Genomic DNA, 144,179 nt, shown 5'->3' on the forward strand with positions numbered 1-144,179 from the left:
AAAGCGACATAAACCTTGAGGGATATCAATATGCTAGAAGTATGGCTGTAAAATTAATCTTAAATAGAAGCTGCATGGCTAATTTTGTGATTTCAACTTTTCAAAAGTTTTTTGAAAAATTTAAAAAATAAAGTAAAATAGGCAAGGAACAATTTACAGTAGCAAAACAAATTGAATTCTACAAATCCAAGTGAATAAACAAAACGTTCTTAAGTCCGCTCAATGCAGCGTTATTACCGTTAATGAAAACTAGATGAAAATATTTTTGTTAACTGAAATAAAATAATACGTAGCAAAAAACAAACTAAACTACATTATAATGACTCCAAAACTAAGTCAAATAAAATAAATATTGCTACAACAATGTAGCAATTAATGTTTTTTTTTTTTTTTTGGTGTAAAGTATATTATAAAACTCATGATAAAACAACTCGCCAACAACATGCTCAAGTTTTGACTTCCAAAGTAATTTTCTGTAAAAGAAAGAAACCCTTAGGCACATGAATTTGCATATCTTGCTTTTTTAATTAAAAACAAATGAGCAATCAACCCAGAGCAGATTTTTCTTTTCTTTTTTTTTTGCGTGACATTGCAAATCAATTCAAAAGGGTCAAGTGTAAACTTACAACAATATAGTACATTGTTATGACATTTCTTTAATGTGGAGGGCTGATTTGAAAAATTATTTTCATATCAATTATTTATGCAATTGTCCATATTCACAACTATATACATTCATGTCAAATTCAAAGCAATTGAAGCCATGAACTCTGAGAAAAAGAAAAAAAAGAAGAAAAAAAAAACATTCATAAAAATAAAATAGATAGAAAATGCTCCAAATTAAACTATATAATTTTCTTTAAAAATATAGTTGAAGAGAGGACTTTTACAATGATATGAAGATTAAATTATGATTGCTTCATTTTAAACATAGGCACATCGTTTGTTAATATCTGAGGCTTTATAGTGACAGGAAGTTTTCCTGGCAGACATTTTGAAATGTTCCACCCGAACTGAGGCTGAGCAGGGCCACCAAACGTAGCCAGTGCTCCATGCTAGTACGTATGTAAACAAAAACATTGAGGACTAAAAGATCTGTGTCCGTCGTTGGAGCTTTCTTTTCAATTACAACACCACCACCACCACCACCACCCACCCCCAATATCTCTTCTGGAAGATAAATATACATTTCTTTTTCAAACAACAATGATTCTTTGGCATAAATAACTACCCATCTCAATCCCTTTCCAACTAAAATGAAATCAAACTGAAATAAAAATCAAAGACCTGAATACCCCTGTCAAGAACAAAAAGCTATATTTCATAAAAAAGAGAAACACTTGGCTACAGGGCAAAAATGACAATTAATAAAATAGGCTAACTATTTAGATAAACATTGATTAGAACTAAGAACCTTTATGTGACTGGAAAAACAGCAACATATCTCTCTGTTAGCCAATCAAATGCTTCACTCAAGATTCACCCTAAAATGTCCCTGTAATGATAATAAATATATATGTTTAAAGCAACACAACTTCCATAACCGTATCCATGTCACCACAGTTAAAATACTGGTGAGTCTCAATCGCTAGATTAGAAGGAAACCGCTTCGATGGATGAAGTTTATGATTATCAAGTTCTGCACCTTTTGACCATCCACTATACACGCAATTGTGCATCATTTAACAGATCAAACACTTAAGAACATCTCCAACCGCAGTAATATTACAGAATAGATCTATAAAACACCAACCAATATGCCCCCAAACAGTAATGGACATCATGATTCAGTCCAGTGTTGCATGCAGCACAACATAAAGTGATATTTCTGTACATAGTGCTCTACATTTCCTGGTGGTATGCTGCACTACGAGAGAGTTGAGAATCTGGGACGTGACAATGTAAGACACAAGCACTGACATTCCACTTACTAGGACATTTCATAGCTTTCAGGCCCACAATCAGTTGAAAGATCACTTTGAGTTGCTCTCTTAAGGCAAACGGCACCTTCTGTACTCGAATGGCACATCAAACTCGGTTACTCGATTTTTTTTAAATATTACTCGCAAACATCAGCCGCCATTTGTCTAGAAGCATATGGTTTGCAAGTGTAACTGCTAGCTGCTAGTACTCAACAAACATCAGCTCATCAGGGTCCACTGAGGGTGAACAGAGACATGGCCCCGCGGTTTTGGATAGATATCGAAATATTGTGAATCGTACACGTAGTCTTGGGCCACTTTGCGTCGGCAGCTTCGTATTTTTAGGCGACGTGTCCGGGGAGAGTGTGAGAGAAAGGGAAGGTGACCTGTTTTTACTTTGATGGATTGTCTTGCCCACGGTGGCAAAGAAAACGAAGGGGCGGAGAAAGAAACACGTGCTTATGAGTGAGAAACAAATTTGGCACAGCCCACTAAACTCTCATTGTTAAAGAGGAGGTAAAACAGACAAGGTGAGCCCAAAAAAAGGAGAAAAAGGAAATATCCTTCGCCATCATTTCAAGAGGAAACTTTTATGGTTATGAAGTGACACGAAACATCACCGTGCCCCTCACTTCATGATTAAACGGTGAAGGGGTGGGTTTACAGGTGGATTTTTCTGGAAAACGTATGTGGCCCGTTCCCGCCGCAGCCGTCGAGCGCAGAAGGCCGTGTCCATGGGGCTCTGGCAAGCTTCCCGTCTTTCATCTCCATCTCTCTTTCATCCCTCCTTCACGGGGACAGGTTGAGCAGCTTAGTGGATTTATTTGGGTAATTAATGGCCAGGCTGATGGCTGCGATGTTCTTCAGTGCCTATGCAATAAAACAGGGGAAAGAACAATATAAAGAAAAGTGAGTGCAGAAGGAGAAAGAAAAAAAAGGGAGGGAGGGAGAGAGAGAATAAAACCATTAAGCAAAACATTGTGGGTAATTTATCAAACCGTTTCATACACCTGTGGCCCTCAGAGCTCAGCAAAAACACCCACACACAAACACACACACAATTATCACACTTCAAATATGCCACTGCTCAACCCATTTAAAAACTTTTTTGGCACAAAAACACTTTTTGGTTAACAACATAAACCACTTGTTTGGCTGTCTGTCATGAATATTACAAGCATGTTTTTATTGAAGCTAAAAAGGTGCTAGGGAGAAGATAAATACAGAGCATTAATCCCGTCCTACACATCACAATGTGGTCCTTTAGCCACACCCAACACGATAATGGGGTTAATGACTAAAAGCAACAGAGTTGCCCCCAGCCCACACACAAACACACGTATATGGAGGATGGGAACACATACGCCTCATGTGAGAGTCAACACAGGTGTTTTTATCAATATCCTTTCTAACATTCAGCTGTTTTAGCATAATATTTGGTTAGAGCCATCATGTGATGAGGAGCGCAAATATTTATTTCACCAAAGGCAATTGTGTCACTATTGCCATTATCTCTCAATGTGAACAAAGGTTGTAGACTCTTACTTTTAGAGAAAATAAGAAATTTAGAGAAGTATTTTCTCAAATTGCCTTAATATATGTTAACACAAATAAGCAAATGAGATCGCTACTGTATAGTAATAATAAAATACACTTTCATTAATTTTTCATCAAGTATCTATACCGTACAATGACTGTCAGTCATCAAGTTGTGCTAATAAAACAAGCTTTACACATCATTAGACATTACAGGATCATTATTCCTCATCAACATATGGTGGGATCATCCATCAGAGCCATTTGAAAAGCATCCACCTTTTCACTTTGCTGTGGTTTTCCTGTGAGTTAACAGCTTTACAGCACAAGTTACTGCACTGGGCTCTGCCACATCTCACTTTAAGCAGTGAACCAATGCCACTGAAAACCCAATGTGGCTCCTGTTATACTGTACATGTACTCATTTGAAGATGGGTGCATCAGTTTCTTGTCCTCATTTGTCTTCATCAACTGCACAACCCTTTGCTTACTGTATATTGTATAACAAGATCTGTTATCTTGCTCTTCTTATTGGTATATACAGATTACAAATATGATTACAGAATTAATTACTAAAACTGGTCGATCTCTGGTACTCACGCTATTTGTATAAAGTTTTTGTTTACATAATTACAGCAAATGTACTAAATTACCAGTTTAATCATTATTTACAAGGGAAGACCATCTTTTTGCTTATCTAATTTTTAATGATACAGATGTGGTGTTTATGGCATATGTTCTCCAGATATGCTCATGAATGTTCATAAAGCCTGGTCTGAACTAGGAAAAAAGGTTTTTCATTATTTTCATTTTCTAGGAACAGCTTACAAACTCTCTTCAAACTTACAGATCTTTAAACTATTGCTATGTAGGACTTTCAATGGTAATCTGAATCACTGATGGTGGATCCATCCTACCGGTCCTTTTTAGCTAGAGCTTTTATGATGTCAGCTCTTGATTTTAAAGGGATAGTTCACCCAAAAATGAAAATTCTATCATTGTTTACTCACCCTCAAGTTGTTCCAAACCTGTATGAATTTCTTTGTTCTGCTGAACACAAAGGAAGATATTTGGAAGAATGTTTGTAACCAAACAGATCTCGGTCCCCATTGACTGCCATAGTATGTTTTTTTCCTACTATGGAAGTCAATGGGGACCGAGATCTGTTGATTACAAACATTCTTCCAAATATCTTCCTTTGTGTTCAGCAGAACAAAGAAACTCATACAGGTTTGGAACAACTTGAGGGTGAGTAAACGATGATAGAATTTTCATTTTTGGGTGAACTATCCCTTTAAAATGAAAAATAAACACCATTTTTGCACAATTTATGAACAACATAGGGACTGTGGTTGTCTTACCTGTGCAGTGCGAATTACCAGCTGTTCATTGGTAGTGAGAGCAAGAAGGTACTCTTGCAGAACGTCCTGCTCCTGATGGACAAATGAAAAGACACATGCCAGCTTCAGTATTCACCCACAACATGAACTAAACACATTTGATATAGAAAACAAGCTGCAAAAAAATCTGCATTTATTCTATAGCCCTTGCCAGGAGAGCAATCTGATGAGAGGCCAGTTCAATTCAAGGCCAGTTAGACTATACTGTTATTCACCATAGACTGGCTCAACATGAGCTGTTAATCTGGGGTTTGGAACAGCACCATGCTGTTGATGACATGACTCTGAATCAAACCAGACATCATCTAAATCAGCCCTGCCTCTGCTATCTAATTTCCTGAGGTAGGAGTATTTGCACTCTTCCAGGTATTTCACATTGATCAAAGTCTAAAGCCTATTTCTGTTACGCATAATCTCCAGGGAACTTTTGAGGGTGCATGGTGGAACCCTGGAACCGTAAAGCCCATTTAAACGTTACGTAAAGTATGCATAGCAATACAGTGAAGTAGATTGTTTAAAAAAAGTATTGTGTTGTTAAAACAAACCCTGAAAAGTCAGAGAATATGTTCATGTGAAGGTAAACTTTGTTCAACAGTATGTATAAACAACACACAACGAGGTTGATAAGGCTAATGCATACTCATGCACCAATTGGCACGAATTAGCCATAGATTGTTAAAATGTGCTCATGAACTCCAGAGGAGTTCTAGGCTAGAAATGCCAATGCTAATGGAAAATGGGAAACTGAACAATAACAGCACAAAAGTTATTGTAACTGTCCTTAAAAGATTTTAAAGGGAAGTTTTCATACAGATATCAGTGTTCAGTCACTTTGATTTAAGACATTTATAATGTTACACAAGATGTCTACTTCAAATAAATGCTTTTGGATTTTATTTACAGAGAATAAAAAAAAAAAAAAAGTATCATGGTTTCCACGAAAATAATAAACAGCACAACTGATATTAATAAGAATGGTTTCTTGAGCACCAAATCAGCATATTAGAATGATTTCTGAAGGATCATGTGACACTGAAGACTGGAGTAATGATGCTGAAAATTAAGTTTAGCATCACAGAAATAAATGACGTAAAAAAAGAAAGAATTTAAAATAGATTTTTTTTTTTTTTAATTGAAATAACATTTAAATATGTATATATATATTTATATGCCTCTATTCATTAAGCATGCTGGAAAAAGGTTATGTAAAATAAAAATAAAACATTACTTAAAGGGTTAGTTCACCCATAAATGAAAATTCTGTCATCATTTACAAACCTGTATGAATTTCGTTCTTCTGCTGAACACAAAAGAAGATATTTTGAAGAATATGTAATAGAAAAAAAAAAATAGAAAAAAAGGGACCCATCAACTGTTTGGTTACTGATTCTTCAATATATCTTATTTTGTGTTCAGCAGCAGAAAGAAATTCATACAGGTTTGGAACAACTTTAGGGTGAGTAAATGATGACAGAGTTTTCATTTATGGGTTAACTATCCCTTTAATGTAATTAAACAGTTTTTTAAAAAACTAAGATACATCCATTGCAATATCCTGTTCAGTCTTCTTAACCTTGTCAAACAACGTCCTTACTGAGAGCTCAGCTTCGATTACTTTAGTTGGAAGAGTTATGAATGGATTGCCGTCAATGCTTTGGGTTAACAGAAGCCGGTCAGATCGCACTTTACTTCTACACCCAAACGAACAGCATCTAGACATCTAAACACTTCTTGACAGAACTCTCTGAAGACTGTGGAGAGGCTGCAGCTTTTGTCATGTCAGAACACATTCGAAACCACTTCCTCTGTGAAGGAGGGTTTTTTTTTGTCATCCAGCAGAAATGTGTGTTACTACACTACAGGAGAGGAAGACATAGCAAGTCTGAACGTCTTATCGTTTTTTTTTTTTCTTCTTTCCGTCTCATTTCCGACTCAAACGTTGCAACAGCTGAGTATTCACATGCTGAAACTCTCTTTCAAATACGCGTTGACAATCTCCCATTAGTTCAGTGTTCTGATCCCATATTCTAGCGTTGCCTAACTGAAAAAAAACAAACAACAGATCAGTAATGATCATCTGGCTGCTGAGAGGTTTGAAATCTTTATGGTCACTTCTGAGAAGTGCAGCGGTTGTGGTAGAGATTAAGACTCTTCATAATGAGGCCAAACAGTATTGAGTATCTACTGCCGTAACCACTCAACACTCTCACAAAACACTCACTTCATCCATTTGCCTGTCAGTCCTCAACACTAATGCTCACTTAAACATATCTCATTCAAACACACACACAAACAAACCACTTCATATTCGAGTCCAACTTGGCTGTTAAAGCATTATGGCTCAGTGATGAAAGAGTATTGTCATAAAAACTTTCCTCCCATTCACAGGCTCAAAGAAAGAGAGCCATTCACTCAGACATTACCCAACACGGCTGTTTATATCTATAAATATCATGTACTGCATATGTTCATATGCATCTCTCTGAACTGTCTGTGTGACTATACTGTGTTCTTGAAGACTATTTTGACTTACTTTGAATACAAGGAGGTGTCTTAGTGCCCCCTATTGCCCACTTTTATCTCTCCCACGCACTTATAAAATGTTTGGAAGCTGAAGCCACTTTTACATATGTATAATTGTCCTTGCATTAATATATAGCAAAAATATCAAAACAAGAGGATTTTATTTTTAAGAAATATAGCAAAACACACTAAAAGTAAAACATTTCCCCAGTTTAAGTTTGTTACGTTCCAAATTATAAACAAAAGGTGTGTTTAAAACTAAGACAAAGTATGTTGACACTGCTTGTCAAACATTAGTGTAACATAGTTAATGTGATGAACTACACCTGTGGTTACTCTGCTATGAACAGGAGAGAAACCTACTTCATACATTCACTTAAAAATTACCTTGAAAGCAATTGGTAAAAATTCATTGCATTCAAATACTGATTGTTAACCAGTGAAAAGTGCCCAAAATACTCTGTGCATTCACATGAAAAAACTAAAAAGATAGACAAAGAAAGACAAATACAGAAGTCTATCTATGTTGCCTTTCACACATTGTATAAGAGGGCACTGCAACAATTTACCATGAACATGGATGCAATCTGTGATGGATCTTGGGACAATTTTGTATTGTTGCACAGATCCATACATATGGATTATCAAGGAGATCCAGTTAAACCGTGAGTTTGAGCTGAGGATCCACCATCGGTAAACAGGACATGTATTACAAACAGCCATAATGCTTTATCGAGTCTCGCAGACTATGCCCATGTAAATAAGGCCATTAAGGCTAATGGCAGGCCTGTACGTTTCTGTGTGGGTGTTTCTATTATTTTTGGAGTTTGAGTGTAGCATACAAATGCTGAACTCTGGGACTGAGACACGTACACTCAACAGACAGTTGCGGATGTGGATATGAGAAACGCAGTAAATCATACGGGAAGACTCACTTTAGTGCAGCTCCCCTGACAGACACTCACAGACCCTGGCATGATTCAGACTGAATGAAATCTGACACTAAAAATCGAATGCTCTCCAGTCCAGTTTTTCACTTTTCATCACAGAACTATTTCCTTGTGACAGCAGAAAACAATTACTTGAACGTCACCTGGACGCCTCCCAGAATTCAATAAATACGCTCCATAAAAAGCAACTGTCCGGACAGAGCAATGCCAGGATAAATAACTTAACGGGGTATCAGGAATTTTGGAAGGGGACACATTTGTCACTGTTTTATCATCACTGTCTGAAGGACAGAACAATTCACATCTGTTACACATGCATGACCCTAAACGCATACCAAAATAAATGATGAAATAAAGATTAAGAATCAAAGATACAGACAAATGATGCACCTTAAATGAAACTATACAAAAATATGACTGATGTTATCACCTGATGTCAACCGTTTTCTATTTTAATATACTGTAAAATGTAATTTATTTCTGTGATGGTAAAGTGGAATTTTCAGCATCATTACTCCAGTTTCACATGATCCTTCAGAAATCATTCTAATATACTGATTTGTTGCTTGAGAAAAATGTCTTCTTATTATCAATGTTGAAAACAGTTTCTTAATATTTTTTTTGGAAGTTGATACTTCTTGAATAGTGAAAGTTCAAACAAACAGTATTTATTTGAAATAAAAATAACATTATAAGTGTATTTGCTGTGTCATCAAACATCAAACTTCTGAACGGTAGTGTAAAATATTTAAAAGCATGCAAATATTTCAAATATCTCATTAAAATAAATTAATTATTTATTTACTCAACTTCATGGTGTTCCAAAATCCTGTGCTCTTTCTCTTTATGCTGCTTTTGCCATTCAATGGCTTAATTAATTGGGTTTTGGTGATTTTGTGGGTGTTGGACAGACGTGATTGCGAACAGCATACATGAGGGATAGATTGCCTTCTCAAGAATGTTTTTAGAAGAGCTGCTTGAGAGGAAGAAGAGGAAGAAGATGGCCACTCACCATGGCCTTTGCTTCGGCGATGAAAAAGAGCTCTGTGAGAGCGCGGTGGAGAGGAAGGAGGACCGTGATGCTGGTGGGGTCCTGACTCAAACCACTTTCCATAGTAGTGAAGAGCTGCCACAGCGGCCGCAGAAGCGTAAGGTCACAACCCCTGTGTTAACACACACAACAATCTAAACGTGAGGTCATTACATTCTGGATGATCTTAGTTTTATCATTACTCATATTTGAACTATGTGGCAATCTCATTCACCCGATTAATGTTCCCCTTGCAGAGAGCAGGTGGTCATTTGCATGGGCTATTCCTCAAACTCGCTAACTCATCTGACACCACAGGTTAATGTCTCTATTTCTCTCATACACGGTCTCTCTGCTGATGATGATGATGTAACTGTGTCCAAACACCATGGAAATTATGCAAATCAGCCTGACATGTGACCTTGTTGCCATGGGAACAATGAAGGCAGAAAGCCACTGTCAGATGCGTTATGCAAAAGCTGTGTTAATCTGGATGCTCACCAAAACAAAACACACAAAAGAATTGGCCGGAGTAGTATAAACCACTCAAGGAGTGGTTTTGAGGAAAACCGCCAATAAGATTATATACAAAATTTGTGTGCTTAAAAGTCGGCCCCTTGATTCAATTTTCAAAAGCTCTTAGATTTTCAGAAACAAGAAGAAAAGTTGCAGAGCTAGAGGAAGATAAGCTCACTTGAGGCGTGTTAAACTGGGTCAAGCTGGACCTGCCATCCACAGAGAGCAGAACTGACCTGACAGAACCAGGTTCTGAAAGGAAGTTGCTGCCTCATCTCTCCAGAATATTGGGGCAGCTATAAAGCACTGCAGGATGATGCGGCTGCCTTTTGTTGGTTTTAATAAATGCTGTCAGCTTTTAAAAAGCGCTATCAGAAAGGTAAGAAGGGACACACCATTGAGACGGACACTGCAGGAGCCGCAGCAGCAGATGAATAGCTTTCAGCCGCTGGTTTCCTGTTTGCCGACAAGCCACGCCCACCTGCCACTCCCAGATGTCAGACAGCGGGAGGTGAGTGAGGGCCTGCTCATCCGCTAGCATCTGCTTCAGGATCTCAAAACCTGTTCAGATTCAAAAACATAAATGTGAACATATTAGTTAAAGGGGTCCTATTATGTTTATCACTGTTTATGAGGTCTTAACATTAATTAATGTTCAAAAAACAAAAATGTTCTTATAATTTACATTGTTGCAGCATCGGTTTTCACCCAGTGTCTGATCTCTGTTTTAGTTTAGATTTCTTTAAAACCCGCCTTTCGAAAAGCACAGTCTGCTTTGATTGGTCAGCCGGCTCTATTATGATTGGTCTACTGCTTAGAGCACGTGTCGGAAATGCAGCGCCCCTTACCATAACCTTCCTGAGGCGCTGTAAACACTACCGTAACTAGGGCTGCACGATATCTCGTTTTAGCATCGATATCACGATGTGCACCTCTGCGATAGTCATGTCACAGGATGTGTGATGTCAAGTTTAGGGATCGTTGTTGATCTGTGATCCGTACAGACCAGGCCCCACGGTTTGAAACGCATGTAATTCTCTGATTAATTCCAAAGTTTAACCATCATAGAGTGAAAGTTTATCATTTACACTTGTTTTAGGTTTAAACATTTAAGTGATTTTAAGCCATTCGAGTGGAAGACGTGAAAAATAACTAATTTCGGAACACACAGTTCCGTTCTCTTCTGCTTCTATCAGTGTTATTTTACATTTGATTATTCAATTTCTGTACCTGAATACTGTTAGACTTACATGAAAAACACTATTTATTTCATTTGTATCTTATTTATCTAATGCTTGTACTTTGTATTCACTCCCCTACAATATCACAAAATAATTGAAGAATTCTAGAATGATTAATTCTTTCCAGATACAGCTATTCAAGTCATCTGGCGAAACTGTTTTCATATTGCAAAAAAAAAAAAAAAAAAGTATATATATATATATACTTTTTTTCTTTTTTCTTTTGCAATATGAAAACAGTTTCGCCAGATGACTTGAATAGCTGTATCTGGAAAGAATTAATAATATATATATATTATATTATATTATATATATATATATATATATATATATATATATATAGCAATGTCAGTTTTTTCCCAATATCGTGCAGCCATAACTAACTATGCTAACTATAACGTCAGTTCAACAACACACTACTAATGCAACTCAATCAGGCCTCACCCCTTTTATTGTGTATGCCTTGGGAAGGAATTATTTAAATGAGGAATTGCTTATTAATTATTTAGGTGAGGTGTACGTTCCTGGAAGAAAACTCAAGACTATAATCAAGGCTGTTCAGCAAATTCAGAAACTGTTCTTACTGATATAGGGAATAACTCCCTTTAGAGTGGACTTTGTGCTTTGTAACATTGCAGACCTTTTTTATACTCAAACAGCAACATTACATACTAAAGAAATTTGAAAATGTGAAAAAAACACAACAGGACCCATTTAACTTAAACATAAATCCACATGTGGGGCTGTTTTCTTTCTCTTGTTTACCCTCTTAAGCCTCATCTGTGAAAAAAACAATGAGTTGGCAGACCTCATAAATGAGGCGCTGCTTTCACGGCTGGGGAAACTCATTTGATATTCCATTTTAGAATAATAACGTCAGAAACAGAGCAAAAGGTGCACAAGTCTATTGATTCTTTGATTATAAGTGAACAAGGCTCAGGAGAAGAGTTCAAAGTGACTTGTGTCGTGACTCACTACTGACAGTCATGATCAATCATATGCTCAGAGGTTTACATACTAAGGGCCGTTCACAGAATTATTTTAAGTATACCAGTAAGTGTTTTACATTGTTTACCAAAGCAAATATGCTCTATATGGAGGTGTATGACTGTTGCGCCCACGTTCTAAAACGTCTGTGTGTGAATGGCCTGGGCAACTGGGTTGTGGATGAGAATTCTGTAATGGATAAATGATCAATATATTGGTACCATACCATATTTGTCAAAAAATTTTTTCATTTATCAATATCAGTAGATATTGGATACGGAAGTGTTCACGCTCATTTTACATATTTTATCATTCTTTAAAGGACAAGTTCGGTATTTTACACTTAAAGCCCTGTTTACAGATCGTTTCTGATGAAATAGAACGGTTAAGATTAAATTTTGGACAAATGCTGCTGTCCCGAGAATTTTAGGTTTCTTTCGCTTCCCCCCCCCACCAGTAGACTGGTTGTATAGGTGCACTGGAACAGTCCTTCCTAAAACGCATTGAACATTCGTTTACAAAGACGTGAAACTCACCGAGTGGTCAGGGGTGTTCACTTGTATGCTCACACAAAAATCGCTGCAAAAGATGCTTTCCAACAGGTTTTATCGTCGTTTTTGTCCAACTCCATTGACTTGTATTAGGATGTGCTGTGAGGTACGGTATTACTCCGCCGCCGGAAACTGGAATGGGGTTGTTTGTATTCTTTCTGTAGTGCAGTCGCGGTATCGTAATGCCAGTGGTTTGCTTGCAATTGGCAAAGGTGCATTATCGCCACCAACTGGGCTGGAGTGTCTATTATTCAAGCTCTCAACGGAAGAATGTTCGGGTGTGAGGCGTTTGGAAAAATAGGTCCACAGTTTTACAACGAATGGTAAAACACCTGTTGGAAAGCATCTTTTGCAGCGATTTTTGTGTGAGCATACCATTGAACACCCCTGACCACTTGGTGAGTTTCACGTTTTTGTAAACGAAAGTTTAATGCGTTTTAGGAAGGACTGTTCCAGTGCACCTATACAATCAGTCTACTGGTGGGGGGGGAAAGCGAAAGAAACCTAAAATTCTCGGGACAGCAGCATGTGTCCAAAATTTAATCTTAACCGTTCTATTTCATCAGAAAGGATCTGTAAACAGGGCTTTAAGTGTAAAATACCGAACTTGTCCTTTAAAACACTAATAATTTAACACCGTTAAATGTAATCGTACAGTGTTATTTGTTATTTGTTAGTAAGTGACAGAAACATGACGTGAAGGACAAGTATGGTAACCCATACTCAACCCATAGTTTTAGTTTTCTATACTGTACAAATAAATCTCAAGAAGCCTAAATTCAGATTTTAAATGACTGATTGTAGTTTGTGTTTTATTTTTTCATTTATTTAGACAAATACTCAGATCATTATGGTTTAACAGTCAGTGTTTGTGATACGTCGCGTTTGTGTTTTCTGTTCAGCATTAGAAGTAGCTCACTTGTAACTGCCAAAACCACGAGTTCACCCAACTGACTGCCTTCATTCATTTTAAATGTGTTAGTTATGATCGGAGGGTCGGCAGGGCCATTGACTCAGCAGGAAGTTGAGTTTTTGGGGCTGTTAACGCTCTCACACGCTGAGAGACACGTCCGTGCACACCGACCCCCTCTGATTCTTAAACTGCAGTGTAAATGAAGCTTACTACTGAAAATCAGCAAGTGAGACATCAACATTACATCTCTAAAAGACTGTAAGAATTCAAGTCTCAAGTGAAATGCTTAATGAATAAGATGGATTTTGGGGGGCTTATTAGAGGGTGTACTTGTAGAGGAGAGTAACCAGACAGGGAGATGATGACAGCACAGGCTGAAGAATAACAGTGACTAGAGGACACTGGTCACAGACATCAAAAGAGACATCAAGAGTTAAGTAAATGCCTGTAAAAGCATACCAGTCTGGAAGCGCCCTCGATGGCCACCAGTCACAGTGAACTTGTAGCCCCATTCTGTGTTACTCATATCTGATATAAACCTGAAGTAGAGAGTGTCCCCTAGAGGAGAAAGAGAAAAAATGATGTTCTCATTTGTCGTTGTAACTAAAGTTAAAATGCACGTCAACAGATATACAAATGCAGGAAAACATATGTGAACCCTTTAGACTGACCTGGATTTCTATAAAAAGTGTCCATCCATCACAACAATTGACAAACACATTTTGCTTAAACCAGGTTTTTTTTTATAGTGGGGTCCAGGGACCTCAAAGGGCCACAAAGGGGTGCCAGGGGATAGTGAAAAATGTGAAAGAAAATGAATGTATATATAAATAAATATTTATTAGATATGTATTAAATACTGAAAGTTTAATACAATAATTGGTAACACTTTATTTTACAGTGTCATTGTTACATATGTTGCATGTACTTACCATAGTAATAACAGTAAATTATGCATAATTACATGCAACTAATCCTCAACCAAACCCTAATCCTACTATAAGTAAGTACATGTTGTTAATTATTACTCAGTACTTAAATATATAATTGCACTGTAACAATGACACCTTAAAATAAAGTGTAACCTAATAATTTAACACACTGCTTTGAAAATATATATATATATATATATATATATATATTCATGTTTTTTTTAATGTTTATCTTAATATTCTACATTATTACATTTAATTACACGTAATATTTAATAAAAAAAGTCAATATTTTCCAAATGATATTTTAACAATTTGCTTTGGCCTTAGTATAGAGAAAAGTCAGTTATTTGATTTGGAAAGTATTGGATATAATACATGGTTATTTTTCTTTTTGGCAGCATAAACTCCACCAAACGTTTCCTGTACTTATGGATCAGACCAGCACAAAGGTCAGGAGGGATACTGGACCTCTTTACAGGTTCAGTTTAGCTGACAGCGAACCATCATGTTTGTGTACTACTTTTAAAAGCAGACTTAGTCTCTTGTTATGATTTAATTATATGACCAATTTATGTAGAAATTCCAAATCAAATAAAAGTAAGTCCAAACCAAGTAAATGTAAGTCTGTTATGATTCATTTATAAACCACTAGCACTCAAACATGCCACTTTGTCAAACTCTCACCAGGAATCTCAAAGTCCGTCCATTTCTGGTGAGAACCACTGAAAGTGTGCAGGTCCTGCAGGAAGTCGCTACTGCTGGCCATCAGGAGCTCGTCACATCCTTCCTCTGTGTGACAGCGTGAGTCGAACTTCACAGACAGGAAGATCGCTCCGGGGATGTGCACCTTATCCTGAGACAATGCAAAGGATGACACTGAGTGGACCAGAAAGACTCAACCATGATCAAGGGATTTTGAGTAAAAAAAAGAAAACGGAATTCATACCTCAAAGTTGGTATTGTTGTCATAGGGGTGCTTGGACTCACGGACCTGCACGGCCATCCCAGGCTCCTCCATAAACTGACATGCAGTCAGTGACAGATTACCCAGCATGCTCTGGCTGCAGCCCCTCAGTACCTTCTGCAAGATCTGAGATGCAATATGTGAGGAAGAAATTTATGCTAGTAATAATGGTACAGTTTCATTGAAAGAAACAAATACTTCCTGCCTGTACATTTTCTCAGCTCACTCACAGGTTTGGCATTTTAGATACTGACTACAAATCCCCTGCTCACCTTCTCCCACATCGGTCTCTCCTCTAGTTGCATGAGCATGTCCAGTATGTAGGCCATGTGAGAAGCTCCACTCAGCTCAAGGTCTTCCTCTCTGATGGGTGTGTCAGAAGGCCAGTTGGACAGCAGTGTCGCCAATACATGACGCGCGTACAGGATAGCAATGGCCTCGTTCACCTTGAAAAGGTACTGTCGCACTGCCTTGTTACTGCGGGCGTCCAGCTCTTTATGCAACAGAGCTGAGCTTTTGGTGCGCCGCTGTTTGGCGTAACTCAGCTGCAGGTCGCTCTCGCTGTTGGTGATAAGTTTCTGTGTGATGACGTTCGTTTCTTCTGTGGCTCGTTCACACCGGGTAGGTTTAGACTAAGGTCAAAGAAAGTGAATTAACTTAATTTACCCAAGATCACAAAATATACTCAAATATAAGTTTAATCTTAAAATGAGTCTTACCACACAGGGCACAATGATAATATCAGTATCTACAGCCTTGGTGCTTCTTTCCTCAGAACGAGGTCTTTTAGATGGTTGCCACTTCTGTGCCAGCGTACGAATAGTCTCATCAGTTTTTATAGCATCACCGTCAAACCTTTGAGATGATATTTGAGAAAAAAGGATTATTTGAGAGAAAGTCTTTGATTTTATTTAATACAACTGAGTTACACAATATTTATTTACAATTCTGCTAATAAGTTTGCACACCTCTCACAAAATCTGCAAGAACTTTAGCACTGTGTAGATATTAAGGATCAATAAAAATGGATGATGCTATTTTAAATATTTTCAAAATTATTTGTTTTATAATAAACCGCTCACTGAGAGATTATAGATCAAGAAGTCACTAATGCACAGATTTGTGTAATTTCAGTAACCTATGGGCCAGATTTACTAACAGCTTGCGCCAGCGAAAACCTTTTTTTGCCGTTAATAAACTGTCAGGATTTACTAAAGACGCGCAGTGAAAAATTAGCGCTAAAAGGCATGAACAGATATTTTTATGGCTGACCTTATTGCATATGCAGTTGTAGAAGTTTCACTTTCAGATGCAAAATTTATGGGACGAGAGTATTTAAATGAATCATGCAAGGTGATCACGAGCAGAACTTTACACTCCCATTGGCACATTTTTGGAATTGCGCTCACGCTAATTTGCCCGGTTTCATTTTTTCATATATTATTTCTGATTCTGCAAGGGGTATGCACATTTTTGAGCTCATTCATTAGCCTATAAAATTTAAAACATGACTATATAACAGAAATGCTAATTCAAAGTGTAACTCACCTTTTCTGCACCTCAAGGAAGAAAGAATCTGTCCTCTTCATCTGGAGCTCATACATGGCTCTCAAGATGTGCAGTGGGGCATTGAGAGCATCATGGGTAATCTAAGAGCAAGAAAAATATCAGAGCTAATTATTCCTCTACATACTAATTTCTACATTCTAGTACTGTGAATTATCCACCCCCTTTCCTTCTCCAATTCAGCTGGTGAGGATCAATTACAACACTCAATCAATCTGATGATTCAAGATCAAACTGTTGGAAAAGATATGAGAAGAACAGAAGGAGGTGAAAAGGGCCCACGTCTAACAGAGGATGAGTGTCTGAAGCCTAACCTGGAAACAGATCTTTGTCTCTTCATCCAGTCCTTCCAGTGGATCTGGTCTGTTTGGATCAGCATCATCAGCACAGCAGCTGGAGTGATCAGAGTCATGCTCTTTCTCTCTCTCCTTCTCTCCATCTGTCTCCGTGTCTCCGTCCTCTGCCATGGAGTGGATCTCCCGCTTGGAGGAATAAAGCATGATGGAGAGGATCTCTAGGTCTCGCAAAAGCCACATCTTGCTGAAGCCTGTGCCTTTGCTGCACTTACGGACCAGGAGCTGCATCAGGCCGGAGCCTTGGATGGCCTCCTGGGCTTGATCCACACCGTGCTTCTGCAAGAGAGGAAAACATGACCATTCATGACTTGTTGTGTATTTATATAATGACCCCAAAATGTATTTGGAAACTAAAGTATATATAATGTGTACACACAGAGTTTAGGTGTCTGGTGAATACCTTCAGAGTGTTATAGAGTCCTTTAAGAGCGAGAGAGAGCACCCAGGTGGCCTCCACAGCATCTTGGGCGCTGCTGTCCACCTCGACCTGCAGCAGGTGACTCACAATAGAGGTGAAGTTCTTCAGGTAGCAGCTCAGGTGGGCGGAGGTCAGGGACACAGCCTCTCCATCATGAGACTCCACATCATTCCTGCTGCTGCTCTCATGCGCCTGGACTAACTGGTAGTCTTTCACTGAGAGGAAATACAGTAGACACAGAGAGTCGCATTAACGCCATTTCTTACCATTACTTACCATTTTGAGTGACCATGGGTGTTTCTGAAATGTCCTCTACGCAGCCATTAATTGAGGTTAAGAAGTCCTAGTTGAATGTTTATTGAACATCCAGTCTACTGAGATGTCTTCATCGACTTGAATTCTGAAGATAGTAGCGAATCTGTAAGATGCTGCCCATTGTGCTACCCACAACATACTTTCAGTGGTCGAAATTTGAAAGCCAGTTCAATCCAAACAAACATTTTGTTTTTGTTTTTCAGCATATCATTGTTTTACAATGTAGAAATACACATTGCAGTCATCAAATATTTGCTCTGTTGTATTTAAAGCCTTAGAAGCCAGTAAGTTTACTTAAGAGGTACCTTCATACAAAAAGTCTGTTAAACAAGGGAGTAAAGCAGACACACCCTTTGTAAATGAAGGTGGGTTTGAATATCATTGGCAGTCATGTGATTTTAGACTGTGCTGAAAGACTCGTGCATATCTGGTATTTTTACAGCTCAGAAAATTTGAGAGATGAGTGTGATAAGTGTAAAGAACCCATTGACAGCTCTACTCGCACCTGTTCTTCTCTTACGAGTCTTGACGTCCACCACAGCAGCTCTGTTCTTCTCAGTGAAGTGTTTGAGCAGAATCATGTTGTGCCGTTCGTTGGCATTATCGATGAACACAGCCTGAGTCCCCATGCACAGAACCTAATATCAAGAGACACATTTATTATGAGCAGCTTTTTCAAAATGTTATATGCAAAGGGCTTTTGTATCTTCAAATAAGTGTGATTGTAACAGCAGTGTTATATAATTCTACATTTAACTTAATACAGGCCTATATTAAGTGTGTTAGCATGCACGTGTGGCATGTTCGTTCATACCTCAGGGAATCCCACGAGCACCAGCAAAGTGAAGAGGTTGGTTCTCTTAAGTTGCTGTGGTAACTGCTGGATGCAGTGATCAGTGAAAGCTGCCACAACAGCACACCACTGTGAAGAAACATTCAGGTTCCGCAAGATTTCCGCCACTGAACATGCCCAATCCAGACCGATACGACTGTTGTCATGTAAAGACAGGTGATGGACACAGACACAAGTGAAAAGTGTTATATAAAACATAATTTTGTTAAAATTCAATTAAAAATATATAAAAATACAATAACTTCCAACAAAGCTGAAGTAAAAAAAAGGTCAGCTCTGTCTCCCTATTCAAGTTGAAGACCTCTCATATGCATTATATTCAGCCATATGTTACATATTACATCACACTACCTGTCCAGACACACTGCTCCCAGACTGAAGAGCAGTTGAGTGGTCTTCCAACCAGGAACATCAAGTGCTGCTCCATCTCCGAGGGTAAGGAGCTCAAATTTATCTGTCAGTGCCTCGGACACAGCTGCATCAGCCTCAGCAGGAGCGATCCTTAACAGAAGCTGTCCCAGAAGACCTAGTGTCAGGTGGTATGTTTCATTGAGACAGCCGGCATTCGAGATGACCACTCTGAACAGCAGTGGCAGGATGGGACTCAAGCTGGACAAAGATACTGGGCTGCCCTATAGAGGATTACATTTGAATATTAGCATATTTTGTAGAATAGAAATGTGAAAAACAAAAGAGGTTTTTAAAATGGTTACAAATCAAACATTTTCCAAAGTAATCTCTGCCAACAAACCAAAAGCCAGCAATTACAGATTAAACTGGAATTTTTGTTGTTACCGGTTTGGTTGCAGGCAACATTGCTGCCAACAATCCCAGAATTCTCTCTCTGGAGCATTCAGCAAACACGTGTTCCTGTAGCGGCCCCCGGGCTGTCTTTTCCTCCTGGTCTTTATATGCGTCCAAATTTTCTGAGGTAGGAGATGTGATAGTATCTCCACTTGACTCTGAAACTGAGACACAAAAAAAAAGTACCTATAATGCTGTCACAACATCTTTACTCTAGTAGTTTTGTCCTCATTTACACCTTCTATGTTCCGTTGTCTTTGACTGAATCCCACAAGACATTCAAATGCAACAAATTTACACCAAAAGCAGAAATCAAACTTTGACTAAATAAAGATATTACACTGTAGACTAGAGCTCTTGATTATTGAAGAGTACTAAGAGAAAACGAAACCCCCACAGGCTCACCTCTGACTCCAGGGGACAGTGTGTCCTCACTAGACACAGAGGGTGTCTGACTTGCACTGGACGAGTCTGACATATCTTCAGAGACTAGCTTCCTCCTCCTCGCAACAGCTTCTGAATTAGGCTCCTGCTTTTGGAGTTTCTTGTCAAGAGGGAAAAAAAACAATATCATGAGGACAGATTGTACTTTTTTTTTTTTGTCACAAAAAATAAAAAATAAAAAAAGAGCTTCAGTAATGTAGTGTGTGCAGTGACTGACTCTGTCTCTAGGTAGCAAAGGGGAGCAGATAGCTGTAGTGCTGCTAGGCAGTGAGGAGGTGTCTGTGCTGCTGATGTCCTGAGAGGAGCCAGCCGTCGCAGGACACAGTTCGCTCTCTGTGGCCGATTCATTCGAAGAAAGCAGGGACAGCAGGGCAGAGGCTCGTAAACCTACAGGAAACAACAGCAACTCTAACTATACATACAAACCACCTCAGACTTCCATTTCTAGTTAACACACATAACATAATTCCTAACAGATCATGAACATTCAAATATACTGATTACCTTTCCCAGTCTGTCCCTTCAGCAGGCACTCATTGATGATGTCAGAGCAGTGGGTCTGCAGAGCGCTGGCATAACCAAGGGTGACATCATCCAGAGGCTCTCCGTCCTGCGCTCTCTCGCTGACCAGCTCAGAGGTGAACAGGGCGAGCGTGGCAAAAAGGAGCCAGGAGTAGTTATGTATGTAGGGCTGGATGAGTCTGTGGCGGTCACTGATGCGGATGGTGACCATAGGGTACACTGTGATACGGTGGGTGGGCAGATGGCTGGAGAGAGGGGAAAAAATTTATAATAAATAAATAAATAAATATAATTTATAAGTTTATATACAGTGTGTGTGTGTATATATTATATATATATTGTTGTTTATTTAGAAAAATTGTTTGGGAATGGTTTGTACTTTAATGACAATTGTTTAGTTGCTGTCTCAGACTATAAACAGCCCATACATGCTAGTGGTTGTCTTCACGATTGCGTGGCACGTTTATTTAAGGGTGTGCGATATTGAAAAAATCTTGATATTTTCTGGGATTTTAGAAACAATAATGATAATTAAACTCTATATTTTGCTGAGCGTGTTATTGTGCTGGTACTTTGGCAGGTTGAAGACTGCCGTGGACATCTGACTCCTAAAGTTTTTGATATTCCGCATATTCTGTGTAGTGGTTAGTTTGCAGCAGTGACTGAAATTAAATTTACCAATAAGTTTAAATTGATTTTTACCATTTATGGGCATTTTTGTCTTCAAAAGAGCATTTTCTCGTACCTAATTAAATGTAGCCTACGCATCATCTTTTGTGTCAAATTCTTCGACTCGGCGCAGTAAAAAGTCACGTTGGTTCTAATGACAGAAGTGAGAGGGAGAGGATTTTTCAAGCGTGACTTTTTACTGCGCCGAGTCGAAGTGCTTCCAATTTCAAGTGCTATTCCGCCATACATTATAGTTATCCTTTTTACCCGCTTAGAAAAGCGCCACGTTTTATTTTGTGTCACCATACTTGGTTGTGTAACTACTCGTGTAACTGTATTTAAATAGGGAAAACGTGGAGGTGTTTGGTCGCTTCTAGCTTCATCTCTGTTTGGATCCTAATGAATGAACTGGGCTAAGCTAAGTGCTATCAAAGTGTCGCCACGTGCCAGAATGATTGAGTGCACGCACTGAGATGAGAGAGGTGTGTATCAACTCGTCTTAGTTAAGGGAATAACAGTTTAATATGAAAAAAACGGTGAAGTATCCCTTTAAAAGGCTACATCACGCAGTGTATGCGTGGACATATTCAATAATGTCAGATCCCACATCGTTAAAACAGATGATATTGCACACCCCTGCGTGTATTACCTGTCTGGGTATTTTTTGGCATTGTAACAGCCAAAGCAAAGATCAAAGTCCTCACAGACATTACAGTTAATCCTGCTGCCCACAATAAGGCCCTGGCAGTGGTCACAGGCATACTCCATGTTGACCATCTCATGGTCATCCTCATGGCCTTCTGGTTTAGCACCACCTGAACAAGAAGAGCAGAACCGTTCAACACACGCACTGCAGAAAAAAATGTGCTGCTGCTGCAATAGATTCATTGCATAGAGTCTAACTTTATGTTATTGTAATAAATAAGTGGAAAAAATGCTTCATGACAATGTTGCTTTCCCTTCATTACAGCGTAAGTGACTCACTGAGGAAGCAGGTCTTGCACAGGTCCATGTCTGTGCACTGCAGGCACCGGTAGCGATGCCACGGTGCGATCCGCTCGCAGCCGTCACACGAAATCTCCACATTTAGCAGGTCGCAGTAGCGTGCAATGAACATGTGCATCTGCAAAGGTCAAAGGTCAGTGAATGAGCACCAAAAATATACAATATGTTTATTGGGTAGGTTGCATATGGAAGTGTGTGAAATCTGTGCTTTCGCAGAGAACAAACACTGTTCACAGATGATCACAGATTTAAACTTAAAAACTTTAATATTTGCTCTGCCTGAACAAAGTAAATGTATATCTTATGATCAGGCATTACTGTGGATGCTGACATTTACTTGTGTTTGCAGAGATTAACCATTGGTTTACAGGAATACATTCAATAAGATGACAAGCATCTGAATAATAATGCAATACCTCCACCCAAAAGTTACTTTTTGTGTTAAGTTAGCTGCCTTATTTAATTGTCTCCATTATAAAAAAAAAAAAAAAAAGTCATTAATATGAACTCTGATGGTCTTTTGTGATCTACAGTTTTACTGTACAGGAAAACATTTCTTTGATGTGATATCTGTACCTTTCTCTTGTCCTCCACTGAGGCCTGGCTGATCTTGTCAAACCATTTCTCAAACATGCCGTCCAAACACTCATCCATCCATTCACAGTTCCTCTCATAGTCAGCGATCTCATCCTCCTCCGTCCACTGACTACACCACCATGTCACATGAAGAAAAGGACAGATGAGAAGCCAAATAAAACATTTGATACATTTTAAACCTAGTTTGTGAGATAAGGATTAAGTGTAGATTACGCCCTATTAACGGTTTCAATAATGCAAAACAACTAACAACAAAGCTCACGAAAGTACTCAAGACATGTTCAACAACTACACGTTAGAAGTCAACAGATGATTGATTTGGACATCCACTGTCTGTCTGTCTCCCTCCTTTTATACTGAAGTCTTTTAACAATTGAAGTCCGCATGGCTGCGGTCATTTGTCATAAATTGAATCTGGTGTTTTATTAGAAAAGACCTTTCCTTCAATTCTATTGGGACATTGTCAAAGTCAACATGAGCATCATAAATTAATATGGTCATAACAATACACTATTGCAATAACGCACATGCTTCATGCGTCTTTATTAATAAAATCCCAATTTAATAATCAAGTTTACTCTAGATCAGTGGTTCTCAACCAGGGGGCCACAGGATGACTTCAAATGATTAAATTACATTTAAAAAACGAACCTAATTTAAACACTAAAAACCAAATAGATCAAGATGTTTTTATTTAAGAATACACTGAATCAGAATCTTCTGGAATCACAAAAAAAGGTTGAATTCAAGTCAAAAAGGCTGACAACGACTGCTCTAGATCTGTCCTGAGCCAGCTCATACCTGATGGCAATGTCATGTACACTGATGTTTTCCTGTGACATGGTGAGCAGAAGATCAGGCAGTTTGATGTCCTGAAACAGCGACAAATCTTCGGCCTCCCAGCTCATATCCAGCAAATGCAACAGACATGTCTGCACACATGACAGGGCAGGCAGCAGGACCCTGAGGACATAAAGAAGACATAACGGGCATAAAACATAGAAAGGACATTAAAAAAAAGAATATGTTGTATATAAGCAGTTGTCCCGATTTATCAAGCATGTATTTGTAGTCCTTATGTGGCAACTTTATTATTAGCAACTTCTAAAGCACACAAGGGTTTCGTGTTCAGGGTATGACTATGTTATTTATATTGTAGAACAAATGTTTAAAAACAGGGGAGAGAGAACCCACTTTTCGTTCAGTGCGTTGAAGCCCTGCACGGCCGCTACTAGCATGAGAACCAGCTGATGATGCGAATGCCTGACCAGCTCCCTCATCTCCTGCCCGCTGCCCGCCAACTGAGAAAAGTAACTGAGAAAGAAAGATAGAGTTAAAATAATGATTAGTATAGTACTAGTAGATATTATTAGCACCATAAGAAATGACAGCCCATTTTGTTGGATAACATACTTGGTGAAATCTTTCTGACAGGCCAAGAGTTCCTGGAGAAACAAAATACAGGGTGCCTGGAAGAGGTGCGGTTTCCCCAGGGTGAGAATACACTTCTGCACGAGCTCCAGCACCTCACACACACTCAGAGCCTGCGCTTTCTTCAGAGCCAGAGTTTGAAGAACACTGAACACACACAAGAACACTTCATTACTACTGATGAGACATGTCACCACATACGCACACATTGAAAATCTGGAAATAAACAAAGGTTTAGGATTTTGACCAGAGGTTTGGGCTCATTGAGACTATTAAAGAAATAAAGCAGGACAATGCCTCCCACATTGATAATAAGAAATGTTTCTTGAGTAGCAAATCAACATATTGCAATAATTCTGAAGGATCATGTGACTGAAGACTGGAGTAATGCTGCTGAAAATTCAGCTTTGCTGTTATCACAGGAATGAATTACATTTAAAATATATTAAAATAGAAAACAAATAAATGCAGCCTTGATGTGAATAAGAGACGACTTCTAAAAACCCTTACAATTACATATACCCAATTTGTAACACTTTATGACAAGTATACAGTAATAAAGTACTTTGCGAATGATTAGTTTATAGTTAATTTATCGTTAATATATTGTAGTCCCTACATTGTTAATATATTAATAGGCTATATACAAATAGTGAGTTCTTCGTTTATTTTCACTGTAATTAACAATTATTATTGTTTAATTGGCCCTTAGGTAAAGAGTTAAATAACTTATTTTATGCTTTGTGCTATGCTAATTGTAAATAGCTCTCACTTGAGATTAGGTCACAGAAAATGGGAAATTTCATTAAGTGCTTTAAACCAACCTTTATTAAACATTAATTGCATTAGTATTAAGTGCTAAATAAATAAATGTTTCCGTTTTCTGTGACCTAATCTAAAGTGAGAACTATTTACTCCTAAAAACCAGTTAACAATTCCTTTCCTACAAGCTTATTTACAATAATAATTATGTTACAGTGACAATGAATGAAGAACTCACTATTTAAATATATCCTATTAATATATTAACAAATGTAGAAACTCCAAGTAGTAAGTGAAAGTAAGTGACGTGAACGATGGTAACCCATACTTAGAATTTGTCCTCTGAGTAACTGCAAACCGTGGGCACACACACCCGGAGCAGTGGGCAGCCATTCACCTCGGCCCCCGGGAAGCGATTGCTCACGGGCACCTCAGACATTTTCTGCCAGTATTGAGTATTGAACCCGCAACCTTCGGGTTACCAGTCTGCTCCCAATATATTAACTATGACTTAATTATAAACTAATACTTTGTTAATTGTATATTTGTATTAATTGTAATATTAATTGTTACTGTATATTTATTACAAGGTGTTAGCAACATTTGTAATAATATTTTAATTACATTAAAAAAAATGCACAACAAAAAAAGAAGTATTTCTCAGAAGTACAGTATGCTACCATAATTCAACAGATTTTAATGCATAGATAACGGTTCAAATATACATGATATTTCAGCAACTAATAGCTGTAATTTCAGTCAAACTTAGCAAACAAGTTGTAAGGGCTACTTGTAAGATCATTAACACTGTCACATTTGGAGCCCGGGTCACTATTCAGTTTTACTGTGTGGAAAAAAGCCAACAGGACATTCAGCACAGTATCAACTAGTATATACTCTACTAGTATCTACTAGTGTAACAGTATGTCAGATGATCATACGGGTTAGCACGACATGTGTGTGAGTTTATGCATCAAAATCTGTTGAATAATGGCATCATACTTCTAGCTATTCACATCATGAGGTGAAAATACTCAGTTCATACCTGCTCTCATTAATGACCATGTCCTTCAAAAAGCTGAGGATGTGTTTGAGGATCGGGAAGCGCTCTTTGACAGGTGGTGCTGTGCGAGGCTCCTCCATAGATCGTAAGGACAGGAGCCTCAAGCGTCCCCGACTGAAAGGTGCTTTACGTGGGAAGACTAACGGGGACAGAGGGTCTCCTGTTTGAGACTGAAGACTTTCTGAGGAGCCCGTGGCACCCTGAGAACTGATGCTGCTGGAAGGACCAGCATCTACTGATGCAGAGAATGCCTGTTCCTGTATCCGCTCACTCTGACCTGGCCCTGCTGCTTCTGCTCCCTCAGGGGTCTGGGATATGGAGGGACTGGGCTGGAAGTCTCCCTCTGTGGTAGAAATAGATCGGAGAAGAGGAGCAGCACAGGCGCCATCTTCAGGTCTGGAAGACTCTTGTTCCGGAGGTGCAGAGATTCCTCCGCTCGGGCTGAATTGAAAGAGGAACAAACTTCTACTGATGCAAATTTCAGCTGTTAAGAGAGTGAAAAAAGGGAAAGTGAGAATGCAGCCTTATTATTTAAAAAAATGTGTATCAAAGGTGCATTTATAGCATCAATATTTACCAAGTGACTCCATCGTAACCTCATTCTGACTTCGATCTTTTTCCTCTACACCATTCATTTTCCCCATAAGGTAGCGTTGTTTCATCTCCAACTACCATAAAAGTTTAAATGAGAGAATAAATAAAAATAAATATGGTATATTAAAACCAATGATCATAAGCCATACTAACCATCCATGTTCTGATGCCATCTGCGAGGGAGTAAACCTGCATAATGTCCTCGCTGAGAATGCTCTGACCGTTTTTAGCAACTAATGAAGGGAAGATGAGAAAGGAAAGGAAATATGGTCAAAAGGACATCTACATGTGTGACCACTGAATTGTCCTGTTCATACAAACATCTTACAGAAGCAGACTAAATACTGCCTGTCCCAAGGGGTCAAGGTTTTGATGAGCTAGCATTACCCTGATGAATGAAGATGGTATGAAACGTGAAAGTCTATACTTGTGTACACATCGAAAAATCTGGGATTCAAAATCTAATTTAAACCAGGACAGTTTTAGGATTTTGAGTTTTAAAATAAAGAAACATGAAGTAAAATTATTAAGAAATATTTAAGATTCAAGACGCATGCAGTTCTGTTTATTAACCGCAAGAGCGGCAAAAGTTACGGACTGCAGCTTTAAATATAACAATTACATTTTAGGGAATTTAAAGGGGTGGTATAATGCCCCTTTTTACAATATGTAAAATAAGTCTCTGTTGTCCCCAGAGTGTGTATGTGAAGTTTTAGCTCAAAATAACCCACAGATAATTTTTTACAGCATGTTAAAATTGTCTCTTTTTGAGGGTCAGTAAAAACGTGTTGTTTTCTGTGTGTCCCTTTAAATGCAAATGAGCTGCTGCTTTTCCTAGTATTAAAAACTTGTGTGTCATTCTGGAATGGCCTATTCTGCAATGGGTATAAACAATCTGGTCCCATCGATTTGAGAATTAATTCATGGAGTTTGTTCATAGTACATAGATTCAACAGTTTCACCAAGTAATGATTTAATGTCATGATGATGATTTCTCTGTAGTGTTTGCTCTCTTAAACCTGTTTAAAACTCTTAAAAATGTCTTTACTTACCAAAGCTCCTAAGACTGTGGTGAAGTGCTGGTGTGTGATACACCATGGCCGCCCAGGTGGCGTTCACTGCCTGGTCCACTTTTGAGCCCGCAGCAATCTCGTTCCTGAATGGCTGCTTCTTGCAGGTCATCAAAAGAGCCCTCATGAGCTCCGTCCTGCCATCAGAAGAATCCTGCAAAGGATCCCAGCGAGCAAACTCCTTCAGGAATTCCACCAAATCATCTCCACAAGGAGCTGGCTCTTCCTGTCAAACAAAATTGCACAAGACGCACAAATGTAATTAGACTTTTTTCGGACTGAAACACACAGACACACACACACACACACACACACACACACACACATACAGTAATATTCCTAGTACCCTCACCTGGTCGGTGTCTGGGCTGGCCTGTGCTAACGTTTTTTCTGCGGGAAGCCCACTCAATCCTTGTCTGAACACAGGCTTCCATAGAGGACAGGACAGGACATGGTTCATCAAGCCTGCAGGTAACTCCTTCACACCACGGATTTCTTCAAGAGGAAGATAGACATGACAAACACCATAAGTCAGTGTGTTTTCACACTTCCTCAACTATATGCAATTTATATTTTGACAGTCTAAAAGGTTAGTTCACCCAAAAAGGAAAACATTTTCATCATTTACTCACCCTCATGACGTTCCAAACCTGTAAGACTTTCGCTAATTTTCAGAACACAAATGAAGATATTTTTAATGAAATCTGAGAGATTGCTGTCCCTCCATTGACAGTCTATGAAAATATCACTTTGATGCTTCAAAAAGTTCATAAAGAGATCAGAAAATAAACCGCTCAGTTCATATGGATTAGTTTTACGAAGAGACTCGATCGCTTTAAATGATGAACAGATTGAATTTAGGCTTTTATTCACATATAAACAGAACACTGATCAGCGAACATTAACAGAAGCTCAACCAAACCTGCTTTGACACGCAAGAACAAACCTCAGTGGTTCTTGCGGAAGCTTAAATGTGCCGCATAACACACAAGAATGAATCTCATTGGTTCTCGTACGTCAAGAGAACATGCTTGAGCTTCCCTTTACCATAAGTGATGTTTGAGTTGATGAATTTTTATATGTGAATAAAAGCCTAAATTCAATCTGTTCATCGTATAAACCGATCAAAACCGCTCATTTCATATGGATTAGTTTTATGATCTCTTAATGAACTTTTTGAAGCGTAAAAGTGGTAGTTGCGTAGACTTTCAATGGAGGGAAAGAAATCTCTCAGATTTCACTAAAATATCTTCATTTGTGATTTGAAGATGAACGAAAGTCTTACAGGTTTGGAACGACATGAGGGTGAGTAATTAATGAAAGAATTTTCATTTTGGGGTGAACTAACCCTTTAAACATTTGAAACCTTTTTTGAATTAAAAGTAGATCCGTCCACCAACTTTTAATGTAAGAGCAGGTGCGGTCATTTGAAATTTGAATATGTAAGGCTTCCTCTGTCATTCACTTCCAGTTATTTTAGCTGAACAAAATCTGTGATCTGTGAGCGTCTGTGATGCTCCTATATATTGCAAACTGGCATTTGTTATAACCGTGTTTTATCATATATTATGATCAAACACACTGCTTTCTTCTTCAAATAGTTTGATCAGTTACTGCACTTTGTTATACTTCTAGTTATTTATCAATAGCAGCTAATGAACCGGAAGTCTCACACATTCACAGAAAATCGCTTACATCCACATTGCAAAATAAGGTGGATATACATTTACAATTATTTTTATACAGCTTTAATTTACAATTTATTATTTGAAGGAGAATACATTTAAGTGGAATAGAGTTTTTGGAATAAATACAGAGAATAAATTAAACAGAGAAATAATCAACTGATTAATCGATTTTCAGTGTGTTCTCTCACCGTAAGGTGATTTCAAAGCCATGGTGCGGGAGGCCAGACGTCCCATCAGCTTGGACACGAGGAGCTGCAGGTCTGAGGTCCAGGACACAGTGACGTCTGGCAGGCCGTACGCCGTCACTGTGAACTTGTAACCCCATTCGTTATTACTGCTGTCTGAATGAAACAGAAACTGCAGCTGGGGACCCGCTTTAAATGTCACTTTCTGAAAAAAAAAAAAAAAAAAAGTTATTTATTATACATAACTTTTTTTTTTCTCCAAGACACCAGACCAGACTAAATAAAAAAAATTTGGAATTATGTACAAGCACGGGGCAAAAGTAATTGCATTCATTTTTAACGCTATGAATTGAATTGCATTCATTTTAAACAGAATGCCTGCATATGGAAATTGTCTATAACTGTCTATTCCTGCTTGTATTTTTCCTTATTAAATGTTTTGAGGAAGTTCATTTTCTTGCAAGACATTGTATTTTAGAATTATAATGGTTTGGATCCAATTTGGATATTGTTTAATTTGTGTGTTTTTTTCTCAATAATTATAATAATTTGGATTATGGATGTTTCATACACAATTAACACATTCAGTTGACAACCCTAGTTAAATTGCTCCAATAAAAGTTGTTGTACCTTTGGCCATTTCTCCGTTCCGACCTTCATATCATATCGCACTTTCCCTCCCCTAGCATCAGTGAATTCCAGATAGTCATACCTAAAAAAACACATCTCAATCAGTTTGAATATAAAGCATACTTAAGAGCCACAAGGGGTCTGTAACAGGAAAATTAGTGTTTGATTCCTGTCATCACCAGAAGGTGGCAGTTGAGTTGTAGCATAAGCCTTTCACACCTTTTCTCTGTTTCACAGCGTTCATCAAACTCCACCTCGAAGGATGTGGCACCAGGACAGACAAAGATGGTGGTCTCATGCCTGCTGTTCTCATAGTTATGAGGCGACTCCATTTGCCACGTCCTTAAAACAACAGGCTGCTGTGTCTGTTGACAGCCCTCCATATCTACCTACAAACACAAAGGGATAAAAAAGAAATCTGATAAACATTCTTATTAATTATCATTCATGGTTTTTAAATGGCAAGTGAAAAAAGTCAAATACTCAGTTATTTTTATTTATTTTTCTTTTTATTCAATTTATTTCTTTAAGACACACAGTGAACTGACCTTAGAGAAGATGTCCTCTGTGTCACTAGACAGCTTCTTGAGCATGTCTGCCAGAGGGTAGAATCTTTTGAGCAACACACAGTGAGGAATATTCAAAGCGCACAGCTCCAGCAGGAAGATGGTCTACAACAGGACACAGTACACAATTTTATATACATACAAGCAGAAGCATAATATATACACATGTATACAGAAACATAAATAACTAAATAATGAAATAAAGATATATATATATATATATATATATAGGTGTGCTACCAGCTGTCTTGCTGCCATGGCAAGGATAGATCCACTGAGTTTCTCCATGATGTCAGCTCCAGAGAAACGCTTAATAAGAGGACTCAGTATGTCTTTGGTACCTGACAGGAACTGTTCCACATCTAAGAAAAACAACATAGATGTATTCACATTATGACAGACCACTGCAAATAAATCACAACTGTTCAAAAGTCTGTACTATTTTTATTTAAGAAAAGGCTGGATTTATCTGATCAAAATAAAATAACTAAATAAAAATAACTGTTTTAATATCATTTAATTTTAATATATTTAAGATGTAATTTATTCCTGCGATGGCAAAGCTGAATTTATCAGGCATTATGCCAGCCTTCAGTGTCAAATGATCCTTCAGAAATCATTCTAACAATGAGTTCTCATTATTAACAATGATGTGCTGCTCAATATTTTTGTGGAAATTGTAATATTGTTTTTTCAGAATTGTTTGATGAATAGAAAGTTTAAAAAATATATATTTATAAATGTATTTAATAAGACATTATAAATGTCTTTAATGTATCTTTTGATGAATTGAAGGTGTCCTTAATGAATAAAATCTTACTGCAAAAAAAACACTCGATCTTGACTGAATAACTTTTATAACTTTGAATGAATGAATGAATGAGGCATTTTTTTTGAATGAGGCATTTATATAGCACTTTCATATGTACTACTGTACACCCAAAGCGCTTTGCAATCATATCAGGGAATCTTTAATAAGGATTCATCTATATTTAATTTATACAGTGAAGAATATGCAGTGTTATTTTACATTTGATTACTTTATTCAACTTCTGTACATAATCTACCTAATCTGTATCTAACTACTGTTAGATCTACCTGAAAAACACTGTTTATTTAATTTGCATCTTTGTTCTGTTGTATATTTGTGCTATTGCTTGTTGATTATTTGTTCTTATTTTATTACAGACTGTTTACTTGATTTAATAGTGTTTAAAATGTATATTTTATATTATATTTATGTCAAATTTCTTTCAGTTGCATTGTTCTTGCATTCCATGTAAAAAGTCTACTAATGAGTAATATAAAAAAATACTAGCAAATGGCGACTTAAGCTTCAGTTTCCGAATAGGGTTGACTACATCATTATAGAGATGGCAAAACTCTTTGGAGTACAGACTGTGGGATCAAAAGTGATCTCTGAAAATCCAAGAATAAAAATCTAAAATTCAAAACGAAATCTCAAGATTTTGGCTCCTTGAAATGTTCTCATGATCGAACTTTTCAATTGTTATGCTGATAATACAACGTGTAATGAAAAAGGCATTAAAATATTAATATTTTAGTACAATAGAAGCATTTCCACCAGTGGTCTCAGACTTCTGGAACCCACTGTATTTTGAAGGGCTCTTGGCGAGCAGACTGGAGAACCAAGAAAATCACACTAACATTTAAGCAGAATTTCCCTGGCCAGATCAGCAGAGGTGGCCGTTCCTCCTTTAAGCTGCAGGAAACACCAGGACAGCAGGCTTCCCTGTAGAGCCCAGAACAGAGACAGCAGGACCCTCCAAATGGACCCTCCTTTGAAGTCCAACATCAACACCTCACACTGAAAAAAAAGAGAGGGACATTCTTACATGGATAAACATCACATTACTCTTTACAAAGCTACTAGACAAGGGAAACCTATTAGCGAGCTGTAATACAATGCATTACAATGCGAGGTGTCAGCTAACAGACGTTAATGCACAATGTAAACATCTAAACACGTGTCAGCTATTTGCAGGAGATTTTATGTGAGCAGAGGTGAATAGACGAGGTTGGCAGCTGTCAACATGCCTCTCTAGTGGCCACAATGAGAAGTGTGTCCATGACGGTCAGGATAGGTGAGATGTCAAAGTCAGAAGGGGCTCCTTTAGGGGGCAGCATAAGGAGACCTTTCGGGTCATGATCACTGCGAACATATGTGTGAGCAGGAAATTAAGTTATACAGTTTACAGGACAGGACTGGGAGTACAAGTTTAAAGGGAGGTGTTTCATACCTGAAATAACTGCAGAGAGACTCGAATGTCAGTTTTACAGACTCCGGTTGATTTTCCTCAGTTATGTTTTGCTGAGAAAAGCAGCAAAAAAAAAAAGAAGATTGTCCATATAAAAGCAATTCAGTAACAATATTCAGCCAAGGCAAGTACACTCTTGCAGTCTTACCATCAAGAGGAAGAGTTTGTCCCTCCGGCTCTGTTTGTCAGGGTAGAAGATGGCGGCTCCATTGAGAATGGCTTTCACAGCTTCTTTCCTCAGAGCTTTATCCACTGCAGTCTCTCCTTCAGGCCCATCCACCACTGCATAGCGCAAAAACTATGGGTTACTCTCTTAACCGCCAATCAAAACACAATGGCAACACTACATGGCTTTTACGCAAATGTTTTAAAGACGTAACTCCTTAGTTTTCAGCTATCAATTTTAACTGATATTATTTGGAAAGTTGATAATATACTACCTGTTAAAAAGTAGTGTTAGTAAGTTTTCTTTGTTCTATTAATACTTTTATCCAGCAAGGATGCATTCATTTGATCAAAAGTGACTGTAAAGACTTTTATAATGTTACAGAAGATTTCAATTATTTCAAATAAATGCTGTTCTTCAGATCTTTCGATTCATCAAAGAATCTTGAAAAGAATTCTCATGATTTCCACAAAAATATTAAGCAGTTTTCAACACTGACAATTAACAGGAAATGTTTCTTGAGCCATTGAGTCATACAGAGCAGTATGTGAGTCTCACCTTGACACAAGTGACTGTAGAGCTCTCCGACAGCTTCTGCAGGGTCCACATCTGCGCTGGCTGATGCTGATGCTGATGCTGATGCTGAGACGTCTGTCGGCTGGGACTCTGTCAGGCTAGGCAGCATTGGGAAACAGTTCTGGAGCAGCTGAAGCAGGAGAACTCGTGTCTTTACAGCCTCTTCTCCCTCACTGAGTGTACAGACACACACACAACAGAGAAACACATTAACACAGACAAAAACTGATCAGTCAGCTCATTTCCTAAAAGCGAAAACATCATGAAAAACACAAGTTTGTCCATAAATGATCCATGCACATTCCTTTTAGTCCTCAAAAATATTAAGCACTACAGCTGTTTTCAACATTGAGTATAATAAGAAATGTTTCTTGAGCACCAAATCAACATATCAGAATGATTTCTCAAGGATCACGCTGAAGATTTAGCTATGCCATCACAGGAATAAATTACATTTGAAATTTTACAATAGTCAAGGCCACATTACTCTCATCTCAATGCCTTGTGGCTAGTCTGTATTATTAAAAAAAAGGTTTATAATTTGCATTCTATTTTTGCCTTCATTAGGTCATTTTAAAAGATGTTTAAAATAATTTTACATGAAGTAGACTGTTGAAATTGAATGTCAAGTGGACTTGTGTAAACATCTGTAGAAAGAGTCACATGAGCCGCGTTTGCACCGCAGGAACTTTCCCCAGGAACTAGGAACTTTGGGGTGGTACTCGGTGTGTATCGACCGCAGGAACCAGGGTCTAAATGAAGTTCCGGGTAAAAATTCAGGAAAAGTACTTTTTCAAAGTTCAGGAACTTTAAGCGGTGGGACTTGGGCGCTGAACATGCTGATTGGTTGAGTTCACGCAGCATTTTAATTGGTTGACTCAACGCAGGATTTTATTTCAAAGCTTAAATTCAGAGGATGAAATCCAGCGGGAACTGGAAAGGAGTGTGCCGCCCTATGTCACCAAACTGATTTGCCTAATATAATATAATGTACACGGTACTTTAGACCGCGATGGAAACGCAGACAGCAACAGGTCTGGGGGGAAAAAAATTCCTGGGAAAAATTGTTCCGGGTAATTTCGGTGGAAACGCGGCTATGATCAATGTCACAAATGTACTTTTCTGATTAGTGGCCTAGAAATAGTGCACCATTTTTTTTTTATGTCATACTGCAAAATAATCCATGCACATAAATATACACAAACATTCATATTACAGCTTTACTCACATGGATCTGAGTTTGCGGTAAAAGTCCCAGAACAGCAGCAGGTTGAGGTCACTTAAGTCCAGCAGAGACTTCTGCTTGGACAGAGACACATCCTGTAACATAGGCTCAGGGTTTATACAGCTCTCTTTAAAGATTTATGCACAAAAAAAATGCATTATGAATTTCAGTTGTGAGTTGTGTTTAAATAAATCAGGTCAAAGTCATGGTGAGACCCCTTGCAAGAGGACATTTGGTGGGTGTACCATATCTCTGGTGAGCTGCTGGATGAAATAAAGGGTTTTCTTCATGAGAGTGAGACCCGTGACCAGGCCTGAGACGCTCCCCTCGGCCTGAGCACTCAGATCCTCCACATCCTCTATCCGCTCAGAGTCTGGACACAAATAACCACTGAAACTCATCTGCTGAACCCCCAACCGGTCTGCTGTGTCCTGCCTAGCACACAGGAACTTCACCATCAGAAACTACAGGCAGAGACAGAGAAAGTTTAGGTTAATCAAGTGTGTGTTGTCTTATGCATATAAATTCAGATTTTTGAGTTTCCATATAGCAACCACTCAAAGATGTTTTGAATTAAAATTAAGATCAAATCATTTGTGACATAATGACATTCAGAACATCATTTCGACTCGCCTTTCAATTCTTACAGTAAATATATACTTCCAATCGGAATAAAACAGACAAGCACTGCAGAGAATGAAAAAAAGTACTGAAAAAGAAATCGTAGGCGTGAATGAGAAGTCGGCATTTCTAAACACGTTACTGATCTTATTGTGAATGATTCATTCATGCATGTTTAAAAAAAAATGTTGACCTCATCATTTTTAATCAATGTCATAATTCGGTTTTCCAGTAAAATAACAGACTTCTCTCTCGTGACGTATGCCAGACCCCAATCTTTAGTCTGCTTAAACCTTTCTTACAATCGACTGCAAGCTTACATTAAGATTAGTTGATTTCAAAGCCTCTAATGTTGTCCAAGTCATTCATTCTAAGATGGGAGTACCTCAGTAGGTGGATGAAAGGCCAATGTTTTGGACATACAGAAATTCCTGCAAGTTTAGTTTGCTTTGCACATTTGTCTCACTTGTATTTATAATATCTTTGCACTTTTGGTGTGAAAGCTACTGAGTTACTTTGCCAAGATAGCAAAGTTAAAAGACTGTTTTAACAGTCTGTATTTTATTGTTTACAGTCCATTTTAAGGGTTTTATCATAACCATGATTTTTGCTTAAGAAAAAAAACTACAACAAAAAAAAACAACAACAACAGAAAGTCACAATTAAGAAAATGTTCAAACTGCGGTACCCATTTCGGTGTATTTGTTAAAAATAAGTAAAAGACAGAAAGACAGGCAGCAAGTCATACTTTTGACACTCTGCATTGTTGCAGCTTGATCTCCACGTCGTTCCAGTCCTCCTCCACCTCAAACCAGCCAATGGGCTCCTCCTCACTGGTTTCTAGTGTCCTTGTGCTGAAGTGTATGTGTTTGTGTGTGAACGTGACAGTGTGTGGGGGGTACAGAGGCAGATAACAGTGAGAGGTCAATTGACTGACAAAAACATTCTCACTAAATTTACAGCCATCTTGGCCGTGTGCACACATGCAAAGACCAAAATACACTCAAATGCACTGGGCAAGACAACACATTCTCACACACACTCCTAAACAAGCACCATTTAAAGTTCACGTTATCAGCATTTGCTGTCTCTTATGAGCAACAATGTTATGCAAATTAGTTCCATAAAAAATAAATCGACAGCTAAGCACGTTACAGACTAAGAATGTGACATACCTGTCTTGGACAAATTCTTTATAGTCTTTGTGGTCCCAGCTATCATACTTTTTGAATCTTTTGAAATGTTTATCGGCATCAAATGGCTCGCTGTCATTGTAGGCAAACAACAAGCCACATTTAGCACCAATGGCTCCTTTACGCACCTGAGGTGGAAGAACACAGCAGTGCTTTAAAACTAGGATGAGCAGATCAAATCAGTTTGTGCTTTCCAACTGAACAACCATACAAGCAGAACATATTCTAATTTCATGTTTATGTAGTATAAAACACAAAAGTTCAAGTGTGTACTGAAGCTTCTCTCACTTTGATCTTGATCTGTGTGACCTGGAAGCAGCTCTGGTTTTCAGTGGACAGAATCACACTGGCTTTCCTCTTTCCATTCTCTGTCAGAAAACCTGCAGTTTCAAATGAAACATCTACATTAAAGTCTCAACTTTTACTTTGTTTCTAAGCAAAACAGATGATGTGAATAAAACAGAGCAGCTCAAATCATATTCATTTTCTCCACAGAGAAAGTTTAGTGGCAACGTTTGCTTTTAAAGTTTCAAAAGACGTCCCTATCCATCCCAGTACTCTGGTGATTTATCTGTGAAGTACTTGACCACTTCTCCACACAAATTTTAAAACCAGGATCATTTGGAATGTTATAAATGGTTTGCGTACCATCTCCAGAGTTGGGCTCCGTCAGCATGTTTTCGGGGCCAGACTTCTCTTCTTTACTCTTCACATCACATGCCTGCAGATGGAGCTGGAGGGGTTTACCTACACACACACATACACACAGACACACACACACAGGTTTACATGCATTACAACGCTGTGTCTTTCAATGCTGAAAGTGAAATTTTGTGCAGTTATGACTAATCTCTTCTCATCAATATTAGATAGTTATAATACAGCTATGTGGAGCTGCAAATGAAAATTTTGCAAAGCAATTTGGAACTAAAGTCAGGAAAACAAACAAACAAAATAAATGTATTTGCTCTACGGCAGTGGTTTTCAACTTGGGTTGAAAGGGGCTTCTAGGGGGTCCATGGGAAAATTAAGAGAAAAAAATATATTTTAGAAAATTTGTTTTACTAATAATGAAAAAATTCAATTTAAGCAAAATTGTTAATGTTATGAACTAAAATCACAACTATTAAAAACGGTTTTCATTAACTGAAAGAAAGCTGAAATAAAATAAAATAAAATATAAATATTAGTTGAAAAAAGTAATGTTTATAAATATTAGATACAAATTAGAAGTGTGGTGGAGTGGCACCTGCAATATAATAAGTTTAAGTCGAAGTACTAAAATGACTAAAACAAAAATGAAAATAAAAGCTAAATAGAAAAACAAACCGTAAAAAAAAAAAATATGACAAAAGCACATAATATTACTCAAACTTAAATTAAAATGTAAACTAAACACATAAAAATAAAAGCTAATTTAAAATATGAATAAATACCATAATAGTATATAAATGATACTATAAATGAAACCCTGAAAAAAATAAGTGTTCTTCTCTCATGTCTTGCAGTGCACATTCATAAATAGTTATGGGGATTGGGGATCATCATATGTAGAAGTTCATCTGATCAAAGTATTAAAAATCCTTTGTCTATGGAACTAACGTCCATTACCGTTGCGGTAGAGAAGTCTTAACCGGACCGACGCCATAGAGGCCAGCAGTGAGGAAGCTCTGTATTCTGAGTCCAGATGCTCACAGATACCAGACAGAGAGATGAGGACTTTAGCCACGCTGCCTCGAGCCAGAGCGAACGCTAACAGAGTCAGCTCAGCCTCAGGAGACACACAGCAGCTAGAGAGAGGTGGGACGGTTAAAAGCAAAGCACTTTCTCAGCAGAGAATGGCAGTGTCAAATTACATTCAGATGAAACAGCTGTAATTATTCACTGAGAGAAAAGAGCTGATTCGTATTGTATAAAAAAACGAAAGGGGTTTTGCATTGTTTTGACCTCTTAATAATACATTTAAACGTGCTGAGTCGAGTTTGTACAGCTTGATTCTTACTCTGCTATGCGCAGTAAAAAGCTGTCCACCTCTTCCAGAATGTTCGCAGAGAAGAATTTGGGGAACTCCGTTGAAGACGGTGTTAAGGACAGGGGTGGCATGTGCTGTAAGGCTTTCCTGGAGAACAAAAAGTGTAAAAAAACACAGTGAAATTAATTGTTCTGAACAAATGATGGGATTTATCAGAACAAAACCTTACTACCATTCAAAAGCTTGGGGTGAGTAAAAATAATTGTATGTTATTGAAAGCCTCTTATACTTAACAAGGCTGCATTTATTTAATCAATTAAAAAACATCAAGAAACATCTCTTCAATGTTAATATCAATGTTTATGATGTTATAAAATGGTTGTGCTTCTTAATATTTTCACAGATACCATGATATATTTTTTAAAGATTCTCTGATGAATATAAATTGTAAAATAACAGCATTTTATTTGAAATAGATTTTTTTTTTGTAACATTATAAATGTCTTTACTGTCACTTTTGATCAAATTAATGCAACATTGCTGAATAAAAGTATATCGTTTTTTCAAAAGAGAAACCTTTGAATGGTTACGGTAGTGTAAATGTCTCCAAAATTATGATTGTCAATTTTAAAATTAAAATGCATTAGGCAAAGTAGAGGACGAAACATTAAGCTCCCATCTAGGACACTATGGCCTGGTTTCACAGACTGGGTTCAGATTAAGCCAGGATTAGGCCTTAGTTCAATTAGAACATTTAAGTAACTTTCATAAATATGCCTCATAAACATTACTGGTGTGCATCTTGAGACAAAACAGTGGCACTGACATATAGTGCAAGTTGTTTTCAGTTAAAACAGCTCAAACATACATTTTAGTATAGGCTTAATCCTTGTCTGTGAAACCAGGGTATGTAAATCAAAAAAATGATTCACTAAGCAATGTAAATTGTATAGTGCTATCACTACTGAACTTTCGTGGGAAGCAAAATTCAATAGTAATTTTTTTTTTACTCACTGTGTGCTCTGTAGGACTGTCTGCGCAAGCACAGGGTTGGTTTCCATGGAAGCGGTGACCAGAGACGTGAGGAGAGACAGATACCATATAGCCGAGGCGTCAGATACTGAAACCTCTTTGCTCTTGGTGATCTGGTAGCCCATTGTCTTCAGACCATGAATACGCGTGTCACAGCCATCGCTAAGGCAGCGCTTAATGTTAATCTGAATATCTGAGAGACAAAAGGAAGATCTGTGTAAGTTTGCAAGGGAGTTCTGACTTCTAATATTCATGTGGATAGAATTATAGTATTTACTTGAAATACACACAAATACAGTCACTCTTTACATTCCACTCACAATATGCAAATTCAAAATACATACACACTAGTGTGCAAAAGCTTGGGGTCAGTAAGATTTTTTTGAAAGAAAAAGAATGCATTAAATTGATCAAAAGTGACATTTATAATGTTACAAAAGATTTATATTTCAAATAAATGCTGTTCTTTTGAACTTTCTATTCATTAAAGAATCCTGAAAAACTGCATTACCGTTTCTACAAAGATCATCAAAGTTCTCAACATTGATAACAATAAGAAATGTTTCTTGATTTCACCAAATCAGCATATCTAAATGATTTCTGAAGGATCATGTGACACCGAAGACCGGAGTAAATTGTAATACTATTTCACAATATTACATTTTTTTTAATCAAATGAATGCAGCCTTTGTGAGCATAAGAGACTTTTTTCAAAAACCCCAAACATTTGAACAATAGTGTCCCACTTTAAATTTCAAACAAAACACTGTGCTATTCAAGCGTGTGCTCACAGGGATAGCTGATGTTGGCATTTTCTAGCAGTGGTACATATCCCGTGACGTTACTGGGGATCCTCACATCCCTGATCTCCTGCATGGAACGCCGGCTCTTCCCTACAGCTACCGACACAAGCTGTGGCATGTAGCTGTGGTCATTAGACGCAACCGCAATGGCCAACCGTCTCAAAACTATGTCTGGCTTCATTTTTAACCTGTGAAAGAGATGAGTCAAAGGAAGTGGTCACATCTAACTAGATATTTAGCAAAGATAACGGAATTTGTGACATTATTTTAACTGCATGTAGATGCACCAATGAAATAAGCAGCTTGCCTTATCCAGTGTGAGCGAGCGCTGCCGTCCGACTGCCAGAAAGACACCGTCTCACCGTTGGTCAGCTTGTTGATATCTGCACTATTGGACGAGGCCTCGATGAAGCTGTAGCACTGGGTGACCACTTTGAACTTATCCATATCTGGGTCATGATTGAGCTCCGCTCTGCACTGGATGTCCAGATCTGAAAGGAGATTCATCAGAATATGAAGATGAAGGCCAAAGGAGGAGATGGAAGAAAATGTTCTCATATTTTATCCACAGTAAATTTCACCACTAGCAGCACAAAATGAAAATTGTTAAATTCATGTTTTGTTTTCAACAGAATGCAGCAGTAATGAGTCCTAAAACCTGCAAATGAGTTTAGCATATTTGCCCTTGTGGTTCCATTTTCAAGTCAATGGGTTTTTGGTTAAATGACTGAAATAAGGACTGTGGTTAACACATACAGTATTTACATGTTTTATTCTTCAACATAAAATCAGTAATACCTGATTTGAGAAAAAAAGATTTTTACGTCTTGACGAGATTATTTGACGAGATTATTATACGATTATTTTTGTGACAATACATTCTCTTAACCCAGTTTATTGTTCATTGACTACTATTAGTATGCCATTGATGGTTTATCTCCCCCAAAAGTGTAAACATTGAGAGTGATCTGCTCAGATCTGTCAATCTCTTTCCAGCTCAACCAATAGCATGAGTTTGGGGCGTGGCTACTGTAGCAGGCTGAGCCAGAGGGTGTTTAGCCGGTGTGGGATCCATGGCTGATGTTTTACATGGGAAAAGACTTTAAGCTTTGGGTACAAAAGTGCAAGCCAAAATGTATTACATTTAGACCTTCAAAGCAAAAGGGGCATTGCAAAATAACTTGCTACTTTTGACGCTGAAAATATGTTTTAATTTTTGTAATTGCCACTTGTGTCGCAGAAACTACATACTTCATCTTTAAACATCACGCCGAACAGAAAATCTCATCTACAGATTAATTCATTTTTACAGTTTCGTTGTTTATACTCGTGCTCTTGCAAACTATTCTACCTTTCCAACTAGTACATTTTAAATAATGATTTAAACTGAAAGAGTTGTCAGAAGCTTAGTGGTGGTGATGTTGAAGTCATAGTAGTTTGTTATTATAACTTCTGGTGAACCTATAGGCTTTAAACTTCATAAATGTTGTGTTCACTCTACGGATGTCAATTTACACAAATTCCCATGATCGATCGTTGTTTAAATTAACAATCCATGAATTGATTAATTGTTAGCCTTAATACTGCAATATGCATCTACTGCAGTGGCATATAGCCAACCGCATGACAGGGTCTGCAAATCCTGCTCAAAACGCCATGTTCCTCGCCAAATGAATGAGAAGGGTTTTAGTCTAAATTAAGGGCTAGTAAGATTATAAAATGAGTCAATGTGATTGATCATTTAATTTGATTATTTAATAATCAAATATAACAACGTGTCACCAACGCCGCCTCAGATGCGTGCTATTCAGAATGTGTAACTCATGTTAACACGGCAACTAAACCCAAATAATTTATTCAAATAGTGTTCTCATTAAAATGTTATGTAACATGACAGTCCCAATCATATTAGTCGTGCACTGCTGTTTGAGCTGCGCATGCTAAAGCTGAAGCGCTAAATGAACACAGGGAAACTGAAGAGCATTGATAGCGGGTTATTTAACTCAACAAAACACATCCTATATGAGATTAATCAGATATACTGTATACGAAATAAACATGATATTACAAATTATATCTGCACAAAATTACACGAATGCACAAGCTAACTTGAACTAAGCTACGTGCTAGTGTGTAACTCCGGTTGTGAAACTCCTGTTTCGCGGTTGAGCGTGCGTGCGCATTGCCTTGCTTAATTGACGATCGATAAGTTTTATCGTTTAAATTATAATCGACAATTAATCGATTGTCGATTAATTGTTAGCATCCCTAGTTCACTCATTTGTGAAGATTATCTTGATGAACAAAATGTGCAAGAATATTAAACCATTGTTGGTCACAGAGCTTATTTTCTGCAATAATCCACAAACCAATGGAAATTCCTATTGGCTTTTGTTGAATAATTTTGTATTCAAAGAATCTTTAAAAAAGATTTCATTGCATCTGTGAATTGGCCTATAGCCCACCCCCCATTTGCCATTCACCTTTCTCCTTCTGCAGCAGGTATTCCAGGAAGTCTTGCAGTACAGATGACCTCATGGTGCAGATGCTGTTGTAGCCTTCCAGCACAGGGAATGGGATGGCACTGCTGGGGATGCGATTCCGGTGCAAGAATTTTAGAATTTTGGAGGCATGCGCTTTGAGGCGGTCCTTGGACTTGGAGAAGATATCCACAAATCCTGAATAAGCATGAAGGGTAAAAGAGGAACACATCTGGGTCAAACACTGACAGTCATTTGCATAATCACCCGGAATGGTCAACTATGGACATCTGTGCTCCTGTCGCCATAGCATTCAAATAAATATGCCTGCTTCCACACCTGGTGTCAAAGAGCACGCCTGAAGTTGCCTGATCACATGACTGAGTTCTCCCTTAAGATTGGCTCCATTGGAGTTCTTCAGTGCCATGAGCATGTTCTCCACATCAATAATCCCGTCACCCTCAGCATCAAACTGACCAAAGGCCTAAAGTGCACAAAATGAAGAGGTGATTTTTCTGTCTGTATATTCTACTACACAAATATCAGGACACAAAGGTGAAGACAAAGAAAAAAAAGTCATGCTGCTGCTAGTCTCTCTAGCTCTCTCAAACCAGCTGTCTATTTCACCAACATAAACACACTCGAGCCAGCATGCAAATCATTTGTAAAGCAAATGAAAGAGAGTCATGGTTAAATCAGGAAAGGCACAAAAAGTACCATAGTTCAACCATGTTTTGGATATGTCTTAGAACACCATGTAAATAAATACCATAGTACATGAATAAAATAATCACTCAGCACCAAGGTACATATAAAAGTAGTAGTACCATACTGTAAATTGTATAAACAATGTATAAACACTAGCCATCAGTATAACCAATGGTGATGTTGTGAGCCAATCCCAGAAGAATAACACATTTATTCAATATCATATGCTCCGGATAAGCTTTAAATTTAATCAGGGTTGCCTTTGGGGACATTTTCCCAGGCCCTGTGATTATGGACACCCACTAGTCCACAACTCCATAAACTTCTATGGTTTAGCCTATCCCACACATATTGTATACGTGTGTGTGTGTGTGTGTGTGTGTGTGTGTGTGTATGCGTGAATTTAAAAATATATATTTTACTTATACAAATTGGCAGCCAATAGTCAGAAGTCAAATGTAGAAATACGTTTTAAAAGTTAGATTTGTGAAATTTCAGTTGCTAAAGCATTTATTATAATATATTTATTGTCAAGAAAGTACAGTACAGCAAGACCTGGCACTAGATGGGTCTGACTCCTCAGCGGTCAACATGAATTGGCCAATCTAATCAAAACCTGTAGCTGCCAATCAAAAAAAAGTAAATCTAACAATGCCAATCCTATAATACCTTAAAGATTGGAAGTAAACTAGGTGGAGACAGCCAATAAACAGCCTTTATCAAACGTGTGATACAAAGATAGAGATTACACAATATAACCACTCCCAGATTAGTAGAGCTGTGGGGTCAATTACACAACTTTGAGTTAGTCACAGTGAAATATTACTTCTATACTTTTTCCGTATTTAGTTAACCAGGGCTACTAGACACATTGCTCGTCTGAGTGGCATGTCTCCTCACCTCCTCGCACTCCTCCCTGGTGGCGTCTCTGGTCTCCAGCATCTCGCAGAACTGCTCCAGGGTCACCGACTCCTCTCCGCGGCTCAGACGCTCCTCCAGCCAGCGCACCAGAGCGCTCTCGTTGCGAGCCAGCACCGACTCCGAAATGGCGACCCATGAGTCGCTCATACGGGCCGCTGCTTCTCGCAGCTTCACCTGTTCCAGCAGAGCTTCAGGGGTGGGAAGTCCGTAGATCGGTGCCGGAGGGTTCGCCGCACTTCTTACGCTTTTCCCCTGGCCGGAGCCTGCCGCTGCTGCTGCTGCTGCTGCTCCCCCTCCACCATTACCACCACCACCACCACCTTCGTTGCCGGCCCTGGTGCCTGTGGCCGCAGAGGCCGGGCTGCCCTCGGCGAACACGGGACTCTCCGTTTCTACGTCCTCCTCATCGCCGCTCCCCGCGCCACAGCCGCTCTCCGCGTTCCCCATGCTGTTCTTCTGCGGCCTCGGGCTCTCTTCCGATCGCCTTCAGCCCAGGATTCAAGCTTAGTTTTAGTGTCAGGCTTGTGCTTTTCCAGTCAGTGCGTTCCTCCGCTGTCACTACCGCATTGACGGGCTCCGCCAGCTGACGTCATGTTTGTCAGCAAAAAACTTTGGTCCCTTCCGTGAGCTCATCGACGCCCGCTGCGTTGGAAACACGCCCCCTAGCGTATCACCGCCAGGATTTGATTTATCATTTTTTTTTAATGTTGGGCAGAAAATAAATGCAATATTAAGCCAAATAACTGCTCGAAGCTGTTTAATTACATTTGTTGGCTATCTGGAAAGGTCATTCTTTATTTCAAAAATGCGAAACCAATTTAAAGGAATATGTTTAACAAAGGAACATTTGAAATACCTGTGAATTGTGTGGACTGGAAAAATAAACTCATTTTGTATTTGTTATATAATTGTAATTACTCAAGATTATTTTTTAAAGGATTTAGAATAGATTTCGATTACGATTAGATGTGTTTTGTATATTTTTTTTTTATGCCTACTTTTTTGGGGGGGAAATACCATATAGCCTAAATGAAAAGAAGTTGGCTCTTTGCGAACCTATTTTATTTATTTATATATTTTACATTTGACTAATAACTGTACAGAACCTGTCAAAAGTTTGGAAACATGACTTTTTTAAATGTTTTTTTTTAAATGAGTTTCTTATGCTAATTTGTGGCTATGCCAGGCTGCATTTATTTAACCTAATCATAAATACAATTAAAAACAGTAATATTGTGAAATATTATTTAAATTTAGAATAATTGTTTTCTATTTTAATATTTTTTTAAATGTAATTTATTCCTGTGATGGCAAAGCTGAATTTTCAGCATCATTACTCCAGTCTTCAGTCACATGATCCTTCAAAAATCATTCTAATATGATGATTTACTGCTCAAGAAACATTTCTTGTTATTATTATTGTCACTATTATCATCATCAATGTTGAAAACATTTTTGTGGAAACAATGATACCATTCAAACATTTGTGGTAAGATTTAAAAGAGAGAGAGAGAGAGAGAGAGAGAGAGAGAGAGAGAGAGAGAGAGAGAGAGGGAGAAAATATATTTAATATGAATTCAATTAAATAATTAAATTAGATAAATGCAAATAAATGCTGTTAATTGAACTTTTTTTATTCATCAAAGAATCCTGAAAAAATGTCACAAACTTTTAAGCAGCACAACTGTTTTCAACATTGATAATAATAATACATGTTTCTTGAGCACCAAATCAGTATATTAGAATGATTTCTGAAGGATCATGTGACACTGAAGACTGGAGTAATGATGCTGAAAATTCAGCTTTGTCATCACAGGAAGAAATTACATTTTAAGATAAACTCAAATAGAAAACAGTATTTATTTATTTATTTATTTATTTATTTATTTATTTATTTATTTATATTATTAATAAATATTAGCCTACTGTTTTTTACTGTATAATTTTTATATATATATATATATATATATATAAATGCAGCGTTTGGTGAGTATAAGAGACTTCAAAAACAAACTTTTGACAGGTTGTATGCAAACCTCGTGGAAACCGTTAAAAAATACTAATCACTGGAATCTATTATGTTACTTTTCTGGCAAATGTTGTTAATAATCAAAGGTGGACAAAGTACACAATTTCCTTACTTGAGTGAAAGTACAGATACTGGGCAAACTCTGTTAAAAGTTGTAAAGACCGATTTTTACTTAAGTAAAAGTATTGCCTACAGAAGTAGCCTACTTGTTTTTAAAAGTATAAGTATCAAAAGTAAAAATTAAATGTCAATGCATTGTTTTCTTATTGTTGCATTTGTGTGTAATAGCCTACTTATAGTAGGCTACCTTATGCCTCTGAATCTATGCCTGCCTACCTACCCTCATGTCAATATAAAATGTATTTCTAGAACACAGTTCCAGTAGTGGGGTTGATTGTGAGATTGAATAAGTGCACTCAATAACGTCCTCAATGGTTTCGGACACCCAAATGGCTGTTCCCTCAAATAGTGCCCTATTGTAATTTTTTTTTGGCTTTTAGAATGAATATGTTAGCCTTACTGTAATCTATAAGCTTTTGTGCTCCAAAACAAGAACAATTTAGAAGACCAAACCCAACGTTGAAAATGAAAATCAGGTTGATGTCAGAATCCAACGCCAGATTGACATTAATCTCCAACGTTGGACAAACGGCCTATTAAAAAAAATTTATAATAATAATAATTTACTAATAGAATACCCAAATATATCGATTTATAAGACTAACCAAGCCGTATTTTGACAGTTTTTTTTAGAGACTATTTCAATTTAAAAAGCCAACAAGAGCCAAAATTCATATTTATTTGAATTGCTGTCTATAGTGTCGATGTATATTGTATAATGTTGTTGTTCACTGAATAAAAACATATTTAAGCTCTATAGTTAAAAAATAAAAATAAAAATATATAGATTTGCGCATGCGCATTACCACACCCGGAAACATGGTGACAGGTGTGATATTGTTGAATCCGATGCGATACTCGGTAGTCGGTACGGAATGCAGTTGCTTCTTATTTTAAATACTGACTGCCTGACAGTTTGTCTGTACAATGCTGAAGTATTTAGTAGCTCTTATTTCAATGGTCCTGGCCGTGTGGACGGTGCCCGAGTGGCTCACATTCCCGATCTATGGAAATGTTGTGAATGTACTAGAGTCGTGGCTGCGGCAGCAGGTCAGTGATGTGTCAGCATCTCCACCTGGACGCATGCTGACAGAAGATGAGCTGTCTTTATACAACGGAGGAGACAACAGTAAAGGATTGTACCTGGCGATCTTAGGACAGGTGTTTGACGTTAAAAAGGGGAGGAAACATTACGGCCCTGGTGGCGGTTACCATTTTTTTACGGGTTAGTCCACTATGCATTTTACAAGACAGATGTTTGAGTGATGCTAACGCATAGAGATTCTTTAAAAATGTGTTTGTGCAGGAAAAGACGCGTCAAGGGCGTTTATTACAGGTGATTTCACAGAGTCTGGCTTGTCTAGCGATGTCTCGGATTTCTCGGACTCCCAGATTGTGGCTCTTTATGACTGGCTGTCATTTTATCAGAGGGACTACACTCCAGTAGGTTGGTACCACACGATGATGTCAATCATTTGCTGTAATTCAACCACAAATAAAGAACTCATATCTCTTTACTTGCTTGTATACGTTTTTGGAATAATTAATTCAATGCTACCATTAAAAAAAAAAATCTGACTTTGACAAAAATGTAAACCAATTTTTTGACAGATTTTAGGGTGAACAGTCCCTTTAAGGTCTCTGTCTGAATGACCCCTGTGCTGCAGGTAAACTGATAGGCCGATTCTACACAGAAACCGGGCAGCCCACTGACGCTTTGCTACGTGTTGAGGCTTTCTTGTCAGAGGGGTTGAAGAAAAAGGCCCAGGCTCAGAGTGAGATGCAGCTGTACCCAGCCTGTAACTCGGAGTGGAGCGAAGCCAGCGGGGGACGGGTATGGTGCTCCACAATGAGGTACTTTTATTTTTATTTTTTTTACTCGGACAACATTCGATACATTTATGAGAAAAATATAACACAAGTTTTTACTCTGTAGCGGTGGCATTCACAGAGACTGGGTTGGAGTACCAAGAATGCTTTACTCCCCTGGGTCTGGTCATTCCCGATGTGTGTGCATCCAACCGTCCGATCCTGTTCACTCAGAGAACCGAAACCTCAGAGAGTACAAGGACTGTCCTCCTCAAGCAGATTCCTGCCGAATCACTAAAGACTGAGCTACAAGTCCTCACCACACTACAAGTGTCAGTACATTTGGTTTGGATTTCAAGGACTCAATATTTTCATGTAGTTTTCTTTGTTTTTATGATTGGTTTATTATAGCAGGCACATGCCAAGAGACCAATGCTGCTAGTTCTGTTTCCAATTATATCGTTTCTCTGATTTAGTTCTCTTTACTTCAAATTCCTTTGCAATTTGTGACAGAGTATATTATTTATGCCATAGAATCAAGACTGTTAAATAAAAGACAATTTTATAGATTTGTTTTTTCAATTGTCCTTTATGTAAAGTTGTCCTCCCTTTCTTGAAAAGGATACTAGAGGCGGCGACAGGCTAAATATCTGAGCATACAGATACCATACAATATGCAGAAAAGATTAAACAGAGGCCAATTGTAGGTTTGTCACATAGACAAAAAAAGCACAACCTGCATTAAGTACAAAACAGTTGTAGTGGTCAAAAATATTATACATTTATCTGTACAGTTTAACAATACCAATAACAGACTGTGGACTTGGCCCTTTCCCTGCCCTCCCCCCCCCCCACAAACAAACCAATCTCCTTTGAAATGTGATCAGAAATGTAAAAAAAACAAAAAAACTTTGATAAAGTGCACCTGTTAAGCATGGACATGAAAAAGCATTTAAAATATGATAGGAAACATAATGTGACGCATTACGCCACCAAGAAGACTTTTGAAAACGTTTACTGGAATGTATAATTTGGTGATCAGAAATTAATAAAGTGTAATTTATGATGTAATGATGACAATAATAACAGGTTACAAATGTCATGCATATGCATAGTAAGCATATCATAATTCTGCGCTTGTATTTCTGCACCTGTCTGACTTAATAGAATCACAAGTAACGATTTTCTCAAATTTTAGTATGACGTTAACTCTAATGGATCAGTTAAAAAAGTATTATGCAGATTAATACATGATTGAGTGATCATTTTACTAATAACAAACCCAGCAAGGTATATTTCTCCCTCTCTCTCTTAGTGTTTTGATTTGAACTCCAGAGAAATGTCCTTGCCTGGATCTCTCCAGAGGTTAAAATGTGTTCAAAACCTACACCTCAAAGACCCTGCACAGTATGATTAAGGCTTCACACTACTTACCTTTTATAGATCCTTTCATATCAAGCAACATTCAATACCAAACAAACTTCCTTGAAATATTGATCGACCAATCTGTAGAAAGTCAATTCGACTGCTGACAGCATGATTGCATGTGGGAATACTAGTCTTGTCATTCTAATGGGAAATGAAGTAATATTTAAATCATAATTGTCCATATAGCACATTAGCCCTGTATAAAACCCCTATGGTTCTTTTTTTCCTTTTCTTTTTTGTAGTAAATGATACTTGCCCTTCTCAATCACACTTGTTTTTTGTCGAAAGCTGAACTCGGAACTACATTTACATTTGCATCTGCATTCCACTTGTTTTAATCTGGATCCTCGACACATAATATTTTGGTTCTAAAAAGAACTGCTAGAACAAACACATTGTTATGGTTGTATTTTTTCCTTTGACAAGAATGGAATGGTTTTGTTCAAGGGCTCTTTCTCTCAATGTGTCTTACTCCATTTCTCCATTCTTTTAGTGCTAGGCCCAGCCTGTGAGTTCATACTCAGCTTGGCTGGTGCCCGTCCTTCAAGTTCCTCTAGTGTGTTAGGACACGCCGCCCAATGTCAGCACATCAAAGCAGATGTCGCACACACGCACAGGTTTGTTCAGGTCAAATTTGATGATGGGGATCTCTTTTATAGAGCACTTATGGCAGAGCAGACGCCCACAATGGCGGCTATGAGAGAAAGAAAAGACAATAAAGAATGGGTTGTTGGGACAAGGGAAGTTATGGTTTGAAAAGAAACAATGAAAGGAAGAAACAAGATCTTCATTCTTTATAAAGGCAGACAGATTAAACTCATACATACCAGTGATGTTTCCTGGTGGTGACTCCAAATTTGGTTATACATTCATAGCAGTTTGATCCATCACACCACGGGGGCTCTTTGGAAAGCATGTCTTTCAAAACACGATACAAAAGACTAGTTAGGTATAACTACTACAAGCACTGTAAATGTTGTAGAAACACTAAACCTGTATCTTTTACCTAGCAGACGGAACAGAAGCTGCTTAGTGGCAACTTGATAGTTGAAGATGTTGATGCCCTGGTTGTTAGTGACGCCGAGTCGAGCTCCAGCCCTCACGATGGCACGACACAGGTTAGCGTTTCCTTTCATATAGGCCAAAAGAAGCACTGAAAGGAGAAAAACATCAACTATTATTGATCCAGTGTTTGTTTCTGACAAGCAAAATGGCATTATTGTTATTAATATGGAAAATTATCCATTTAAAAATGCACATTCAGTATAATCAAATCGGTTGTGCTTCACCAACCTGTGTTCCCCTCATTGTCAGGTTTATCCAGGGGATACTCAGGCATGCATTCTAAAAACAGCTCAAAGATGGCTGCCGCGTTCTCCTTCCCATACTGGCCGAGGACATGCATGGGAGATTGACCTCTAGACAAATTAAAGTAAGGCAAAAAAAATGTGTGAATGTCCATGAATAATGCACAATTTATTTGAATTCTTTTGTGAATTAAATAGTGCAAATAATTCATAGTTCAGCTATATACACACAGTATATATTAGTGGTAAAAAGTGGTAAATAATAACTACTTATATATTACATATAGAGTTTAAAGGTGAAGTACATAGTTTCTGCTACACTAGTGGCACTAGTGAAATTACAACAATTCAGCATATTTTGCAAACACCTCTTTCGTGCATCACACCTCCCCCAACTCAAACATCACAATCACAGCTCTTACGGGTGCTTGTGAAGACATGTCTCAACAGGTATAAGTAAGCTACTTTCAATAAAAGCTCCAACATATTAGGAATCATTTTTTAGATGTGTAGCTATCGCTATGTGTCATGACTAAGCAATTGAATCGTCTCGCTTATAATAAACCCATCCAACATATCTGAACCGTGCGCATTTTATTGATATGACGCTCCACAGCTGTTTGAGGCTGTCTAATTGGGAGACAAAGTAAACAATTTAAACTGGAACATTTGAAGACTTCAGATGCAAAAGCCTTCTAATGTTTTTCTTTAATATTAACATTTTTATCAGGCTCCTATGATAGGTTTCTACCCAAGTACCGACATTTCTGAATGGGCTGAGGCTGGCATTTAGTGAGTTTGAAGCGAAAGTATTTTGATGAACGTATACTATGTGCGGAGAGCATTCACTCAATATTATCATCTCATTTTTGACATATTGTATTGAAGCATCGATTTTAGCACAATGCCCCGTTTGCTTTGACGTGTTCATGACCTGTTTTATCTTTGAAGGTCTAAATGCAATTTGGCTTCTGTAACCGAAGCTGAATGTCTTTTCCCAAGTGTCAGCCAGGGTCCCACATTGGCTAAACACCCTCTGGCTCAGCCTGCTACAGTAGCCATGCCCTAAACTCACACTATTGGATGAGCTGAAAAGTAATTGACAGATCTGAGCGGACCGCTCTCAATGTTTAGATGGTGCCTGGCTGGGAGGCTCAATGTTTACACTTTTGGGGGAGATCAACCCATGAATGGCATTCTAATAGTATTCAATGAACAATAAACGGGGTTAAAAATGTATTTTAACAAAAAAATCGTAGATACTTCACCTTTAAGTGTGGAGTAATATATTTTGAGTCAAACCTGAGATTATAGGCCTCAGCATCTATGTTGGACTCAGTGAGTAGCGCACGCACATTATTCAGACGCCCCTGCATCACAGCCAGATGAAGTGCTAGTAGAAGGAGATATAAAGAAATGAGTGAAATGTAATTTAGTCATTCAAGAATATTAAATTAAATAAGTTCAGCACAAAAGTCTACCATTGTTTCCATTCTCATCAACGGCAGCAAAGTCAACGCCATTCTCGATCAAAACAGAGCAGATTGTGGAAAGGTCCTGTTGTGCAGCAAGATGCAGAGCTGTCTGACGATGCTTGGTCAGCTCGTTTACTTTTGCACCAGCCAGCAGCTACAGTACATCAGAGAAAACAAACATATATGTTTCAGTGTTTGAATTGAAAAAATAAAATAAAATAAAAATTCCTCCATCACTTTTATTCTCTTTGCTTTACCAGATTCCTGACAATGATCTCGGATCCTGCCTGCACGGCCAGGTGTATTGGAGAGAGTTTGGCACTGTCCTGCACTCTGGAGTTGACATTGGCCTGTACGCTAATGAGAAAGAGCACACTCTCTATGTCTGAGTTCTGCACAGCAACATGCAGGAAGTTGCGACCTTTGTTGTCCACCTAGACAGAGAGAGAACATTTATAATATTCAGTGGCTTGTGACGTCACATATCAAAACAATGTGGAGTCATTTCTTGGACAAGTCGGAATTTGTCCTCTGCATTTAACCCATTCAAGTTAGTGCACATCCATTATGAGCAGTGAGTAATGAACACAAACACACTGCAAGCAGTGGAAACATACAGCCAGAGCAGTGGGCAGCCATTCACTGCGGCGCCCGGGGAGCGATTGGGGGTTAGGTGCCTTGCTCAAGGGCACTTCAGTTGTGGGTTATTGAGGGTGGAAGAGAGTGATGTTCATTCACTCCCCCATCTACATTTTCATATATATATGTGGATATAATCATGCCCACACACCTGTTCGGCAGCGCCAGGCTCTCTCTTGAGGATGGCTTCGGCAGCCTTGTTGTTCTTGTGGGTCATGGCACAGGCAAATGGCGTCATGCCTTGTCTGTCTCGAATATTCAATCGGATTTCAGGGTGGGAGATGAGCAGCTGGATGATGATGCTTTGCTGGTTGCTGATGGCGACGTGGATCGGAGCACGGCCTTCTGAATCCTGCATGCAGAGAAATGGGCATTGCAGTTCTCAGGGCATTTGAAAACAGTGAGTATATGGAACATATCTGCATAAAGCCTTGTCATCTAAAGAAAAGAGAAGAACTAGGGTGAATGTATGCATCTGCTGTATATCTGTATTAACCTGTGCATTCACATTGGCTCCAAACTCCAAAAGGCACTGCGCCACCTCCTCCAGCCCCCAGGACGAAGCCAAATGCAGTGGGCACTGTCCATCCCTCGCCTCCTCATCTCCCTCACCGTTAGGACCAGGCCTCCTCGGGCTGTTCACATCACAGCCACTGAAAACAAATGTTGAGATCATTTATGATAGGGAAATAAAACTTCTACAGCCACTTTTTGCATAACACGGCAATAATTTGATTCGATTTTTTAAACCATTGACAATTGTTTTATATAAGCTTTTAAAACCTTGTGTAAAAGCCCCACTCTTAATTATAGCCTGAATAAAGTGCTGTGGTGATGACGTATGTTTGTAGGACAACCTGAAAGTTAGCATCACCCTGGTTCCTTTGACAAAAATGCAATGAGATTTTTCCATTGGCTTTTGGATCATTGTGAAAAGTGAGCTTGTGACCAACAAAAGTTTATGATTATTACATGTTTTGTTCATTAGGATAATCTTCGCAAATGAACAACTTGTGTGAATATATCTTGAGCTTATGTTAACCACAGACCTTATTTCAAGCATTTAAAAAAAAAAAAAAGAAGAAGAAAAAAAAGACAATGGAACCAGGGGTGCCAAAATGCTAACTAGTTTCTGGGTTTTAGCCTGCAAAAATGTCATCCCTGCAGCACTCTATAGGAATCAATCACCTTCTTAGTTGGTGGTTTTTATTGAAAATATAAATTTGATGAATTGTCATACAAATTTTTTAAAACACAAATCCTGAAGCAAGAGAAAACAAGGAGAGGTGTACAAACCTGCGTACAAGGAAGCAAGCAGTGACCTCGTTGTTCTCATCGATGGCTCTGTGGAGAAGATTTTGCTGACAGCCTCCAGGCCCTGAACTCCAACAAGTTGCATCACACCCGTGCCTGACCTAATCCAAAAAATACATAACTGACAAATCAAATAAACTCATCATAAACAAGTATTTAAAAATATGGAAAAACAAGCGTTAAGGTAGTTAAGAAAACTAATGCTTAATTTTTTTTTTTTTAAATGCAGTTCTCACCAATGTGGACGCGATGTCCTCCAAACCATTTTCCAAAGCCAGCCAGAGTGGAGGATCACCCTTCTCATTCACCACTGACATGTCAGCTCCTCTTGTGCAGATGGCGTCCACTACTAAAGGGAGCTGGTTACTGATAGCCAACTGCAAAGCCGTTTGCCCCTCCTGGGTCCTAAAACAAAGTCAAGTCACCTTTATTATACATTACTGATTGTTTCAAAGCAGTTTTACAGCGATGACAGGAAAATGATTCAATGATGCAAACAGTTCATTTCGGCTGTACTGCAGCTCTAAAAGAAAATGGTGTCATTGTTCAGCTGAAGTTAGTTCAGTGTTGATTCAATTTCTTTGTAAAGATTATTTAATTTACTCTAAGCATTTCTGCAGAAAAACAGTGTCCAATAGTGTCAGTGCAGTCAAATCAATAATATTGTTGAATATTAGTATATAATATAAAGTATGATTTGTAGTATTAGGATTTGTTTTCATGATCGAATTATCATCTATTATATGAATCAACTCATTCAGCAATAACTATTTGGGGAGACAGAGAGGGAATGGGATTGATACACACCGCAGGCAGGACTCAAACCTTCACTTCACAGCTAAACATGTCTAAAGGGATGTCTGCTACTGCTAACCGATGTTTTTTATAGCAGTTCTAGTACCTGACGTTGATGTCGGCCTGGTGCTCTAGCAGGAAGAGGGCGCTCTTGCTGTCCTGTCTCTTTATAGCCATGTGCAGTAGTGTCTGTCCATCAGACATGGTGTCATTAATGGCTGCTCCTGAACCCAGCAGCTGTGCGGCAATAGTGTGCATACCTAGCAATGTAAATAAGAAACATTAAATTATCTGCATGAGCAGTGAACTCACTGAAGGAGATTTTAGCAGAACCCACCGGTCCAGAGTGCAAGACCCAGAACGGTCTGATCCATGGAGTCTTTCAAACTGAAGTCAGGGATGATCTGCAGGTTGTTGGTGGCATGTAGTGCATTGGCTATGGATCAAGAATAAAGTTATGAATGACAAGAGATGGCACAGCTGCACAGATCAGTATTCAAATCAAACATCCTCCCTAATCCCTCACCTTTCTGCTCTAGTATGACAGACACCACATCTGGGTGGTTGTGAACGATGGCCAGGTGGAGCGGGCTCTGGAGGAAGACTCCTTGGCTCTTCTCAACTCCGTCGGGCAGGGCGCTGTCGGTCTGCAGGTTAGGATTCGCCCCCTGCTGGAGCAACTCCACTGTCAGCCCTGCCAGGCCACAACGGCACGCCGTATGGAGGGGGGTCTCAGCCTACAAACGAAAATGTGATCATAAGAAATCACAAGGGGAAAAAGAAATATATAAAAAATTTTAAATAATAAATATTTAATTTATGACAATCCACCCCTTTACTACTACTCCTGTATTATAATAATTGCTAGTTAAGAAATTAAGTCTACAAGTTTACACATTTTTAAGTCTTAAGCTCAGCAAGGCTGCATTTATTTGATCAAAAATGCAGTAAAAACAGTAAGAAATAGAAAACTTTAAATATAATTTATTCTCTAATGGCAAAGATGAATTTTCAGTACGCCAGTCTTCAGTGTCACACAACCCTTCAGAAATCATTCTAACATGCTGTTTTAGTACTCAAAAAACATCTTAATATTATCAACATTGAGAAGAGTTGAGCTGCTTAATATCTTTGTGGAACAATGATGCATATTTTTTTCAGGATCATAGCAGAATTTCCATCCTTTAAATTTGTTCTATTTAGTAGTTTTGATGACTACACTATTATTCTAAATTGTGTAAAAGGAATATGCATGTTGAAACATTTGACTGGCAGTGTCTAATAAAAGCTGACACACACACACACACACACACACCCATTTGTTGGTGTGATTGACTTTAGCTCCATGTGTGGCCAGGAAGATAGCGGCTGCTTCACTTCCTGTGATGGCTGCTCTCTGCATGAGGCAGTTACCTGAGGAGGAGATGTCGTGATTAGCAGGTATAAAATGGGTAATGACTAAAGGGACACATAAACATTTTATAAAGTGCAAGATGTTTGATACCATTGGAGTCTGGTGCATCAGGATTGCTCCCTCTTTGTATAAGCCTTGCTGCAAAGCTGTTCTCGTCAAATGAGGTTCCATTCACAACAGGAGCTTCGTCCTCAAAAGGGTTCACGGAGGGGTCAGAGGACACAGTGATGTACTGCAGGGCCAGCCACAGTGCAGTGCTGCCTTCGTGATCTTTCAACTCCAGGTCCAATCTAAGCAGGAAGGGGAGGGATTACAGTGTTACAAAAAGGAAACAAGAAAAGGACAATATTACACCAAGAAGGCAGAGGTAAATATCTCCATGTTCAGAACACTAGCTTACTGAACAGTATACAATGTATACTTTTATTTTATTTTATCAGAACACATGAAGAAACAGTGGTTAAGGCAGTCCAAGTCAAGATTACAAATCACATTTTGATATTACATCAAGTTCCTTTATAACAATGGGAGGTGAGGTAATGCATCATGGGATACACTATCCCACATTAGACTCTTGCATTTGTACATTTTTGAATACAAGTTTTAGATCATTCTGTGTATTCCATACAAACAGAAAGTAGTTTGGTATTATGCTTTTTCATTACCTTCATAAATAATTTAAGATCATTTGTTCTGAAAAAGAGGGCGAATTCCAATCGGAAGTGAGCATCCCTGTGCCCTACTAACTCTGAAGGCCAGATCTCTTGAAGTGGGAACTTTGAAGGGAGCAGGGCACTTGCGTTTCATAAATAATGTAGTCGTTTGGAACACACGTGGCGAAGGGAGCAATGAAAAATAATGTAATTTCCTCATTATCGTCACCTGTAATGGTACCATGACAAAACAGCATCCATCAGCCCATTAGCTGATCTTACAACAGGAATTTCGTATTATTGCTGTTAATATTATTGTTACTAATAAATAAAAAATACGTGTGTGTGTTCCCTATTTGCTCAACTTTAAAACTTGGCGTCTCTTCTTTGGACTCTATATTCATATTTATCTACAATTAAAGACCCCTGTAGTGAAAATCAAGTTTTTAAATGTTGTTTATATGTCTATGTGGTGTTTTTAATATACTTTAAGACAAACCATTCATAAGTCAACACCATTGTGGAGTATTTTCTCTTTAAAACTGCAGTGATCTAAAGACAGTCTAAAAAAAAAAACCACAGTTTGAAATCGCTGGTGTTTCTTACATCACAAACTAACTTGTAACCAATCACGTCAATGTGCCGATGGGCTTTAGCATATCATTAGAGTCTCAAGAGAAGCCAGGTTATCCCGGTATACTTTTCTGTTGATATGAAAAATCAGGTATATTTATTATCAATATAGCGGATTAATTATGTATATGATGATATTATGATGAATTATATGCCTTTCTCTGCTGACGTTCTGAGTTGTTCAAAGTGTTTCTAAGGATGCTGACTGTTATAAGGCAGCTGTCTGACTGAGGTGGCGAATGGGAACATGGTTTGTGTAACATAACACATTATTAGCTCTTTGACAACATACTTAAGCAAAAGGCTAATCATATTAATTACTGTTATGTGTCTGACGCTGTAAATAGCGATACATAAAATGCATTACCATTCTGATACATCTACTTATACAAGCCTGTATATTTCACTCTTCCACTTCTTTGGAATCAGTTTCTGGTTTAAACATACATGTCTGAATTAAACCAGTATTTCCTCTTGCCATTTTGTAGCATTTACTACATTAAAGTTGACAGAGTAGATCAGCTATTCTAAGCACATACGAGTGAGTGGAGGCGGGTCTAAATTGCTTATTTATGCGGCGTATATGTATACTTGACTTACTGAAGCAAGGGTGTGAAGTTACATTCAATCTTTAAGGCATGAAAATAAAAATAAACTATCCCTTCAAGGGCACAAAAACGCAGTTTTTCGAATTCGCCCAGATAAAGCCTGTTTAAGCTTACTGTTTGCATTGTAACAGCTGGTTAAAGACTGCTTCATTTCCCGACACCACAGCCTCATGTAATGGCGTCCTAAGAATTAGAAAAATAAAACCAGGTCATGAATACAACGAATAAGCTTTACCCCCAAAAAACATTATTGCAGATATAATCCCGAAACTCTTATTGCAGAAGAAACCCTTGACTTTTGTTACCCACCGTCCTTTGCTGTTTTGCATGTTTGGGTTGGCACCAGCTTTGAGCAGAGCCTCAGCAATGTGGGCCATGCCAGCCATAACTTCACCACTGTGTTTCTTAGGGCTGAAAGAGCAGACAAGGTGCAGAGGCGTCTCAACTGCACCCACTGTGGCAGCATTCACCTGCGCAGAGTGACGGATCAAAAAAGTGGAAGCAAATTCATCTCCTGAAGAGAGAGAGAGAGAGAGAGAGAAAGATCCAGGATGGGGACAGTATTTAGACCACACACACAAAAAAAACTTCTCAAACGATTTGCGACAGATCTCAAATTTCAGCCTTTTGTGAGCTAAACGACTATTTATGCCAACTTCAAATTCATCATAAAATAATATTCCCTCTGCCCAAATACAAGCGCTCCTCACCTCTCTGGATGGCCTTGTGTAGAAGACTCCAGCCGCTCTGGTCCACCATGTCAACATCTGCTTTGTTGTTGACCAGTGTGGTGGCGATGCTCTCCAGCTTCTTGGACAAAGCCAGATCCAGCGCCAAATCTCCATTATTGTCCAGCTCATTCAGCTTTCCTGGTAACTTGGGAATGAAATGAAAGAAACATTTATCCTAATGAGTTTACCATGCAATAAACAAGCTTATAAATAGAGGATAAAACATTTAGCAGTGGCAACACAATAATTATGTTGTAACAATTTAAACAATAAATAGATACATTTTGCATGCGAGTCATTCAAAATATAATCAGTAATATTCATATTTTTCAATGGCATTTTTGTTTATTTTTATACTAGAAATATTTTAGTATGATTGGTCACTACTACTAGTTGTCCAATGTAAAACCAAAAGCAAAACATTAACCATAGAAAAACATCACTTGATATTGATTTCACTACATATAGGACCTTGCACTTTTTATTTCACGGTATATAAAGCAAGAACACTTCTTTGATTCAGTGCAGGCTCTTTACCTGGGCGTCCATCTCTATTAGATAAAGGAAGACAACATCTTCTCGTTCTACTTTAATTGCTTTGTGAAGGGGGTATTCGGTCTTGGATTTGATCATTTTATAGAGCAGCTGAGCATCCATGGTACTGAAATCATCTTTCCGTAGATCATCCTGTTTGAGAGGGTAGAGGAAGTAAATATTAATCCTACCCTCTGCATGACACTCAAAAAAAAAGAAAAGAAATTATGCAAATCTCCCTCTGGTCTTTTTCAAGGTCTTGCTCAAGGTCTGCTGAGCTGATATTGATGTGTTTAGTTCACTCAGCAGAGAGCGGGCCTGTAAACTCACCACAATGTTTCCTTTACCATTCCGATCTTAGAAATAGCCTTGAGAATCATCACTACTAGGAGCCATAAAGAAGACCCCAAACATCGATGAGGACAAGATCCTGCTGCTTTTAAACAGAGCATTCTGTTTGTGCAACTAAACCTCTACAAATGACTCAGAACGTTGCAGCTCGTCTTGTCTTCAACGAGCCCAAAAGGGCCCACGTCACTCCTCTCTTCATCTCTCTGCACTGGCTACCTCGCGCTGCTCGCATCAAGTTCAAGGCTTTGACGCTTGCTTACAGATCTATCACAGGCTCAGCTCCCTCCTACTTTCACTCACTCCTACGAGTCTACATCCCTACCAGAAACCTACGATCGGTCAACGAGCGACGTCTCGTGGTTCCATCACAGAGAGCCACAAAATCACTTTCCAGAACATTCTCATTCACAGTTCCATGCTGGTGGAATGATCTCCCCACCGTCATCCGGAATGCAGAATCCCTGGCAACATTCAAAAGACAACTGAAAACCCTTCTCTTCCGTGAGCACTTATCCTCATAAAAAAAAAATTAAAAAAACACTTTCCTTTTCCTTTATATCCTACCTTTCATTTCCCTTTATGTCCTCGCTTATGCTACTCTGAACAATGACTGAACTTCGTATTTTGAGCACTTCTTGCGTTGTTTTTTTGCCTCTTCACGATGACTCGCTTAATTTAGTCCTAATTTGTAAGTCGCTTTGGACAAAAGCGTCTGCTAAATGACTAAATGTAAATGCATTCAAAGGAGGAAGGCTATCTTTCACAGTGAAATTGTCCATTTATTAATTATTACTGATATATTTCTGGCAAACAAAATAAAGGTCCAGCAGGCTATGTGCATCTATAGAACAAATTCCCCATCTTTCAAAGATGAGGACGATGGCTCTGTTCTTCTGACTCACCCAGTGACTGGCAATGATCTCTCCACAATAGTTCATCAATGTTGTGGCGTCCAGCTCTTCGGCTGTCTGGTAGAACCTGATACAGTTCCTTACGTTCACTGATGACATCACTCCTTTCTCACATCTGCATTTGAAAAACAATATCTACGTTTAGAGCTCACTTTGTATTCTTTTACATAATTTCAGTTTTTAAATTAACTAGATATTCATAAGTAGAGGTATCATTAAATGCATAATTTCTAATTCTTTTCTCTTTATTTTATTAAAATGATGACAAAAAAATATTACCACCTGACTTCAGACAATATACTTGATACTTTATATAAATTAGGTCCATTTTCTATATTTCACCTGCTATGAGTTCAGCATCACATTTTTTTATATACAGCATGCTTGCATTCAAACGTTTAGGGTCAGTAAGATTTTTTTTGTTTTTTTAGAAATTAATACTTTAATATTCAGCAGGTATGCATTAAATTGATTAAAAGTTACAGTAAAACATTTATAATGCACAACGGTTTTTACAACATTAAGCAGCACAGCTGTTTTCAACTGATAATAATAAGAAATGTTTATTTAGCACCAAATCACCATATTAAAACGATTTCTGAAGGATCATGTGACACTTATGATGCTGAAAATTCAGCTTTGTTGTCACAGGAATATATAACATTTTACAATATATTGCAATAGAAAACAATTGTTTTAAATTGTAATATTTCACAATATAACTGTTTTTACTATATTTTTGACTAAATAAATGCAGCCTTGGTGAGCACAAAAGATTTACCGACCACAAACATTTAGACGGTAGTGTATATATTTCCTGTCACAACCATGCTATGACAACTCACAAACTGATTTTAATTGCAATATTATTTATGTTATGCAAGCCCTGTTATCCAAAATAATATGTGACACATAAATGTCAGACATATTTTTCTGTTCTGCAGTCCCAGTGCTCAAGAATAAAAGCTGGTCATTAGCATAAAAGCACCACACATATAGGCTGTTTGCTTGCCATTAAGCAGCTGCTTTTATCCAAAGAATACCTATTGACAGGAGAGGACTCAAGGGCAGAGTGGTGATGGGGCATCACTGCAACTCTCCAGTTTAACTAGAAGCCTCTTTCAAGCAAATGCCAGGTAAAAGAGCATATGCTTTCAGGGAAATATCTATTTAATTTGATGAACATGACCAGAGTGACAAAAATGATGGCGTGATGCATATGCAGTATTAATCATCAGGTGTAGCATTCATCACCAAAATCATTCATGTTCCACATCAATCCATGCTGATGGGTGCTTTTTATTTTATTTTTTTACTTGTAGTTGATATTCTTACATATTGAGTGACCGATAAGAGCAGTTACATGGTGTTTTTTTTGGTGAAACACTATGAGATGTAAAGCTGCAACATGAGTCATAAATGATTATTCTAAGGGAGCAGTTCCCACCTTTCACGCAGAAGATTGAGCTGGAAGCGGTTGGCTAACTTCATCAGGTCGATGAGGAAGCCGTCGTCCCCACTCAACTCCAGATCATCTGTGTACGCCCAGCGCAGCATTGCCATGGCAACCTCTGGTTTGGCATCTAGAAAGTCACATGGGGATGTACAGGAAAGAATCCAACAAGTTCAGTTTTGAGGGATTACTGCTGCATACTGCATTAGAACAATAAGGAGAAAAAACAGCCAAACATCATCTAGAAATCCTAAGTTTCTAGTGCAGGTTGTAGGAAACAGAGAAGCCATTGTTACCTGAGAGGTCCAGTTCTGTAGTGGAGGCCATGTTGGCTGAACTCCAGATTTCACTCCGAGCAGCCAGCACGAATTTATGAGCACTGAGCCTCTGATCTCCAATCTTCACCTTCAGATCACTAGGAGAAAAAAAGACGTATGTGGTCATACTGATTTTACACAGCATCTCTGTGAAATATGCAGTAATCAGCTTCCATATCATTTGACGCATTAGACTAATGTATTATGCATTGGTCTCAGGGAGGTCAGATCTGAGACAACAGTCCAGGCTCAAATCTCAGACAGGTCATTCTGTAACCTCATAAGTGGTGCAATAAAAAGAAATACAACTGTAATATAACTTCTTAACTTTACAGACCCAGCAGACATATTAAAAACCTTTCAGCCAGCTTTTATACACTGAGAAGCAAAATGAAACTGTAAATCATAACTTGTATAATTTGGTGGAAGCAGAAATTGAAATCAGGACGAAGCCACAAACAAGCTTACGTACTGTATTTCAATTACAATGTGCATCTTATAAAACTGTCAATTGAATTTTGACTATTTTCATGACAATTAAAGGAGAAGTTCACTTTCAAAAAAACTTTTGCTGATAATTTACTCACCCCCATGTCATCCAAGATGTCCATGTCTTTCTTTCTTCAGTCGCAAAGAAATTAAGGTTTTTGATGAAAACATTCCAGGATTTCCCCCCATGTAATGGATTCTATTGGGACCCAAACGGTAGAAGGTCCAAATGACAGTTTAAGTGCAGCTTCAAAGGGCTTTAAACGATACCAGACGATGAATAAGGGTCTTATCTAGCGAAACGATCGGTCATTTCCAAAATAAATAAAAAAGTTTAAGTTTTATAAGCACAAACGCTCGCCTTGCTCTGTTCTGTGATGCGCGTTCGTGACGTCACGTAATACGCAATTACGTTGAAAAGGTCACGCTTGACGTGTTTACAAATGTGCAGGAGGAGGACCATATACACATTTTCAAATGTATTTGTGTCAGTTTATCGTTTAAAATGCCCATTTCGTGTGCGTATCCTGGGTGTTTTAATATTAAAAAGCCAAAAAGAACATTTTCTTCAGGACAGAAATTTTTCAAGCGTGACCGTTTCAACGTAATTGCGTATTACGTGACGTCACGAACGCGCATCACAGAACAGAGCAAGGCGAACATTTGTGCTTATAAAACTTAAACTTTTTTATTTATTTTGGAAATGACCGATCGTTTCGCTAGATAAGACCCTTATTCATCATCTGGTATCGTTTAAAGCCCTTTGAAGCTGCACTTAAACTGTCATTTGGACCTTCTACCGTTTGGGTCCCAATAGAATCCATTACATGGGGGGAAATCCTGGAATGTTTTCATCAAAAACCTTAATTTCTTTGCGACTGAAGAAAGAAAGACATGGACATCTTGGATGACATGGGGGTGAGTAAATTATCAGCAAAAGTTTTTTTGAAAGTGAACTTCTCCTTTAAGTACATTTAAATGCCGGGTTCATTCTCAATACAGCAACAAATCAAAAATACAAGAAATATTTTATTTAAATATGCAAAAAATGACTGATATATAATATTAATATTTTTAATTATATGTGTGTATACATAGCTTGAGCCTTGATGGTTAAAAAAAATCATTTGGAATTTAAATGCAATTGAAACAGTAAATGCAATTTTCTTTTCACAAACAAATTATATATATATATATATATATATATATATATATATATATATATATATATATATATATTTTTTTTTTTTTTTTTGCAAAACATCTTTCTTTTTCTTATTTCTTTTGCTTCTGGGGTTAAATATGACCTGAACATTTCTTGGTTAACATTCATCTAATAGTATGTGAGCATTCATGTCCAGCTCTCACCTGTACTGCTCTTGCTGAAAGAGGTCAGCCACGATGGCCAGCAGGCGGCTGATGAAGGAGTCACTGGCCTGGGACACAGAGCCGGGGAGAGAGGCCTGGGCAGCCAACACAGAGCACCGCCTGTCCGTCTCCACCAGCTTCTGTTGCATCTTCACATACTCCTGCCTCAGCAGAGCAAGGTGCTTCTGCAATTTCTGCACCTCCTCTGCAGGCATGATGGAAACGATGAAGAGAGATGAGTAGTGGAACAAAAGGAATGAGCACATGGAGAACAAGGAGAAAATAAGGGTAAACAAATAAGAATAAACCGTCAAATGTGATGGGTAAAGCAAAAGGGAAGTGGAAATGCCATGTAGACGAGAGAAAGAGGGACAAAATACAGATTTCACATGAAAACTGCTGACACAGACAGACTTCCTGAGCACGCTCACGGGAGGAGAAGGGGACCTACGATATGTGAGCAAAACTGCCTTTACATGTTACAAAGAAGTTAAAACTTTTAACATGGTCCGATTCATGATAACCACAAACGCAAAAGTTAATATACAACCTTGATCAGTCTCATTCCACTCAAACCTCAAAATAACAACTTTAAACTCGCAATCTTTAATGTGGTAATTGCCTTGGATCTGTGACTAGAGGATTTCACAGCTTAACCTACATTCCAACACAGCCGCTTCCTTCCTCTTTCCTTGAATTTATTTCTGTTCATCTCTCCAGAATGCTGAGGCTACACTTTTCCTTTGCTCCACATAAGCTCAGGTGCTGAGAGAGCTGGTCTAGTAATGTCTTACCATTTGACATCTAGGAAAATATTTGAATTCTGTGTAAAAATAAATAAATAAATGAAAACCCCAGCAAGCTAGCCAGCGCCTTGTACAAGTATAACATGACAAAGCTGTACATTTTGTGAAAAGAAAAGTCTACCCTGTCATTTCACACCATTAAACCTGTGTGTGTGTGTGTGTGTGTGTGTGTGCAAAGGATTAGAATGTTTTCAGTTTAATATGTGAGCCATTTGTCTTCAGCCTAGATTCAAGAATCCAGTATGCTGAGCAATCAACAACTCAGAGATGTTCAAATAGGTCCCATAAAGTATTTAAAAAGCTCATCAGCCAATCAGATGACAGGAAACCTTGTGAAGCAATAATCTACTTGCATCACCAACAAGCATTAACACGAATTTTAACAACTCATGAATTACTCAATGAACTCAGATTAAGAATAAATCATTCTAAAGAAATTGTGCAATTAATATACAATAAATTGTTCTAGCAGTTTACTAATCAGGAAATGGGTACAGAAAATTAGGTACAAAAGGTAAGGTACAAAATATTACCAAGATAATCAACCATGGCTTTAACCAATGTTTGTCACTGTTAGGCTAACTGGTTGTGCTGATACTACAATACAACTTCTCTAGCCTGTTATTAGCCACCCCGTCTTTAAATTCGAAGTAAACCAAAATGACAGAAAGACAGCTAAAGTGTTCTTACGCTGTTTGAAGGCAATTCCACTTAAATTTATTATGATTTTACAACATGTTGAGGGAAGATAAAGAAGGGAGATGTCACACATCAGCTGATAAAAGTAACGGTTACAAACGCCTGCTGCAACGTCACTAAATGCAATCATGATATGAAAGTTATTTATAAAAATCAACAAGGCAGAGCTATAAAATTATGTTCTACTGTTATTATATATAAATGTCGAGTTATATTCAATTGTATCACACATGCTACATTAAACAGAGCAATGTATTGACAGATTTAATCATCAATTTGCACAGCCAGATGAATTAGGCTACTCATTCAGGGTGATGAAGACTGCGACAAAAGACTAAAAAGGGAAAATTCTGATTAGAAATGACTTGGGAAACCAGCGCAAAATGAGAATACAGGACGACAATGTCTCTAAAATCACCCATTTACCTTTCAAAAGCATAACGTTGTATGATCTGCGCTAAATGCAGCTGAATATATCATGTGAAAAAGGATTCATTGGATATCTCTTTACATGAGAGCTCAAATCACCCGGCGAATTATTACTACCACCGCCCAGCCCACCACCTGACTTGCAACCAGCTAGGCTGGACAAAAATCTATGCAATAAAGTGGTTCATTTCAGCGTTATGCAATATTTATCACCAAATGGCTGTGGTGATAACACTTAAATGCAGTATTAGGCCTATCCATCGAGTAAAGAAATAACAGCTGTAGGTGTTAAACAGAAAGGGCGTGAAAAATAAGAAAGAAACCATCCTCATACCTTCTGCCATGTTGGATCCGTGGCTCGTCGCCTAATATCGCGAGAGAGCGCGGGAGGTAGGGTATGGTTTGGGAGGAGCGTGCTGGTGGAAGCAAGCAATGACCAAAGATACATTACGTTTGTAAACTGCAGATTTAAAAAAAAAATTTTTTGCAAGTCTGTGTGGCAAGGAAACCAACTGTTACACGGGGTCTTTATTATTCAGTCTTATTTAAGTTTAATTCTGACCATCGGCCTGTGTGTTACTGTTCCTCAAGGCTGTTACAGATAAATTAGGGATAAGGAATTATATTTATATAAATGTCCTCTTTGGCACATTCCCAAACCCTTTCTAAAAATAGGGCCTAGTCTGTTGTATAAAAGTCTCAGTAGACCTACATGGCACCTGCACCATTGAGCATGTTAAACTGTTGCACATCCAAATGCACATTTTGTTACAATGCAGTTGTCCTTATGATGCCAATCAATTGTCCCCCTAAGCAGTGTTGTTATTGTTAGCCAACACAAAAAATATTCAATCTTGTTTTCAGTAATTGAAATTAAGTGAACCGAAATCAAATTAATATAGATGAAAGGCTTAAAAATAAAATGACAAATATTCCCTCAGCAACTAACTGAAATAAGTATAAGCACTAAAATTATTTTAGCTTAAAAATTAAATTTAAGCTATATAGAAATATAACAAAACTAATAACAAAGCATGTGAAACTACTTAAAAAAAAAAGAGAATATGAAAAATAAAACAAATTTAAAATATACATACTATAATAGTATATAAATACTAAAATCACACTGGCCCAAATAGATGTTTTTAAAACTACAGACAGGTAGATACACTTTTTACCTAGTGGTTTATATAAGACTGCCATGTTCTGAGAAGAATATTTGGCTACACTTTATTTTAAGGTGTCATTGTTACAGTGTAATTATACATTTAAGTACTGAGTAACATTAATTAACTACATGTACTTAATATAGGGTTAGGGTAGGATTAGGTTTAGAGTTAGATGCATGTAATTATGCATAATTTACTGTTATTGCTCTGGTAAGTACATGTAACATATGTAACAAGGGCACTGTCAAATAAAGTGTTACCGACATTTTTTAATAAAAAGCAAATACATTTGTAGTTATGCTGGTATTGATGAATGGATCCTATCACATCCAGATTTGTGGCAACACTTTGAACTGAACACAGATAGCACACAAGTATTGGAAAAAATTATATTTTAGAAGAACTCACTAGAGGTGACAATTTTCATAACATGAAAAATATACATCGGTATTTTGTCTTTGTACATTAGGCAAAATAATTGCAGTAGTCTGTCAGAGCCAGAATAAAATTAACCAGAGAATTAAAGATTATGGGACAGAGGATGGGATACAGGCATGCACACGCACACGCACACACACACACCCCCTCTGCATAACACTTAATGCTCAATCACCCTTAAAGACATACACCTCATCTGAAATCCCAGAAACTGTTAGCAAGAAATCTACATTTAAAGCATGGCTAAGAAACCTATCAAAGAAACCACACAAAAGAGATGTCAAGCGCACGCACACAAAAATCTGCTCTGATACAAGGGAGAATCTTTACTAGAAATCTTATATGAATATCCAATTTTAGGATGTCCTCGGAAAGTGGGCAACGCAGTTATTGCTACACCAAATAATTCAGAATGCTGGTACAAAGGTTATGAAAAAAAAAACCTTACACATTCACACAAACTTGAGAGGATGTTAAGCAGTTCTTAAAAACGTCCCTCCCTTTAGCTCCTGTTTGATGCAGGGCATGTAACAAGCCAAGCTATTTAAATTGGAGGCACTTTTGAAAACAAAAGAGAACTTAAAACATGCAGAAAAAAAAGAAAAAAAAAATCACATCTGATGGGTTTCCTTGCCATTGCCTTCCTGACTCAAACGGACAAAACGAGAAAAGATGAGAACCTGACACTCAGAATGCAGTCATCCTTTCAGCCAAAATAAGAGCGCCCCCCCCCCCCCCCCCCCCCACCCCTTTTAAAAACCAAATCAGAGAAATACCTTCATGAACCCTAATTAATAAGAAAATGACGTGCTTTACAGCTATTTTTACCTGAAGTGTCCCGAGTGAGAAAGCCATCCAACATGACGAGCATGCTTTTGAGTTCTAATTATAGCTTACCCCTTCCTTCCCCACCCTAAAACTGGATTGAGTTTGAGTGACTTTTGTTCAAGCTGACAGGCGGGTACGTGAGGTCTCTTGCACCTGTATCAGATCTGATGCACACTAAGAGATGTGAGGCAGCAGGAGGTGGAGGGTAGGAGATGAACTATACTCTTCAAGAACTGTACATGATGTCACACTCTAACTACAGAATTGCTATTTTATTTGGTACTAAGTCCTGCTGGATGGATAGGAACAAGTTATTATATATTATCCGGTTTTTATGTCTGTGCTATGTACACGTCTTTACAATCTCTTCCTGAAAAGTTGTATCAGTTCGTAGACTTGGAGAAAAAAAAAGAAGGAAAAAAGCGTAATTGTTTGTAAGTTTTTTTTTCTCTTTTTTGTTGGCACTTGCTTGGCGTGTTCTGTCAGCATCTGTGATGGCCTTATGTTCTATTGCAGCCTATTAATGCCAGTCTGTTACTGCCAACATTCAATGAAAACCAGTCCAGCAATAGGGTGGTAGAGTGCAAGAAAACAGTGCCATGTTGTTTCTCAACTGGAGACCTGTGAAAGACACAGACAGAAATATTAGATTAGATATTTCAGACTAAAACAAATGTCAGACTAATAGACCTTTAGACATCTAAAGCCTTCATCAGTTCATTTTGTCAGTGACATACATCAGCAATATCAATCTTTTGAAACTTAACAACTTACTTTAAACACACTAAAGTTCAAAGGTTTGGGGTCAGCACAATTTTTTTAATTTATTGTATTCAGTAAGGATGCATTATTTTGATCAAAAGTGACAGCATATCAATAATATTACAACAATTTCTTGAGCACCAAATCAGCATATTAGAATGATTTCTGAAGGATCATGTGACACTGAAGACTGGGGTAGTAATGTGTGAACGAGGAGGAAACAGTACAACCAGCTGAAATGCTCTGGACTAAAGGGTCTATGAGTTACCTATGAGAGGCTAAGCAGACAAAAGAGCCACTGTTACCTAATAATCTTTAGCATTGAACCTCTATTTTTAAAACAAGCCTTGTGAACCTGTTCTAACAGGTTAGCCCACAACATTACTATGACAGAACTCTACTCAGACCTATTCCAAGGGGATTAGTTCTGTATGGGATAGTGAGGCAACATGAGAGTTGTGTGATTTTTAACCCTGTACAAATCAGCAATGTCAGTAATATTTTTTATGTGCTGCGCACTCATATACAGATAAAGCACATTTTACCTTTTATTTAAATTAAAAAACAAACTGAAAAAACACACAAAAAAACCCACAGGTAAAAACAGACCAGGGTAAATCACCATGCTAATAAAAAGTCACATGAGGGATAGCTTTAAAACTTGCGATAACAATTCTCTGCATCACCTGGCTCTGTGCTCGTGAGTTTTCAATTAGTCAGTCGGAGAATTTAAAAAAAAAATGGTCACAAGACATCAGCAGTAAAACAAGATGGTAAAAGTCCACTTGCTTACCCTGAAAATAGTGAAGCTACAAGCTGCTAGATGAATTTCACTCAAAGGCAGTCTCTTGGCTCTTTCTCACACAGCGGGCAACTTTTCTTTTGAATTCACCATGTCTGTCTTCCCTCCACTCTTTCTGAAATATTAAACAAAAATTAATGTATAAATACACATATAATTTATCACTGAAGTGAATAAAAAGCACAGCAGCATCACATTCAGCTAACATGCACACAATGGAATACAAAGCATATATTATTTATTAGGTAGTTTTAACAAGTTAGCATCAGACTTACTGCTGCATCAACATTGGCAGGGGAATCTCCATTGGGGTCAGCTAGCATAGAGATGACGCTAATCATAATGGTCTCTACGGTGTGGATGGGGAGCCAACGCTCTTCTGGTTTCTCGTAGCCGTATTTATCCTCCCCCGGTTCGTGCAATATCGAAATACAAACATCACCATTCTTGTCAACTGCAATCACAATACAGAAACAGGACATGAGACTGCATGCAAGTTATTACAGTCTTACATAGTTTGACATACATGAACCATTTTTTTCTGTTGCCATTCATATAATATAATAGATAAATATGGTTGCTGAAAGAATTATTAAATCAACACAATAATAAACAAGTGGCAGGGAATGTGAAGATTTTTAAAGGTTTATTCCATAATTTTCCCTCATTAAAATATTACACAGAAGAATAAAACTTTTAAAAATTTCTTTAAAATCATGTACATGCACATGAAAAACCTCCTGTCATATCAATAGATTTTATCAAAGCGATTTATTTTATATAGAGGAGGTCTCCTAATGGGAGCAGACAAGTTTAGATTAGAAGACCAGCCAAAAACACACACAATGGTAGGCAAGCCCCATTACTAGACATTTTGCCAGTGAAATAAAATGTTTACATTCTGAATAAGCAACAAACAGCATTTGCATGAGGCTGAATTCACAACGCTAAGTGTCAGTGTAAGTGCAATATAGCTTTTAGATCAGCCCAAATGGTGCTCACTGCAGAGCCAAATGACCTCCAGCTATTCATGGGTTGAGCTTGACCTAGTCCAGCTCCACCTCTGTGGATATAATGGGTGGAGGGATAGAGTTATGGGTAGGGTTAGGGTGTGGTTGAACCTTCACCCATTACGCCCAAATTACAACCAGAGAGGAGGAGCTGAACTTCACGCTCCACCCATGGCTCTGCAGCGAGCAGCCTCTCTGTCAACCGAGGGCAACCTGAATAAGGGATGTTTACATTCTGTGGAAATCTGCAAACAACAAATCTCACAAAAATGTGAAAGACCCAGTGGGGTGAACCCACACTTACCATTTGGATGCCATATTTCTGTTATGAACTTCATTTTAGGAGGCCTGAGAGGATAGTCTTTGGGAAATGTAAGATGGGCTTTAAAGACGCCACCCTCACTGTAAACAGAAAAAAAAAAAACATAACAGGCTTAAAGTGTTATTCTGCAACAATATTGTGGTGGTAAATTCTTTGCAATGTATTAAAATATTCTGCAACTGCTTAAACAGTGCCAGTTAGGATCCCCTATGGCACCACTAAAGTGTGTGTGTATACATATTCATCTTCATTAAGAACAATCACAACCAGACTGTCATTTGCCATGGGGCAATCCATATTAAAGTCATAGTTCACACAACATTTTTAATTCTGTCATAATTTACTCACCCTCACTCATGCCTATATTACTTTCATTATCTTCTAAGCAACACAAAACTTACATTTTGAATAACTGTACTGCTCATCCTTTGTTAATGATGACAGTTTTCATTTTTGGTTGCACTAATCCTTTAACTGATGACATAATTTAAATTTGTAAATACAAATATCAGATGGTATTTCATAAGACAACAAAAAGACTTACTAGAGTGTATCAGGAGGACCGATTATTAGCACTTCCCATCTGTAAAGGTCATTATCATCTATCAAACCGGCTGAGAAACCTTCCACAGGATTTTTATTTAGTTCTGTTAGGAAGAGAGAACATGAAGATACTGATTAGCTATTTTAGATGAAAGAAGAAAAAGTAAATGTGGTATTTCAGGCCACTAGGTGCATTTGTGCTTACACATGGGTGTTGATACTTGGACCTACACAGTAACAACACCAAAAACTGTTTTCACATCTGGGGAGAATTTTAGACAAGAAATGAGCAATTTGCCTGTTTGTTATCAGTTCAACTGACTGAGCCTCGAGCCAAAGAACGTCCATCTATTGGTGCCTGTGGTCTCAGACGCTCTGTCTGAACTTCTGTGTTCTTATAAGAGAGAGCAAAACAAAATCACTGTAGGTTTGGGGATGACCATCTTGTTGACAAAAACAAGTTGACAGCTGGGTAATCCAGTTATATGGATGTGTCAATTTTATGAGCGCATTAAGATCTCACAAGTGCCACATTTTCCTGGCCCATATCTTTTAAGTCCAGCATAAATGGATGTTGTGAGGCTTTTGCTCCCACAGAGGGTTCACTGAGTTTGGAACAAGGCCTGTGTGAGGGCCTTGTTCCAAACTCAGTGAACCCTCTGTGGGAGCAAAAGCCTCACAACATCCATTTATGCAGCATTCACCATGCTGGTCCTGCTGAAAGAAGACAACCAAAACAGCCCCGATCCCCTGAATTAGTCAATCAGCCGCAGGGCCACCGCAGAACCTAACGCCATGACAGACCCAGGGTGCCACTCACCCTGTCAACCCTAGGAAAGAAATAGGCGAGTTGCCTCTATGAGTGTGTAAGATGAGTAATTTGGGGGGGGGGCTGTCTATGCAGCAGAGAGACAGCTGTCATGAATCAGATCTAACATTTTTAATATGATCTGAAATATTCATGTTTAAACTGAGAACTCATGTAATCTGCTTAGTTTTAGCCTACCCTTTTACAAATAATTCACTTCACTGGCTGCACTGCGCAAATGGGGCCCAGTGGAGAAATCCTCCTCTGGCTTGAGCTCAGTTAAGCTGACACTCACGGATCATGTTGCTCAGTGTGTTTATTGGCCAAAGAACAGGAGAAACAAACTAGTAACGACTCTAGTAACAGCTAAATTCGTATATAACCAAAAAATTAAATAAGCACGTTATGTGTTGATCACGAATGTAAATCTATTATGAACAGTACAGTTGGACTGGACTGTACAGAGTCTGACTGTACTGTGTAGTTCTCTCTGTACCAGTGAGCTGGTGTTCAAACAGCAACCATCAATTTGTTAGCTTAGCCTGTTAGCCAGCTAGAAAAACAAAGGGATTTGATCGCCCCGCTGCGGGGACATGGTACACAATGTACGGCTTATAAATCTCAATTTTGCGCCTTGTGATAACAATACTGGTTTGACGGATCAAGATTAAGATGGTGAACGGAAATGGAACCAATGACAGAGTTTCCCTGAGACTATAACCGACGGCTGGTGCTCCTAGTCAAAACACGGACTGGCCGACTGCGAGCGGCCCCGCCGGAGTGATTACAGACGAAACTGCCTGACATACATTTAAACAAGCAAAAAGCAAAAAAAAAAAAAAAAAAAAAACACATTGCAAGCGTATTATCACTTTAATTAATTCTTAACGGCTCTTGGATGAATATTCCATCATAAGTCGTACCAAACCAGCATTTAAAAATAAACAAAAGACGGCGGAGATAGCCTTTAGCCGGCTACTTTAGCTGCTAACTTGCTAACGAATGCTTTACAATAAATGCAGCGCTCGTTAGCAGCTAAACTAGCGGCTAACGGCTAACACCTCCGTCTTGACTGCATTGACAGGCTAAATGTTCACCGGTTTGTTAGCCTGGCTTTGCCAGCAGCCTTGAAAAATTACCTGCTAGCTGTCTCCTGAGTAACAGTGCTGACTGGGGCTCCGTCATGTTTTTATAAGTTATATTCTAGGTCGACAGTCGTTCACTTCGCTAAGGAGAAAATATGTTTGAATTTGCTTGCACGTCTTTCCGTCTCTTCTCTAGTCCGTTTTGCTCAACATTCTGATCCGGTGTGCGCATGCGCTCTGAGTCTGCTCTCTACGAGGCCGCGAGGAGAGAAGGATTCGCGCATGCGCTCTAAGACTGCTCTCTATGAGGCCGCGAGAAGAGAAGGATTCGCGCATGCCCCAGCATACACTAACAAACAGTGATGGGTTTGAGTGCAAGATTGTATGTTAGCGCTCCAATGATGCTGTTGTGTGAGTGTATTGAAAAGTTTTTCCTGTCCAGAATTCGCGTAGAAGACGATACAATAATAACTAGACATGTACATTTTAATTATGTTGTTAGTGAGTCTATTGGAAACGTGATTCCAGTCCAAAATTCACGCTGAAGATGATACACTAATAACTAGACATACATTTGAAGAAAATGTGAGTAGCCTAGTGCTTGGCAGGCAGTTGCTAGGGCATTCTGTATGTTTGCAAGAGAACAAGTTCATATGATGCAAGAGAACACCAAGTAACGATATATATATATATATATATATATATATATATATATATAGTATCTCACAAAAGTGAGTACACCCCTCACATTTCAGCAAACATTTTTGTATATCTTCTCAAGACAATACTATGAAACTAGGATAGATTTTAGAGTAGTCAATGTGCTGCTTGTATAACAGTATTATATTTACTGTCATCTGAAAATAACTCAACATACAGCCATTATTGTCAAAATAGCATGGGAACAAAAGTGAGTACACCCTAAGTGAACATGTCAAAACTGTCCAAAGTGTCAATATTTTGTGTGAGCACCATTGTTATCTAGCACTGCCTTAATTGTCCTGGGCATGGACTTCACCAGAGCTGCACAGGTTGTTGCTGGGACCCTCTTCCACTCCTCCATAATGACATCACAGAGCTGATGGCTGTTAGACACATGGTGCTTCTCCACCTTCCGTTCGAGGACGCCCCACAGGTGCTCAATAGGGATCAGGTCATCTTGGAGACATACTTGGCCACTCCATCACCTTCAGCTTCCTTAGCAAGGCAGTTGTCATCTTGGCGATGTGTTTGGGGACGTTATCATGCTGTTTGGCCCAGTTTCTGAAGGGAGGGCATCATGTTCTGCTTCAGAATGTCGCAGTACATGTTGGAATCCATGTTTCCCTCAATGAAGCTCAGCTCCCCAGTGCCAGCAGCACTCATGCAGCCCCAGACCATGATGCAACCACCACCACGCTCGACTGTAGGCAAGGCACAATTCTCTTGGAACTCCTCACCAGGGCATCGCCACACATTCTGGACACTCGCGATTAATCGTTTCACAGCCCGATTTGTTTTCTCCTTATAGCTTAATGCTCTACTTAGTTTATGTTTAAGAATTAATTAGGCTGTGTTGTCTTAGTTTGTGTAAGCCATATTGATTGGCATATAATTTAATATATAATTTAACGAAAGTTTTAACGATTAACGATTAGTTTATGGCCCACTGTAACTGAATAGAGACTCTCACTGACAAGCTATCACCAGTAAACATGATTATGGCTTATCTAGAATGATCTATCCATGCAACAGTATGAAATGTTAACTGTATAAAAACAAGGGTCATAAACTTCACTCAGTTGAGTAGACAATACAAGATGAGGTTTCCGTTTAAAGAATTCCCATGGTGTTTATTTTCTGGCAGCTCTTTTATCAGACCTTTGTCCTGGTGTTCAGACTTCAGAGCAAGAGCATTCATGTGAAACATAATGCCAAAAGCCCTGCAGATCTGGGAGATCAGTGTAAAGCGGAAAGCATGAAGGGAGCATGGAGATGAAAATCTACTGGTTTGTGGTCTATATTGCAACACAAGGAGGAACTGTTCTGCTGCCTGTGACCTAAAAAAAGGGGGTAGGGCTTGATTCTAACTTGATAACCCTGTAGTATGCTGTATATGCAGAATGCCTTTCTGTTTCTACAAGTGACATCTCAACGAACACAGCAAACAACGAAAGAGAAAAGAAAAAAGGCCAGCAAAAAAGAAAGATGGATTAGAGCAGCACTGGACATTGGAGCACATAGACTGAAGTGTAAGTAACTTAAATTATTGAATTTGCTTAAGTTGCTTAAATTATTGAAATTGTCAAATGATCTTCTCATAAAATGTTAGATTTGCATTTTATGAACAAAATAATAAATAAAATATGTGAACCTTTTTAACTGAAATTAGCATAGCCTCAATGTCCAAATGACTGGTTGTAGGCTGAACAATCATATGGCATTGTCCTGTGGTGGTCATACACATCTAATCACCACAACAGTGGCATTGTTGCCAGTCCGCTAAGGAACTGAGTTCTGACCTGAACTCATGATACCCATTTGTAAGTATCATCTGTTCAGACTATCACGAAAAGGGAGGTTTAATCTGCTAAATCTTCCTTCAAGCACAATAAAACATAATTACTTTAGGTAAAAAGATAATATTGGCCATATATTATGATTATTAGGTAGAAGATGCACTTCCTGTGGCAAATGTGAGGCCATAATTAGGACTGCTGCATCTAAAATAACATCAGCTTGTGGGTTGAGTTGGTGACAAGACAGCTTGCCGTGTGCAACTAAGATCACATAACCAACTTTGAGATAAGTTCCGGTCTACATATTCTATTCTCACAAAATGTAGGTCTCTTCTGTTATACAGAAAACCAAGTCATAATGTATACAGATTATCTGAAATTAATATTATTAAACAAATAAATATCTATTATAATAAAACTTCACCTACTGATAATGATAAACAGAAACTGCAAAATCTTCTAAACAAGCTTGATGAAATCTATCTTCGTAAAGCGGAAGGGGCTTTTATCAGGTCCAGAGCAAAATGGATTGAGGATGGGGAAAGAAGTACCTCATACTTCTGTCCTTTAGAAAAAAGAAGGCAAGAGAAACTTTCAATTAAAGCCTTATCGCTCCAGGGCCAGGTAATTACAGATCAAGCTTCAATCACTAAGGAAGTTGTCTCTTTCTACAGCAATTTATATTCCTCAACCTTTTCCCTGGACGATGAAATATTATTTTTCAACCATATTAAAGATCTTATTCCCCATATAGATGATGAATCTGTAGCGCTGTGTGATGCTGATATTACTTCTGTTGAGTTGGATAAAGTAGTAGGTAGTTTGTCTTCAGACAAATCTCCAGGATGTGATGGCCTTACGGACAATTTTTATAAACACTTTTGGATCTTACTAAAAGACCCTTTTTTGCTTATGTTAAAAGAAGCAACTGAAAGTATGACTTTCCCTCTCACTATGAAACAAAGTATCATAACCTTAATCCCCAAACCTGATAAGGACCCCAAAATCTTAGATAACTTTAGACCAATCACATTATTAAACACTGATTATAAAATTTGAACCCTTATATATGCTAACAGATTAAAATTATTTTTACATAAAATCATAAGTGATTCCCAATCCGGTTTTATGAAGAGAAGATCCATACACAACAATATTCGTTTTGTGCTTACATCTACATTCACATCAAATAGAAAATGATGGCTTTATTCTTTTCATTGACTTCTACAAGGCATTTGATTCAATTGAATACCCATTTATTTTTGATTGTTTAAAATTGTTTGGTTTTGGAGATAAATTTTGAAATATTATAAAATCCCTTTACGAAAATTCTAATAGTTCGGTTTCTTTATCAGGAGGTACATCACCAAGATTTCCAATCAATTGTGGCATAAAACAGGGTTGCCCTATTTCCCCATTTCTTTTTATTATAACCACAGAAATGATTTCTATCTTTATCAAGAACTCAAGCATAGCCCCATTAAGAGGTAATTGGCCAGCCAGTAATCATCAGCCAGTTTGCAGATGATACTACCATTTTCATGAAGCCGCTAACAGAATTTCCCCAGTCCCCAAAATTTTACAAATAATTCACACCTTCTCTAAAGCCTCCGGTTTAAAAATGAATTTGAACAAGTGTGAATTAATGCCAATTCATCAATGTCACTTAACTGAGGCTTATAACATTTCTATAAAATCTAAAGTTAAGTACTTTGGAATGCTTATTTCAAAAGATTCTGTTGAAAATGAATATATGAATGTGTGGAAAGTATTAGATAAATGTCAAATTAAACGTAACTCTTGGCTATTGCGAGATATATGCTTATTAGATTAGATTAGAGTATTTTTGACTAAAATGGAAAGCATTTCAAGATTAATCTATCCTGCATACACAATAGCTATTTTAAATAGAGCCATTAAAAAAATCTATCAGGTTAACTTTGGTTACATCTGGAGAAAGAAAACCCATTACATTAGAAGGGTAGAGATGACAAAAGATTATAAAGACGGAGGGTTACAAGCCATTGATTTTGATTCTATAAATGGGACCCTGAAAATTAATTGGTTGAAATCCTTTTTAAACCACAATAATTTTGGGTTTCATATTCCCAGAGAATTGTTTAAGAAATTAGGAGGAATATAATTTTACTAAGTTGTGATTTCACTGTTCAACGTCTGCCAATTAAATTATCCCAATTTCATCAACAGGTTTTGTTATACTGGAAGATTTTATATAATCATAACTTTACACCACACAATACACCATTATGGAATAATAGATATATTACGGTTAGGAACAAATCACTGTTTGACAAGAACTGGATGGAGAAAGGTATTTGTTCAGTGTCCCATTTAATTGATAGTAATAGTGGAATTATATCATATAAAAATTTCTGTGTTAAATATAATCTCATTTGCAATCGGGCCAAATTTGAATCTATTACTAAAGCCATCCCTAATTCTAATATTCATGGTGAATTTGTTTCTTATACAAAAGCCCTCAAAGTGATAAAAAAGAAATACGCAATAGTTTTTTTTCCACCATAGAAGAATATAATTTAAAAGGAAAACCTTAGCCCCTTAATTTTTTTTTTTTTTTTTTTTTTCTTTCATGCACCAGGGGCCTGTTTCAGAAAGGAGGTTAAGTGAAAACTCTGAGTATGTTAAACCCTGAAGAGAGGGAAACTGGGTTTTCTGTTTCAGAATGAGAGGTATGTCAAACCTGAGAAAGCAGAGTAAGTCAAGCCCGTTTCTGAAAGAGAGGTAACTTATACTCAGAGTCAGTTACCATGGTAACTTACTCTGTGAACCTAACCTGGTCGGGAGCATACCCGTTTATACTTAGATTTAAACTTAGATTCTATAGGCTACTTCACATGAAAATGTGCAAAAATCTGAATGTGTAGATTGTTTGATGTGTAGACATAATATTAACATTACCTCTGTAGGCCTCTCTGTGGCAGCAGAAACTCTTTATCCCCATCGTCCTGTGAAGATGAGCATTTGGTTGAGTACACTTTATAACACTATTTGTCATAATTTCTTGTGTATTATTGAGTAGGCTACTTACAACTGCCTGGGGTTCTGTTGGGACAGGAGGCTCCAAAAGACAGATATTACCATCAGAATCTGTTGGGACCAACAAAAAACCCAACCCAAAGTAAAATAAATGGAAATATCAAAAATAGCCTATATAAAGAATAACACATACGGAAAGTATTCAGACCCACTTAAATTTTTCACTCTTTGTTATATTGCAGCCATTTGCTAAAATCATTTAAGTTAATTTTTTTTTCCTCATTATTGTACACACAGCACCCCACATTGACAGAAAAACACAGAATTGTTGACATTTTTGCACATTTATTAAAAAAGAAAAACTGAATTATCACATGGTATTCAGACCCTTTGCTGTGACACTCATATATTTAACTCAGGTGCTGTCCATTTCTTCTGATCATCAGAGAGCTCAGAGACAGAATTGTGGCAAGGCACAGATCTGGCCAAGGTTACAAAAAAAAATGTCTGCTGCACTTAAGGTTCCTAAGAGCACAGTGGCCTCCATAATCCTTAAATGGAAGACGTTTGGGACGACCAGAACCCTTCCTAGAGCTGGCCGTCCGGCCAAACTGAGCTATCGGGGGAGAAGAGCCTTGGTGAGAGAGGTAAAGAAGAACCCAAAGATCACTGTGGCTGAGCTCCAGAGATGCAGTCGGTAGATGGGATAAATAAGATTCTCTGGTCTGATGAGACCAAGATAGAACTTTTTGGCCTTAATTCTAAGCGGTATGTGTGGAGAAAACCAGGCACTGCTCATCACCTGTCCAATACAGTCTCAACAGTGAAGCATGGTGGTGGCAGCATCATGCTGTGGGGGTGTTTTTCAGCTGCAGGGACAGGACAACTGTTTGCAATCGAGGGAAAGATGAATGCGGCCAAGTACAGGGATATCCTGGACGAAAACCTTCTCCAGAGTGCTCTGGACCTCAGACTGGGCCGAAGGTTCACCTTCCAACAAGACAATGACCCTAAGCACACAGCTAAAATAACGAAGGAGTGGCTTCACAACAACTCCGTGACTGTTCTTGAATGGCCCAGCCAGAGCCCTGACTTAAACCCAATTGAGCATCTCTGGAGAGACCTGAAAATGACTGTCCACCAACGTTTACCATCCAACCTGACAGAACTGGAGAGGATCTGCAAGGAGGAATGGCAGAGGATACCCAAATCCAGGTGTGAAAAACTTGTTGCATCTTTCCCCAAAAAGACTCATGGCTGTATTAGATCAAAAGGGTGCTTCTACTAAATACTGAGCAAAGGGTCTGAATACTTAGGACCATGTGATATTTCAGTTTTTCTTTTTTAATAAATGTGCAAAAATGTCAACAATTCTGTGTTTTTCTGTCAATATGGGGTGCTGTGTGTACAATAATGAGGAAAAAAAAAAGTACTTAAATGATTTTAGCAAATGGCTGCAATATAACAAAGAGTGAAAAATTTAAGGGGGTCTGAATACTTTCCGTACCCACTGTATGTAAACCTCTTACATTTTATGAAGGCCCTTGGATCTTTGGGAGTGACTGGCTCTGAAGTCCCTCCAGGAATTCCCTCAGCCAAAAATGCTGCTGCACTGCTAGACACTGGATGCTATTTAGTTATTTAATATGTCAAATGTTTGTAAAGTCAGGTAGCCTACACCCATGATATGCTCAAGCCTTACCTGATTGAATTATTTTTTTATATTTATTTTCCAGCTGCCATGTTCTTTTAATACCTGCAGGATTGCACCTACATGAAAATTAAAATTAGTTTGAATAACAAACTGTTCTTCCAGTTTCACCTCTGATATTATAACAGTTGGGTAAGTTACTCTAAAATAGTTATTAATTACTAACTACAAATGACATCTTCAACAGTGTAATTAGATTAATGTAATAATGACTATCTTTAGAAAGTATTGGTCTACTTATTACTAATTACTAAATCCCATATCAACCTCAACCACTTGAACAATACAAGGAGAGACAAGAAACTGCACTTTTAATGCTTTCAAATAAACAATATACAATTGCATGAATTATTCTTGAATTGACCAAAGTGTGTAGAGGGAGGTTACATAAAAAAATATACCTTTTAAAAATGTATGATAAATATACAGAATTGTTCTATAGTCTAATGCAATTACATCAGATTTTACTTTCAATTACAGAAGAATTAAGAGTAATCCCTTTAATTAAATTACAGTATTTAGATTACTTGGTAATTAATTACACCCAACACTGTATAACAGTAATTAAAATGTAAACTTATGCATTGACTCGAGCAACTATTTTCTCCCTAGCTAACTCTCTGTCCTTCGCTGCTACAGCCGATATTTAAAAAATAATAATAATAATGTGTTCGTACTCTCCATATGCTTGCAGAAGCACATCCAGTTCTGCTGGTAAGAAATATGCAGACCTCTTTGTCTGGCGCTGTTGCCATGGTGACTCATAATATCTGCACTCCATTGATAATGGCATTTTATAGTTGTGGTGCATGTGCTTAACTCAGAGTCAGTCAACTCAGAGTTGATTGAACTAACTCATTTCAGCTGTTCTGTAACCGAAAACTCAGAGTTCAAGTTTTAACTCAGAGTTGGTTGAAGCTCCTTTCTGAAACAGGCCCCTGGTGTTTAAATCGCATGTGCTGAACTACTGTAGAGTAAACTGTTGAATTGTTGAAGGTGTAAAGACGTTAGACAGTGTAGTATAGTTGTGGTTTTGCTGTAAAAACACATTTTATTATGTATAGCTATCAGTGGAGCTCCAGTAAGCACACGTTTTCGTCTCCAAAGTCGATTTACATTAACCATATATATCTTAAAGACACTCATTTTAAATGTCTATTTATATCTGACAGAAAAATCTTCTATAAGTATTGCAGATGAGCACATCACAACATGAAATAGACTGAGTTATTGAGTTACACCTGACCTGAGTGCCATTATGTAAGATAATTCACTGTTGTCAACACTGCTTACATTAGATAAATGATCTGTAAGGAAGGTAAATAAACAAATCTATAAAGTAAATAAACATAACTTATATATTTTATTTGTCCATTTGTACTGTTGATAAATTGAGGAACATTTCTGTTGGATAAAAAGCTCAACATGTAAATGTAGTGTTGCGCTCATAAATCAGAGGTAACGTGAATCTTGTCTGGATGTTACAGGAACAGATGAACAGATGTGTGTTTATCCGGTGGAGAGTGGCTCATGAAGGCTTTGAGTGAGTATACTACAGAAATGAATAACAAAATCTATTTAAATATTAAGTTGTAGTTTATTTTAATTATTGTAATTTCAAACAGAGCTATTACAACACTTTTCTGATTCTTGATTTCTGTGCATTTGCTGCACAGCTTTTCTGGTGGAGCAGGACCTGCAAGTAAAGTTTATGGCTGCATTTGTGAGGGGAAAATCTTTATTTTAGGGATCTTGCTAAAATATAAAGTAAGATCATTTTGTTACTTCTAATACAATCAAATGACATTGTGCTGTTAAAATGACTGCTTTTGTATATTGTTTGTGCATTTTTGTAGGATCTGAAATGTCAGCAGACTGGTGTGAGCACTGAGGATGAGGAGCCCAGAGCTGAATACTGGAAATGGTGCCATGGATGCGACCCTCCATCACTCCACCCGCCCTTATGAGATCCTCCATCACTCCACCCGCCCTTATGAGACCCTCCATCACTCCACCTGCCCTTATGAGACCCTCCATCACTCCACCTGCCCTTATTGCCTCAGATTGTGAAGCACAGCACGCAACAACCTCCGGCACGAAGGCACAGCTCACCTCTGGTGGTCAGCTGATTCATCAGAATAAAGCTGCAGAATGAGAACCGCTGTGTTGAGATGGCAGTAGGATGTGGGGTTCACTGCCTGTAAATACATGACTGTAGTGTGAGTAAAGTTTCATGTGTTGTTGACTTGTATATGCATTTGTTTATTGATGGCTACTTTTATTTGTTCTTTTACTAATTTATTCATGTTTCTTATTGTTGTCGGTAAATAAAATATAATTATTTAATTAATGCAATAATTTATTGCTTGACTGAAAATGTAAATGTTTTCACTGCATTTATCTAGACTGTAGCATAGCTGTCATATGACAAATTATTAAAAAATATTAAAAAACAAATGACATTTTGCTTGTTTTATTACATTTGTTTTATTAAATTATATAGTTTTCAGTAAAACAAAGGTAATATAATTAAATATTGACCAGCATTTATCATTATTATTGTGTGTGAGTTTTGGGGTGGGCTAGCAATACAATTTGTTCTGGGGTAATATTAATTTTTAAGGAGTGATACTTACATTTTTCGAGTATAAACAGTTGAAGTATAAAGCTTTATACTGTATAAAGTTTATAAAGTATGAAGTAATCCAACAGTTTTCTCCAAAGGCGAGATCTTCGAGCAGCTGCCCGTCTCCTTTGTGCAGACATTTCAAACGGTTTGGAAAACCATTCTAGGTATGGCTGTCGAGTTACTGATGTTGTGAGGTGTTAGTGCACCTGCCGCTCATATAATATTTTTATTGCCAAACTTATAGTTACATACAAGATCAGGGAAAGATGGTTGTATATTTAACAATGAATGACAAAAAATGTAAATAACAAATATAATGGGTTTGCATTAATCATAATATGAGATTGTATACACAGAAAAAAACAAAAAAAACAATGACAAGGTTAAATATCTTTAAATAATTCATCATAATACATAAAAAAAAAAAAAATTGTTGTAATTTATTATTTATAAGCCTGAGGGATGAAACGAGAGGCAGATTTAACAAGAAAAGGAGGGAAACATAAAGGAGAATAACGCTTTAGATTACAGCCCGGAAAGTACTGCGTAATTAAAATGAAAGTACAGTGTAACTTTCGGTAATTACAGTGTACCTATAAAGTACTTACGTGTAAGTATAGGGGAACAATATGTAAAGTCTTGGGAATAAAGGTGTAACAACCAGGAAAATACTGCGTTATTAAAACGAAATTACAGTGTAACTTTCGGTAATTACAGTGTACCTATAAAGTGCGTACGTGTAAGTATAGAGGAATAATATGTAAAGTTTTGGGAATAAAGGGGTAACAACCAGGAAAATAACAAATTATTTAGGCAAATTATTTAGACTGTAAGTATTCCATGTAGTTACAGGGTAAGTATGACATTGCGGGCTGTAAATTAAAGTGGTGTTTCTTACCCCAATTGTTTCATATAGTTACAGGGTAAGTTTGACATTGCGGGCTGTAAATTAAAGTGGTGCTTCTTACCCTCTTGTTTCATGTAGTTACAGGGTAAGTTTGACATTGCGGGCTGTAAATTAAAGTGGTGCTTCTTACCCTCTTGTTTCATGTAGTTACAGGGTAAGTACAATAAAAAAACACATGTACACACACAATCTGACATCACTTGGAAAACCTTTATTTGAAAAACAACTTATTTCAAAACAGATTTACAACATATTACACTTCTTATTTATTTAATTTATTATAAATTTTTTTAAATCAACTTTTCATTTCAAATTCTAAAGTCCTGACAGAAAGTAGCATGTTTTGTCCTTTTTTGTTTCTCTTGCATGGCTTCCTCCTCCTCTTGGTCCTCCTCTTCTTTTTCTATCGTTCCACTGATTAGCCTAATCTTAAGGAGTCTTTTTCTATTCTGTATTATGTATTAAAAGAAAATACAGTAGCCTACACCCAGAAATGTTCTCATAATTTACTCATCTTTTCGCTACCGACCAACTTTCACCAGCGAGTGCATGAGAGTCGGCTTCATAGGGGCGGCTTGAATGGCTTCGCGTTTGGTGAAGCCAGAGCCCGTCTACGGAGAGCCTGCCCACTCCCTATTAAGCCCTATTGAACCGAATTTTGGTTTTAGTACCACCAGAGTTCCACTGGGGGCGCTCGCCATGAGTGCAAAATGAATGGGAGTCAATGGGGCTAGATGGCTAAATTTGTCTCTTTCACCCGATTGCCGTTGAGAAATCTCAGATCTGATTGTAGATTTTGCAAGTTCAACATGGGTTTTAGGTCGAAAGTTGAATGAACGAGTACTTATGTCGTTTTGATTTCTTACAGGTTGAGTTGTTGTTGCCCATAACACGCTAGCATTCTGCTAATGACGTCAGCATTCTGACGTCATTGACATTTTGAAAGACTTTTTAAAGCAAATAAGTGACTCTAAAAAATCTAACACCCAGCAATGTGTAATTTCTTTGCATCTTCTTTCGAATACAACATTCAAATTACTAGACAAAAAATTATATCCTGAGAAAAGTGGATTTTGAGGGGTATACCGCCATTGACCTCCATTCATTCTGCACTCGTCCTGTGAGCGCCCTCATATGGAATCAGAGTGGAACTGCAACCAGTTCAGAAGCCGGAAGTGTAGTGAGAGTGAAACTTCTCGCCATATTAGACATTCTCTGGTGAAGCTTTAAAGGGATAGTTCACTTTGAAATAAAATTTTGGTATGTTTTAGCTTACCTCAAGGGCATCCAAGATGTAGGTGTCTTTGTTTCCGCAGTAGTTTCAATTTTGATATTTTTAGGTCAAACCGTTCTTGTCTGTCAGTCATATAATGCAGGTCGATGGTCACTGTCTCAAAACACAAGCACAGAGTCCAAATTAAAACAATTCCCCATCGTCCAAATGAAACAATTCCCCATCGTAAGTACACTTTGATGGCCTAAGACACGAAACGAGCGGTTTGTGTGAGAAAACGAACAGTATTTATATCGTTGTTATCTCTTGAACACAGCACACGTCCAAATGATCTGACGGCGCGGGCGGGTATAGATATACATAGATGTCGCCTTGGCTACGGTTTCGTTCCAATGAACTGCAGTAGCGAAGGCGACATCTAGTGTATACATCTATACCCGCCCGCGGGCGGGTATAGATGTATACAGATGTCGCTTGGCTACGGTTTAGTTCCAATGAACTGCGGGCGGGTATAGATATATAAATAGATGTCGCCTTGGCTACTGCAGTTCATTGGAACTAAACCGTAGCCAAGCGACATCTGTATACATCTATACCCGCCCGCGGGCGGGTATAGATGTATACACTAGATGTCGCCTTCGCTACTGCAGTTCATTGGAACGAAACCGTAGCCAAGGCGACATCTATGTATATCTATACCCGCCCGCGCCGTCAGATCATTTGGACGTGTGCTGTGTTCAAGAGATAACAACGATATAAATACTGTTCGTTTTCTCACACAAACCGCTCGTTTCGTGTCTTAGGCCATCAATGTGTACTTACGATGGGGAATTGTTTAATTTGGACGATGGGGAATTGTTTTAATTTGGACTCTGTGCTTGTGTTTTGAGACAGTGACCATCGACCTGCATTATATGACTGACAGACAAGAACGGTTTGACCTAAAAATATCAAAATTGAAACTACTGCGGAAACAAAGACACCTACATCTTGGATGCCCTTGAGGTAAGCTAAAACATATCAAAAATTAATTTCAAAGTGAACTATCCCTTTAAGCGTTCATTGCATTCTCGCGGGAGTTTGATGTGAAACGTGCGCGAGAACTGGTGTCTCTGTTCTTCTGCATGGTTTGTTTTTCATTATTATTATCTGTTATTGTTTGTATTTTGTTGTGAGCAATAATAAAAACATTTAAAAAAAATAATAATTCAACATTGGTTTTTCGGTGCGCTTACGTCACGCTTTAAGCCTCTGTTTTATACTCCAGTTTGGACGCGTACACGACAGCTGCGCACAGCTCGGACGCGGACAACTTGTATTTATACTTTCTCTCAACCCTATCATGAACGCGCAGGTGACAGTTGGTCGGAAGCGATAGTCTACAGTTTAAACATTTAAAATATTTGGTATTTTTCTTACAAACGCTTATCGTTTCACTTCAGAGGAAGAGGAACAAGAGGAGGAGGAAACCAAGCAAGAGAAACAAAGTGCTGTAAATCCGTTTTGAAATAAGTTGTTTTTTAAAATAAAGTTTTCCGAGTGATATCATATTGTGTATGTGTAGCCTACATGTGTTTTATTGTACTTACCCTGTAACTACATGAAACAAGAGGGTAAGAAGCACCACTTTAATTTACAGCCCGCAATGTCATACTTACCCTGTAACTACACGGAACAAGAGGGTAAGAAACACCACTTTAATTTACAGCCCGCAATGTCATACTTGCCCTGTAACTACATGGAACAAGAGTATATTTTCCCAGCATTTAAAAAATAAATAAAAAGTTGCAATAGTTTTACTTGCCTTGAAACTTAATCAGTGCACCTTTGCAATAATAACAAATTAGCCTACTTTATAAATGTACTGATATGTACCCCGTGATTTAAAAAAAGCCTTTATGTATTTTTATACACTATTATTACAAAAAGGTGCAGTGTATGTACTCGCTAAATTGCTCCCAAAAGTAAGATACTAAAATACTTAGTCTAAATAATTTGCCTAAATAATTTGTTATTTTCCTGGTTGTTACCCCTTTATTCCCAAAACTTTACATATTATTCCTCTATACTTACACGTACGCACTTTATAGGTACACTGTAATTACCGAAAGTTACACTGTAATTTCGTTTTAATAACGCAGTATTTTCCTGGTTGTTACACCTTTATTCCCAAGACTTTACATATTGTTCCCCTATACTTACACGTAAGTACTTTATAGGTAGGCTACACTACCGAAAGTTACACTGTACTTTCATTTTAATTACGCAGTACTTTCCGGGCTGTAATCTAAAGCGTTACCTAAAGGAGATTTAAGCCACTTTTGCTTGTGGCGTGAACTTTTCCACTTTTCCTTTTCTCGAGAATACTGAAGCAAAAAAAATAAAAAAAAATAAACGCGTTTGCTGCAGCAGGCAGACATAGGCGAGACAGCTCGCGCGCCTATTGGCTGCTCTGCGGCAACTGCTGCAACCTATCAGTGCGTCTTGGCATGACTCCAGCGCCAATGGGGAGCCTTGCCAGCCATCCATGCACACTCTAACGGCTAATATTGCCCACAACCCATTGCGTGCGGGAGGGAGGAGCTTTGTGGTGATGGTGGTGATGTAAACCAGAGAATGTCTAATATGGCGAGAAGTTTCACTCTCAGTACACTTCCGGCTTCTGAACTGGTTGCAGTTCCTCTCTGATTCCATATGAGGGCGCTCACAGGACGAGTGCAGAATGAATGGAGGTCAATGGCGCTATACCAATAAAAATCCACTTTTCTCAGGATATATTTTTTTGTCTAGTAATTTGAATGTTGTATTCGAAAGGAGATGCAAATAAATTACACATTGCTGGGTGATAGATTTTTTTGAGTCACTTATTTGCTTTAAAAAGTCTTTTAAAGTGTCAATGACGTCATACACATGTACGACCAGAGATACTGCTTAACGGCAATCCTTCAGTCACTCTGGTGCGTTCGCGCTCTGCACTTTCTTTTCACTCGAGGCATCGACAACACAGCTGACACAGGTAAACACACGTGCTAGAAGAGTTTTTGTTTTGTTTGTTTCTGGTCCCGCTGCGGATGACACCATGCCATCAAGCGGTATCTCTGGTCGTAATCAGTCCTTCACTGACCAATCAGCGTTCATTAGCAGAATGCTAGCGTGTTATGGGCAACAACAACTCAACCTGTAAGAAATCAAAAGGACATAAGTACTCGTTCATTCAACTTTCGACCTAAAACCCATGTTGAACTTGCAAAATCTACAATCAGATCTGAGATTTCTCAACGGCAATCGGGTGAAAGAGACAAATTTAGCTGTCTAGCCCCATTGACTCCCATTCATTCTGCACTCATGGCGATCGCCCCCAGTGGAACTCTGGTGGTACTACAACCAAAATTCGGTGCTGGAGTGGGCAGGCTCTCCGTAGACGGGCTCTGTGTAAACATAGCAGCCGGATGCGGCAGCGGAGATGCGCCCTCAGTTTTTAAGTGTAAGAATTCAAATGTTTAACCCTAATTAAATTTATATTTTATTGTCTCGTAATATTAATGGGTTTATGTTGTGCCAAAAAAGTACCGTGTTTATCTTGTAGGGTCCGATGAAGATACTGAGCGCCTCATTGCGGTTATCAGGCTACAAAACAATAAATGAAAAGGCTCTAGTAACGTTACAGTGTATGCAAGTGTCTCTTTTATGTATTTCTTTTGATGTTTCTGTCTGACTTATTTGTAGTAATACTGTGGCTGTACAGATGTTAACTTTATTAGTCCAACCAAAGAAACATGGTTACTACACTTTTACTATAATAAAAGCATGGTTCATTTTCATCGGGGTATTTTTAAGTATTATACATAAGTATAAGATTAAGTATAAAATACGTTAAACAATAGTTATACTATAAACTTTAAATATTTTAACTCAGAAAATAAGTAGCTTTCGTTACACACATTGCACATGAACGTCAGAACCAGCCGCCTCACAAACGACCTGCGTTTGTTTGATCTACGACGACGCCCTGCTTCACTCCTCAATTTGGTAAAACACATTGTAAATGTATTGTGGAAAAAAAGATGGGAATAGTAAATAAAATTATATTGGATATATAAGAATGAATGAAATGTAAAATGTTTTGTTAACAGTCGCGGTGTGCGTAACTAGGCAACCACGTTGCATGACGTCATCGAAGTATGTCCCAGAACCTGCATACTCTTTTGCTACACACTCAAAAATATGTACATACTTTTAGGTCGTAGTATAAGTAGGCGAATTGGGACTCAGCCTTTATCCTTCATTCATTCCTCTCACAGAACGTGACATCTGCGTTTGTCTTAATAGCGTGACGTCTGCGTCTGTTATATTTTTGTATGCTCTTGTTTAACCCACATTTTGAGGGCCAAATGCCCCCACAAAAATAGATGGAAGACACTTGATTTATTGCATTTGTATAGCTTATTGTTGGGTTTGTTATGTTTTTATCTTTTATCATTTTAATAGGCTTAGGCTACAGCACTTTGGTATAAATCAGTGATCTCCAACTTGATCTCGTCAACTGTGTATGATATTGTTTCTTAAAAATTGTTTTAAAAAAAATAATTATGTCTAATAACAGAAATTATACAACCACAATCTGCAAACACGGATTAGGCTATACTATATAACTATTATTATAATTAGGCTATAAACCTAGGCTAAACCTGACCGCACGGGCGCCTCCATGATTATATTGTCTGCTATATTTGCTTCTTATTTATTAAATCCAGGCAAATGGTTGATGACAAATTGATTAAAATTAAGATACAATTTATACAAAACTAAATTCACTTTAAAGAAAGACTTTCTATAAAACAAAACTTAACCTGTTAAGTGTCACCCCCCTTTTTTTGAGTAGACATGAAAATGCACATTTCGAACTTAAATGGTTGTAATTAAAGAATGCTTTGGAGTATAGACGTACAATTGGCCTTGTTTTAAAGAAGACATTTGGCAGATTTTTGTAGAAGTAAAATAAATTAAGAAAGTGAAACAAAAAAAGTTATAGAAGTTTGAGTTTATGGAAATGTACAATATAAATTTTTTAATTATTCATATTTTATATAAAATATATATTTTAAAAACCTGGGCGACTCTAAAACTGCAAAAAAATCTAAGTAAAAAATCGGAACAAGTTGTGTTTCAAAATTTAGGTTGATATCTCAGAAAATGAGCTTTCAGTAAGATTTTGTTTGGGCGCAGTACCAAACTTTTTCACTAGGTGACAACCAGACTCCATTACTGCCCATATAAGGGCGCCTCTATTTCCATATGTGGTTTGAGTGATCTGAACCATTATTTCCACAATTTTCATATAATTTATGAAGTAGACATTCTATTCAGAAGTAATATGGGAAGTTTGCCAGATTTTGATATAAATTCAACCTCTAAGAAACACATAAAAATAACACGTATATGCGCTAGGCTATAGCTCGCTGCCACATCACAAATGGTGAATCTATTATTATTTTTTCAGACCCTTTTTTCTAAAATAATTGAATTGAATATTATGTCGAAATTACATATATTATGTCGAAATAACGACTTATTATGTCAAAATAACGACTTAATATCTCGAAATAACAAGATAAGTTTTATTTTTTCCTCTTCACTATGCGGTTCAGGGCTTACATAGCATACAGCCTGAATATTATTGCTTCCAGAAATTTTTTTTTAGGGTGCTATCGGGGTGTGGTGAACGTGATTTTACCAAGTAGCCTACCACATGTTCCTGGATCAACATCTTTGTTGATCCTGGAACAACTTTCCAATCAACCAATCAGATTTGAGGGACAAGTTTACAGTTTATGTCAAGTTTAGGCAAAAAACAGTAGACAATTTGTCCAGGGATTTTTACGTGGGTTGGGTGAGAAAAACACTAATATTATGGATTCGGACGGCTCTAACATCACCAACTTACCCCTGTAAATGTTTAAAATACCGTACGAGCCCATGAGAAACAATATTAGCGTCCGAATAGGACTTAACTGACAGTAGCCTATGCTTTCACTGGCCTTTAAAAGCGCTCTTTAATTAAATGAATAATATTGTATAATAATATAATGAAAAATCTAACAACAATCAGTGTAATGACAATTTTATTCTTTGCATGAAAACACTTGAATTAGCCTAACTGAAAACTGTCTGGATGTATTAAAACTTCAGAATTATAGACCTGCAACAGTGATGAGGTGAAGCGAAGAGTGGTCCAGACCAACCTTCCGAACTAGATTAAAGATGCATCTCTTTAGCCAAGCATTCACATAATAGGCTACTTACCTTTTTATAGGCTACTACAGTTGAATCAGATTGAATGCATTAATTATTATGAACAGCAGCTAATTTTTTCCCATCTGCTTTTCTGTTGTTATCTCGGGACGCTATAGTCCCGAGGTAAATACAGATCGTCAGCTCCAGTTTGTATCCAGCCTCCCATGGAAACTACAGATGCCCCAACACCCGTGAAGAGACGACTCGAAGCCTGTGAAGAGACGACTCGACGCTGGCGATATGTTTATGCCCTAAATCAGTGCTTTAAGTGGCCCAAAAGAGGTGCCGGTACTCTATAAAAAATATATATATATATATTTTTTTTTTGCTGACTCCCCTCCTCCCCTGAGGTAACAACAACTGAAGGGGTTTTATATACAGCAGTCAACAGACGACCTTATAAAAAATAATAAATCCTTTTATTAGTTTGTGGATTTGTTTGAGCTAGAAAGAGCTACTGAACATAAATAAAATGTGCAAAATGGTATTGAAAAAATACCCTTAGAAAGAGCTACTGTAGAAAGAGCTACTGAACATAAATAACGAGCTCGAACTTCTCACCACACCGGCACCCAGTTTGCAAGTCTAAATTCGTTGCTTACATTTAAAAAATTAGCATACAACAGCATAAAAAGTATTTTTAATGAACATAAAGGTCCATGTTTAGTAAAAATCTTCACGAAACTTAATGAAATATTTAGTGAAATTAGAAAATATAAGATATTGTTAATTTATTTTGTATACACATTCTCATATCCATATAGGCTATTTTGTTTTATTGTCACGAGTAATAATCTCAGGGTTTACTGGGTTTTACACGATTCTGTTTGTAGTGTGTTATTGGTGGTGGTGTACTAAAATAAACATTGTCACGTGTGTATAGCTTTCATCTTCTCACCGCTGATTCCTGATGGTTTAGAGGACAATTACTCGAGTCGCCCCTATCGTTTCAAAGATTAGTACAACGGCGAGCGCGTCAAGTATAAACACCTCGTCCGTTTGGGGAGGTGCGCGGATTGCGCGCGCAGTCTGCGGAGACTCGCGCTGCGGAGCCAGGCGAAAGTATAAACAAGGAGGAAGCGTGCATTGTGAAGTAAAGCGGCAGCGCAGACAAAGGATTAAAACAGATGTGCAAACGAGCGTACCGGTACGCTAAAAGCACGTTCTGGGCGCACGGACAGGTGGCGGTACGCTCAAGAGCTATATTTGGAAGTGGCGGTACTGAGTACCGGCGCGTACCGGCCCACTTAAAGCACTGCCCTAAATTAATACATGATTAACTAACTGTATTTTTCTATGTACATTTCTGAAATGCACTTTCTGTAAAGCTGCTTTGAAACAATATGTATTGTGAAAAGCGCTATACAAATAAATTTGAATTGAATTGAATTGAACTGAACGACGTAGCGTTAAGGAGGTTTCGGGAAACCCAGCCCAAGACTTTAGTTAACTAAATTATGCCAGGTAATTAGTTGGTGCTGATCTAAGCTTGCAGCTGTTTGTTCGAACTCCTTAAGGTCCATGTTAGCAGTTGGCATGGTCAGAAATAAATGTAGCTTTGACAGCGGAAACCAGATAGAGGAATGTGAGTGTCCGGTTAAGACGCTTTTCACGTCTCAGGACAGGAGTCCTTTGAATGCGGTCACTGCAGCCAAGTGTCATTATTCAGGACCTTGTATGGAACACGACCAATATAAGCAAACGAATGTCTTGATGACTGTCTTGATAAAAAAAAAGTATTAAACATTTTTCCTTCAAACATGATAAACAAAGTAATCAAACATTTATGGCTTAAAGAAAATGTAGATTGAAAAGATTGTTCTTTATATTGCAACCTTATGCAGCCGAATTATTCAGTTTGTGGATCATTTAAAATGTTAACTTTGATTTAAGAACTTCGAAATGGTAACAAAGCAAAATAACTCTAGGCGGTTCCATGCGAGTTTTGACATTTAACGTGTTAAAACATTGAATGACACTTTTCCTCTATTTATAAAATGTATTTTTTAGAACTCAAAACACAATAAATGCTGTGTGTAAATCATGTTCTGCTTTATCTGTTTATTTCTGAGCTTAACACTATATCCCCTGAAGGTATTTAGGGCTGTGAGTGATGAGAAACTTGATAGTTGTTGGCTGTTTGTGGCTATCAATTATTGCTGTAGAGAAGCCTTTATGAGCTGCTGAACTCAGACTATTTACACAATGAGAGCTATTCCAAAACAGTTTAAAACACAGCAGGTGTGAAGTTGTCAACCTCTCATCTTAATGTGTTTTAAATGTTAAAGAGTCTATGAAGCCAAGCTGCCTTACTGCATACTTCTCTAATATGTTTTGGCACGTTACTGACAGTACTTTCATACAGTTCATTCACTCGGAAGGCATTGCAATGTAGGCCTGAATATACTTTACATACACAACTATGTACAGGTTATTCAAAATACTGTCCCTTACAAACATCTTGCCACTACCATACATTGAGAATGTCTCATATATTTCTCCACTTTTTGTCTCATATAAAGAAAAAAAATGACTACATTTTAATTTAGTTTCAGGCAGGGTTGTAACCATTACTGACACAGACAAGTTGTTATTGTATATATATATATATATATACATACTTGCTCTCTTGGTCATTTATCCTACAGGACGTGTTATATATGCCTGTGTGATATATATATATATATATATTACATGTTTCTGTAGACTGAGCTGCAGGGCACAACAGGGCAGTCGTCACGGTTGGCATTTGGCAACATTTGCAGGAACGTGCAAATAGGATGCCAAGCAAGTTTTGAAACATTAAGGAAATGGCTTTGAATGCGGTAAAGACCTTAAAGCATCGCAGATTTAATTTTTTCAATAACATCCGACTTTTGCATGGAATGACAAATTTGCAAAAAAAATTGCAGTAAATTGCCAGTAAACTACTAATTGGCAGTAAATATTGAACATTTATCTAACTATACTAATATATATATATATAGTTTTTTTCAATTTTTTTATAGAAACATGACATTTATTGAATACAAACATCATTATTGCCCATGCAGGAAAAAATATTCAATTTATGATTAATGCCTTTAAGTGGTGTATGGGGAGTGTTGACACAGCAAACTTTTTTTTAATGTTTTTTATTTATGAAAGGTTTAAGCAATATTTTAAGCAAGTAAGTCTATTGTGGAAATACATTTAGTAAAAGCTCAAAAATGGAAAAAGTAACATACAGCTAGAATTTTGGGAAAATCTACAAAGAAAATGTAAGTGGTACATGCCCATGCAAACTTGTTCTGTGTGTTTGCAATAGTGTTACTATCCAGTTGCTAAGGTGTCTTCAGTGGTTGTTAGCATATTGCTGTGCTCTTTCTAGAGTGTGCTGGGTGATTGCTATGTGATTAAGTACTGGCCCAAGTCAAATGAGCTCTCTGAGATTCATAGATCTGGCTCTGACCCCTCCTTCATATCTCTGTATTGTGTAACATATGTTGCCTTAATCAAAAATGTTCATTAACTGGAACATTAAGTGATAATATTTCAGTGATTTCCGTAATTTTGACAGACAATAAATATTGTGTTTCCTGCTTTAGAAGCATTCCAGTAAACACTGCTCATAAAATCAGAAGTGAAAAGGGAGACGATTATATTTTAACACATCTGTGAAAACAAACCTAGAAGGAGATGTGAGGATTTGTGGAGAAAATCAAGAGATTCTTAGTGCATTCCAGTGAATTATTCATGGATATATCAAAAATCGGGGTAGCAGACCACAAATGCGCAGTATATGTTGTCTTTATTCATACTGTTACAGTGGAATACAAAAGAAAAAAAAGATAAAAGAGCTCTTGCCATAGATATTCTTGTTACACCATGTCATCCACAACTGACAGATAAATATTATTTGTAGCACAACCTTATGATTTGAAATTGTTTCAGTGTTTTTGAGTGGAACTTCTCCAAACCATGCCTCCCATAATCTAAAAAGTAGTAGGCTTATTAGGAAAAAGGTGCATAGCCTCTGTGACAACTAACCTCTGCCATAGGAATACATACACATGCATCCACTAGTAGTCTATTACTGGCCATTAGTATGTTCATTCTTAAGAAAAAATGTTTTTAAACAGTACCCGATTAGGGTGTCTTGGCTTGTAACAATAACAGAACCCTTTTTGGTGCTAAATATAACTACTTTTGCAACTCTTTTTTCCCCATAAAAAAAATATGTTTTGAACTGTGCTATAAAGGACCTTAATGGTGTAATAAGCATTATTTTGTTATAAGCAAAAAGCCCCAAGAAGCCATGGTTTACAGTGAATTTAGAACAGCTAAGGGTCGTTGTTAAATCAACTAAAACACTCTGTTCTAAATTCACTGTAAATCACAGCTTCACTGGGCTTATTGCCTTTATATAACTGTTATTTTGCATACCTGGCAAGGTTTCATAAAATAAACACGCAGACACAAAAATGTAAAGCTATTGATAAACAAAATATGATGTTATATTATATGTAATATAATGGTTGCCAAGCAACGGACAGACGCTGCAGCACAACACAAGACAGTGGTGCAGTAATACTGATGTAATGAGGCCACAGGTATGTTTGTTGTATAGTACAACGGCTTCGAACGTGGCTCAACCAATCATAATCAAAGACTGGAACTATCCATTTTATAAAGAACATTTTGAATAATTATTTTATTTTTTATTTTTTTATTATTATTATTTGATAATGTTTTGATAATATCTTCAAAATCCTCAATAATGTCTTTACATTCTGTCTGTACATTTTCCGGGCATGCATGCAAAACATTTTTGATGTCTTCTTTTTGTGAAGTTTTGCTGCTACAACATTGCAATTTTCCCACCCACAGAAATGAATAAAGATGAAATCTATTCACTTACACTTCCAATGAAAGTGTGCTTTAATGATTTTCATTATTTGTAACTTTACCATTATAACACAAGTATAACATTCAAGCTGTATTTATATACTGTACCTGGTAGACAGACAGAAAGTCCACTGGAGAGTTCCTAGTCACTGCACCCAGTCAGATCAAGAATGTCTGTTTTAACCAGTCTGAGGATTCTGTTGCATTTTATTTGAAATGTTCACAAAAATACATAACATAACATAAACTGATTACATGTGTCATTCCATCCAAATCATAACTAAACTTTTAATTTAGGAAAGCTAATTAATTTCCCTGCATGTTCACAGTGTGTATATCTATTGGTTGTATAAGCTGAAGTTTGTTTAGAAATGTACATAAAATCCTAAAGCATTCTTTTGCCTTATAAAACAAGGGTTAAAACCAATGTAGGCCTATAAGAAAATGAAACACCAACATGAGTATATTCTTGTGTCTAAAGAAAAGAAAGTGTTTTCCAGGCACATGTTTTTGTTAGAGTGGTAGATGAACTAAAATCACTTTACCCCCCTTTACCATTTACCCTGGCCTCAAGTAACATCAGGTCATTTTTACCATCATGCAAGTCCATCATGCAAGTCCAATGTCCCCTTAATAGTCCTACTGATTACATTTCTTTCACATGTCATGTCCAGACACTCGCTTGATGCTTGTTGATTTAGCTATTAAAAGACCCACTGAATATTTACACGACCCTTGATATTGTAATTACGAACAATAACTTAGAATTGATATTAAAATACTTATTTTGTGTGGGTCCCATTATATTGTTAGTCTTAGCCTTGCAGTTCAGTGCAAACTCACTAAGGGTCTGTGTGCAGAGTTATTTACACCATGCCTATTCCTTATCGCATTCAGCATTTGTGCAGGAAGGTACCTCACAAAACTGGCATCATAATGGCTTGGTGATCTACAACAGGATAGAGAGAGCTTTGGTGATAAATAAGCAAATATTTGATTACTACAATTCTAATTTCTCGCTAGAAATGACAAGAAGTAGACAACATAGATTTTCACACAAACTGACCACCAACTGCAACTTTCAGACATTATTTTTTATTCTTTTGCTCAACTGTCACAGGATGGAATGCACAGGATTGTGGGATATTAAAGGCAGAGAAGGATACATCTATGCTGCAGTTCAAAAATTTATCAGATGAAGGTAACCATTACAGTTCCCCTGTACTTTCCCAAGTGTTCTGTTGCCATAGTTACTAATTACCTGCACCTGGTCCTCATCACCACACTAATCAGCTCCCCTCCATAAGGTACACACACGCACTCAGTCTAACAGTAATAGGTATGTCAGAAATGAGTATTTTAGAAAAGAAAATGAAGACTCAAAAATATTATGAGTATGGTGTATTATAAAAAAACTAAACTATACAGAAAATATGATATATAAACTTTCTTTTAGTTTATGTAATACACAGACAGGTATATAGGCTAGCACTATACCAAATCAAACCAATTTTTTTTTTTGCAGAGTTTGCTGTCTTGTAAACATATCGAAGTATGACTGAAACAACATGATCGGAACTGTTTTTTTGGCTGTGTTTGTTGTTTACAATTTACATGCAAATGTTGTACACCTCCCCCAAATGACCAACTTCTAAAAAGGAAATGCTCGCTTATATGTAGCCTTGGAGCCGCTGCTATGATGCAAACGCTTCCAGTGTGAAAAGGCCGTTAGGCAACGTTCACACTGTCAGTCAAAGTCCGATTATTTGTGTGTCCGATTGGAATCTGATCTAAAATTATTGATGTCCACACTGTGTATCGCAACAGTTCAAATCTTATTTGTGTGTCCATGAGTCTCTTTCATTTTCTGGATTATCTGAATTTGTTTCTATGGCAATGAAGTTTTGTAGGTAGGCATACGGCAACAACAACCGCAACATGGAGGGGTTTGCAATGCAGATGTTGTCTGATTTACAACATGACAATGTGTTGCTGCCGCGCTGGACTACTGTCTTCTGAGGCAGCGGCAGAACCGTAGAAGGCTAGTATGAGTGGCTTTATTCCGTGCTGTCATCTCCACCGGTTTCAAAAAATTTCTCCGTTATATTGTCATTTTCTGCTCATCCTGCACTTTAAAACAACACAGCCTTGTTTCTGCAGCGACTTTCAGCATGTTTCCTATAACAACATCTGCGTTTTACGTAACGTGAGAAAGTCACATTAACCACGCGAAATCCGTTCAGAACGGTCTGACTGAAACGGATTTCCAGAAATGCGATTTTAGTAGTATTTCAAACCACATATGAATGTAGCTCGAAACTGATTTGTAAAAAAAGTGTGTGATTTTTGGCCGATCACACTTATCATCTAATCAGATTTCAATCGATATGCACAAAAATCGGATTTGGACTGACAGTCTGAACGTAGCCTTATTTCTGGCCTCATCAAGCTCTCAGACTTCCTTACCTGCAAACTTACAGTACCTTGTGGATTTATCTCCTGTGTAGCCTATGTATTGTCCTGCGATCCCCTGTGTGGATCTGTAATCGTGTGTCTGTGCATGCTGCTTGGGACCTAACATAAGAAATCCCAAGTTATTTATCTGAATATTGCATTGAACTGTTCTTCTTCAAGTTTACTTGCCTGTTTCACCTGTTCCTGCACATACTGTTCAATAAATTAAATTGTATTACTTGAAACTGAGTTATACCGCTAGAACCAGGCCAGAACTCTTACAACAAGTACCTTGCAGGAACCGGTATGACTCCAAACCGCCCAGCCGACCTGTTGTTCTCCCTTTCCCAAAATGGCCACCCGATAGAGGAGAATGCATTGGAATTCTGAGAACTTTCTACAGCTGTGTATTTTAATAATGTGACATTAATGGCTCTTTTCCATGAGGGCTTGGATGAGCCTTTGTTTCCACAGATGTCCTAGGAGACAAACAACTGCACACTGGATCAGTATATCTTCCATTCCCTCCTAAGTGGATCCAACTCTGTGAAATCACTCCTCCGTGTCCGTTTCAGCCCCGGAGCTCAGCCTAGAGTTCTCTTCATCCTCCAGTTTGGACACCTAATTGACTCCAGCACAGAGAGGGAGGCATTTGGAGCTGGCATCCAAGTTGGCAGATGTCGGTTTGTGCGTCTATGAAAATGTTACTGGTGGTCCCAGAGCTCCCCAGTCAGATGGTCCCAAAGCTCCCCAGTCCAGTGATCCCAGAGCTCTCCAATCCAGTAGTCCCTAGTCTAGTGATCCCAAGTCCAGTTGTCCTGGTGGTCACGAGTCAGGTTGTCCCAAGTCTGGTGGTCCCAAGTTCGGTGGTCACAGAGGTACTTCCACCGTTGGCTGTTCTTCCTGTGATGGCAACTGCCTTCTCCTACTCCTCTCGAGGTGGCAGCAACGCTACAACTCCTGTCAAGGTGGTTATCAACTCTCAGAAAAGATTTTCGTGGCAACAGAAAAATAACTTTCTTAATGGGTACAGTTACTACTCATAGTATGTAGCTGTGATCACATTGTCAAAGGGACTTTGTTTTGCAAGCATTAACTACAGAATAATTACAAAGGTGAATGTTCACAAAAGTTTTATTTAACTTAATCATGAACATTAATTTAATTTAATTAATCTTAATTTAAAGCACCCTGTTTAGACCCCAAGGGGTCTGCTGCTTAGACTAAACCTCTGTTAAACCTGTTAAATGTGGGATACTTGCAATGCCTTAGTCATTGAACCAGCATCCAGATGCTGTCTTGGAGGAAAGTCCTCATGGTTTATTACTTCGATGGTGGTAAAGTTGCAATGGAACATGGAACATGTTCTTAATCTGTTGAGGCCCTCCATGAGGAGTGCCACGGTGTTGCAGAGTCCCAAAGTGAGGTCCCACGGCATTGCGGTTGGACCGGGTGTCTCCACTCTTTTCCAACTTTTTTGGTTTTACTTCAAGTTTACTTGCATGTTTCTGTTTTTGCACATACTGTTCAACAAATTATCTGAAACACTTTACACCTTTTTTCATTTCTTGAGTCTGGTAAATCCTGACAGTATCTCAGGAGACACAAAGTGAAGCTAATATTGGAATTGGACGTGGCTTGATTCCTTCCCACCTTGGAATGCAACTTCTGAAGGAAGCGTTTCTAAGATTTCATTCGCAGCCACTGACTCTGCACCTGTCTTTTGGATTAGGGATGTTTTTCTCACGATTATTTTTGGTCAATATTGAAATCACGATTATTTAACATGATTATCGGTGGGCAATATGATCAAAGGCTTATTACATGATATGAGTAATTTTAAATATCAGTGAAATTTCACAAAACAATTACATTAGACAAGTAAACATTCAGCAATTCAAAAATAAAGAAGCTAATTGCAAACAAAACAGACAACTAAATATAATGGAACAAAAAAAACAAATGAAATAGTGTTTTAAGTATTTCAGAAAGATGTACTAATGATGGTATTCAGTTAATTAATAGCCTACAACAACAAAAAATGAATATTCAAATGTAAAATAACACTGCATAGTCTCATTGTACACATTAAATATAGATGAAGCCTTATTAAAGCTAATTAAGTTATTCAGTCAAGATCAGTGATTGATTTTCCTTTGTCATTTGTTGTTTGATTATTATTAATGACAGACTGCAGCAGGTATATTAGGCTGCTGTCAAATTAAGAACTAATGCACGGATCCAATATACTGTTACACGTGTTTTCTTTCTCAGCTGTGAATGTTTACTTAAGACATAACCCCTTGTGATTACTTGAATACTCTCCAAAAAGACATTTTGACATTTTTGTGTATACATGTTTAGGCTCGTATCCGAAGCCATTTGCTTATCCATGTTGAGCTCCGACTCGGAGCACGCACACTGAAATGCGCTTATTAGTGTGCTTTTAATAACACTGTTTAATATCAAACATGTACCGCAGTTTAGTAAGAGTAGACTGCATTTTACTACACAAACTTATATGGCTAATTTGGATGTTTAGTTTGGGCTTTTAGAGAGAAATGAAAGTGCACCACAGTGAAAGAATTGAACTAGTTTAAATACAATCGGATTATTAGGGTCCATGTAAACGCAGCTTCTGTCTCCACCTTAAAAGGGATGATTATCAGCCCATGACCTAGACACAAATGAAAGACAATGCTTATTACACTCAAGAGAACCACCAAAGAGAAAATGTCAACAAAACTACTTCTCACTGGCAACAACCTTTCCCTAACTAGCTTACTACTTGTTTGATAGTGTAAGCCCGTCTGGATCGGTCCAAAGGTGGCATCCGATAGAACGGGTGAAGCTCTCTGCTTGTTACTGTCTTTCCATGCAGCAAAGTAATTTAATTCCATTTAAGCTTTTATCTGACTCCATTTTATAACGACCTCAAATTTAGGTTAGATTGTCAATTAGTTATTGGTCAATCATGTAATAGTTTAGCAGCACATTTGATAATTTTTTTCAACTCTTTACTTATATTTTACCCGTTCATATTAGTAAGCTATGTCGCTCAGAGGTCCTCACGCTTAACGCGGGTCTCACGTTCACAAGCTCGTCAGTTTTCGTCACCAAACAGAGGTAATTGCAATATACCTGAGATTGGTCGCATTCGCGCTTACACAATCAAAGATACTTTGGTAAAGCCCCCATGGAATTGCATACACTTGAATTTAACGTAACGTTTACTTCAGTGGAGGTATGGTCACTATAAGTCAACCAACTTTACTTCTCTTATAATAGCTTTGGATTGGCCATGCCATGGTTTCCCATGTACACTCATCTAAAGTAACATTAAATTAAAACAGAGGTAAGACACCCGGATTTAGGTTGGTCAAGCAGCACGTTTGCTGCCCTAAACGGAAATTCACTTCTTGTCTTTGCAAACCAAGTATACTTGAATTAGTGCCAAATATTAGTCTTCACTAATCTGACGCAAAACTTGCGGTAACATACAAATCTGTTTAATCTACTTGGGAAAACTATTTCAGAGTCAGTCTGAATAAATCAAATGTAAGAATTTATTATGTCAGGTAAATGTATCATGCCAAATTCATAATCAGTTCAAAGATAATAAATAGAAAACATCAAATGCTTTGGAATAAAGAGAGAAGATGCGAACCTGACATTATAAAATACATGATTCGAAGTGTTTCGCATACACTCAGCATCACGGGCTAATTTGAATTACAAATCTCCCCGAGCCTCTTGTTGCAATTCATTATATACCCAGACCAAGACAGAAACTTCTTTCACATGGAAACATTTGCTAACAATGGGAATTTGCATTCAGAGTTTACACCTTTTGAGAGCAGGAGGCCTTTTGCCTGGAAGACGCAACCTTCTCTGTGTGCAAGCTATCTCTAAACTCTTAAAAAACATTATTACCTTTTATTTTACTTCTTTGGGAATGAGACATTTGTATCAGTTGCACTGAGACATTTCAAATGATACCAAACATGTATAATTACTTATTGTACACATTTAACATTGCATAGGTTTTTAGCGAGTTTTAGGTGAGGAGGAGAAGAGTGGGTGCAGGGGGAGATGATGCGACTGTAAAAGTGAGGTGTGAGCTGCACTGTGTGGTGCATCTCGGATGTTGCTGTTACATATGCAAGAGAGAGTTCAAATGTTAATTCTCAGGAGAGCCTTTTGCTTTCTCGCGTGGTAGCCCAGACTTACTGGCACCCGCCTTACAATAGGTTGTCTTGATGACACCCAGATCAGTACAACCATCCCTTGTCTTTGCTCATAAATACTTTCCATATACACAGTTGCACAACATTAAACTTCAGGTTAAATGATGAAACTTGGGTGTAAAAATAAATAACCTACAGTAAATATATGGCACACATACAGTGCGTGGCAAACAGCTGATCAAATATGTTAAAGCAGAGATAATCTCTCTTTATTTTTTTATTTGGTTAAAGGGCATACTATGGGTTAAAGCAGTCCAAAAGGACCATGTGTGTTCTCTTACGAGAGGTCTCTCGTACTGCGTAAGATATCTTACGCTAGGGGAGAATCCTTTTCCGCGAGATATTGAAGCCAAAAATTATCCTTAATTTTGTAATAATGCAAAACGCGTTGCAGCAGCAATGCAGACATAGGCGAGACAGCTCTCGCGCCTATTGGCTGCTCTGCGGCAACTGCAGCAGCCTATCGAGCGAGGCCTGGCGTGACGTCAGACCCAATCAAATGGGCGTGGTCTAGGCCTATAAATATCGCTCGCAGGCAGCTATTATCTGATTTTTCATCCTTCAAGCGAAGCACACGCATCGCTGGAGCTGGATTAGAAGCCGCGCCGTCGAGAGAGAGCACCTTCGGCGGGACGAGTCACTGAAGTCGCTGGCCGCGCCGCCTTCCTGCCTTCCTGCTGCGCTTTCCGGCGCTTATATCCTTCTCTTTTATTACACTGTATTTCTGTGTGTGTGTGTCGCCGTAGCGTCTTTTTAAAGATGCCTTCCTGCGGCTCGTGCAGAGCCACACTCAGCGACGGGGACCGCCACGTGATCTGCGTTTCCTGCCTGGGTGAGGAACATGCAGCTCTCGCGCTCGCTGACGGCGGATGCCCTCACTGCGAGCTGATGGCAATGGCGACTCTGAGGACTCGCCTAGCCGTCTTCACCGAGACTGCTCCCCCGCCCGCCGTGGCGTCGCGCCGTAAAAAGCGCCGTGCCCAGTGGGCCCCGGAACCCTCCCTCAGCCGCCAAAGCTCGCCGGTTCGCCCGCTTGCTTCCCCGGCTTCTTCTGTTTCGCTTCCTGGCGGACAGCGGCCGCCGTCTGCCGCCGCTTCCGTTGATATCGCGGATGAGGAAGCCCTGCTGGGAGAGGATGATTCCTGCTCTATCCTGGCGTCAGGCAGTGAGGATTGGGCGGGCTCTGAGGACCCCGCACCCCCTGCCCGCACATCGTCAGGCAAGAGAGCTTCCATTGAGACGGAACTCATGCGAGTACTCGCACAGGCCGCGGCGAGCCTCGGCCTCGAGTGGTCTTCGCCTGAGCAGCCCGCTCACAACCGGCTGGATGGATTTTTCCTGCCTGGGGAGCGCGCTTCGCCTGTGTCCAGACCGGCGCCCTTTCTTCCTGAGTTCCACGAAGAAGTCGCCAAGTCCTGGAGCGCCCCCTATTCTGCTAGAGTGCGTCCTGCTGTTTCTTTGGCATTCTCCGCCGTTGACGATGCCAAGAACAAAGGATACCTCTCGCTGCCGCCGGTTGAAGAGGCGATAGCGGCCCACTTATGCCCGCCCTCCGCTGGACGGCGCGCTAAGCCGGCCCTACCCTCTAAAGCTTGCCGCACGACGTCAAGCTTGCTCCGCCGCGCTTTCTCCGCCGCCGGGCAAGCTGCGTCAGCGTTGCACACCATGGCAACGCTCCAGATCTTCCAGGCCGATCTCCTCCGTAAGCTGGACGAGGAAGGACCTGACGCGATCTGCGTGCCGGACTTAAGGAGTGCCACGGACCTCGCTCTTCGTGCTACTAAGTCCGCAGCACAAGCCATTGGACGGACTATGGCTTCTCTCACCGTGTCTGAGAGACATCTCTGGCTGACGCTCTCGGAGATGGCCGAGTCTGAACGCACCGCGTTCCTCGACGCCCCACTTTCCGCTACAGGCCTCTTTGGATCCTCCGTCAAGGATTTCGCGGAGAGATTCGCAGAGGTACAGAAAGCGTCTCAGGCTATGAAGCACTTCCTCCCGAAGCGCTCCAGCTCTGCAGCAGGCCGTGCGAAACCGTCTGCTCAGAGCTCACAGCCACAGCCACCGTCCACTGCCTCCACTTCACAGCGCCGCCAGGCCAGAGGCGCGAGACCGCGCTCCCGCTCATCCGGTCGCCGCCCCGCAGGACGCGGCTCGCGACCTAGGATCACGGTGAAGCCCGAGGCCCCGAAGTCGTCCTAGCACAGCTAGGAAAACGACGGTGTTCCAGTCCCGCTGCGGCCGGACTCACACCAAAGCTATTCGCTCGTCCAGTTCCAGAAAATGTGACTGTTCCAGTGTTTTCTGCAGCCAACAAGTCGGTTCTGTCACCCGCTTGCCTGCACACAAATGCCGTTTTCACGGCTACCCAGATAAATCCCCAAAAGAGTGTATTTTCTGGTGTCCCGGCCACGGCCGATGGTGTTTCGTGTGTAGTAAGAATGCCCACTGCCCAGTGCCCATCCCTACACATAAGCACAGCCTGTCACACAGGGCTTGCGCACATAAAACCAACTCAGATCGGTTGCGCTTCAAACATGGTGAGCGTGCCCACTACCCAGTGCCCACTAACACCACGTTATGCATGTCTCACGGTTTCTGTACAAACGAAACCAACGTGCACTCGCTTTCACGCAAGCGAACGATGCTTTCGGTGTGATAAATGTGCCTGCTGTCCCGCGCCCACATCCACACATAGACATGACAGTTCCCACGGGAACCGCCCAGCCCTCCCCCTCGCATTTAACCACCGCAGAGAAGTCGAGCGCAGGCAATCTGCCCGCTGTCATCAGCGCGCCCCATGCCTCAAATGTCACGAGCGACACGCTTGTGTTACAGCACACCGAAGCTTCTCCATCGCTGAGCGAGCGGAGCGCGCTTCGTATTCGACCCCTAGCTATCCATGCAGACGCATGGGCAAAGCTACCCGGGGTCTCGAAGTGGGTGCTGAACATTATAGAAAGAGGCTATTCGCTGCAGTTTCGCCGACGCCCTCGCCGCTATGTGGCGCGCGTCGAGACCACGGTAAAAACAGAAGTAGCACATCTACTTCGAGCCGAAGTGACGAAACTATTGAGCAAAGGGGCCATAGAACCTCTCTCTCAAGATCAGAGCGAGGGAGGGCTATACAGCAGATACTTCCTGGTACCGAAAAAAGACGGGGGTCTCAGACCCATACTAGATCTAAGGCAACTGAACAAAGTGCTTGTGAAGCGACAGTTCAGGATGCTCACGACCAGGCAAATCCTTGTGCAGATTCGCCAAGGAGATTGGTTTGTGTCAATAGATCTGAAAGACGCGTATTTTCAAATACAGATAGCGTCACGTCACAGGCGATATTTGAGATTCGCCTTCGAGCCAGTGGTCAGAACGGGAGAAGCTCCTGCACATAAACTGCCTCGAAATGCTGGCAGTAGACAACGCGCTGACGCGTTTTTGTCCCCAAATAAAAGGTCACCACGTCTTGGTCCGTTCGGACAACATGTCTGTGGTGTCCTACATAAATCGCCAGGGCGGCATCAGATCCGAGAAACTGTACAGGCTGGCAGAACGCCTCCTGGTATGGGCTCAGTGCAACCTGCGCTCGCTCAGAGCAGCGCACGTGCCAGGGATCTTGAATTTAGGACCGGACAGACTGTCCAGGAACAATGTTCCGGCAGGCGAATGGTCTCTACACCCACAGACAGTCCAACTGCTGTGGAAGAAATTCGGCAGAGCGGAAGTGGACCTGTTTGCGTCTCAAGAAAACGCTCACTGTCAAGAATTTTTCTCCAAGAGCAGGAGCGCGCTGGCCCATGTGTGGCCCCGCCACCCGCTCTATGCTTTTCCCCCCGTCTCTCTCCTGCCTCAGGTGATAGAACGGATCAGGGAAGAAGGATGCTCAGTACTGCTGGTAGCACCGTTCTGGAAAAACCAACCTTGGTTTCCAGCCGTGATGCAGTTAGCAAGTACTGCCCCGTGGCCAGTACCAGTGAGGAGAGATCTCCTCTCACAGGCCCGCGGCTCGATCTGGCATCCTCACCCGGAACTATGGTCCCTTCATGTCTGGGCCATCAACGGGTACATGTTGGACTCCTTAAAGGAGTATTAAACACGATCACGCAGGCTAGAGCTCCGTCTACAAGACGACTCTATTCTTCGAAATGGTCAGTGTTCTCGGGCTGGTGCACAGCCCGTGGTGTGTCACCCACAAACTGTGATGTGACGGAGGTGCTTTCCTTCCTACAAGAGCTGTTGGATGGGGGCAGGGCCCCCTCCACGCTCAAAGTTTATGTGGCGGCTATAGCAGCGTTCTCAGAAACAACGCTTGGTCAGTCAATAGGAAGGAACGATTTAGTCATCCGCTTCCTTAGAGGAGCTAAGAGACTGAATCCTCCCAGACCTCCCTCAGTCCCCGTATGGGACCTTTCTACGGTTCTGGAAGCCATGAAAGGTGCGCCATTTGAGCCTTTACAGTCAATCGATTTGAAACACCTGTCTTTCAAAACGGTGTTTTTGCTGGCTCTCGCTTCAGTGAAGCACATAGGGGATCTGCACGCGCTCTCTGTGAGCGCGGCGTGCATGGAGTTTGGGCCCAATGACTCAAAAGTTATACTCAAACCTAAGCACGGTTATGTTCCAAAATCCCTCAACACACCGTTTAGGGCGCAGATTATCTCTCTGTCAGCCCTGCCGGTCCCTGATGAGGAAAGAGACGCGAGCCTCCTTTGCCCAGTCAGGGCATTAGGAGCTTATGTGTCTCGCTCGTCTGTTTTCAGACAGACGGAACAGCTCTTTGTTTCGTTTAGCGGACGTTCTAAGGGACTAGCCGCGTCGAAACAGAGCCTATCCAGATGGATAGTTGATGCTATAGCGCTGGCATACGCCTCCAAGGGCATGCAGTGCCCTTTGGGTGTCAGAGCGCACTCCACGAGAGGCATGGCCTCTTCGTGGGCCTGGTCAAGTGGGATTGCCTTGCAAGATATTTGTATGGCGGCAGGCTGGGCCTCCCCGTCTACATTTATAAGGTTTTATAACCTAGAGGTTCCCGCCCTGCAGGCCAGGCTGCTGTCGGTCTAAACTACCAGTATTATCTGACCTGATGCGTTCAGCTCAGAATGCTGCGTTTGCTGAGCACAGCTCAGCGTTCGACAGTATAAAGCTGGGCAAACTGTGTAAGACCCACATTTTTCCCCATCAGTTCAGGCCGTACCCCGCCCTGACTGTATGATGAAATTCGCGTCCCATCGACGCTACTTTATGTGGAAAAGTGAGGCTGCACCCCTCCTTCTTCCCGGACTCCCTGTGAGTTCACTGAGTGATTGTGCACTATATGTACCCCGGGCTTTCGCCCTTGGGTCTTTGGTGTCAGATCTCAGCATGCACAGCGTTTTACATTGGGTCCCCTAGCGTAAGATATCTTACGCAGTACGAGAGACCTCTCGTAAGAGAACGTACTCGGTTACTAACGTAACCTCGGTTCTCTCTAGAAGAGGGAACGAGTACTGCGTATCTTGCCGTGCATGCACACGCTCTGGTTGCTTCGATGATGAAAAACCAGATAATAGCTGCCTGCGAGCGATATTTATAGGCCTAGACCACGCCCATTTCGGCGGGACGTGATGCAGCGGGCGCGAAGTGCCCTGATTGGGTCTGACGTCACGCCAGGCCTCGCTCGATAGGCTGCTGCAGTTGCCGCAGAGCAGCCAATAGGCGCGCGAGCTGTCTCGCCTATGTCTGCATTGCTGCTGCAACGCGTTTTGCATTATTACAAAATTAAGGATAATTTTTGGCTTCAATATCTCGCGGAAAAGGATTTTCCCCTAGCGTAAGATATCTTACGCAGTACTCGTTCCCTCTTCTAGAGAGAACCGAGGTTACGTTAGTAACCGAGTACGTTTCACAGGCTGGAATATAAATGAGATTTTCCAGCATCTAAACTCATGTTGCCATTTAAGAAAGTCCTAATAGAAAAATATTTAATTACCAGATATGCATCTTGAGATGTGGAAAATTTGTTGAGGAGGCTGAAATTACAGCTTGGTTAACTGAAAGGTCAGGCTAATACAATGACACTGAGTATTTGTATAAGGTAAGCTTGCTAGCAGGATCAGGGGAAGGTATCTGTTGGTATAGAGATGAGATAACACATTTTTGTTATGAAAAGCAGTTTAGATCAGTTCATCAAATAAATATATGATCATCATCGTTATTCATATATGCTTAAATGATTGGAAAATCTGGTAGCACTTTATTTTACATTGTCATTGTTACAGATGTTGTAATAACTATAAATTATGCATAATTACATGCAACTAACCCTACACCAAAACCCTATTCCTAACCCTAAGTACATGTAGTTAGTATTACTCTTTACTTAAATATATAATTATACTGTAACAAGGACACCTTAAAATAAAATGTAACTGAAAATCCTCCTCTAGTAAGCTTTTAGCTGTGTCCGGAAATGACATCACTCATAGTTATGTCATGACAACTCTCGGGAGATTGGTATGGTAATGGAGATTGGCATGGTAATGGATATAGCAATGTTAATGTATTTGGTCTTGGCACTTGCTACTGCAAACACCTTCACAGACATTTCTGTGAGCATTTAAGACATGCTGCTGCTGCACATGTAACATGAATTAACCCTGTAGCAGATCTATGCAGGTGGAGCTGGGGAATGTGGAGGGTTCTAAAAGTGCATTGTATTTACTCTGTGCATATAATACAATGATGAAGGCTCCAGTAATAATTCTGTTGTTAGAAGTTCTATGACTCTTTACTTGATGTAAAAAAATACACACATGATGATGAATAGCTAATCTTTATTGACCACATTGTAATAAAGGCTGTAATAAAACTTTTGATATGTGGGAATGTAAACTAATTAAAAAATCGGTGTGTTTTAGTCTAAATCAGGAAACCCCAGAGCAACCGAGTACATCATCTGCTGAACCCAGGACCCCGACCGCTCGCCCTCTTCTACACAGTACCTCATCTGCTCCTCCTACAGCCCACAGATCCAGGTCTCCTCCTCGACCCGGCTCCTCCAGCACAGAGCCACCAAGAGGACGGTTTGCGACCCCTACCTTGAGGTTGCATCGTAGGGGAAGGAGGCCCTCTGTGTCACAGAGTCAGTTTGGCTCCCCAGTAGGACGCGGCCAGTCACTTACACCTTTTAGATGTCCAGCACCACCAGACCAGCCGGAACAAGGATGGAAGACAGAAAAGGATCCTGATGTGGCCCCCATTCCACAAAGGTTTTGCCCCAGACTGGAACCTGGAGTGCAATTGGAGCCCCCTCTGCCTTTTCAAGCACTTTTTTAGTGCTGATTCAATCAGGACATTGTGTGCCAACACAAACAAGCTGGCAGAGAGAAACATTGCTGCTGGGAAAAAGTACAAGTGAACCACCATCAACCCTGCAGAGAATTTCCAATTCATTGGATTAGTTTTGTACATGGGAGTTCTAAAGCTGACAGCAGTAAATGACTATTGGAACAGAAAAAGTATGTTTTCTGTGAATTTCCCGAACACAGTCATGACGCGGGATAGGTACCGTACCATATCTTGGAATATCCATATGAGTGACCCAGAGGAAGATGTAGTAAATGACAGAAAGAAGCAGACTCAGCCAGATGAGTATGACACACTCTTTCATTTGAAGCCACTGATGACTGAGATAAAGGCCGTCTGTCAGTCTGCCTACCATCCCAGGAAGCAGATTTCCATTGATGAGAAGATGGTGGCCACCAAGGCAAGAACTGGGATGACCCAGTACATGAAAGCCAAACCCACCAAGTGGGGGATAAAGCTGTTTGTGCTGGCAGACTCCAGCAATGGCTATACCTGTGACTATACCAAATACTCATTTGACTCTGTGGTGAAATTGATGAGGCCATCTTTCCTAGGCAGTGGATATAACCTCTACTGTGATCATTTCTACACCAGCCCAAAACTCTTCAGGCACCTGCTGTCCCTCAAATTTGGAGCCTGTGGTACCATACGTGAAGGGATGAAGGAGGCTCCAAAAACAAAAATAAATAAACTGACCAAGAAATCCCCCAGATGATCTCTCAGGTGGATAAGAGAAGATAACCTTGTCTTCACCAAGTGGATGGACAACAGGGAGGTGGCAATGTGCAGCAGTGTCCATGTTGCTTATGATGGGGACACTGTCAAGAGGAAGCAGAAAAATAGGGATGGATCCTGGGAGACAACAAACATACAAGTACCAAAACCTATTGTGGATTACAACATGTACATGGGGGGAGTGGACTTGTCAGACCAGCTGATACAGTACTACTCAGTTCATCACACAACCAGAAGATGGTACAGAACCATGTTCTTTAATTTTATTGACATTGCTGTGACTAATGGATTATAATGTACAGAGAAATACTAAAGCTGAGGAACACACCAGCCACCCAGCTCATCACCCACAGGGCCTACGTGGAGCAGCTTGTGGCTGAGCTGTGTGGTGTCACAGTCGGGGCCGTGCCTGTACAGAGGAGAACTGGACATACACCTGTGCCAATCTCAAAACCAATTGCAAGGCTGAGGTGTGAGAAATGTAAGGCAGATGGGGTCCCAAGAAAGGACACTTCATGGAAATGTAATGAGTGTGATGTGCCACTCTGCCTACAGCCAGAGCGTAACTGCTTTCACATGTGGCACAACATGTAAGAATAATGTTGAAAGACTGATGTGCAAATACAGTGCACAGTGCAATATTCTGTTTTTTTTTTCCCAAAAACGTATGGTGACTACAGTCACAGAAATGTAAATAGTTATTTTTTCTTTATATTTTTTCACCCAATAATATTTTTACAGGTGTTCTAAACCCTTTGAGGAATCAATATTTGATGTAAAATCCCTTATTCATTATGGTTTACTCTTTTTATATAATAAAAAACTAAAATTTTAACTTCGGTTTTTGTATTTCTTGGTGATATATCACATCAGAACCCATACAAGTGTCTCAAGAAGTGTATTGTCAATGCATCCACCTTGTAGCTGAGAGTCTATAGAATTCAGAAATATGACTCTCTTCACTCTGCTATAAAAAATTGACCCTTCCAGAAGCCGAAATATCAACATAGTGCCAGGTGGACTTAAAACCCCTTAGACCTTGAAGGATTAAAGACCTATCAGCCTGCACCATTCAGAGTTTCATGCCAGAGCTATGTAATTAGAAGTCACAGAGGAATGCAAAGAGTGCACTTTGCACTTTTAATTAAGTCTAGTGGGTTCCTGGGTGTTTAAATTAGAATTTTTGTCAGTTGGAGTTTAAACAGCCTTGGCTCATTTGAACATTCCATCAATGTAAGTCTATGGGACTTTTCCGAGTTTTGATCATCATTTTAGGAAAACCGAAAGTCCAATAGAACAGTCTGAAGGTCTGAGCTGAGTTTGGTGGAGGTAGCTTTAAACCTCTAGAAGGAAGCTTTAAGGCCACGTAAGCACTGCAGCTAAATTCAGCTGTCAGTTCACATTTTAGTGCTTAATCCTGTTCTGTACACACATAGTTTAGTAATTTAAGGTAGTGACAACTGCATTTAAAAAAAAAAAAAAAAAAAAACACACTGAACATCTAGTTGTTAATGACGTACAACGAGAGATATGAGAGACGACAAACGAGATATTCTGTTTACAGCATGGTAATTAGCATTGTTTGCTGGCTTTGACCACTCAAGGGTGAACGTGGTTTTGAATCATTTTAGTCTCCATGTGGCTGAGGCTTAGACTGTAGCTGTTGAAGACCAAGACATTTTTACAATCTTTGAATATTTGCAGAAATTATAACAAAGGGATTTTTGCAGGATGGGAATGTGCCATTTTATTCACTACTGGCTTTCTTCTACAAAGAAAAACTGACACTTGTTGTGTGTTTTCACTGTATTAGACATTATTTTACAGTGTTTTTCTATATTCTTATATTCTTGAACAATATATCTTGTCAGATCTGTAACATATTTTATTATTTATTATTTATTTGATTGTAGCCCAATTGCTGCCACATTAGCCTTCTACAATAACTTCCATGGGTGAAAAGGTGGAATGTTTTCTGATTCAAAAAAAGGGGAGGGAGGGAGGGGGGAGGGGTGGCGGAATGTACCCTCTTTCCAAAAAAGGATTTCTTTACTTCAGTGTGTGTCATATGTCAAAGTAAGATATTAATAGACTTAAAAACAAATAATTATAATACACAATAACTTTGAAATGGAAGTTTAGGATAAAGGTTTGACTTATAACTGATTTCATCAGGTAGGATGTCTGTCAGTTTGTCCATACATTTCTTATAAAATGGGTCAAGAAAGCTCATCATATATCAAAATATATGAGGTTGCCCATGTATAGATTATGCTTAGTGTGCATTACCAACTTCTATAAAAGCCAAGAGGGTAGACCAGAAGAGATGCAGAGAAGAGAAGAGACCTCAGAAGTTCCATCAAGTGGTAAGAGCCTTATGCGTCTGTACTCAAAGTAATTGTTTTTTATTTATATTAATACATTGTAATAAATTTTTTTTTTTTTTTTATCCACAGTTAAAAAAGTTAACATTTCATCTGGTCTCAAGGACAAAAGGCAAGTGAGTTTATGATTCAGTGTGTGGATTAGGTTAGAGGAAAACAGTTGTTATAGTCTGTATTATAGATGAAAACTGGTGAAGCATGCTGTTTTTAAAAACCTATGTAATTTATTTACAAAGAAATGTGTTTAAAATGTATTAGTAAGATGAATTTAAGGAAGGGGTCCCATTGACCCTTTATTTTGGTGCCAGATATACCACCTATTGTATTCACTTTTATTGTGTTGTATTGTATTCTGTTTTTCTTCTACCACTTTTGAGTCTATGAGAGCCCATAGAACCCCTTGTGGGAAAGTTATATAAATTTAGCCCAAATGCAGAGGACATTTGACACATTTATGTGCAGACTCAGTCTGAGGAAACAGAAAAAGAAGCGGGAAAGGGCCAATTGATGATGCTATAATAGAGCAAAACATGAAATTGGTTCAAACTACAGAACTGATGGTCTGATTAAATTCAAACTTGGGATGCAGTGTTGCTATCATAATCCATCATGAGATTTGCATAAATATAAATCATTAGAAAAGTTAATTTAATGAAACCAAATCTGTGACAGAAATTTCTTAATATTTGTCAGGAAATATTTGTCTGTTTCATACATACTCGTAGCAGGAGGATGCACTCAGGCAGAGAGACCACAAGTGAGACTCATAGTCGGCAGTGAAAATCTCTGTATTGTCCTGAAACTTCATATATGCCACAATTCATATTGTACTGTATGTGCCATCCCCTGACACCAGCATTTCAATTTCATCACCAGAAAGACATATTCAGTCGACATTTTTGCCATTAATGGGCCCCTTACCTGCTTCTTGCTTGCTATCTAAATGTTTATCTAGTATTGTTTTATGTGTCTGTATTCATGTGTAAGCCTACACTTAGGAATATGCCTCTTTCCTAACACAATTCATATGTTTTATTTTTTATGTGTCTTGCCTTTGTTTAATATTTATGAAATTTGTTATGGATAAGTTGATATTTTCTCTCTTTAGTAAGCCGCCACCATGAGTACGGACGCGGAGATGGCCATTTATGGCAGCGCTGCCATTTACCTTCGTAAGCCTGAGAGGGAGAGAATGGAGGCTCAGGCCAAACCGTTTGATGCCAAGTCTGCCTGCTTTGTGACTGATGTCAAAGAGTTGTACCTCAAGGGAACAATCAAGAGCAAAGAAGGTGGCAAAGTCACAGTTGTTTTGCTTGACACTAAGGAGGTAAATTTTAATTTCCATTTCATGTAGATGCTCATTAAATTACTTATTACATTGTTTTCTTTTATAATCTAATATCTAATTGTTCAAATTTATAGGAGAGAGTTGCTAAGGAAGAAGATGTCTACCCAATGAATCCTCCCAAGTATGACAAGATTGAGGACATGGCCATGATGACCCATCTCAATGAAGCCTCTGTGCTGTATAACCTCAAAGAGCGTTATGCTGCATGGATGATCTACGTAAGTTCTGAAACGACATAAAAAGCATTTAAGTTCATTTTTTCTGTGTTGTTGGAATCTGACCATGTCTCTGCTCATTTCAGACCTACTCTGGACTCTTCTGCGCTACTGTGAACCCCTACAAGTGGCTCCCAGTGTATGATGCAGAAGTGGTGTCTGCCTACAGAGGCAAAAAGCGTATGGAGGCCCCACCCCACATCTTCTCTGTCTCTGACAACGCATATCAGTTCATGCAGTGTGGTAAGACATTATGGAATTCAATTCTACAGAATTAATTAAGATGAAGTAGATGTTGCTGTTAATATAATAAATATTTACTGGATATTTTACAAATTTCAATCAACAGATAGAGAAAACCAGTCTGTCCTGATTACGTAAGTATTTTAATTTAATTTCAGACCTTGACAAAAATGAAAAGTATAACATAGATGGAAAATTTATGGAGATATTTACAAAATATAATTTAAGATTGAACAAAGATTGAATATACTTTGAAAAGTCTACATGTCTTTCAAACTTCTATCTTCTAATCTCTTATAAACCAGTGGAGAATCTGGTGCTGGAAAGACTGTGAACACGAAACGTGTCATCCAGTACTTTGCCACAGTTGCAGTGTCAGGTGTAAAGAAAGAGGCCAGTAAAATAAAGGTATGAGATACAAAACTATGTCATATATAATATTTTAAAAGATGATGATTTACACTCATCTCACAAACTATACGATATGTGAATTTGTGAAATGCCTATAAATTGTGTTTAGTCATGAAATAGAAAAACAATTGAAAATAAATGAAAACCCTTCAAACATCACAGGGCTCTCTTGAGGACCAGATCATTGCTGCCAACCCTCTGCTTGAGTCTTATGGTAATGCCAAGACTGTGAGAAATGACAACTCCTCTCGTTTTGTAAGTTAACCACTGTTTATTTACAGTACAGATGGTCAGTTGTGTTCAATTTTACTGTACAGAGTTTTCTATAAAGAGATTATAATACTTATTTATGTATTATACTATTATGATTTAAACAGGGTAAATTCATCAGAATTCATTTCGGCGCCACTGGAAAACTGGCTAGTGCTGACATTGAGACATGTAGGTGGACATGATTTAATTGATCCATCCTGAACAGTTGTCTTTGTCTGTCACTCTTCAGATGATTGTGACTCAAGTACATTCTCTCAACAGATCTGCTGGAGAAGTCTAGAGTGTCATTCCAGCTTCCAGATGAGAGAGGCTACCACATCTTCTTCCAGATGATGACCAACCATAAGCCTGAGATTATTGGTAGGTGCACATATTTCATTCATTCAGTGTTTCAAATAATATTGTAAGATGCTCTTTCATAAATGCTGTGTATTTTACAGAAATGGCGCTCATCACCACCAACCCCTATGACTTCCCCATGTGCAGTCAGGGTCAGATCACAGTGGCCAGCATTGATGATAAAGTTGAGCTGGATGCTACTGATGTGAGTCATTGCTATTTGAATACTGACATATTCTATTTAAATATTATCTCTTTTTTATATTATTATTCTCTGTAATTTACAGGATGCTATTGACATTCTTGGTTTCTCAAGTGAGGAGAAAGTGGCCATCTACAAGTTCACTGGAGCTGTGCTTCATCATGGTAACATGAAGTTCAAGCAGAAGCAGCGTGAGGAGCAGGCTGAGCCTGATGGCACAGATGGTGAGACTTGTGTTATCCTGGGCTTTAAAATAGTACCATTGCACCGACTTTCCTGACAACAGAAACTGTGTATAAAATGTTTAGTGTAAATATAAACTAGAAGTTGCATGCATATCAATAAATCTAAAAATGAAAGGGAAAGTACCTAGTGCCTGATTTATTATAATTTTACATAAAAGACTCTATAGAGCAAAGATAATTTATTTAAAAATGTATTTAACAGAGGCTGACAAAATCGCCTACCTTCTGGGTTTGAACTCTGCTGATATGCTGAAGGGTTTGTGCTACCCTAGAGTCAAGGTCGGAAATGAGTATGTGACCAAAGGCCAGACCGTACCACAGGTATAGTAACATTTCCAGCATGCCATGTGTTTAACCTAAAATTCTGGCTAATTATTGCAGAAGCAGAATAAAATATCCACTCTATTCTACTTACAGGTGTACAACTCTGTTAGCGCCTTGGCCAAATCTATCTATGAGAGGATGTTCTTGTGGATGGTCATTCGTATCAACCAGATGTTGGACACAAAACAACAAAGAAATTTCTACATTGGCGTGCTGGATATTGCTGGCTTTGAGATCTTTGATGTAAGAATGATTCTTTTATCTCTTTTTATGTCAAAATGAATGATATTCAGAAGGTAGTAAATGTTTCTGTCATTTTTTTGTCCTCCAGTACAACAGCATGGAGCAGCTGTGTATCAACTTCACCAATGAGAAACTGCAACAGTTTTTCAACCACACCATGTTTGTGCTGGAGCAAGAGGAGTACAAGAAGGAGGGCATTGTTTGGGAGTTCATTGACTTCGGCATGGACTTGGCTTCTTGCATTGAGCTCATTGAGAAGGTTATCAATGGTTTATGAATTTATTAATTTCCATTGATCCTATTCTCAAAATCTCCTATTTTTGATAATAAACAACATTCTTTTATAAACAGCCCATGGGTATCTTCTCCATCCTTGAAGAGGAGTGCATGTTCCCCAAGGCTTCAGACACTTCCTTCAAGAACAAGCTATATGATCAGCATCTTGGCAAGAACAAAGCTTTCGAGAAACCAAAGCCTGCCAAAGGCAAGGCTGAAGCCCACTTCTCCCTGGTTCACTACGCTGGAACTGTGGACTACAATATCACTGGCTGGCTGGACAAGAACAAGGATCCACTGAATGATTCTGTTCTGCAGCTGTACCAGAAGTCTTCTGTCAAACTGCTGGCTACTCTCTACCCACCTGTTGTTGAGGGTAAAGAACAAATCTATTTAACAAAACTTTGATTCAGTTTTGAACTTTCTTTTTTGTTTTTGCATTTATTTTGCAACTTCTAGTTTCCTTTGTATTTTTATCTCAATAGATACTACTAAAAAGGGAGGCAAGAAGAAGGGTGGCTCCATGCAGACTGTGTCCTCCCAGTTCAGGGTATGTATAGAGATGACATCACAGCAATATTGCTTTATTAAAAAAAAAAGAAAGAAATACAAAGCATGCCAACCTTTTTCTATTCTCCACAGGAGAACTTGGGCAAACTCATGACCAACTTGAGGAGCACTCACCCTCACTTTGTGCGTTGCCTGATTCCTAATGAGTCCAAGACTCCAGGTAAAGTATTACAAAAAAAACATACAGATATTTTGGTTCTCAATATATATGATGAAGTTAATTTACCAAGTTCATGGTGTAAACTGTTCGTTTTAGGTCTCATGGAGAACTTCCTGGTTATCCACCAGCTGAGGTGTAACGGTGTTCTGGAGGGCATCAGAATCTGCACAAAGGGCTTCCCCAGCAGAATCCAATATGGTGACTTTAAGCAGAGGTAAATGGGACCACATGAAAACAACATTTCTTAGGAGGCTCCTAATTAAAAGATATGAAGTATTTTCATATATTTTCCACAGATACAAGGTGCTGAATGCCGGTGTTATCCCAGATGGACAGTTTATGGATAACAAGAAGGCCAGTGAGAAACTCCTGGGATCCATCGACATTAATCATGACGACTACAGATTTGGACATACAAAGGTTCATTATTTAGCTTTACAAATTCCAAAGATTCAGTGATCATGGTCATTTAGCTTATACAGATTAAATCAATATATTTAGATTTACTGTTTTATATAAATTCAGGTGTTCTTCAAAGCTGGCCTTTTGGGTGTTCTTGAGGAGATGCGTGATGAGAAACTGGCTGCTCTGGTCACAATGACTCAGGCTCTCTCTCGTGGTTACCTGATGAGGAGGGAGTATGTGAAAATGATAGAGAGGAGGTGATTATTGTCATGAGTAAAGATGACATCAATGATAACTGTGCAAACTTAATGATGATTATGCCATTTAATGATGAATTATTCACAGGGAGTCGATTTACACCATCCAATACAACATCCGTTCATTCATGAATGTCAAACACTGGCCATGGATGAAGGTTTATTACAAGATTAAGCCTCTGCTTCAGAGTGCAGAGACTGAGAAGGAGCTGGCAAACATGAAAGAGGACTATGCAAAATGCAAAGAGGCTTTGGCTAAGGCTGAAGCCAAAAAGAAGGAGCTTGAAGAGAAGATGGTAGCACTGTTGCAAGAGAAAAATGATCTGCAGCTGCAAGTAGCATCTGTGAGTATATTTTATAATGAACTGAATTTTGGCTACATTAAAAATGAGCAAGGTTGTTTCCAATGAAATAGCAATCTATTTTACAAACAGGACTCTGAGAATCTCTCAGATGCTGAGGAGAGGTGTGAGGGTCTGATTAAAAGCAAAATCCAGCTTGAAGCTAAACTCAAGGAGACAACTGAGAGACTGGAGGATGAGGAAGAAATCAATGCTGAACTGACAGCCAAGAAGAGGAAACTGGAGGATGAGTGCTCTGAGCTGAAGAAAGACATTGATGACTTGGAGCTCACCTTGGCTAAAGTGGAGAAGGAGAAACATGCCACTGAGAATAAGGTTAGAGATTGAGTTGGTTTAAGATTAAATTTAACCTCTGTTTTATATATTGATATAGAATATGAATTGTAATATTTAAGCTTATTTGGAACAAAAAATCCTACAGGTCAAGAACTTGACTGAGGAAATGGCAGCTCAGGATGAGAGCATTGCTAAGGTTACGAAGGAGAAGAAAGCCCTCCAAGAGGCACATCAGCAGACACTGGATGATCTTCAGGCCGAGGAGGACAAAGTCAACACCCTGACCAAATCCAAGACAAAGCTTGAGCAGCAAGTTGATGATGTGAGTTGATTATGTAAATTAATTATATTAATTCATCAAATCAACTGTTTTCTGCTGTAAACATATTTTATATATCATTGTCCTGTAGCTTGAGGGTTCCCTTGAACAAGAGAAGAAGCTCCGCATGGACCTGGAGAGAACCAAGAGAAAGCTTGAAGGAGACCTGAAATTATCCCAAGAGTCCATCATGGACCTGGAGAATGACAAGCAGCAATCTGATGAGAAAATAAAAAAGTAATTAAAGCAGGAAATCTTTGAAAACATTGACATTTTTTATTGTTGTGTTATGTTTTTTTTTTTTTTTACAACTACTTATTGTTGAACAGGAAAGACTTTGAAACAAGTCAGCTGCTCAGCAAGATTGAAGATGAACAATCTCTAGGTGCTCAACTCCAGAAGAAAATCAAGGAGCTTCAGGTATTTTGAGATATTTCAAACATTACATCATTATGATCAAATACAGATAAGCAAAAATCTAATTAACTACTTACCACCATAGGCCCGCATTGAGGAACTGGAGGAAGAGATCGAGGCTGAGCGCGCTGCTCGTGCCAAGGTTGAGAAGCAGAGAGCTGATCTCTCCAGGGAACTTGAGGAGATCAGTGAGAGGCTTGAGGAGGCTGGAGGAGCCACTGCTGCTCAGATCGAGATGAATAAGAAGCGTGAAGCTGAATTCCAGAAGCTGCGTCGTGATCTTGAAGAGTCCACCCTCCAGCATGAAGCTACTGCTGCTGCCCTCCGCAAGAAGCAGGCAGACAGTGTGGCCGAGCTGGGAGAGCAAATCGACAACCTGCAGCGTGTCAAGCAGAAGCTTGAGAAAGAGAAGAGCGAATTCAAAATGGAGATTGACGATCTTTCCAGCAACATGGAAGCTGTTGCCAAAGGAAAAGTAGGAAATTTTATGTTTAAAGAATACATAACATGTTGAAGTTTTTCAATTATCTAATGACTTTTGTATTTGCAGGCTAATCTTGAGAAGATGTGCCGCACACTTGAGGACCAACTTAGTGAAATAAAATCCAAGAATGATGAGAACATTCGCCAGTTAAATGACCTCAGTGCTCAAAGAGCAAGACTTCAAACTGAAAATGGTAACTAATGACAATCATGAATAAATTAATAGTATTCCAACAGTAACTGAGTGTGGTGTATTAAGATTATATATAGCACTGAATTTCTGACAGTCTTATCCAGAAGAAAACACACTTATTTACATTTTGCTTTCAAGGAGTTTGTTTTGATAGTAACTGATAGAGACAGCACAATCTGACACAATGACTCTAAATCTATACAGGTGAGTTTGGCCGTCAGCTGGAGGAGAAGGAGGCTCTGGTTTCTCAGCTCACCAGAGGCAAACAAGCTTTCACTCAGCAAATTGAGGAGCTTAAGAGGCATATTGAAGAGGAGGTTAAGGTAATACAGCATAATCAATTCATGAATTACTTTACTGTAGAGACAATAATACAATAATATTATGCGACTTTGTCCCTTAGGCTAAGAACGCACTGGCCCATGCTGTGCAATCAGCCCGTCATGACTGTGACCTGCTCCGTGAGCAGTTTGAGGAAGAGCAGGAGGCAAAGGCTGAGCTGCAGCGGGGAATGTCAAAGGCCAACAGTGAGGTTGCTCAGTGGAGAACCAAATATGAAACTGATGCCATCCAGCGCACGGAGGAGCTTGAAGAGTCCAAGTATGTATATTATTGTATAATATTCCTAACTCTCACAGCTATTTTATAGATTAGAATTCAAAATAATGTGTATTACTTAACAGGAAGAAGCTGGCTCAGCGTCTGCAAGAGGCAGAGGAACAAGTTGAGGCCGTGAACTCCAAATGTGCATCTCTGGAGAAGACCAAACAGAGACTCCAGGGTGAGGTGGAGGACCTCATGATTGATGTTGAGAGAGCGAATGGTTTGGCTGCCAACCTTGACAAGAAGCAGAAGAACTTCGACAAGGTAAACAGTTTTAGTCATATTATATTCTCTTTGTAAAGTATTGCTGGATTGGGCTTTGTTCAACATTTTTTAAACAAACTCTATCCTAAAATATCTCCACCAAAGGTCCTGGCAGAATGGAAGCAGAAATATGAGGAAGGTCAGGCCGAGCTGGAAGGTGCCCAGAAAGAGGCTCGTTCACTCAGCACTGAACTGTTCAAGATGAAGAACTCCTATGAGGAGAGCCTGGATCAGCTGGAGACCCTCAAGAGAGAGAACAAGAATCTGCAGCGTAAGAATGAAACCGTTAAATTAGAAAAAAACAAAAACTTAAAGGAATTGTTCACCCAAAATGAAAAGTCTTTTACTAACTACTGACCTTCATGTGGTTCCAAACTCGTGAGACTTTTGTTCATCTTTGGAACACAAATTAAGATCTTTTTTGATGAAATCTGAGAGCTCAATTCATATGGATTAGTTTTATGATCTCTTTATAACGTTTTTTAAGTGTCAAAGAATCAATTATGTAGCTGTCTATGGAGGGACAGAAAGCTTTCAAATTTCAACAAAAAGATCTTCATTTGAATTCCAAAGATGAACGAAAGTCTTACCGGTTTGTAATGACATGAGGGTGAGTAATTAATTAATGATAACATTTTCATTTTTGGGTGAACTATCCCTTTAAATGTTCTAATTCTCAGTGAACATTAAAAAGTAAGCACATGTGCATTATGATACATATTATATGTTTTTCTCTCTTTAGAGGAGATTTCAGATCTGACAGAGCAGATAGGTGAGACTGGTAAGAGCATCCATGAGCTGGAAAAGGCCAAGAAGACAGTGGAGACTGAGAAGGCAGAGATTCAGACCGCCCTGGAAGAGGCTGAAGTGAGTATCTGGAGATCAATATGGAATTCTTGCTAGAACCATCATATAGTGTTTTATTCATCAATACACTGTGTGTATTTTCCTTCTTATATTTAAATGTTGTTTTGTTTTTCATAGGGTACACTGGAGCATGAGGAGTCCAAGATTCTTCGAGTCCAGCTTGAGCTAAACCAGATCAAGGGAGAGATTGACAGGAAGCTTGCAGAGAAGGATGAGGAGATGGAGCAGATCAAGAGGAACAGCCAGAGAGTCATTGAATCCATGCAGAGCTCTCTGGACTCTGAAGTCAGGAGCAGGAATGATGCCCTGAGAATCAAGAAGAAGATGGAGGGAGACCTTAATGAGATGGAGATTCAGCTGAGTCACGCCAATCGCCAGGCTGCTGAGGCCCAGAAACAGCTCAGGAATGTTCAGGGACAACTCAAGGTATGCATAGGAATTCTTCTTTTTGACTTTGGGATGTATTCATATATATTTTTTAATAATCTAACATAATGGTAAGTACAGCCTAGCAGAAATCACATCGAAAGCTCATTCTACCGCTATTGTTATGTTCAGGATGCCCAACTTCACCTTGATGATGCCCAGAGAGGACAGGAAGACATGAAGGAGCAGGTGGCCATGGTGGAGCGCAGAAACACTCTGATGCAGTCTGAGATTGAGGAGCTGAGAGCTGCTCTGGAGCAGACAGAGAGAGGCCGCAAAGTGGCTGAACAAGAGCTGGTGGATATCAGTGAGCGTGTTGGGCTGCTGCACTCTCAGGTAAGGGCATATTGTTTCCCTGAAATTAAGGGAATTGAGAGCATCTTTCAAAATGTTCAAATTGTTGCTTTCCATTTTGTAGAACACAAGTCTCCTGAACACCAAGAAGAAGCTTGAGGCTGACCTTGTTCAGGTCCAGAGTGAAGTTGATGACACTGTACAGGAAGCCAGAAATGCAGAGGAGAAGGCCAAGAAGGCCATCACTGATGTGAGAAAGAGTAGCTGCCAAATGTTTCATAAGACGCTTACATACATTTTACGTAAAAAATATGGATCTAATGACTTTCTGTATTAATGCAAAAGGCTGCAATGATGGCAGAAGAGCTGAAGAAGGAGCAGGACACCAGTTCTCACCTTGAGAGGATGAAGAAGAATCTGGAGGTCACAGTGAAGGACCTGCAGCACCGTCTGGATGAGGCTGAGAATCTGGCCATGAAAGGAGGAAAGAAACAACTCCAGAAATTGGAGTCCAGAGTAAGCCTCTTTATTGTTATGATATGGGGAAGGTGAAGTTTGTTATATAAGGATTGGTTTGAATAAAATAATATGTTCTTTAGGTCCGTGAGCTTGAGGCTGAAGTTGAAGCTGAGCAGAGACGTGGAGCTGATGCTGTTAAAGGTGTCCGCAAATATGAGAGGAGAGTGAAAGAGCTCACTTATCAGGTATGACCATATTCCTCACAAGTTTGTTCAGACAAAAGAGTCTGTATAATAGTGTATGTACTGACAATGCCTATTTTTAGTTAAGGATCAATGCTTAATTTTGTAAACATGTATTTTTTTGAAGACTGAAGAGGACAAGAAGAACATCACCAGACTCCAGGATTTGGTTGACAAACTGCAGCTGAAGGTCAAAGTCTACAAGAGGCAGGCTGAAGAGGCGGTATGTAAATCTAATAGAACATTTTGACACTGTAATTATTTATATTGGAATTCTAATTTGATGAAACGTGATACATGAACCATATTAACAAAAAAAAAAAAAAAACCTTTAGGAGGAGCAAGGCAATGTTCACCTGTCCAAGTTGAGGAAGGTGCAGCATGAGCTTGAGGAGGCTGAGGAGCGTGCTGACATTTCTGAGTCTCAGGTCAACAAGCTCAGAGTTAAGAGCCGTGATTCTGGAAAGGTTAGACTATGTAGATGAGTTTTTTTGCATTATTGATTCAACTTGTTTATCCAAATACATGAACTACCTCTTAGAAGAAGTAATGGAACTATAATAATTGCATTTTGCTGATGTTACATATCCTATTTGACATTTGCACATCTGTATTCTCTTCATTATGTAAAGTGAAGAACATTTTAGTTAATAAGACTAATGTTTAACTCTTCCTTCTTTCCCAGGCCAAAGAAGAATGAATCTTTAACACTTGAAAGGAGCATTTACTGAAGTCATTTAATATGAATGTATATTGTAAAAATACCTTTCTTAATAAACCTATTTCAGCAAATAATTAGCCTTTGTGTGATTTTTCAACAAGATACACTATTACAATACTAATATCTAATCTGTATGATTACATTAAACCTTATTATTCGCATCACAAGTGTTGAGTGTTGAGTATCAAGAGTGTCTTGAATCCAAATTTGAACTTTTAAAGGTTCCATAAAAGTTCAAAAGGTTTCATAAATTTAAATTCTCAGGTTTACTGCATGCATTCGCTCAAACATTTCTGCTATAAAGTTTCCACCCTGTACTGATGTTATTGACTAATGCAATATTCTGTGAACTAGCCTTCCAGTTAGCACAATTAAGCCTCTACAGATGATCCAGAGATCTAAAAAGTAAATATAATACCTGGAAAAAGCTATCTGTAAACTATAACATTTATCATTTTCATTATATTATATTATATTATATTATATTATATTATATTATATTATATTATATTATATTATATTATATTTATTATATTATATTATATTATATTAAATTATAATTTATATTTTATATATATATTTATTATAATTATTATATTTAATATAATATACTATAATTTAATTAATTTATAATATAATGCATGCATTTATAATATAATACCCTATAGTGAGCAAGCAACAAGGTGTTTTTCTGAAAAATATGAGTGAATGACACGTGTGGAGTACTATGATATATCACACAACTCTCCCACACCAAGCACTGAATGAGCCAGAGATGGCTCAGTCACATCCAGTCTATAATATCTCGCAAATGTTTGCGGTGATGCCCAGCTCGCCGATGTCCTAAAAAGAAACACCCTTGAACAGTGCCCAAGAGGTAACCATTCCTGGAGTGAGCTTGAAGCCCTGATGAAGATTGTACATTTTTTCGTCTTTGTAACACATTACAATCGCATTTACCACTCAGTGAGTGAGTGGCTTTGATGTAGTTCAATAGGGGGCTGGAAGAGCACATCGAGAACCACAGATAAATCCCAGGATGGGATCAGAGACTTAGAGACTGGAAGTAACCGTCTCGCCCCCTCATAAATCGTCTTACTGCATTAAGGGGTGCTGGCTTATTGTTTCTGAATCCAGCCCCACATGACAAGCTGAGATTAACTTTTACTGTTGAAAAGGCTCTTTATCTAATAGTTCCTGCAGAAAGCAGAGAACATCTGATACAGAGCATAAGAACGAAAGGATTCGTCTCTCTGCGCACCATCATTCAAAGACGTCTCGGGTTACGACTGTAACTCTTGTTCCCTGAGAACAGGCCTGAGCGAGACACTGCATCCTGAGACACTTTGGGGAACACCTCAGCATGACTGATGACTGAAATTCTGTATAATCACTGCAATCGTATTGGCCGGCGACAGCCATGACATCACTACTAGTGTGACCACGAAGTTTAAAAGGGTGCCTAGAGAACATGTCATCCACTTCTTCGTCTAAAGGGACTGTGCAGCCCGGAGGCATTGTGACGAGACGAGTCTCGTTCCCTGGGCCCGTATTTATAAAACTTCTCAGAAATGCTCTTAAGAATAGCCTTAAGCTTTGACTTAAGTGTAAAAAAATTCTTAGTAAAAAGTAGGACTTCTCTAAGAGTAGGAGACTTTTATAAAGTAAAGCCTTAGAAAGCCTATGTCCTTTAAGTGCTGACTGAAGTGGGACTTATAAGTGCTGCAAACTATGGACTACAATGATGTCAACCCAAAATGGCCGCCCTCAACCACTGAATCAGCCAATAGTGAGATTGCAAGGGTGAGGTCACTGCAGCATGACACCAATCATTTAATGTAATTAAAATAAAATAATTTAATTAAGACACTGAAACTTTAATATTTACTTTTTTTTTTTTCATTGTGCAAAATTATCAGAAATTATTATTGATGCTGTGGAATCCCCTGTGGAAAAGTGAGGCAAAGGAAAATTGTCAGATTCACCCTTTATTCAAATAGTATTAAAAATGTGTTAAAGATTTTGTAAGCGTATTGTGTAGTTGTGCCTGGAGTCAATTGTTTATTTGTGATAACACAATGAAACATTCCAAACTGTACAGACATATTTTTTAGCCAGGCTGTCATACAAAGAAATCATGAACACATGAAAAACAGAGAGGACAATGAAATATTAATAAATGACTATGTTGCAGACAATGTATGACTTTTTTTCCCTCCTGTGAGCTTTTTAGTTTTTCTAAAACCTGTAGCTGTAGTTTGCCTTTTTTTGTCACTTAATATTCAACAATATCACTGATATGCCTGCATTGACACCATTATATGCGAACTGAACTAAGCTGGACGATGACATCACTGTTTTCTCCAGAGCAGCTGTATAGATAAATGTACTAAATATATCAAATTTTTTACAATGGAAATGAAAGCTTTAGCGCAAGTTCCGCCAGGAAGACTAAATTGTTACGTCATTTATTACCTCCTCGTCTATCCAATCGTGTTCTAATACTTGTAGTATAAAATTTCGGTACTTAGTTTGAGTTTGAGTAACTTCTGAGTTTGATCCCATAAAATGCGTACCTCAGGAATCAGTTCACACATTAAAAGGTCGATATGTTCAAGCTTTTTGTCCTTCTTTTGCTCAAACACAATGTTGTAGATGTGTTCTAGAAGTTCCTTAACATGTGCTGACAAGGCTGGATGAAAGCTCTTTGGTTTTGTCATTTTCCCAGTCTTCATTTGCCACCATTTGTTCATGTGGGTTTCAGTGAGCCTTTCACAATTTCCTTGGAACAACTCCTGAAAAAAATATTTAGTATAGCAAACAATATCTAGACATTTTTAATTTCGTAAAATCTTATATGTACCTGAATTTGACAAATTCTCTACACTGAGAGAACAAATTCCTTTTCTTCCCCCACCTCCTCAACTGTCCTATATTTAAAAAATTAAAACCCCTTAAAATATATTACTAAATTAAAACGTTTGTCGAGACAAAATTTAAGTTTGCTTGAGAAAGTTTGGACCAGAGAGTTTGAAAAAGTTTAAATAAGTTTGAAGTTTAAAGTAGTAGATACACTGTAAAAAAATTGCTGTAGTTATGCAGCTGTTTGCCAGTAACTTACTGTAGATTTAAAATTTATGTTATTTACTGGCAACAGTTTGTTCAAAGTTAAATGAACATTAAACATTAACAAGTCTTTGTCTTTACAGAATCAAATTATAAAATAACAATCTAATGCAAAGCATTCTGGGAACCAGAAATCTTCATCAACCTTTTTCTGTTTTTTTCCTTCAGATTTTGGTTCCCAGAATGCTTTGCATGAGGCTGTTATTTTAGTTTTATTCTGTAAAGATAAAGACTTGTTAATGTTTAATGTTCATTTAATTTTGAACAAATTGTTGCCATAAATAACATAAATTTAAATCTACAGTAAGTTACTGGCAAGTAGCTGCCAGTAATACTGTAATTTCTACAGATTTTTCTAACAGTGTAGATCGATATAGACAGACACTAACTCACACACACACACACACACACACACACACACACACACACACACACACACACACACACACACACACACACACACACACACACACATACACTCACACATGCACACACTCAGTTTATAAGTTTAAATGAAGTAAAGTTAGTAGTTTCTAAAACCTGTATAGAATTTACCCAGTGTAAATCAAGTCTAAGTGTGAAGAGATGAGTCCCACCTAGACAGGACCTGAAAAGATGGCCGCCACGATGCCAATAATTCAAATGGTGGAGTATGGAATGAAGATGTGACTAAAATTATACCTAATTATACACTGTAAAAGGTAGAAGCACGTTATCCCTGCTGTAAGAAATTGTTTAGAAAACAAATTACTCTGTCAAATATATTTATGAATCAGTATAACCTATTTTATTATTTAATTAGAAGAAATACATATTTTACAGCCTAAATATAACTAGCTGTGGTTGTACTATCTTTTAATCCATATAAAAAGTACCATATAAATCAGTCTTGCAAAGTACGTTTTGGTGCTACTGCTATCATTACGCTAGTAATTCATTAAGTTAACTATAAAGTGTTGCTATGTTGTGAGAAGGTACTCCTTTGCAGAGATTCCAACCCTAACTAAGCATTTGTGCACAGTACAATGAACTACAAATAACAGCGCCACTTGCTCTTTCCTGTACATGTCTCTATCATATTCATGTTCTATCATGTTCTTATTCTTCTGAACAGTTTGTTCAGTTGTACCCTAACCGATGAAAAGAAGATGTGACCACTGATGTAGTGTAACCTTTTCTCAACAAACAGAAAATAAGTTGTGACATCCCATTGCCAGATGTTCTCCAGTCCTAAAAGTAAAACAAAAAAAGACAAACAATCTGTTTATAAAAGATCTTTTAGAAGGGCATGGTCTCTTTTGAGCCTTTGCCAGTGATGCTTGATTTCTTTCAAGACAACATACTCTGAAATACTTCCCATCCCATACATGAAAAAAATACATGACGTGTTGGTGATATCATATTTTATATATATTAAAATATTCTTACATAGGCTATATAAAATAAAATTCAACCCTGTCTCTTTTGTTAAATTTCAGTTTTATTGATCAATAATAGCCATTATAAAAGTATAAGTAGCCTAAAGGTATAAGAAGCTATACAAGTCAAGAAATAAAGTAAGTTAAACGATTCAGTCAAACATAAGTCAGCAGGCTACAACGTTAAAGATAAATAGCCTAACTAATTTATATAAAATTATGAAACTAAACTTTGCCCTCAGCCAAAACGATTTGCCAGGGAACAAATTATAGATGAAAGATGAGATCAAAGATCGCCCGTTAGATACCACTAGACTAGAAGACATCAGCCAGCGGCAAACGTCAGAAGGACTATAGCCGAGGTAAGGCTGTTCCAGGCGGAGTACATGAGCGCTGAGTGCCCGGTGATCGCCTGGATCTCATCAGAATTTTAAATAGGCGCTATCTGTATATATAAACAACATATTTGAGTTTCAAACAACTACATTCTCCACTGAAAAACTCTTAAAACTACATTTCGTGACACAATAACAGTAGTATTTTTAAATACTTTCTCCTCTGCTATTGACGCAACTTGAGATTTTAAATATTAGCTATAGAATATATTTAATTAATACAATTTACATATACAATATACTATTTAATTCAATCTTACCTTGCATATAGCAGCGGGATTTAGCATTCTACATAAAGCTACCACATAATAACACTAAAACAGCTCACGTTAGCTACAAGTTATCGCGAGAACAGATTTAGATCAGGCATACTACTGGCATACTAATGGGGTCCTAAGCTCGGACTCATCTCTTCAATAGGACTCATTTGTTCAACTATTCGGGCCCTGATAGTTGATAGTCCCAAATGGCGCACTTCATGTGGACTTTCGGTCTTGTGGACTTAAATTGCGCGTGCTCGCTGAGTCTACGAGTCCGTAGGCCGTCCCATTCAGCATTTTAACGCTCTGAAGTGTACTCAGCAGCGCTCCCTTTGTACCCTTGAAGCGGTCTTCCGCAAAGCCCACATAGATGCAGGCTCCACACACTTTAACTACCCAGGAATCCTTGCGAAAGGCCAATCAGACAACGGATGGGAGGAGATTTCGCTCACGGACAATTGTTGACATGGCTGAGAAGAAAATATTACGTTTTTATGACCTAGATGTACATTTTACCAGTTGTTACCTACAGTTTATACAAACATTATGGTGATCGACCAGTGGTTGATGTCTCAAACATAATAATAGCGCGTTGTATAATACGATCGCATGTGATTCATTAAATAAATAGAACCGAATGTCAGGGCTTTACTGAGTCATATCATATGTAAACATAGTATGAATATTGAAACCTGTAAATTAATCTGAAACTAATGCACATTTTCATTATGTGTTAAAATTGTAATTAGTTCAAATGGAACATTATGTATTATTATGTACAACTGTATAAATCATTTAAATAAGCATGATGTATCTATTGTCTAATGCCCAGGTGACATGCATAATATCAAAATACAGAACTGTAAAATTAGGCTGTGTAGTTGACATGGAGATGAGACGTCGGAGTGCAAAAATGTGATTTCTCCTGTCCAACAACAACCAGGCCGCTATTTCCGGCGTGACGATCGAGTCTGTCCCAAAAATACCTCTCAATGCGCCCTCGTGGACTTGCACCAAGGGCCCTATAGAGCATCACAGTCCCGCCCACAGCCCGAGAGCGCTTAGATGCTGGAAGTAAATTTCCCATTCATTTCTCCCATTGACGTTTTGGAAAATCCGTATCTAAAGAGTTTTAGAGCATGTCTGAGGATAACCAGCTACGGCTGAACTCATAGGCATACAACATATTATTTCGAGTGAAAAAACGACGAGAAAATCCCAAAAAAGTCAAAGGTACAAGACTGTGTACATATTTTCATTTCCGAGCGAAGGAACTACTCATCCCATAAACCACCGCGCCTCACTGAGGTTGACTGAAGCCACAACCGCGAAAGAGCCTTTAGAGCGACTTTCAAATCTGACGACAGCCACGCGAACTTTTTCTTGTGCAGTTTATAGCAGTTTATAGCAGTTCTTTCAGTAGTAATCGTGTAAATAATAGTGTTTTTTATAGGTATTGTGTATTGAATTTTATATTTATCATCGTGTATTTTATATTGTGTGCGTGTGTGAAAAGCGGTTAACGATAACGTTAGCAACATGGTGCAGTGCTTTGTACCTGACTGCAATCACTGCTCAGTGGTCAACACGTCGTTTTTTTTAATGATCTTCAGTCTTCACGGACTTTCGCAGGGTTTAACCAGACAGTTACACGAGCTCCACCAATCAGATGCATCACTGTGGGATTGTGGGATTGTTCAGGATTGTGGGTAATGAAGTACTTCTCCAAGACATCGCGAAAAAAAAGGGATTTATCCCAAAACAAGGTTAGTGCCCCATGAACTTTTGGCGGTTATATGAGCATATACAATCGCTTAGTACAGCCGTAGCTGGTTTTAAGTCTACCATGTATGGTTACGTTTTTATGGCTTATATCCCAACTGTCAATCGAGAAATTGTATTGAATTTTTACTTCCGGCACCGGCTGTGGGCGGGACTGTGATGCTCTATAGGTCTGCACTACATGACGTCACCAAAGTGTGGACTCTGAGGAAGTCCACAAGTCTGGAGTGTGCCATTTGGGACAGGGCCTCGGTGAGCTATACCCTTCACCAGACCATAGCGTGGGCAGGGCGACCAATACAAGCGTGGAACAGAAATGATTAGCGTGAGCGCCTCAGATCGCATTTTGTCCTAAACTACTCCTATAACTGTTCGTTTCTCACGAATGACTGAGATTAAGCTTTTTAAATGTCTATTATTGCATGTTTAAATAAATATTTACAAATATATTCTTGTGTTTTTTATTCTGTCTCCCAAAGTTGTCTGTAGGCTATTATTAAAATAGCTTTTATATTATAGGCTGATAGCTCAAGACAACATAGGCTTGGAGTTGCATGTTGTTGCATGCTTTGAATGTTGCTTTACACTCAACTGAAAATACACAACTGTCAAAGGTTATCATAAATGTTAAGCTTTCAGTTGCTTTAACAGTTGTTTTCTCTAGCAATGCTTTAGAACATTGGTCAAGTGATAATTATTTAAATTGTATTCATGTATAGCCAACATAGCAAGGTCCAATTAAAGTAATGTTATACTCAGTTTGTGCAGTTTGTAGTTTTGAATGTACCATTCCAAAGGTAAGTACACTTAATTGTAATTAAACAGAGACAAAACTCTAGAAAATTTATTCAGGTAATTTTGTTTTTATTTGGCACTGTCAAATTTCAAATTTTCTTTCATTGATATCATGCACCAAATAAAAACCTCACTGTATAATATAGTATAAGACCTCATCGAAAAGTAGTATGTCTTGATCATGAAGAGACTATCAGAGAAATCATTGTGTTACTTAACTCAGGGGTTCCCAAACTTTTCCATGCCAAGGCCCCCCAAATACCACTAGGTTCTGGCCAAGGCCCCCCTTTTGCAGGATGTGTTATTGAACCCATCGACAATACTACGGCACGTGTAGAAATAAATAAATAAAACATCTAGGTGTACATCAGATTATGTGATGGTGTTTGATATCAGAAAGATTATAGATATGCACCGATTACAATTTTCAAGGCAGATTCCGATTTTCATTGAGTTTGACCTGCCGATACAGATTTTAGCCGATTCTGATTTCATTTTTTCTAACCACTTTATAGCACACACAAATATTATATATATATATATATATATATATATATATATATATATATATATATATATATATATATATATAATAAAACACCACTTTTACCCAAACTGATTAATAAAAACAAGTTTAAATGGATACATTTTCTATAAATATTTTTGTCTTAAGACAAAAATCCTACTCCAGTTCTTGTTCAAACACACTATACATGCAAATTATGTGCATTTTAGGTAGTACTTTTTGTGTTAAATCATTTAAAGTGTGCTCAATTAAAGTGTGCATTCACTTTAATTGAGCGTGAGCAGCGCAGCAAAAATAGTCTCGGCGCCGAAACCCTCCGCTTCACTACTGTTCATGCGACGCTCCTGCTTGACGCTCACGCGCTGCTCCTGCTCGCGGTGTGAATACACTCACGGTGCGTTTCCACTGGCGCGTTGCGAGCGGAGCGGAGCGAGCGTTTTCAATTCATTCCTATGGAAGTTGAGCTTCACGCTCGCGCAGTGCATTTTGGGATTGACAGCGGACCAGAGAAAGCGTTGAAAGCGACCGAGAGCGTCAAAAGGTTGGGCAGTTCTCGACTTTATGCAAATATCAAGCGAAAAACGCGGTCGGCAGCCAATTGCTGTGAGGTTCGGGATGTGACGTCTGTTTTGAGATTTTAAAAATATGCAAATTGTGCCGGAGTTTATGCTGGATTTAGTGCGTAAATCATTTTGTTTTCAAATTAGACGCTTTGAAGTTGTTATATACATGTTAAAGATTTTATTTTGGATGTGTTCATTGTGATTATATTGGCTGGGTTTATAAAAGTTTATAAAATTCAAAGGATCTTTGCTTGGTGCATTTGGAAACAAAGCTTGTTTATTTCCAAATGTAATCGCGTGCATTGCTGATGATTATACTGTCCGTGTGTTGAAAAAAAATTACATTAAACACACTCGCAACAGGCACACCCCAAAGCGGAGGCGTTATAGCGTTGCCAGCGGCACTGAGCGGAGTTTTGCCGCTGTAGTGGACACGCACCGTCACTGAACATGCACGCCGAAAAAAATTCGTGCTGCTCACGCGACGCTCGCGGTCGGAAACGGCCGTAATTCACAAAGGTTTCCTACATGTGCGTTCTGTGTGCATGTGATGCTGATGTTGCGCGATGTTATTCATGCGGCGCCCGAGTGCATTTGAATCGGAATATGTCAGACTGAAAATCACGTGAAAATCGGCCAATTCTTGTCACTAGCCGATTAATCAGTTAATCTCTAAAAGATTAACATTAAAAGTATAATGTTCAGAAAGGCTATGCAACAAATTATTATAATGTTATTTCATAACAATACTCATATTAGCAAATATTTAGTATTTTATATAAATTTAATTTTTTTTTCCCGCTTTTTTTTTCCAACTTGCTGCGGCCCCCCTTTGAAAACCCCTGACTTAACTCACCTCTGATTGTGAAGGTCTGTGCCCTTCTAAGAAGGACATATTTGTCTTTTTTTTTTAGAAACACCATGAGGAGCCTTTCTAGATTTGTTAAATTTTATAATATATATATATATATATATATATATATATATATATATATATATATATATTATAATATAAAACAATATACATAAAGTTATCTACCTATCCTAAATACGATCTAGACTGTTTAAATTTGATAAACAAAAACATCTGCATCAACATATTTCTGTGTAAAATGTATTGGTGTTTTTAAAATCATTCATTCATGCATGAGTTGCACATTCGAAATTACTTTTATAGTAAGATAAAGTGTCTTAAAATTACATATTTTATTCATAATATTTATTTAAGCAGCAATCATACACCTTTACAAAGCGTAATCTCAGTCATTCATGAGAAACGAACAGTTCTATATCATAGAATGTCAGCAACAACTAATCTGGGCTGCGTTTCCCAAAAGCATCGTAAGCCTAAGTAGATCGTAAAAACGATCGTACGACTGATCTTAATATTACGGTCTGTTTCCCAAAAGCATCGTAACTTAAGTAGCACTTAAAAATCATCGTAGATCTACGAGTGCTCTGGAGTAATCGTAAATCCCTAATGCATCGTAAGAAGACAGAGTTATGAGGTCACCTGCAGGACAACCGGCAGATTACACCTTTATTCAAGTGAAATGTAATTATAAGGTTTTGATTGTACTTTAAGTTTATTGTACACTTTATTACTCGTTTTTTGTTTAAATGAATTCCTAAATTAAATAATTAAAAAGGGCAGAAAACAAAAACAAAAAAATAGAAATAATTTAATCGAATCATTTTAATCTCAATTAAATGAATGAACATTTTTTTTTATAAAAGATTACATATGCTTCAAAGACTGGGAAAAATAGGGATGAACTAAAAAAAAACTGTCAATGACTTGTACCATTTATTGGGCATTTCTTGGTTGGCCATCATGTGGCCCCATCATGCCATCTTTTGACCTCCTCCTCCTCCTCCTCCTCCTCCACCACCTCTTCATCTTATTCCTCCCTATAAGGACACTCTCATATGTCCTGACTACAACTACAAAGATTCTCAAACTGCTGAGGTGTGTGGCTGCAGTCTGGACAACAGAAGATGGAGGCTGAGGCCTGGGACGGTTGTTTGGAGGACTAGGAGATGTGCTTGGAGATGGCAGATGAAACTAATAGTTCCTCTGAGCATGAAGGACCTGACTCAGGCTCAGGTTGAGTTACCCCTACTCCTCCATGGATGTCAATACCACCACAAATGCCATCTGAAGCACTTGTGCCAAATGACAAGGCCTTTTCTTCCTCTGCTGTGAAAAGGGAGGACTCATTGGGCCCACCACCTGTTTTATTAAATGTTGTCCGCTGCAGTGCCCATTTCCTTTTAGCAAGGCTTGCCACTTCTTCCTGACCTCCTTCCCTGATCTTTTTATGCCCCTAGTTGCAATCAGTTTTCTAGCAATATGCTCCTACATTTTTTGTTTTTATTTATTTGTTTGACTGCCCTTAAACCTGCTGAAAATAATACATTTGTATAGCTCCACCTCATATAAAATGACATTAATCTCCTCTTTTAGAAAACATTTTTGTGAAACGCACATGAAATGAACACGAACGTTCGTAAAGTCGCTCGTAGAAAATCCTCGTAAGTGCTAAGATCCATCGTTATCTGGAAACGCAGCCCTGGGAATTTTTTTGAGAAATATGCCTTTTATTGAAGGTCTTCCAACGCTTCCTACAAGATCAGGGGCCTCATGTATCAATCTTGCGTAAGGCAAGGCAAGGGAAGGCAAGTTTATTTATATAGCACATTTCATACACAATGGCAATCCAAAGTGCTTTACATAGAAGAAATTAAAATAATAAAAGAAATAAGAATAATTAAAACAGTTTAGAAAAATCAAATAAAATACAGTACAGTACAAACAGTCGGACGAGCATTGGCACAGTGCTCATTCAGTAAATGCATAGCTAAACAGATGTGTTTTGAGTCTGGATTTGAATGTGATTACTGTAGGCGCACATCTGATCTCCTCTGGAAGCTGGTTCCAGCTGCGGCTGGCATAATAGCTAAAAGCAGATTCGCCATGCTTAGAGTGAACCATTGGCATTCTAGCTGATATGATCCTAATGATCTGAGTGATCTGTTGGGTTTATATTCAGTGAGCATATCTGCAATGTATTGAGGTCCTAGGCCATTGCATGATTTATATACCAGTAATAATACTTTAAAATCAATCCTAAATTTAACTGGGAGCCAGTGTAAAGACTTGAGGACTGGTGTGATATGTTCATATTTTCTGGTTCTGCTCAGAATCCTGGCAGCAGCGTTCTGTATGAGCTGCAACTGTCTTATGGTCTTTTTGGGAAGGCCAGTGAGGAGTCCATTACAATAATCCACCCTGCTGGTGATGAAAGCATGAACAAGTTTCTCTAAGTCTTGTCTGGAAACAAAGCATCTTATTCTTGCAATATTTTTCAGATGATAGTATGCTGATTTAGTTATTGCTTTGACATGACTACTGAAACTAAGGTCTGACTCTAGTGTCACACCAAGATTCCTGACTTGATTTTTAGTTGTTTGACCCCTAGAGTGAAGGTATGCGTTCACCTTGAGAACTTCATCTTTGTTTCCAAACGCAATGACTTCAGTTTTGTCTTTGTTTAATTGAAGAAAGTTTTGACACATCCAACTGTTTACTTCATCAATGCATTGGCACAGGGAGTCAATGGGGCTGTAATCGTTAGGCGATTGGGCTAAGTAGATCTGTGTGTCGTCTGCATAGCTGTGGTAAGAGATTTGGTTCTTTCTCATTATTTGGCTCATTGGGAGCATATACAGGTTGAACAGGAGTGGTGCAAGAATTGAGCCTTGAGGGACTCCACATGTCATGGATGTCCACTCAGACTTATGGTCTCCTATACTCACATAATAACCTCTCCCATCTAAGTATGACCTGAACCATTTTAGGACTATCCCAGAAAGCCCCACCCAGTTTTCCAGCCTGTCAAGAAGTATGTTATGATCGACAATGTCAAATGCAGCACTGAGGTCGAGTAGCACCAGCACTGATAATTTGCCTGAATCAGTATTTAAGCGAATATCGTTTATTATCTTTATGAGCGCTGTCTCTGTGCTGTGGTGCGGTCGGAAACCAGATTTTGTGCGTACGCACAAAAACTTTGCGTACGCCAGCTTTCATGCTCACGGTCGGATGTACTACTAACAGTGAAATTAACGCGAGAATGTGCGTTCCTCCACGCCAATTTCATGTCTGGCGTACGTACATTTCTCATTGTTTTTGTCCGTTGGCGACTCTTACAGGTAATGAAGTGAAGTTGCAAACATTACACAACGAATTGTTGTACAAGTCTATCGCACCACCACCTGTGGGAAGCATTGCTATTAATTTGCAATTTATAAAATAATTGACATATATTGTCACACGAGCCTTATGGGAATATTCTATCAATTATGCAATTAAGTAAGAACATATAAAAGCATATGCAAATTGATACAACCCTTAGTCTATGGCAATGGCAGCTTTGGCCTTATTAGAGGACACTGCTAATGGCAGAATCTGAAGAGAACGAGTTTTTAGGGACCACAATGATTTTCTGGCCCAGGATTATGACTGGCTTATCAGCCGTTTCAGATTTCCAAGGGCAATCCTCTTGGAGCTCTGTGCTGAGTTGGGTCCGAATCTAGAGAGAGAGACAGCGAGGAGCCACGCAATACCCGTTCCCTTGCAGGTGCTGACAACACTTGGTTTCCTGGCAACTAGTTCTTTCCAAAGGGAACTGGCAGACCGCTCAGGAATAAGCCAGTTGTCTTTGGGCCGCACAATGCCAGCGGTATGGGTCGGGATCATCCGCATGTCTACCAGGTATATAAGGTTCCCATATGATGCAGTTGACCAGCCAAACATTAAAACGCAATTTGCAGCGATATCCGGTTTTCCTAAAGTAATCGGAGCGATCAACTGCACACACATTGCTATAAAGGCGCCATCTGAAGAATAATTTACATATGTGAATCGGAAACATTTCCATTCAATAAATGTGCAGATAATATGTGATGCACAAATGCGCCTAACAAATATTGTGGCAAGGTGGCCTGGGTCAACCCATGATTCATACATCCTTACAAACAGCATGGTTGGGATGAGGCTCCAAGCTGGCAGGGTGTGCGATGGGTGGCTTCTTGGTGAGTGATGCATTTAAAGTTATGGTTCTATCTATTTTTTTATTTTCATTTAATTATTCAACAACCCTTCAGGAGACCGCGGTTATCCACTAAAGACGTGGCTGTTAACCCCCCTCACCAACCCACAAACTGACCGAGAGCGCAGATACAATGATGCCCATTCTCGCACTCGGTCAGTTGTAGAGCAGGCGATTGGGCAGCTGAAATGTCGGTGGCGCTGCCTTGACAGGACTGGGGGGATGCCGTTATACCGCCCTGACAAGGTGTGCTGCATTGTGCTGGCCTGTGGTGTGCTGCACAATGTCGCGCACAGGCATGGCATACCACTTGGTGAGGTGGCAGCACCGCCAGATGACCCTGACCCAGGACCAATGTATGTGCAGCCCAACCAACAAGCCATTCAGGCCTGTCAACATGTGATTGCGACAATATAAATGGTAATCGGAGACAAAGTTCATTTTTTGACCAATTCCTTTAATGAGTGGCTTATGTCTGTGAGTGCGTCAGTGATATTTTTCAGGTGACTGTTAATTTCTCAGATGGCCATAACGATTTGCTGTTGTGACTCCAGAACAGCATGCGTCAAGACGTGGCCAGACGGACGGGCCTCAGCACTGGGGGGAGCACTGGAAACGCTGGGCACAGTGGGCGCTGGCTGCTCAGGAGGGGCGGATTCCGAGTGCGTGCCAGTGGATGTTCCGGCTGTTGCACCATTATGAGTCTAAATAAACACAGGCACATGTTAACTGTGATTTGAGTCTGTTCCTTATTAATGGGTACACGCATCTGCCATAAATGCAATGGATACGTAAAATCTCTGGTGTACTTTTGGTCAGCTACATTGCATGCATTTGAAAATTAAATAGGTAAGCTATGTGTACCAAAGTAAAAACAAATGAGAAATTGGTTACCTTCGTGGCAGTCCTGTAGTAAATCCGAGTCTCCCACAGCAGCAGATACTACCCCAGAGAGTAAAGTGTCACCCATAATTGAGGCAACTCTCTGCTCAAAGGGTGTAAGTTCATCGACCCCTTTACCACTGCCTGTTCTGCCCACACTTTGTTGTGCGCAGCATTTCTCCGTTTAACGTCCACGTTTATATCAGACCATTTCTTTTTAAGGTCATTTACAGTGCGACTTTCAGATCCCACCGCATTGACGGCATCAGCCAAACTCTCCCACTCATATTTTTTCCTTTTGTTATTAATTCCGGAGGAAAAAGTTCCAAATAATTTTTTTTTTCTCATTTCTACCTCCGATAGTAGCAACTTCTGTAAAGTTTCGTTTCTTGCCGCTTGCTTTAGCCATTTTCTTACTGCTTTCTTTTGCCAAAGTGGACTCATTACCATATTTAAATTGATTTAATAAAGGGAGGAGACTGGGTGGGGCGTTGTGCTCATGCATGTGCGCTCAATTTTACGTTAATTGGGATGTACAAAGATAATATGCGTGGGATCCTTCGTACGCAGAGATTCATACATCTGTTTTTTTTTGTGCGTACGCACATTTACAGCTTTGTCCGTACGCAATGTTTTAGAATGAATTCAACGCAAGTCTTTGTACATGAGGCCCCTGGTCTGTAATAGTTCAGGTAAACTCAGAGTAGCCTACTGAAACACATGCTACAAAACGATTAATTATTTATAAAATACATACGAGTAGTTTAAGCTAAACTTAGTTCAATTTTATTACCTGTTTGAAATAATTCATAAAACATAACGAGGCGCTCACACTAATGAGGAGGTAATTGCTGCTTCTTCTTCATTCAAAGGGCAAATCACAAAATAAAACACTTCATTACTGCCACCTGCTGTTAGCGCATGCCCCAGCATACACTGGAAAAAGATCTTTATCTACATGCAACTCAGCATTTAAAGGAGACAGAGAATGGTTGAACAGGGCATAGATCTCTGTTCTGTGATATGTGACTGAGAGAATGGCCCAGGCTCAATGTCCGCCCTTACAGACTCATAGACCTAAATGCACGTTCACGCTAAGTTCACGAGAGTTTAGGGTGTCTTGCTGTCTCGGTTGCACACTTCACCCTGTCCCAATCATGCAAACAGAAAGGTGAGCACTCACAGCCTGGCAAAACTCATTCACTTTACAGCGTGAGTCAGTTAAGTCCATGAGGGCTCAGGGCTTAAGTCTCAGGGAGGACACTGAAACTCCGCCAGTAAGATGTATTTTTGGTGGAGATTTCTAAAGCAGAAATTTACATGAAACAGTGGTTCAGAATGTCCAGCATTCGTATGTTCTTGTATGCAGATAAACTAACAAATATAAGGTTAAACTGGTTTTTGATTGTGTCTTTTTTTATTTTTATAAAAGTATATGGTGTTAGTGTTTGTATGTGTAACATGTTGTTCTCCTTCTCCCAAGCCGTTCCTGTTCATCCTCAGTTTGGAGGTCCGAGGTGCTACATGTCAGAGCCTTCTTCAGGATTTGACGTGCCTCCATGTAAGTATCTGAAAGGTAAACATGGAGCTTGACATGAGTCTTAAAGGAACATGCCACCATTTTATGAAATGAATTATTCACGGTCTCCCCTACAGTTAGATAAGTGCGCAAAAACATTTTTGTCTCCGTGCATGCATTGTCTTAGTCCGGCAGCGCCCCCGCTAGCTTAGCATGCACGGTGACAAAAAAGTTTTTGCTCCCTTATCTTACTCAAGGGGAGACCGTGAATAACCCAATTTCATAAAACAGTGGCATATTCTTTTAAATAGTGGTGGTAGTGGATTTGTAGGTGTAGGATTTGTAAAAACCACTTTGCCAAGAAACAACTTTAAGATTTGGCATACCAGATGATTTGATGATTCTGACATCATGTGTCTGCCAGTCATCCTCTGGCTCCTCTCCATGTTTTACTGCCCTATTTATTCTTTCATCACTGTTATAAGTTGGCCACGATGCACAACCATCCTCGTACCAGCTTTGGGGCACCACTGCTATGGTTTTATTGGTGACAAATTCAACTACATGGAACATCCTTAATGGAGAAGACAAGAAAAGAAACAAGTGTGAACGCACAGTTATTGTGAGTCAGAGTAAGAAGATCTAGTGGAAAAAGCTTTGACATTTTGTTTTTATTGATTTTGATAATATAGGGGCTCATGTGAAGTGTCAACTTGCACAACACTGATACTGACAGTTGACACCTGAAAGATGATTAACTTCAGTAAAGTACTTACAGCAACTTATCAGCCCGTTTTCTGATGCAGCCAAACATTGGCAGCCTTGATGATCTCAGATTTTTCTGAAATGATGTAAATATTCAGTGTATCCGAGCTAAATGGGTAGCTAAAGAATTCATTTCCAAGCCTGAAGATGTTATCACCAGTCGATGTTCTGAGAGTCCACTTTTCAGTGGACATCTC

The 144,179-nt window shown here is 38.8% G+C and overlaps 5 protein-coding genes and 1 long non-coding RNA gene across 10 annotated transcripts; 3 read left to right on the forward strand and 3 right to left on the reverse strand.

Annotated features, from left to right (window-relative positions):
- Window positions 1-503: 503 nt before the first annotated feature.
- zzef1 (zinc finger, ZZ-type with EF hand domain 1) lies at window positions 504-45,734 on the reverse strand. Of its 4 annotated transcripts, XM_084414524.1 has the most exons (54): window positions 44,962-45,733; window positions 43,693-43,837; window positions 43,357-43,551; window positions 41,181-41,364; window positions 40,862-41,061; window positions 40,053-40,263; window positions 39,069-39,185; window positions 38,678-38,856; window positions 37,715-37,813; window positions 37,355-37,446; window positions 37,049-37,194; window positions 36,622-36,727; window positions 35,498-35,716; window positions 35,256-35,347; window positions 34,010-34,200; window positions 33,434-33,567; window positions 33,268-33,338; window positions 33,065-33,179; window positions 32,675-32,834; window positions 31,247-31,368; window positions 30,989-31,111; window positions 30,660-30,829; window positions 30,441-30,522; window positions 29,814-30,015; window positions 28,290-28,432; window positions 27,920-28,163; window positions 27,021-27,100; window positions 26,851-26,941; window positions 26,256-26,757; window positions 24,431-24,595; window positions 24,212-24,331; window positions 23,819-23,980; window positions 22,997-23,126; window positions 22,400-22,538; window positions 22,065-22,230; window positions 20,729-20,991; window positions 20,442-20,611; window positions 20,186-20,324; window positions 19,772-19,944; window positions 19,328-19,608; window positions 18,938-19,112; window positions 18,629-18,761; window positions 17,791-18,023; window positions 17,349-17,666; window positions 17,017-17,117; window positions 16,188-16,323; window positions 15,741-16,100; window positions 15,451-15,594; window positions 15,189-15,357; window positions 14,029-14,127; window positions 10,273-10,438; window positions 9,344-9,494; window positions 4,820-4,891; window positions 504-2,792 (listed from the first exon to the last, which is right to left on the reverse strand). In XM_084414524.1, the coding sequence occupies exons 1-54, from the start codon at window positions 45,427-45,429 to the stop codon at window positions 2,712-2,714; spliced, it is 9,129 nt and encodes a 3,042-aa protein (XP_084270650.1). In that variant the 5' UTR covers window positions 45,430-45,733; the 3' UTR covers window positions 504-2,711. The 4 variants fall into 4 exon arrangements, with proteins under 4 accessions (XP_084270650.1, XP_084270649.1, XP_084270648.1 ...); XM_084414523.1 differs by having other exon boundaries at window positions 20,186-20,611; window positions 35,256-35,326; window positions 44,962-45,734; XM_084414522.1 differs by having other exon boundaries at window positions 20,186-20,611; window positions 44,962-45,734.
- A 2,188-nt stretch (window positions 45,735-47,922) lies between these two features.
- On the forward strand, window positions 47,923-49,507 carry cyb5d2 (cytochrome b5 domain containing 2). Its single transcript, XM_084414743.1, has 4 exons — window positions 47,923-48,356; window positions 48,438-48,578; window positions 48,799-48,985; window positions 49,068-49,507. The coding sequence occupies exons 1-4, from the start codon at window positions 48,059-48,061 to the stop codon at window positions 49,243-49,245; spliced, it is 804 nt and encodes a 267-aa protein (XP_084270869.1). The 5' UTR covers window positions 47,923-48,058; the 3' UTR covers window positions 49,246-49,507.
- A 12-nt stretch (window positions 49,508-49,519) lies between these two features.
- Window positions 49,520-67,853, reverse strand: ankfy1 (ankyrin repeat and FYVE domain containing 1). Of its 2 annotated transcripts, XM_084414736.1 has the most exons (25): window positions 67,629-67,853; window positions 65,361-65,565; window positions 63,483-63,601; window positions 63,181-63,316; window positions 61,725-61,848; window positions 60,475-60,624; window positions 59,917-60,082; window positions 59,516-59,720; window positions 59,321-59,389; window positions 57,403-57,602; window positions 57,214-57,311; window positions 56,425-56,635; window positions 56,236-56,334; window positions 56,005-56,158; window positions 55,340-55,508; window positions 55,086-55,204; window positions 54,286-54,442; window positions 53,941-54,141; window positions 53,408-53,584; window positions 53,157-53,304; window positions 52,978-53,068; window positions 51,662-51,786; window positions 51,375-51,521; window positions 51,196-51,286; window positions 49,520-51,062 (listed from the first exon to the last, which is right to left on the reverse strand). In XM_084414736.1, the coding sequence occupies exons 1-25, from the start codon at window positions 67,636-67,638 to the stop codon at window positions 50,930-50,932; spliced, it is 3,504 nt and encodes a 1,167-aa protein (XP_084270862.1). In that variant the 5' UTR covers window positions 67,639-67,853; the 3' UTR covers window positions 49,520-50,929. The 2 variants fall into 2 exon arrangements, with proteins under 2 accessions (XP_084270862.1, XP_084270861.1); XM_084414735.1 differs by lacking the exon at window positions 67,629-67,853 and having other exon boundaries at window positions 65,361-65,700.
- Window positions 67,854-68,838: 985 nt separating this feature from the next.
- ube2g1a (ubiquitin-conjugating enzyme E2G 1a) lies at window positions 68,839-75,302 on the reverse strand. Its single transcript, XM_084414745.1, has 6 exons — window positions 75,116-75,302; window positions 73,170-73,272; window positions 72,608-72,705; window positions 71,569-71,747; window positions 71,285-71,408; window positions 68,839-70,350 (listed from the first exon to the last, which is right to left on the reverse strand). Exons 1-5 carry the CDS (start codon window positions 75,159-75,161, stop codon window positions 71,322-71,324), a joined length of 513 nt encoding a protein of 170 aa, XP_084270871.1. The 5' UTR covers window positions 75,162-75,302; the 3' UTR covers window positions 68,839-70,350; window positions 71,285-71,321.
- A 1,762-nt stretch (window positions 75,303-77,064) lies between these two features.
- Window positions 77,065-84,745, forward strand: LOC311293194. The gene is made up of 4 exons (XR_014627900.1): window positions 77,065-77,292; window positions 83,776-83,831; window positions 83,965-84,055; window positions 84,145-84,745. It is a non-coding gene; the product is annotated as an uncharacterized lncRNA (long non-coding RNA).
- A 30,594-nt stretch (window positions 84,746-115,339) lies between these two features.
- LOC311293259 (myosin heavy chain, fast skeletal muscle-like) lies at window positions 115,340-126,911 on the forward strand. Its single transcript, XM_084413386.1, has 41 exons — window positions 115,340-115,382; window positions 115,473-115,516; window positions 116,513-116,727; window positions 116,823-116,966; window positions 117,050-117,206; window positions 117,313-117,340; window positions 117,512-117,614; window positions 117,780-117,872; window positions 117,995-118,058; window positions 118,152-118,250; window positions 118,331-118,434; window positions 118,517-118,655; window positions 118,879-118,997; window positions 119,094-119,243; window positions 119,332-119,502; window positions 119,595-119,895; window positions 120,005-120,069; window positions 120,162-120,249; window positions 120,346-120,463; window positions 120,546-120,669; window positions 120,775-120,911; window positions 121,000-121,255; window positions 121,346-121,588; window positions 121,695-121,871; window positions 121,960-122,105; window positions 122,198-122,288; window positions 122,371-122,760; window positions 122,836-122,962; window positions 123,166-123,284; window positions 123,365-123,561; window positions 123,645-123,828; window positions 123,934-124,099; window positions 124,571-124,695; window positions 124,813-125,121; window positions 125,254-125,457; window positions 125,540-125,665; window positions 125,761-125,931; window positions 126,015-126,119; window positions 126,244-126,339; window positions 126,452-126,583; window positions 126,802-126,911. The coding sequence occupies exons 3-41, from the start codon at window positions 116,521-116,523 to the stop codon at window positions 126,814-126,816; spliced, it is 5,790 nt and encodes a 1,929-aa protein (XP_084269512.1). The 5' UTR covers window positions 115,340-115,382; window positions 115,473-115,516; window positions 116,513-116,520; the 3' UTR covers window positions 126,817-126,911.
- The last annotated feature ends 17,268 nt before the right edge of the window (window positions 126,912-144,179 follow it).

This window comes from Rutilus rutilus, assembly GCF_951802725.1.
Source record: "Rutilus rutilus genome assembly, chromosome: 7".
Lineage (NCBI taxonomy): Eukaryota > Metazoa > Chordata > Actinopteri > Cypriniformes > Leuciscidae > Rutilus > Rutilus rutilus.

Bases quoted from the DNA above. Each gene is read 5' to 3' on its own strand.
- LOC311293259 (XM_084413386.1), top strand. From the start codon at position 116,521: ATGAGTACGGACGCGGAGATGGCCATTTATGGCAGCGCTGCCATTTAC. The intron at 117,207-117,312 runs GTAAGACATTAT...TTCAATCAACAG, and splicing joins ATATCAGTTCATGCAGTGTG to ATAGAGAAAACCAGTCTGTC. The intron at 117,873-117,994 runs GTAAGTTAACCA...TGATTTAAACAG, and splicing joins ATGACAACTCCTCTCGTTTT to GGTAAATTCATCAGAATTCA.
- cyb5d2 (XM_084414743.1), top strand. From the start codon at position 48,059: ATGCTGAAGTATTTAGTAGCTCTTATTTCAATGGTCCTGGCCGTGTGG. The intron at 48,357-48,437 runs GTTAGTCCACTA...GTGTTTGTGCAG, and splicing joins CGGTTACCATTTTTTTACGG to GAAAAGACGCGTCAAGGGCG. The intron at 48,986-49,067 runs GTACTTTTATTT...TTTACTCTGTAG, and splicing joins GTATGGTGCTCCACAATGAG to CGGTGGCATTCACAGAGACT.
- zzef1 (XM_084414522.1), bottom strand. From the start codon at position 45,429: ATGGGGAACGCGGAGAGCGGCTGTGGCGCGGGGAGCGGCGATGAGGAG. The intron at 41,365-43,356 runs GTGAATGGCAAA...ATCTCCTTTCAG, and splicing joins CCTGCTGCAGAAGGAGAAAG to ATCTGGACATCCAGTGCAGA. The intron at 24,596-26,255 runs GTATGAACTGAG...GTGTGTGTTCAG, and splicing joins ATGGTCATTAATGAGAGCAG to TGTTCTTCAAACTCTGGCTC.
- ube2g1a (XM_084414745.1), bottom strand. From the start codon at position 75,161: ATGACGGAGCCCCAGTCAGCACTGTTACTCAGGAGACAGCTAGCAG. The intron at 73,273-75,115 runs GTAATTTTTCAA...TCTTCCTAACAG, and splicing joins ACTCAGGAGACAGCTAGCAG to AACTAAATAAAAATCCTGTG. The intron at 71,409-71,568 runs GTAAGTCTGATG...TTAATATTTCAG, and splicing joins CTGCCAATGTTGATGCAGCA to AAAGAGTGGAGGGAAGACAG.
- ankfy1 (XM_084414735.1), bottom strand. From the start codon at position 65,626: ATGTGCTCATTCCTTTTGTTCCACTACTCATCTCTCTTCATCGTTTCC. The intron at 59,390-59,515 runs GTGGGTAACAAA...TCTAATTCTTAG, and splicing joins ATGCAAAACAGCAAAGGACG to GACGCCATTACATGAGGCTG. The intron at 51,522-51,661 runs GTTGGTGAAGCA...TTCTCCTTTCAG, and splicing joins TGACAATGAGGGGAACACAG to TGCTTCTTTTGGCCTATATG.